At 42.1% G+C, this 144,179-nt stretch overlaps 2 protein-coding genes and 1 long non-coding RNA gene across 4 annotated transcripts; 1 reads left to right on the top strand and 2 right to left on the bottom strand.

Annotated features, from left to right (window-relative positions):
- Window positions 1-38,937: 38,937 nt before the first annotated feature.
- LOC118973676 (uncharacterized) lies at window positions 38,938-79,003 on the bottom strand. Of its 2 annotated transcripts, XR_012129179.1 has the most exons (6): window positions 78,747-79,003; window positions 76,516-76,713; window positions 76,255-76,367; window positions 49,892-49,977; window positions 40,022-40,189; window positions 38,938-39,188 (listed from the first exon to the last, which is right to left on the bottom strand). It is a non-coding gene; the product is annotated as an uncharacterized lncRNA (long non-coding RNA). The 2 variants fall into 2 exon arrangements; XR_005063169.2 differs by lacking the exons at window positions 76,255-76,367; window positions 76,516-76,713; window positions 78,747-79,003 and adding an exon at window positions 50,131-51,411.
- Window positions 79,004-79,800: 797 nt separating this feature from the next.
- Window positions 79,801-95,735, top strand: IL12B (interleukin 12B). The gene is made up of 9 exons (XM_017679613.3): window positions 79,801-80,272; window positions 80,950-81,311; window positions 84,489-84,576; window positions 88,032-88,307; window positions 88,852-88,969; window positions 90,399-90,616; window positions 92,013-92,170; window positions 93,532-93,663; window positions 94,727-95,735. The coding sequence occupies exons 3-8, from the start codon at window positions 84,489-84,491 to the stop codon at window positions 93,661-93,663; spliced, it is 990 nt and encodes a 329-aa protein (XP_017535102.2). The 5' UTR covers window positions 79,801-80,272; window positions 80,950-81,311; the 3' UTR covers window positions 94,727-95,735.
- Window positions 95,736-117,637: 21,902 nt separating this feature from the next.
- Window positions 117,638-143,836, bottom strand: UBLCP1 (ubiquitin like domain containing CTD phosphatase 1). The gene is made up of 11 exons (XM_017679615.3): window positions 143,705-143,836; window positions 140,503-140,697; window positions 139,642-139,733; window positions 139,151-139,236; window positions 138,953-139,068; window positions 137,875-137,973; window positions 136,021-136,058; window positions 135,345-135,443; window positions 132,743-132,859; window positions 122,184-122,311; window positions 117,638-120,608 (listed from the first exon to the last, which is right to left on the bottom strand). The coding sequence occupies exons 2-11, from the start codon at window positions 140,654-140,656 to the stop codon at window positions 120,581-120,583; spliced, it is 957 nt and encodes a 318-aa protein (XP_017535104.3). The 5' UTR covers window positions 140,657-140,697; window positions 143,705-143,836; the 3' UTR covers window positions 117,638-120,580.
- Between the last annotated feature and the right edge of the window lie 343 nt (window positions 143,837-144,179).

Here is a 144,179-nt window from a genome sequence, read left to right as displayed (position 1 = left end):
TATTATTTAACCCTCAAAACCACCCTCTTAGGTAGTCATTAGTATGGCCATTTTACACATGAGGATACTAAGGCAAAGAAAAAATAGGCAACTTGCCAACGTTGCTTGCAAGCATCTGCGGCAGACTCTTCCGGCTGACTGACCAACAATCTTTCTTGTTTCTAGCTTGCCAGCAGAGCTTCAATTTTGTTCAGGGAATTGTGTGTCTAGGTTTTTTTGGTAGCATATATCATTCTTGTGCATTCAGAAAAGTATATATTTAAGGCAAGTAGATTAGTCAGTGTTCTTAAACCCACTTTACACTGAGACTCTAATTCTCCTGACTCACTTTTCTACTAAAAGTCACCAACATCCAAGATTTTTCATTTAAGAATATTCTCTGTACCATCCAGAGTTTTGGGGACACAGTGTTTCTCAGGAAGGATGCTCCTCTGCAATGTCTGGGCTTTGCTCCCAAGACGTCATCACCATTCTGCAGAGGTGATGCGTGAGCATGGGCCATACTTAGTAACAGCAATTCTGTGGCATACCCAATATCAGAGATGTTAAAAGTGTACAATGTGTGTGTGCACATGTGCATGCACACCCATCTTAGGTTAAAAAACAGAATGTTTTTTATTATTAAAACACTTTTCATTTGGCTTCTGTTATTTGCAGACAAAGCTTCCTTTTTGATTGCCCAAGGTCACCAGTATAATGTGTGGTAGACCTTAGATTTGAACCTAGTTATTCTGACTCCAGACTAGGCAAGTGATCACTGTGCTAAACAGCTTTTGTAAACGTTTAGCTAAGGTGGCAGATCTGATTTATTGATAGCAATTCCCTGGAGTGTTGTGTTAAGAAGGATTCTGAAGCCACAGTCTATTATCTATGACTGCCATGGAGCCCTGAGTGTGGAGTTGTATTGTACAAGCTACATATCTACCTTTCCTAGATAATCATCTCAACTCTCAACTTTTATTCAAAGCCAACTTTTATTCCTATAGCTGGAACAGAACCAGGTTCAACCTAATCACTTAGGGACAAATAGGCAGAACTGCCATGTGGTTTTGGGCCATGAAGTTTGTGTATTGCAAAACACCACAGAGTGCTATTCACATCGACTATGTGGTAAATGGTACCCTGGTTTTGAGTACACAACCTGCACAATTGTCCCTGGCAGCTCTTCAAATAGTAATTCTCTATTTAAACACCATGGATACAACCTTCACAGCTAATTGCAATCATTTCTTCTGAAATTTTATACACAGTATGAAGGTCAAGTTATTTTTGTGTCTAATTAAATTTCTCCTGTTTAAATTAAATTCTCTTCCTGGAATGCCACAGACTTAAGAATAATATAAAGCATTTAGTCTGGCTCTATAGGGGCTCAATATTCATCAAACATGAGTGAATCATTAAATATCCTTCATAAATTTGAAGACAATAATTAAGTCTCCTACTTTTATTAGATTCTCTAAGCTAAACAAATCCAGTTAACCTAATAAGCTACTACCATGTGCCAGGAACTATGCTAAGCACTTTAATTCCTGATATCATTTCATCCTCGTGGTAACTTGTGAGGTAGGTTTGTCATTATTCCCACATTATAGATGAAGATTGTAGTGGTTGGGAGCACAAGTCCTGAAGTTGGACAACCTGGATCCCTTTGACCTCAGGCAAGCCACCCAGTCCCTCTGTGCTCCCATTCCCTCAGCTGTGAAACAGAGATAATGACAAGGTCAACTTTGTAGGATTACCCCACCATTTAGAGCATTTGGCATAATGTCAGCATTTAGTAAATAATTACCATTCTTTTCCTGCTGTTTTTATTATAATTCCAACTTCCCAGGCTGGGAAGTGACTGAACAGGGAATTGGGCTCCGGGATGCCTTTCCCCACTCTGTCTTTCTAACTCCATCACAGATTTGAAAAGGACCTTAGAAATGGCATCATTATCTCCTCACTTCACAGACAAGGGGCCTGAGCTCACTGTCGATCACAGCACCCACTTAGCTAACTGGGAGAACCTGGCTCTCAGCATAGCCTCTCTCTCCACTCTGCCACTCTGCCCTCTACCTGCTGCTTTGAACTTGATCTCAAAGGCCAAGTCTTCACCATCCCATGGGGATGAATGGAGAAATCTCTGAGAAAAATTAGCCAATTCATAAGGGACACCTTGGAGCCATGTTCTGCTCCATGGCATGATGACAGAGTGTCCTCCACCACGCCAGGCTGATCGTCCCAGGGATTCCCAGGCCTGGTACCTCCATGCAGACCTGGTACCTACCCCAGCCCAGGAGGCAGTGCAGGCTTAGAGCCTCCAGAGACCCACGGCAATTACAGGGCACCCTCCATTTGCCCCAGGGACTTCTTGTATGAATTAGTGTCTCCCATTAAAAATTAAATCCAAGATAATAAATTGTCCTGAAGGGCTCAGATGTCTTTAATGGTAGTTTTATCTTCTCCCCCAGGCCCAGTGACTTCTAACGAGTTCCAGCTCATATCCTGGATGAATTACTGTTGGAGGAGTGTGTGCTCTCAGTGAAAATAAACTAACAGTGAGACTCATGTTTACTCTTTAATTCACTCTATCCAAAAATAGTTTCCTTTTTAAAGTACATTTTTCAAATAGAAGAGTGAATACTGATTAACCCCTTGTGCTTCATATCAAAAAGGGAAGAGGGTAGGGAGAGCTGGATTTGTGACTGTGGATTTACTGAGGAATGTGAACTCGAAACATCCATCACCTTTGACAAGTTTCGTCCCATCCTGGGCCTCAGTTTACTCATCTGCAAAATGAAGATAAGAATATCTACCTCTCATGGCTGTTGTGAGGATTCATGTAAATAGAACATCTAGTTCAGCACATAGTAGTAAATGTTAGGTTTTGGCCAAAGCTTCTATTTTATAACATTAGGCAGAGTTGCATAGAAATTGAATTTGGGAAATCCATCCTGTTTTCCCATTGATTTGCATCATTTCAGAGGTTCCTCCTTTTTTTTCTTCACTCCTAATGGATTAATAGTAGACAATGGCTCCCATTCTTCTGCCTCCCTCCACCTTCCTGCCATCAAATATTCATGATCTATAAGCAAACTCTTAAATGCCCTAAAGCACCACTGACCTGCTGAGGCAAAGCAATTGCCTCTAAAGTGAACAATCACCTCTTAATTGATGTGGTTTGTAAGTCGGTGCACTGAATTTCCCTAAGTTGAACCTGTACCATGGGGGTCACTCTATTTTGACTTCCTGGGCAACCTCATCTGGTGTAAAAGAAATTAGTGGGAACATGCATACGCCAAGGAAGGGCGGGATGAAGCTGCCCCCATCACACACACACACACACACACACACACACACACACACACACACACTCACACGCAAGCATGCAGGCGTGCACGTGCTTCCCTATACAGGGTAGGCTCTTCTGTTGTATTTTTTTTTCCAAAATTCCTTATTCTTTCTGCCATTGGAAGAGGAAAGGGCCTCTGAGAAGGGTCACTTCTAGCTGTGGTGGGGAGAGACGGGCTTGTGTGTGAGTGTGTGAATCTGAGAGTGGGTGTTTGAGAAGGGAGCTGACCTCTGGACTGGTCTGGGTAAAGATGGGGCCACTAACAGGAAGAGCCCCTTGTCCAAAATAGCTGCCAACTCTCTTTCCAGCACCTCCTTCCTGCGTCCCCCATGCAATCCTCACAGGGCCACCTCGACTCCATCCACCTAGAAGAAACCAGAAGCCAGAGGGACTCTTGTCAAGGGCATCATGACTTCCTCCTCAGCTCTGAGGGCTGAGTCATCCTTTGGTTTCTCCATTGATTAAAAGATGAATATGAATACGTGCTCCCTTGGGGTAACCATGGCATCCACAGATGAAGTCTCAGCCCTTACTTATAGGTTTACTATTCACCTTAGTCCTGGGAGGCACTTCAGGCTATGAGGAGGCTCTCTGAGAAGGAAGCCAAGAGTAGAAGACTAGAATAGAATGTATTTGAGGATATAAAACTCACACTCACAGTTCTGGTACCACTGTTTCTCTGAATGGCCTCTTACTCTTTCCACATCAAGATAATGCCAGCACTTCACTGGTCAAAGTCTCTCTCTTTGGGATAATTTATTCAGTTGAATCGGAAGTTCTTCCCTTCCCTTTCTCCTTGTCTCCCCAGGGGGAAGCTAAGTTCCCAGAAAGCTTTTCTTACCCTCTTGGCCTGATAGGAAGCTCATCTGTTCCAGGTAATAGCCTGATAGTGCCATCCTGCCAGGTCCAGGGGCTACCCAATGTCCAGGCTGGCCTCCTCTGAGGTATGTCATTCTGTTAGGTAAGGGAAGGCTTCTTTCCTTATCACATCCATTTCTACAGTGTCCACAGGTGATGTAACAGTGGAGCAGTAAATGTAGGTGTCCTCCCTATGACTCAGTATCTCCTTGGCTCTGCTGATCTGGAGATCCAGCTGTGCTTTCTCTCTGAACACCAATTTTGGCTTCTCCATACTAAAGACTCTGCTACAATGTCCCCTCAAACTGCATCACAGGGACCCTATGATAGGCACTTGGCTCTGACTTCTTAACTACCTTCCTCTCCTCTATCAAGAGACGTGGGACATTTTTCAGATCTCATCCATGCCCACTGGACCTGAGAGAGGCTCTGATGCTGGGTGTGGGGGAGATACCTCAAGCCATCCCCAACTAAAAATGGAACCATTTCTGCTGTACTGAAGCCATTCCATTTTGCATGGGACACCCTTACCAGTAAGTGGTCTCTTCTCAGAATATCAGTTCCTGTTTTTAGATCTCCAACCATTCCCCCTCCTTCATGGATTCAACACGAAGCAGAAGGTGGGGGAGGTAAAGGGTAATTATTCTATTTTCCACCAGTCTCTGAGTGTTGATATGAATCCTCAGAGGATCCAAGGAGAAAATGTATGTAAGGCATAATGCATGAAGCTTAGCACTTAGAGAGTGCCCTTTAATCTATTCAATGGGGGCATCTCCGATGTGTAAGAACCAGTAATAAGAGCTTTGAGGCAGGGATGTATAGGAATAAAATATAATCCCTGCCCTTGAGAAATTTATGACCTAATTGAGAGAAAAAGTAAACACACAGAGATTTTGTCTGACAAGGAAATACATGTGAAATCACATTTGCATGTTATAGTCATTCCATGCTACAGGTTTTCAAAAGAGCAAGTGATAACTTTGAGGACCAGAGAGGTAAGAGAAGACTTTCTGGAGAAGCTGAGATTGCTTGAATCATGAGGCCTGAGTCAGATTCAAATGGGCCATCGCAGGAGGTCCCAGGACCCTGAAAAGACCAAGTCTCATCGGCCGCCTCACTAGAGGATCGTCAGAGAAGACACTGGGGAGAGTGTTTGGCTGATGACAGTCACTGCATGTCAGGCATGGGGCTGAGAGTTGATGTGAGTTATCTGAGGGAATCCTCTCATTAATGCCCCTAGACAGCATGGGAGATACTGCTGGGGTCTCCCCTTGATCGTTTTTTTTTTGAGGCAACACTGTGTCATTAAAGTACTTGATATCCCAGCTTCCTCTGCAGGCAGGGGTGGCCATCCTGGCCTACTTGTAGAAAAAGCAATAGAAGATGGAGTCATTAAGTGAGACTTTCCTAAAAGCTCTTCAAAGAGGGATAGAAGCAGCTGGATCATTTCTCTGGCCTCTTGCTGCTTCACCTGGAGCTGGAATAGCCACTGGACACTGGGCAGCTGGGTCCTTGGGCAGCACTGGACATGGGAAGATCCTGAGTCCTTGATGAGTCCCTGAACAATGGCACCAACCTGGACTGCCCACCTCTGAACTACTTGTTAACCTGAGAAAAATCAGCTCCTGTTTGGTTAAGCCACTGCCGCCTGACCTCTGTTATTTGCAGCAGAATGCTGTCTTAACACCTTCAGGTGAATATCCTATTTACAGACTAGGAAACCAGGCTCAGGAAGTGCCACTACTCTTAAGTAGCAAATCCAATATTCAAATCCAGACCAATGCAGAACAAGGCTGGTTGACTCCAAAACTACATGGAGAAGGTATGAAACTACTACATAGTCACATTAAAAAATAAGTTAGAGAAAGAAAGCAACCTTTAGCAACATTTTAACCTCTTACCTAGTCCTTATCTACCTTTTAGTAAGTGCTCGTAGGTGCCTCTCTCTCCCCCGACAAGTACTTTGCTTTGGAATCTCCTGGAAGGTAGGACTAGCTTGTGGTCACGCACACAGCACTCCCTTCTCCTCAGGCTAAGTAGGTGCACAGAGAAGGCTGGCTGGGTTGAGTTTTTTCAAAATCACTCAGGATGAGAAAGCCCATCCCCTTTTAGAATAGATGTGTACGGTTGTTCTGGTGTGTGCCTGAGATGGGTCACATCGTGTACGTGTGTGTATGTGTGGACATGGATGCACACTCGTGTTTGCGTGTCTGAGTGGAAAGCATTCTGTGAGGAATGCTTTCTCCTCCCTGTCAAATCCCAACCCCCTCCACCACCCACCCCAGCTCCTGCAGGCCTACAGTGAGAGCACAGTGATTACATCAGTGAGAAGTAAACTTCTGTGCGGGACCCGAAATTTAATTTCCTTGTGGGAAGCTGTAGAGAACTAAGCTTAGTTGGGGCCAAGAACCCATGAACTTTCCCAGAAAAGGAAAAAAGAATACCAGATTCAGCCACTGGCCTCTAGATTTTTTTGAAAAATAAAAAGGCATCATCTTATTTTTCAATGGCCCATTTGGAAGTAGTTCCAGATCCTTTATTCTCTATCTTTACTCCATGTCAGAGCAGTTGGGAAGACACAAGCAGCCTTTGAAGAACATCTAATTCATTCCTATTTATCCTGTGATTGGGATTTCTTTTCTCCATTATTTAGAGAAGTAAAATTCCATCTTTTTCTTTTTCTTCTGAAGTTGCCTGGATAGGCAAGACTCTGATGATATTTACTAAGCATTCACCATGTGCCAGGCACTTACTGCAAGTGTTTGCATGCTTTGACTCATTTAATCCTCCCACTTTGAAGATTAAAAACTGAGGTACAGAAAAAATAAGTACTGTGCCTAAGGTCACACAGCTAAGAAGTGGCAGAGCTGGGATACACACCCACCGCTTTCTCCTGGCTGCAACAGCTGCCCCCTCCCGAGTCTAATCAAGTCCAGCAGAGGCAATGGCTTCTGGCTCTTGTTTGCTCCCGAGGTACATCAACGCCCTCCACCCCTTGGCCAGTCCCTTTAACTGTGCCCACCCATTCTGAAAAGTCCCTTCATGTGTCTTGTTTGAATGAAGGTAGCACTGTTTCTTACAGGGGGTCAAGTAAGGTTTACCAAAAAGTGATGTTTAAGCTGATACATACCATTTTAAGCAACAATATCAGACAATAATACATTAGGTGACCTCCAGAGCAATTAGTTCCAAAAAGGAATACCAGGTTGGTTCTCTAAAGACATTTTCTCTTTAGCTTTATTAATTCAGTATTTTAAATGATGTGTTAAGTTTGGGGGATTTTCCAGAGAATATGAAAGTGATTAATCTCTGTACATTAGCATTTGGGGGCATCTGCCCAACCTACACAGCCACTTCGGAAGACACATTGGTAGTGGGGAGCCTGCCCCCTGCAGTAGCTGACTGAAGCACAGGCAGGCAGACACGTGGCCCAAACCAGACCAATGGGTGTCTTTTTCCTCAGAGACTGAGACTCAAGAATGTTAGTTTTTCTCTGCTCGTGGCTTCTGGGGATAAGCAGAGGCCAGAGTTCCAGAGCACCTATGCAGTCATAGCATGCAAACGTGCACATGGTTCACTGAACAACTCCGGGGAGACATTTACATTCGTGGTCCTCACTTATTTGTGTGTTTGATACAGTCTCCTGGCAGGTGGTACTAAAGCATTTCTGTGAAGGGTTCTAAATGGTACAAAGAACCCATTTGGGCTAGAGCAGGGCTGGGGATCCCTATGTCATATGCCCACCAAAGCTGTGAAAGCCAGTCCAGATTGGTGGGGGGAGGGCAGAACGAGTAGACATTCTGAGAGAGACGGAGATGAGATACCTCCATGAGGACCCAGGGCATCTTCCCGAGGCTCGGCTGCTGCCCCACTCCCGGCACCCCCTCTGTGATAAACAGCTATTCCTACCCCTGGTTTTCTAAACTGTGTTCTTACATAAGCTCCCCTAAATTGCTTAGGCAGGATGACATTTCTCAAATATGAACCAATGTGCTTTGTGTTCTGGCATTTCTTCACCCCCGTGCTGCTTCCATTTTCGTTAATCCCAGCAATTGGCATTCACTCCCTCAAGGATGAGGTCACACAGAGAAAGCAGAAGAGAAAAAAGAAGTTAATGGTTAAATTTTGAGCTTCAAATTCTTGGGCCCAGGCAAATAAGGACTTGTGCATAAATATATTTGAGGAACTATAAGTGGAATGAGGGTGAAGTTCATCTTCCCAGAATAGGAAAATGTCCCTATGCTGGGAGGTAAGGTCAGGGAGAAAGGGGACCAAGTCAGACATAATTTGGAGGATTCCAAGACAAGGTGGAAAATCATCTAGGGGGGCTCAGCCTCCACTTGAGTCCAGTTGACTGTGTGCCATGTGTCACCTGAGCTCAGGTGCTTGGTGAGAATCCCCCTCCAGCTCTCCCTGCAGAAGCGATGCCCATCAGGCCCTGGGACTGGGTGTGGTCCACTCTCACCCCCTCGCCCTGTGAGGCCACAAACCGCCCTGACAATCTGTGTGAGCACCACTATAGTAGTAGGAGCAAGACATGTGGCCACTCAGAGAATTTGTAGTTCAGCAAGAAATTAGACATGACATAAATATTATGTCATCCTCATAGGCAAACTGCACAAATGTGTGTTAGATGGCAGTACATTTAGGGAGATTGGGAGCCATTGGAACAAGTGATATATGCTGTTTAAATAAAGCCTGTTTAACAAAGCTTGATTAATTATGCCAGTGTCCCCTTAGAACGTCGTCTCTGTCTTCAGCTCTGTCCTATTTAGGTGGCAGCTGATCAAAGTTGAGGCCATATCCACACTCAGCAGAAAAAAGACTCATGCTTAGTCATGACCTCTGCCGTAGGCTCAGAAGTGGCACGTGGCGCAAGCTCCCAGCATTTGCTTTCTCTGCACAACACAGTGACGTCCAGATCACGCCCCCTTTCTGCCCACACATGGACCACCCAGAAGTCAGTCCAAGTAAGTACTTGGTTACTTTTTTGTTGCAAATAACAGCAGGCCACTCAAAGTTACTGAAGAAAAAAGGTGGGGCATATTAAAAACATACAAGTGTCTCCAGGAAGGAGGAGTTCATTTCAGTTATTTCTTAGGCAGGCTACAATACTCAGAAAAAGCTAACAACCTTCACAATTCTGTAGTCAGATTTTTAAAGTCTCCAACGGCACCAATTCTAGATGGGAAGGAATGCAGCGAGATGCTACCGCATGTGGTTAAATCACTTAGGATTTTGACTGCCGGCTCAGGATGAGTCAACAGTATGATATGACTGCCAAAAACCCCAGTGTAATCTTGGGCTGCATTAATAGAAAAGGAGGTTGGGGGCATCATGTATTCCAGGCACAGTGAACAGAGAAGGTGGCTAGGGAGGACTCTATGGGGAACAGTGGGAGAACCTGGCATGTTGCTGTCTGGCTGCCTTTTGGGGGTCCAGTGGGAATTTCTAGGAATTGGGCTCACCGCTAAGGGTTAGACCACTTGATTTGAAACCCAAGTTCAGCCACGTCCTAGCTTTTTCCAACATGCCAGGAATGTCCTAAGCACTTCACATGAAATACCTGATTCAGTTCTCACCACAGCCCTTTGGGGGGGGGTACCATCTTTATCCCCATTTTACAGATGAGAAAACTGAGGTACAGAGAGGTTAAGTAGCTTGCCTAAGGTCACAGAGCTAGCAAGTTGAGGAGCTAGGCTTTGAAGGTAAGAAGCATATACTTTCTTTGCTCTGCCCCCAAACCAGCTGTATGTCCTTGAATCTTGTCACCTCCCCTCACCGTGCCTGTTTGCCCAGCTGGAGTATGGGGTGAAGGGTTCCTGTGCTACTCCACCTGGAGGTACATGGTGAGGATGAAATGAAATTATTGATATGAAAGAGTTGGGGAAAGTTTAAATCATGTCCCAAAGGGTGTATTACCTTAGCCTGCAGAGGCCTCATGAAAAGAGGTGAGGCAGGAGCCTCCTCCCTACACTGCCACATACAGGGACTTTGTCCCGGCTGTCCCTCATTTGCACAGTCCAACCCCCGTGCTCACAGATGTCCCAGTAGCCTTTATACCCACGTGCTAACTCCCAAACAGCCTGCAGGAGTTGTTGACACGCTCCTTGGGTTTTCCAGGACCAGAATCTATCCTGTCTCAGGACATCCTCTTGATGCAGAGCTTACTTCTGATATCCGCGAAGTGCACGCTCAGGCAGGAGTAATAACGTCAAAAGCCATTTATTGGGCATTGTCCTCATTATCTAGTGCTGCATAACAAACTACCCAGGAACTGTTCAGCTTAAAATGAAAACATTTCTTTTACTCACAAGTCTGTGATCTGGGCAGGGCATGGTGGGGGCAGCTTGTCCCTGCTCTATCTACTCGGTGTCAGCTGCAGCCGCTCAAAGACAGGGCTCTTAGCCTCACTCGCTCTCCATTTGGAGCCCAGGGTGGGGAGACTCAAGCCGCTGGGGGCCAGAAGAGCTGGGCTTCTTTGGGTGTTACCCTGTGTCTGTGGGGGCCTCCCCACGTGCTCTCTCCAACATGACAGCCACAGGCTAACCAGACAGCTTATGTGTTGGCATAAGGCCCCTCGGGCACACATCCCTGAGACAGAGTGAGAGAGATGGGTGGACGTGTTTATGTCCCAGCCTCAGAAATCACACAGCACTGTTTTTATCGTCCTCTGTTGGCCAAGGCAATTACCAACATGCATCCTGGTTCGAGAGCTTGGAATCTAAGCCCAGTGGTCAATGACGGACTGTCACCATCATATGGGAAAAGAGCCTGTGGAAGGGGAGTGATACTGATACAGCCGTTTTGGGGCAACACCATCTGCCAGAAGCATGCACTGTGTCCCAGGCATGGAGCTGAGTTCTTCATAGTCATTATCATTAATCTCACCCAAAATTTCCTGTTCTAATAGGCACCCTTATCTCATTGTATGAAAGCTGAAAGATTGGGATACAGGAAGGTAAGCAACTTGCCCCAGTCATAGGCCAGCCATGGAGGAGCTGGGAATAAGCCCCAGGTGTGTTTGAGCCTGAGGCCAGAGCAACACAGAAGGCAAAATTCCACCTCTATGAGGGACCACACTCGGTGGCAGCCACACGGCATGATGACTAACTCTGGGCACCTGCCAGGGTTCCCATCCAGGCCTCTCCACTTTCCAACTGCACATGCACGCAGACTTCTTCTCTTCTCCAAGCCTTGCTGTGTTCATCAGTGAAATGGGAAGAACCAAACTGCCCACCTGGGAGGATGAATTGAGACGATACGGCAAAATGCTTCACACATTGTCCGGAAGTCACTGAGGATTCTGTAAAGTCAGCTGTTATTTTTAAAGTGACCCAAGAAAGACATCTTAAAAAGACAAATCTGCCCCCAGTACCAGAAAAACGTGTCACACGACCTTGAGTCCAGTGAGTGCCTTTTGTTCATTGGTGTCACTACTTACCCCGTGTAGCCGGGATGCTGCAGCCCGCTGGCCGGGGCAGCCACAGCCCACACTCCCTCCCTGCCCTGAGATTAACGAGGCGGGTGGTGCCGTCTAGAAGAGTTCTTCCTGCGTCCTTCCCAGGAGGGTTACCTGGGCTGACTCAGCCGGGAGTGTGTCCAGTGACTCACTATGATTAAATGCCCTCAGGCCTCGGGAAGGAAGCCAACACCCAGGAGACCCCAGGTTCTCGCCTTGCCCCAGGCCCCAGTGGCTCCTCTGACAGGAGAACATGGGCATGAAAATTAACCGGTTTCCGTATCAGCAGGCGTGTCAGTCATTCTGGGCACGCACATCTCCAGCCTTAATAAAGAGTTTCCAGCTCACTTTTAAATATTCAAACTCACGGCTAACACCCTCTCTCATCCATTCCCATGGCTTTAATTACCATTCAGAGCTAATGAGTCCCAAAACCCACATCACCAACACAGATTTCTTCCCAGAACCGGAGCCCTGTCTCTGCTGCTCAGAAGCCCCCCAGGCCCCTAACGCTCAGCAGGTCCCCACCTTGGACTCTCCTTCCCCTCACTCCGGTGACCCATTACAAGCCAGCCTGCTGCTCCCTTCGCCAGATTCTCTTTGTGTCCTAACCAATTCTGAACCCATCCCTGTCCTTCTCCTTTCTTTCCCTTTGCTGCTGTAAGAACTCTGTAGAATGCAAACATGAGCATTGCCACTGTGTTAGACTCTGTTATACAATGACTCTCCTTGTCTTCAGAGAAAGTCCACACTCCTGAACGTGGTTCTCAGGCCTCAGTTGATCTAGCTGCTGCCCATTTGTGATGGGCTGAGCTGTGTCTCCCGAAATGCATCTGTAGAAGCCCTGCCCCCAGTACCTCAGAGAACACTGTGTTTGGAGTTAGTGCCTTTAAAGAGGTGATTAAGTTAACACGAGGTCTTTAGGGAAGACTCTAAGCCAAGGAGACGGGTGTCCCTATGACAAGAGATGAGGACACAGACACACAGACCTTGTGTGTTAGTCCCTTGGGTTACTATAACAAAGTATCACAAACTAGGGGACTTACAAACAACAAAAATTTCTCTCTCACAATTCTGGAGGCTGAGATCAGGGTACCAAGCAAGGTCCCTGGGTGAGGCAAGGAACCTCATGCAGGTTGCAGACAGCTGGCTTCTCACTGTGTCCTCACATGGCACAAGGAGGGTGAGGGGCTCTCTTGGGCCCCCTTTATAAGGGTGCTGATTCCCTTAGTGCGAGTTCCACACTCGTGACCTACTCACCTTGCAATACCATCACACTGGGGCTTAGGATTTCAATCTACACAAAACCTTTGGTCCATTGCACCATGTGAAGACCAGCCAAGGAGAGAGGCCTCAGAAGAAATCAAGCCTGCCAACACTTTGATCTTGGACATCTAGACTCCAGAATCATGGGAAAATAAATATTTGTTGTTTAAGCCTCCTGCCTCTGGCCCTGTGTTATGGCCGCCCAAGCGGACGAATGCACCATCTCTTTACTATCGCCGCCACCCCATGGATGCCACTCTGCAGCTGTCTACTCCATCCACTCCATTCCTGCTGTCCACTCCAGGCCTGGCCCTGCTCTTTCCTAAGGAGCAGGCACTCTTCCCACACCCCTTCATCTAGCCAGCTTCTTCCAGTTTTGACATTATTTCCTCCAGGAAGCCATCCCTGATCTCCATGTTTGAGTATCTCCCAAAGCAACACTTTCCTTCCCCTGCGTGGCCCCATGTTACAACCACCTACTTACTGATCTGTGCCTATCACTGGACCGCTTGCCATGTGAGCGCAGGGACCCCAACACCTGTGCCTAGGATGGTGACTGGTACATAGAAGGTTCTTTATAAATCTTTTTCAATGACTAGCACTTAATGAATAAATGAAAAACTATAAATAATTGAAAATTATTTGAATAGTAATAATAATTCAGATTATTTGAAAGCCACAAATAATTCAAAAATACAAAATTTTATTCAGTATTTTTTTAAAAACCAAGCTTAGAAATATCTTAATAGAGATTCCCAACCCAGTTCCCTTTTGGAGACCCAAATTTCCAAAAGAGAGCCATTCTCTCATAAACCTGCTCCTTGGGCCTCCAGATAGACTGTAAAAGAAGGGGGTGTCCTTGGGCCCTAAGCAGAGGGCAGCTGATGCAGATATGAGTCAGGCTCTTGAGCCCCTGCAGCCAGCCTTATGTCAGGGCAACCCAGGCCCAGAATTCCCAGCCATGTTAGGGGCCCAGCCACCCCCACAATGTCCAGCAAGAGCCTTCTGTCCCTCCAAGGCAGACTGTGGCACCAGGACACGTCCATTCCGTCACCAGGACATATCCATTCCATCACCAGGACATGTCCATTCCCTCACCAGGACACATTCAATCTGTCATCAATCAGGACATGTCCATTTCATCTTGGCTGCTGAGTCTGGCTGATGGACGTGCTTCTATCCCACCTTTTAGAAGATGTTAGGGGCCCAGCCACCCCCACAATGTTCAGTAAGAGCCTTCTGTCCCTCCAAGGCAGACTGTGGCACCAGTACACGTCCATTCCGTCACCAGGACATGTCCAGTCTGTCATCAGTCAGGACAAGTCCATTTCATCTTGGCTGCTGAGACTGACTGATAAGACGGCTTCTATCCCACCTTTTAGAAGATGGGCCCCCATCCTTGTACACGTCCTTGTGCACTGTCAGCTTAGGGTGCCCTGGCCCTATATGAAGCAGAGAGCAACTTCACCTTTAAGTCTCCCTTGGTTCTGAGTGTCCTCTGGCAGGTATCGGACTTGCCTGCACTTTACCTGTGTGGAGTGAATCTGGGTTCTCTGAATAATGATCTGCTTGTTTAGAGAGAAAGAACCTGATCCTAGCTCCAACGTGAACTAGAATGAAGGTCTGTATGCAGGCAGATTCCACCCCACCAGCCACCCTCCGCCCCCTTCCCTGGTTTGTTTTCATTCATGTCACTTGTCACCATCATCTGATTTACTATGACCCACCCCCGCCCACCGTCACCAGCAGAGCAGGGAGCACAGTGAGGACAAGGACTTTGTTTCCCTCCCTGCTGTTTCCGTGATGCCTCAGACACTGCCGGGCGCAGGGCAGGTGCCCATGTGTGCGCATTGAGTGAACAGATGACTGATACAGTGAAGGAATGGATGCACACACACCTCCTCCCTCCCCCACTCTCACCACTACCTTGGAAACTCCCCAAGTCCACAGCTGGAATCCCCTCTGGTGCCTCTTATACCTTACGTTCCTTTAAATGAGATTTCAGTTTGTGCACTAAAATCAGTCCCCAGTCCGTCTGTGGATATTGCCCCTGCCCTACATATGTCCTTCCAGGGCCAGTGTGGTTTCTGGCCACAGATATGAAATGAGCCAGGATTCCACTGATCCTAAAACCCACATAAACAGATCCATCACTGGCCTGGTTTTCTTTCGCCTCATAGGCAGAGTTCTCAGGGGACAAGAGCGTGAGCCAGGCTCTTGGCTGTGGTGATACGGTGGACATTCACGGCCTGTTGGCAACTGCTGCCCCCAGACAGACAGGAGGCAGAGGCGGGGGCCTGGAGACTGAGGGCTGGAGGGAGGGGCAGCAGAGAGAAAGCACTGGGACATGAGTCTCGTGCAGCCTCCCAGACTGGCTTACCATTGGTGAACCTGGCAAGCTGGTCAGATGTCCTGAGCTTTGGGGTCCTCTCTGCAGCTGTCATGAGAAGCAGGAGGGAGGGGGACCAGTGCTGTGGTAAGCAGCACATGCTGGACTGAACTGTCCATCCACCCCATGCAAGCTACGTGACCTCCCACAGGTGCCTAAACCAACCTGGGACCTCTTACGCTCAGGGTGGGGCGTGTGATTAATGAGCTCTTGTTATTGTGGAGAAAAGAATGCAGGAGAGTAACCTGATCCGAGGAGAAGGAAGGGGGGTGTGTTGCAAAGGTCTTAACTGTGGCTGTAGAGCCTCAGAATTGTCCTGGCTCTCCCTTTCCTCCCCTTTCCTGGCCACCACACATTTCTAGGCAGGGGGACACATTAGTGTGCCACCTTGGGCATGGCGGGGCTGATGGGTGTGGAATCCTTCCAGATGCTACGGGTTCTAAATAAAGCCTTGCCCTTAGTTGGTAACTGAGTTGAGATCCATATGTTGTCTCCACCTTGAAGAGGCTCTGGAATCAGACAGATGGCAGTTCAAATCCTACCTCAACAACTTAGCTGTGTGATCTTGGCCAAGTTAATTACCCTCTCTGTACCTTGCTTTCCTCCTGAGTAAAATGCAAATAATGACAGGTAGCACCTACCTGTGATGCATATAGTGATGCAGAACTAGACACATCCATGTCCCCCAAATACACCTCATGCTTTTCAGCCTCTCTGCTTTTGTTCTAAGTCATTCCTTCACCTGTAATGCCTCAATCCCCCTATGTCTGCTTGCTGGAACCCTAACATGCTCAGGGCCCTGCTCAATCGGCATCCTCATAAAGTTTTTCTGGGTCTCTGGCCTATGTCCTCTCCTTCCTTTCAACCTCCACCACATGCTTCACCTTTCTGTGAAGTCACCTGGAATAGAGTGAATGATGCATGTATTTTATTCCTTGCCATTTCAGAGCTGTGTAATCTCAGCAAAGTTACTTAAATTCTCTGATCCTCCATTTCCCCCTCTGTAAAAAGCACATGATTTAACACCTACTTCATAGGGCTTGTAATGAGAATTAAAGGAGATAAAGCATATAAAACATTTCCCCAAGCTAGCACATCGTATGTGGCAGAAAATGTTATTATAATGTAATGATTATTAGCCTTAAGTAGGTGTTGTGTCTGAAAGGCTGCCATTGGAAATCCATTCCTTTGGGTCTCTGAAATTCAGGTATCTTCTAAAATGCAAATCTTGGGGTTAGTGCTAACTTCAGGGAGAAGTAACTTGTTTATTCTCACGAAAGACTTAGCTGTTCTTTCTACAAGGGAACTTCCGTTGTCTGTTGTAAAAGGAGAGAAGGGGAAGGAGAAGAAGCTGTGAGGAGCTCCAGAGGGCAGGCGCCTACTCCTCAGTGCTGACCTGAGTCCCAAGCAAGAGAGGGCATGACATGAAAATCAGCTGCCATGTGTGGAGGGCTACAGGAGGCACCAAACTGGGATCATCCTCCACACGTTCTCTCTCTGAACCTCGTGACAACCCTGTAATGTCACCGTTCATCTCCAGTTGACAATTCTAACCTCAAGGAAGCTAAGTGACCTAACTAAGGTCACACAACCAGTGGCAACATAGGCCAAGCTCAAACCCAAGTCTGTCTATCTTCCTCCAGGGCTCATGGAGCGCAGAGGGGGAAGACAGAGGAGGGGAGAGGATGTGTGTCTACTGAGAGCACACCACCCCCAACCCCACGATACAGCAGAAAAAACAATCTGAAAATGCGTGAGCTTTTTTATGGAAAATTAATTCAGCATACAACTTCATCATAATACCATTTCTCGAAACATTAACTCCCATCAATGTGGTAAAAGTCTGGGAAGCTACAAAATGTCTTTAAAAAAAAACAACCTCCTATTGTCTGCAAACATCCACTTTTTAAACCAACCAAGATTTGCTCTCCTCTTCCCCTTAATCTGATCATTTTAAACCTAGAAAGGTCAGGGGAGGCCCACGTGTTACTGTGGCTTGAGGAAGGTTCCCACCAGCCTGCAGGCCCAGGGGAAAGCAACGCTCACTTTAATTGCTCTGTGAATCAGAGCCTCCCCTTTTGGTTTAAGTCTGTAGACACAAATGCGTTATTTTCCTCTAGCCCTAGAAACAGCAAGGATGCTTTTCTTGTCTTTGTCTTGTCCGATATCACCCTCTAGTGGTCTCAACTCTACTTGAAACGTAGAGGTGTAAATCCACCAAAGAGATTAGGGCGCCGCCAGCCCCCACTCCTTCACCCACCCAGCCAGCCATCCTCTGGCCACTCATTCAGTCATCATTGCTCGAGAGCCTGCGGAGTGCCAGGCACAAGCAACAAGGATTCTGGGATGCCCTTAGCTCGGCGATTCACTTGCCAATGGAGAACCTGAGGCTGTGGGGGAAATGATCCAGATCTGGAGTCCAGAAAACAAGGTCAGAATCCCAGCTCGGTCCCTTGAAGCCCAAGGGAGCCTAGGGATGGAGGTCGGCGCCCCACTGGACTTGGTTCCTTGCCGTAGAGCTGGTAATACCAATTTGCTCATCTTCAGTCTAGACGCTAGTTAGTACATACATCTTATCTTTCTTTAATCTTGTCTTTATTTTATTTTCACAACCATCTTGCCCCTCTACTCTTGGGGCACATTTAGATTTTCATCACAAAAGAAAGGCAGGGGAGCTAATTCAGAAGCACTGGGTTCGAATTTCAGTTCTGCCAGTTACTTAACTTACTGCTTTGGACAAACTACTTAACCTCTCTGAGTCTCTTCTTTCCTGTCAGTAAAAGGGTCATAATCATAGACTTCAATAAGGTAATTCCGGTTCTCAAACTTTGGCATATGCAGAATTCCCTGGGGATCCTGTTAACAGGACAGCCCCTTCTCAAACTTACTGGTCCAGAATCTCTGAAAATAGTCCCAGGCATCTGGGCAGTGCCAAACTGCCCAGGTAATTCTGATTTACAACAGCCTTTGACAGCAAGTGCAGTAAAGCGGCCCCCCCTGGTCCTCAAGCTTGGCCACACTTTAGAATCTTTTGAAATACTAATGCCCACCCTCACTACACTCTGATGGAACTGGCCCAGGGTAGAGCCTGGCACTGGGATTTTTAAGAATTTCTGGAGTGGTTCTCATACGCATGCATGGTTGAGAACTACTGCCGCATCCCGGTGCCTGACCCATACAAATACTTTATAAATGTTAAAAACAAAACCTACCAATACATCCATATTATGACTCAAACACCTTTATTACACAAAAACCAATAGTGAGCCTCTGTCAGGTGCCAGGCACTGTAAATAGAACTGTCAAACAGAAAGATAAGAATCTCTGCCCCCAGGGAGATCACAAAAATGCAGCAGACCAATTTGTCATTTTGCACTAAGCCCCCCAAAACTATGTAGCCAGTCCAGGGAGTGGGGGCTGCATATCACCCAGGGCCTTGTGGGTCATGATAAGAACTTTGTCTTTCTGAGTTGGAGAGTCATCACACCTCCTACAATTATCTTTTTTGGAAAAAAAAGGCGTTAGAGATGCCATTGCGCTTTCCAGGAAAGTGACCATCTGATGGTAAAATTTCAGTCAGGGAGACCTGGGGCAGACATATTTGGGGCAGTGCCTTATTGTGCCCCATGTGCCTGTCTAACCCAGTTTGAGTAAGGCTCTCTGAACAGGAGACGAATGACCAGCCTAAAGATTTTCTCCTGCCTCCACCCTGTCTTGCAGCCCGCACGCAGCCTCCTTCCTCCAGGCAGATGCAGCTGGCCAGATGTTTCAGCTGCAGGCAAATGGGAATATTTACTGTTCCTCAGGATCTGAGCATTGCACCTGCTCCCCTTGGCTGGGGTTGAGCTCACTTCTGAGGCCAGGGATACAGGGGGGTGGAGGGAAAACCCTTTTAATCACTACAGCTACTCAGCCAACCCCCAGCTGTTCATTAGCACCAATGAATGAGACAAGGGAAACCCAGCAAAATCTTGTTAAATCACTGAGAGTGTGAGGAAAGAAGGGAGAGAGGCCTCTCCTGATTTTACCTAAAATAACTGCCTCCATCACTTTCTTTCCTCTGTGCATTTTCTTTATTCACAGTGCCTATCAGAAGCCGACACTTTACGTTTGTTTACTTCTAGTAGTCTGTCTCCCCCATTAGAATATAAATTCTCTTTCTTCATCACCACAGTATTTGCAGCATCAACAGTGTACGACACCTAGAGGAATGATTGTTGAATATTTGTTGAATGAATGAATGGATGAATGACTCATTTTCAGCTCACTTTGGTTAATACCACCTTTGCAGCCACTTAATGCCCCAGAATCAGGTGGAGAGAAAGGAAAACTACCAATCAGTATTGAAAAAAGGCAGTGGACTGTTCCCTCTTAAAGTTGGAGAACGAGGTAAGTGAGTTTTCAGGGGGATGTGTTGGGAGCCCCCAGGGTGCATCAGATGAGGTTATTAAAGTAGACAGATAGTCAGACATGATCAGGGAGGGGGAGGGGAATTTCTGCCTGTGTTTACATTCAGCTCCATGCTTGCTTACATTCTACACATTCCGTGTACGCTTTCTCATGGGAAGAGGGGAATATAGATTAACAGACTGACCCAAACCACCTGGTTCCAATATGGAGAAAGGGTTGACCCAAACCTCACCCCAAATACACTAGTATAGTACCAATGACACCTCCCCATGCCAGGGCATTTACGATGGGGACCGCATATAGTCAAAAATCTGCACCCCACCCTCATTCCCCTCCCCTCCCCGCCCAGTGTGAAGGTGGAGTAAGCCCAAATTCTGAAAAATGTCCACCTGTTCCTTTGTAAACCTAACCCCACTTAGTGAACATTCATCTGCCTTTACCTAAAAAGGCTCCCTATTGTGTCCTCAGGGCAACCTCCTCCGGGTCTGCCTGTGCCCAACTCTTAGGCGTGTGCAAGGCCTTTCTCTATGCCCCTGTTTTCCAAATAAACTTTTAAAGCTCAGCTGCTTTCGTGTCCATTCTTGAATTCTTTCTGGCACAGGGACAGAGGACCCATCTCTGGTGACAAGATCAGGAATGGGCAGCCCAGGTGCAGCCACCCCACACATCTCGGTGGGGGGGGCTGCAGGTTTTTTTGTTTGGTTGGTTAGTTTTCATTTTTTGGCAAATGGTGTGTGTGATTCCACGTTAAAACCCAGCCTTCCTGGAAAAGCTGACTGGTAACAACGGAGCCCAATTCCCACTGGGCACCAGAGGTCTGTTGCCTCAGGCCTCCAACACTTTACCCAGGCAGGACTCTGGTTCCGCAGAGTCCCCCTGTGGGCCCTCCTCTCCTATTTCCTGTCTGGCCCCAAAGGCCTTGGAGTGCTCACCCCTCCTCTCCCTGCCCTGCTGGCTTTGAGGGGCTGAGCCCAGGTCACACGGGGCGGGGCGGCAGCATTTGAACTCAAACCCAGTAACAGCTGTTTCGCCCTCCCCCAGCTGCCAGGCAGCTCCCGGCTCCCAGACCTGTCTGCAGAGCTGCGCCGAAGGGCCAAGGCCTCCTCGGGTGCACTGGGAGTCTCTCCTCGCAACCACGAGGAAGCCAACAGGGAGGAGAGGTATTCTTTTTTCCTTCCCTCATGTGGCTTCTGAGAACTTGGCCACTGGGGTGGTTTGATTCCAGTCACCCTCCCCAGCTCAGAAACCAACAGCCCCCCTTTTTGTTAAGCCTGATAGACATAAACCCCCAGCCTACATATTTCTAGTCCTCTCTTCCTTTTATCCTCTCCTTAAATATTTCTCAATGAATCGCATTCTTTCTCATTGTTCTCTGTGGCCTCAATCCTCCAGCCCTGCAAATCTACTCAACTATCTGGGGTACAGCCTGTTCCTTCTTATTATTAATATTCTTGAGAATAATGGATAATAAATAAGACCTTGCTTTCAAAGGGCTTTCATACCACCAACCCAGAGCCTCACAAGAACCACAGGAGGGAAAAAGTGACATGCAAAGATTGAGTGACTTTTGTACAGTCAGTAGGTAGGTAGTGGCTGAGTCAAGTTGAGAACCTTACTTTAAATGCCATTATTTATGTCTTATCATGAAGTTATCATTTTCAAAAATAAGCCAGCAGAACTTCTACAGCTTTTCTTCTTCCTTCCTAATTACAACCCTTTAGTAGAATTTGTGCCTCATATCGAAAATTACCGAGTATCATAATTCTTCCAAGTGGTAAAGATACCTCAAGACAAATGCTGGGCATAGAAGCCACAGGGCATAAATCTGCAAAGAAGTAAAAAGCTAACCTTTTCAAAGAATATTGCTTCTCTCTCACTTACCAACTCTACATTTCCCTGTATGGCCCCGGAAGATGACTGGTTAGCCAGAGACGGGTAAGATTCCTCAAGGGAGGAACAACCTAAGACAGGCACAGTCACATGGGGAGCCATCAGGTGAGAAATTGGGGATCAACAGAGGTGAGGCTTAGAACCTCACCCCCCCTGTTTTGAGAGAAATCTTCTGCATCCATGGATGTTTTGTTGCCCTTGTCTAGCTTGGATTAATACTTAGTCTATAGGCACACACCTGATCATCTACATTTGCCCTCTTACAGCACTAAATTATGTTTTCTACCTTTATCTTGCATCTACCTACCACTTCAGCATTTTATTAAAAATAATAATAATAATAATAATAAGGGAGAAATGTGGGATTCACATATAAATCAAGTATAAAAATCAAATGAATAATCACATCTGATTTGATTGTTTATAGTTCGTGATGCATGATCAAAACCAAAAGTTTCTGTGATATGACTGCCCTTGCACTGTTCACCATGTAAGAACTTATTCACTATGTAAAAACTTGTTCACCATGTAAGAACTTGTTCGTTATGCTTCAGAAGATTGGAGACTGTTGAAAATTAGGCTTGGGGTTGATTAATGATTGTGCATTGAGTCCCCTATACAGAATTTTATTGTTGTTAACAACCATTTGATCAATAAATATGAGAGATATCCTCTCAAAAAAAAAATAAGCAAGTAGAAACACAGTCCAGATTTTAAAGTATGACTTTATTACATTTCAAGGAAGATTTATTCACACTCCTTAGTATTGTAGTTAAGGTAAATGAATGAGATTCGGTAAGACACTGGCCTTTCAAACAATGTTTCAGAGACACCTGCATTGTTCTGCAAAAGGAAAGCCATCTGCTCATTCATTCACTGCATTAAACAACCGCTCATTCACTCAGTCAACAGTTTTGTGTTCCACTCTTTCTATGTCCCAGGCCCCGGGCATGACACAAGGTGTGCCCTGGTGTGTGAAGCAGGCCTGGCCCTGCCCTCACGCACTTGGAGTCTAGTGGTGAAATCAGGCATGAAACCAAGATTCACACCAAGAATTATATGTGATGAAAATATGCTACAGGCCGTGAAGGAGCCCAGGGGCTCTGACAGCTTCTAGCAAAGAAACTGGTCCACTGCTCATGAAGGGCTCCCCGGGGAAGCGGCCATTGCTCAGGAGGAGAAACATGACAAGAAGTTAACACAGGGAAGAGGAAAAGGAAGGGAGTTCATATAACAGGGAACAGCAGGTGTGGGCTCTTGTTGCTATAGGGAGCACAGGAGTTTCAGGAAACTGGGAGAAGCTGGAGGAGCATTATGAGAGAAAGGGTGAATCGGGGCTGGGCCACTGAGGCCTGGAGGGCCCAGGCAGGGGTCTTAGTCTCTTCTCAGGGAGCAGCAGAGAACTGCCCAAAGCCAGGATTGACAAAGTCAGATTAAACATGGCTAGGTGCTAGGCATTTGGGGTAGTACAGGAAGAAGAAGGTCTCCGCCCTTGAAGAACTTCCCATCACGTTCTCTGGCATTAATAAAGCCCTATTCAAAATTAGGACACTGATTTTTTTTCAGAAATATATGTACTACTCTTGAGCTGACAATAATAATAAAAAAATAATAAAAGCATTAAGTACCTGTTTTGTACTTTATATACACAATTTCATTTAAGCCTTTCCTCATCACGACTTAAGAGACAAGCAGCTTTATCACCCTCCATGTTATTGGTAAGGAAAGTGAAGTACAGAGAGGGTTAGTCACTTACCCGAGGTCACACAGTTACTGGCAGATGCAAGGTTCAAACTTAGGACTGTTAAATGTTGGCTCTATCATCTCCAGGCATCATAATCTTGGGAACCCTTAAACAGAAATTCAAGGGCAGCCAACTTGAAAGACTCAAAGAGTTGTCATCACCAGAATATCAAGGTCAAAAATAGGCTGCACTTCGCCAAAGACAATGGCCAAATCTCTCCTTATCTTGTTTGACCTGCAGCAGCAGTTCCAGGTAATCACCTCTCCTTGAAACACGTTCTTCTGTGATCATCACCCTGTTGCTCTCCCACCCCTGCTTGCTCCTGCTGGGTCTCCTCCACTAGCTATCCCTCCTTCATCTGCCCTTTCATTGCCACACTCTCCAGAGTCCTGCCCTGAACTATTTTTCTACTCACAGTCCTTCATTTGATCATCTCATCCACCCCAGGGCTTCAAAGTGCATCAGTGTACCCAAGACAGCTAAATCTACACCTCATCTCCCTCCCGCACCCTGAGCACATCTCAAGTGGTTGTTGATCGGCCCTCCCAGTCAGTTCTCGATCCCCACCTCCAAACCTGTCCTCCTTCTGACATCCTCATCTTAGCAAATGACACCTCCTCGCGTGTTGTTGCTCAGGCCAAAAATCTAGGTCCTGTGCTTGAGTCGTGTCTTTCCCATGTGTTTCACATCCAACCCATCAACAAGTCCTGTTGCTCTGCCTTCAAAATGTGCCCTGAACGCACCCACTTCATACCAGCTCTCCACCTTGGTCTGAGCAGCCATTTTTTTCTCCCCTGGACTATGGCAGTCACCTCTTCACTGGTCTTCCTGCGTCCACCCTACAGTCTCTCCACACAGCAGTCAAGGTGCAGGGGTTCCGTTTGAGCACACAGTCTGACCTGTGTTCAGATCTCCACTCAGCCCTGGGGCAAGCTCCTGAAACTCTCAGTTTCCTCATCTCCCAACCAGGGGTAATAAAACCTATGTCATGGCATGGTTTAAGCATTCAGTGAGTTGGTGTGTATTCATGCTTAGCCTGATTCCTGGTTTACAATGGGTGCTTATGTGTGATTGTTATATGCTCCTCAGATTTCCTCAATACCAGCCCCACGACATGAGCGTTGGTTGCTGCTGATGTTGGTCAGTAAACCAAGCAATGCCTGATTCATTACCTGCTAGCTTCTTGGTCCTTTCTGAGCCTGTGGTGGCTGCCAGGCAGTGCTTCTGGCCCCATCACTTGGTGTCCATTAGCCATCAGGGATATGCATCAATACCATGGCCTAGGAGCAGATCTGAAACATGAAGAGAAGTGGGGTTTGGACAGCAGTTTTCTTTACTCAAAATGAAACTATTCCTCTAAAGCCCTATCCCCCAGACCCAGAGAGGAGCCCTGACATTTGCAGGCTCCAACTCTGAGGCAAGATTTTGCTGTCACGTCTGGGAAGAACTGAAGTCTCAGTCAAAAGAAGAGGTGGCTGGAGCTGGGGCAGAGCCACTACTTATGATATTCACGTCCTACTGTGGGATCTCCAAACTATAGAAACAAAAATTCTCATCCTTTTGAAGGCACTAGACCCAAACATCACAGGCTAGGGGACACTTGCTCTCTGGTGAGGGATCCCCAGCCAGGCCCCTCTCTTCACCTCCCATCATTTCTCCTTCCTGAGAGGTGGGGTTCAAGTCCCAGCTCTGCCACTCTCCGGCTATGTGACCTGGGACAATTGTGAACCCTCTTTGAACTTCGGTTTCTTCACCTATAAAATGGGAAATAAAAACAGAAGCTGAGATAATTGCAAAAATAATAAACATCATATCTGAAAATGGAGAGGCAGGGTAGGGTAGCAGCTTAGAGGAAGGACTCTGAGTTTGAATCCAGCTCTCCTACTTACTGGCTGACCCCTGAACAAGTTACTTAATCACTCTGATAGTCTCATCTGTGAAATGGGTATAATTATTGTTCTTCCCTTGATGTGCTGTGGGAACTAAAGGTATTAACACACATAAGGAGTCTGGAACAGGCTGATATTTAGAAAGTGCCCACACTTGCTGCTATTTCTATCCACTTCATATTGACCTCAGGGACTGACTGTGCCAGGAGCTTGGGTGGACGGGAGGTCCCAAGATCAGGTAGAAGACGCCCATTTCAGGTACCATTATAAGGAAGATGCATTGCTATTTTCCTTGTTTCCCAGAATGCTTTGCAACCAGTAGTGAACTAACTCCAGAAAAACAGGCTGCCAGGATGCAGTTGGGTCAAGCCTTACTGCAGAGCTGTAAGGGAAGGTACACAGCCAGGCACCATCTGTGTCATAACCCCCTAATGCTCAATTACCACAACTATGTAAAATGAGCTGGTTTCAAACTGCATCTGGCCTCCTGCCTCCAATCCATTCTCCATATCACAGCCAGAATAGGCTCACAAAAATGCAGGGTTCAGCCATGCCCATTATACCCCTGCTCCACAACCTGCCATGGCTCCCCAGAGCCCCAAGAGAGTCCAGTCCCCTTACTTAGCCTCCAGTTCTAGCACGGTCTGCCTCCACCCACTCCCTGCTGCTCTGTCCCCATAGGACGGGCCTTCCCCCTTGCTCTCCCTGCACACACACCATGGCCACTCAGCACTACTTCCTGCCCCAGACAAACCTCTGTGCTGGCCCTCGTTTGCCTTACTCAGTCTGGGATGCTTTGGCCTCTCTGGCAAATGCTTGCAGATCTTTCAGGACCCAGTTTAAATGTCCTCTTCTGGGAAGCCTGTCCTGACTCTGCAAGGTAACACCAGCAGCCTTTTTCTGTGTAGCCCCCATGCACTTCATACACACCTTTGCCAAAGACAGTGGTGTGTTGGTAAGTGTTTAACAACAGCTCCCTGGGGAGGCAGGGTGGAAAGGAGCTGCGATTGGTGTAGCCAACTTCCATGGTGTAAATGTTCTCAAGCAGTCAATTTCAAGCTATAATGATGTAATAAGAGGCTTGCAGATTTCCTAAAAATTTAACAATTGGCAAGTACAAGCCAGCTCTACCTCAACATATTAAATGACTTTTTCCATGTTCCTTACTGGATTCCTCATGCCCTTCAGATAAAGTCCAAACTCCTTACCCAAACTCATGGCCTCCTTGGCCTCTGCATTCCTCCCCAGCCGGCCTCCCTTCATTCCTCTCCCTCTCTCTGCAATCAAAACATTTTCTTATCCCTACAGAGGGCCACACTCACTCTGCCCTCCAGGCCTTTGCTAAGGCTGTTTCCTGAGTCTGAAACACTCTATCACTTCAGTGGCTGGTTTCTGCATATCCTTCAGCTCTCAGCTTAAATGCCCCTTCTTTCCAGAAGCCATCACTGGCCGCCCCCTGAACTCAGTTGTGGAAGTACGTGCCCCTCCTGTAGCCCTGCAGCCTGTAGCCCCTTACTTTCTGTTATCACCTGTCTTCTTGCCTCTTTCCCCCTCGAGGCTATAAGATGTGTATCATTCATCATAGTACACACCAGACATGCGAGTTCAGAGGAAAGACCCCAAAAACATGTGCTGCATGAAGAAAAAAAATCTCTACTAATAATTATTTTTTCTTTTTTTTATTATTAACCATACTTCCATAATTACTTACTACTAATAATACCTTAATGTGTAATTGACTGTATCTGTGTCTCCAGGCAGATTGGGAGCTTCTTGAGAGGAGGCAGCACCTCCATTTTCTCATCTGCAGCGCGTGACAGAAGGCCTGGCATATAGTCAGGGCTGAGCAAGGGTCCAAACGAATGCACGGGCACACACCTTACATCCCCACTGCAAAGTACTCGGTCATCCAGGGCTGGTCATAGTCAGGCGACTCAGTGACACTGACACGCAGATACCTTGCTCAATAGAAATAAATCATAATGATCCATATTTAGTTAATATTTTTTTACTGCTCACTATATCCAAGCCCTGCTCTAAGCACCTATTAACTCATTTAATCCTTAAAAGAAAAAAATACATGAAGTAGGGACTATTTGTGATTTTGTTTTCTAGATGAAGAAGTGCAGTTTAGAGGAGCAGAGCAGTGCCTGAATGTCACAGAGCACAAGGCTCACACGTGTGTATTGGGATTCAGAGCCCTCACCCAAGACAAACACTGTGCTGATCGCACCTGTGTTTGAACTTCATATAAATGGAATTACAAAGCCCATACTCTTTTGTGTCTGGCTTCTTTCACTCAGAATTACACCTGAGAGATTCGTCCATGGTGTAGAATGGAGCAGTGGCAGCTCTTTTTCTTTGCCGTGTAGTATTCTATTGCCTGACTCTACCACATCTTGGATCTTTTCTAGAATTGATGAACATTTGAGTGTCTTCAGGTCTTGGTATTATGAACAGAGAAGCTATGAACATTCTTGCACAAGTCTTGTGGTGACATTTCCATCATGAGTGAATGGGCTGAGGACATGCACCATGATTCCCAGGAGTGCTGAGTCCCTCTTGCAATCATGTCCACATTTTCCATGACAGTTCCATGTGGTCTTCATCACCAATAATGGAAATATTATTATCACCACTTAAAGATGAGGAAACCAAAGCCCACATGCTGAGCAATTTACTTTTAAGACCCTAAGTAATACACCTTTTGGAGTCAGGACCACCACCACGTACATTACAAATTCGTGAGCATTGATTCATGCAAGAGTCAGAAGTATGGTAGGAGTTCAGGGAGGGAGTCAGCAAAGGCCAAGGGAAGACTCTGAGTCCAGCCTTGCAGAGGAATAGTAATAACATGAACAGCTTGTTCTCCCCACTTCGCCAAAGAGGGGGATGAGCCTTACAGAAGAATGAGCTCTCCAGCATCCCCAGAGTGTGAGATGTAGTGATCAGAATGAAACTGCACTCTGCCCGACCCCAGAGCCCGGGTTCACGACCTCCAGACCCACTGCCTGACCTGAAGGGACAATAGACGAACACACACGTATGGAAGATTGGCATGTGTCCCACAAGGTGCCAGAGTAAGTGGCTCAGGGCCTCTCTCTCCATAGAAGCTGAGGTTCTGAAGGGCAGAGCAGGGTGGCTGCCCAGAGGGCATGGGTGCTCCTTCACCTGCTCGCTCATTGCCACATTGCAGGCACAGACACTGAGCCAGCCTATGGGTGGCCCAGCCATCTGGTGAAAAACATGCAGACAGGACAGGCTGGATGCACAGGCAGGACGTGGCCAGATGCTTTGTGGTACTACGCACAGACGATAGGTTCCTCAGAACCTTGGAGAGCTGGGGTGCCTTCCATCTGGAGCTGCTCTGGGGCCTCAGAACAAAGGGGCCTGCTGAAGGATCTCTGGTGAGGGGAGATCAGCCCCTCTTCCCTGTGCTCTGGGAGAGTGGCTCGGAGCACCAGTGTCATGTCAGACGGACCGGCATACAGATCCAGCCGTGGTGTTCTGGGGGTGGGGCTTAACCTGTCTGAGCTTTTATTTCTCCCATCTGTCAGATGGAGTTGATGGTGGGACTGATATCATAAGGCTGTTAGAATGAAATGACTTACTCCAGATAAAGTGCTGAGAACGACACCCTGTGTGGAATTTGCATCCAGGGAGTAGTAACCGCCACTGCCTTTGGAAAGACTCTGGCCATTTTTATTCTCCAAATTCCACCACACAGCCAGCCTGTCCATCCCCTGGCATGGAGCAGCACGTGTTCTCTGTGTAAGCCTCAGAGTCGCTGAGGGCCTGCTGCCCAGAGAGACAGAGCAAGGTGGCAGGGAGGTGCACTGTGGTTATAGGGAACAGCCAGACAGGTGTGGGCATGGACTGGATTTGGCCATCCAGGCATCCATTCATTCAATTATCCAACAACCATGGATTGAAGGGCCATTGTGTGTCTGGCCCTGTTCTGGCTCCGGGGACAGAGGCTGCCCCTGCCTTCAGGGAACTCACATCCTAGAACAGCCCCATCCAAGAGAAATATGTGAGCACATATGTGACTTTAGTTTCTTACGGTTACTTTCTTTAAAAGGCATAGTGAATTTTAGTGATATATTTCACTTAGCCCAATATACCCAAAATGTAATCATTTCGACATGCAGTCAGTATTAAAAATCATCAATGAGATACTTTTCATTCTTTTAGTACTGGGTCTTCTCTACCTGGTGTGTATTTCACATAGACAGCACATGTGAGTTCCACCTGGCCATATTTCAGGTGCTCCGTGGCCACGTGTGGCTAGCAGCTGCCATGCTGGACAGCACAGCTCTTGGTGTGTATGAGGGACATCAACCAGAGTGTGTTAGACAGCGGGTGCTTTCGGGTCAGGGGACCAAAGTGTGTTCTTCTCTGCTGATAAGTTCATCACTTTATCACCTTGGGTGAATGAATGCAGGGTGACTGCAAAGGGCACAGGGTCAGCAGTTGGGGTGTCAACCCCACTGCCTGTGACAGTAAGCAAGTCACTTAACCTCTCTGTGCCTCACATCCTTATTTGGAAAAAGGCAATTATTGAAGTTGCTCATGACTGGGTTTTGTGAGGATTCAATGAGTAAATAGATGCAGAGCTCTCAGAACAGCGTTCTCTGCATAGAATGTTCTCTGAAGCGTTAAGCTCTCAGCAAGGTCTGCTCCGCCAGCATCACCCCATCTCACCAGTCTGCCTCACTCTTCAAGTCTCATCCACAGTTATCTGAGTTTTGCGCCTGTGTTTGGGCTCACCCACCCACCTGGGACTGTGTGACAATGCACCACAAACCGGTGGCTTCAAACAGCAGAAATTCGTTCTCTCACATATTCATCTGGAGCCTAGATCCAAGGTCAAGGAAGCCTTCAGGGCCTTGCTCTCTGTAGAGGCACAAGCAGAGAATCTGTTCTGTGCTTTTTTCTCAGCTTCTGGTTTTGTCAGTAATCCTCGGCTTATAGATGCATCCCTCTAATCTCCCTCGTGGTCAGATGGCCTTCTCCCTGCATGTCTCTGTCTTCACATGGCATTCTTCTCTCTATGTGGGGCTGTCTCTGGGTCTCTTCTCTTCTTAAGAGGACAACAGGCATATTGGATTACTGTCGCCCTACTCCAGCATGATCTCATCTTCATTTACAGCTACATGACATCTGGAAAGAACCTATTTCCAAACAAGATCACATTCACCAATACTGGGGGTTAGGATGCAATGTACCTTTTGTGGGGGACACAAGGCGACCCACAATGCAGGGTTATTATGAGGGTTAGACAATCGGTGTGTGTCAGTGTCCTGGCACCTTGCAGATGCTCCTCCTCTGAGCTACTAGATCTCTTCTGCCAGCACTGTGACCCCTGGGGTTTGCTCTCAGGCTGCCTCCACTGACGTGTGGCGCCACTCATCACTCACAGACTTAGACTCAGATGAATTACCGGCTGCAGGGAACATGAGCTGAACTAGAAATGCATGAGATATGACCTCCCATGAGATGAACTTTGGCCACTGGGAGACTGGAAATGAGAGAGAACCAGAAAATACATTTCCCCTCCATCCCAGCCATGGGGTACTGCAGGGACAGAGGTCCACAAGGCTCTCTGAGGGTGCCCAGCAAGAAGGAACAGTCAGCCGGGCCTGGTGCAGAGCTGTGGCTGGTGTGATTATTCGTTCCATCATATAGCCCTGTCCTTAGCACCTCAGGGCCTTCCCCTCACCCCTTCCCTGGGTTGTGCTCCCCCATAACGTCAGCACATCAGCCCACAGACCTGCTCTTCTGGAGAACCTGAACTAATACATTCTGTAGGTGGCAGTTCCATTACCTTATCAGATTCAACCCAAATGATGTTACCTTGTCTGGGAAAGCTCTGATATGGCCTGATACCCGCCCAAGTTCATGCTCCCACAGAGCCCTGAATTGCATCTGTAATAGCACCTACCACATTGTATCAGACCTATGACCAAAAACTCATTAGTTGTTTTCTTGCCTGTCTCCCCAACCAGACTATAAATCCTTCCATGGACCACACTCAACTCATTGCTGTCTCCCTAGCATTAAGATGTTTGATAACTGAGCTTTTCTGATTCAGGTAGTTAGCATCTGTTGACATGTAATGGGGTGGGGATTGTCTATAAAATCTCTCCCACTCACTTTAACCCTGCCTTGAGAAAATGTCTCTTCTATCTTCTCACTGGTGCTGAAAACACTTTTTCCAGAAGTTAAAAATCACAATGAGAGGTAAGATGTAAAATGTAAATATCTCTGAGAAAAGAAACATAGGTCCTTAAATTCTCACGAAGAGGTAAATGACTGAAAGGGTAGTTCTTTTCTGATAGAGGCAGGCAGTCATCAGGGAACACAGAGGCAATAGCGATGGTCAGCCTAGGGCATTTTATTCCACTAAAACCAACATCATGCATACAGCAAAGAGCTCTGGGGGCAATGAGGGGTGAGGGTACTCCCTCGTCAAGTTAGCTGTGCCATGCATCTGGTGCCCAGAACTCCTACTCCCTGATGGCTCAAGTTTGTGATGCAGTAAAGGAAACTCTCCCAAAAGCCAAAAGACCTGTTTCTTTAACTGGCACATCTGCCTCCTGCTTGCTGTGTGATCCTGGGCAAAGCCCTTACCTTCTCAGTTCCTTTAAATATAAAATGAAGATGATGAGGATGATACATTCTCTGGCTCCTTTATAGGGCCATTGGAAAAATCAGGTAAGTAGCACATGTGAACCCACTTCCCAATACATGAAGCAATTTACATGTGTGAGGAATTTATTATTTTTATTAATATTAAAATTATTATTTTAATAAGCTCTTGCTAGAAGGGCTTTCTTTCACAGAAACTTGGAGCTCTCAGGTGGAAAGTCAAGGGGCAAAAATTCCATCCTCTCTGTGTGACTCTCCGCCAGCCACACCCGGAGTGGTGTTCCGCCTTTAGGGCTCAGGCACCAGGAGTCCGTGTGCCCCCAGAACAAGGAGAGCTATGGTCCTCCTGGCATGCCCTCACCACGCTCCTGGGCCCCTGAGCCCTGAGAGGAGGACCTGTTCTCTAGGCCTTTCTCCTGGAGCCGATGGGCTCCTCACAAGTGACTGGAACTCTGCCCGGGTTGGACACTGCAGAGTCCTCAGTTCTTACCTTGGGTTTGACTGGAGTGCAGTGGGGTGGGGTGTGTTTTTTTCTCTTTGGTGAGAAGTTTAAATGAAGAAACTTGAGAAAGAAAAGGACCACAGTGTAAGATGAGAAGAGTAGGAGCTGCTGCAGTGTCCTCTCCCAGGGAGGTGTCTCTTCTCTCTAGGAAACACCCCCACACTTAGCCTTTCCCAACTCTGGATGCTCATCATCATTTCTGCCAAGTGTGATGAGTCAAGGTAGTTGCAAGGTCTGCACAGGTGTGAGGGGAGGGAACCATCCCCCCACCCCACCCCCACTTCAATGCAGAGGCGTCACACCATAAGAAGCCACATCCAAGAGAGGCATGCGGACCAGGGTATAAGCTGGTGAGGCCACTTATGCCACTACTATGTGCCACATGAGCTTTTAGCAAGGGGGGAAGCTTCCATTAAAAACTGCCAAGTCAAGTTAAAAAGCAAAAGATACAGTACTGAATTATTGCCAGTATTAACATTGTAAGAAAACAACATGGTGCCAAAACATCCCCTTAGGGTACATTTAGATAATAATGATAATAAGGGTGGCAAGGGCTTCTCAGATCTGTCAAGAATCTCCACGTCATGATCTCCTTTAATCCAGCAATGCCAAGCTGTGCAGCGAGGGGGGCTGAGGCTCACAGCAGTAGGTTCCTTGCCCCCGGTCACACGCTGGTTAGTGACAGTTACTTATCCTTAACTCAGAGCTTCTGACTCAAACTGTGGTGTCCTTTCCACATCTGACCAGCAGCCAGTCTGGGTGATATTCCCCCATTTCAGAGAGCTCAAAAGCCCTAAAGAAATCTTTAGTCCAGTAATCAAGTCCTAAACATGGCTTGGCCACAGTGTGAGTCTAAGCAAATCACTTCCAAGGCTGAGTCTCAGATTTTCCATCAGTAAGTACAGAGGATTGCACTAGAGGAGTTTGAGCTCTGTCCTTTTTAAAAGAATTTTAAGCAATTATACCCTTTCCCCAAGTGAAATCTTGTGAGAATCCCCAGTCTATAAACATCTACCTAAAAGAGCTGCTCTACCCAGCAGTTAAACATGTACCCACACGACAATCCACTCCTGTGTAGACACTCAACAGAAATGCATTAATTTGTCCACCACAAGGCATGAGCAAGAATGCTCAATAGCTTCTATGTTCATGATACCAAAACCAGGAAGCCACCCAAATACTCTTTAATTGTAGAAAAGACCCAGACAGTGTTGTAGAGTCAGGCATAGAATACTACACAGCAAAGAAAAAGAGCGGCCACTGCTCCACGCAAACCCATGGATGAATCTCCCAGGTATAATTTTGAGGGAAAGAAGCCAGACACAAAAGAGTACAGGCTTTATAATTCCATGTATAATTCCATGATATTCAAAACCAGGTGCGATCAGAGCAGTGGTTACCCTGGGGGAGGGTTCTCACTGGGAGGGGACAGCAGAGAGCTTGCTTTGGGTGTGGGAAGGGTTATCTTGATCTACACAGATGTATACATTTATAAACTCATCAGGTTTTATCATTGAAATTCATGCGCTTTACCTCAAAAAAAAAAGTATAAAGCAAAGTAGAATTGCTCTCATTGAAGCAAACAAGAGGATCTTGAAGACCCATTTGCTGAGCGTCCACTCACTACCTATATCCACCCGCCCCTTCAGGGCCTCTGAGAGTCTGTGGGGAGTTTAAAAGACCACCAGACTAGGCCATCTCTAAGAAAATAGTAGCTCTGACAGTCTGTGATCCACCTTTAGAATTTAGCTTCAGTTGCCTGACGGCAAGCATCAACCCACAGGAAACTTCTGTCTCAGGCACCAACTCCTCATTCCATGGTTATCTTTTCTCACCCATGTTCTCCTTGCCTCCTTTCCACCCTCCAAAGCCCAAAGTCCGTGTGCTGCCCCCAGGACGGGAGCCACCACCTCACCCGGAGCATCACCTTCTGCTTCCAACTTCCCAAGAAGGCCCATGACAGCTCGCCCCCTGGTGGTGAGCGCACGCGCCTGGCTCCATCCCCATAGGTTCAAATCCTGGCTCCTCTCCTTGCGGCTGGATGTGCTTCCTCTTTGTACACTGATGTTGGTCTTGGTACAGACCTCACTGAATTGTTAGGGGAACTAACTCAGGACAGGGAGGGCACTGAGCGCATCATTCTGACATTGGCACAGTCCTCCAGGTCTGTCATTGCTTGCTCAGAGCTAAAAATATATATAGCTTTAAAAACTTAACAGTAATCCAGTAAAATGTTTCCCACATGTTTTGCTGGACTTCTTCCTCACAGCCTAGTCTCCTTTTGAGTACTCTGAAGTTTCCACAGTCATATCACTGATCAATGATAGAGTCAAGATTTAAACCCAAGCCCTCATAACTCCCATAATATGAGTTCATGGCTGACCTGCTTAGTGTAACAGAGTGGACAGGGAAGGTACCTAATCCTAAAGGAGTGACTATGTACGGGGGCTACTGGTGTGATCGGAAAAGTTTCTAATCTAACAGACCTGGGTTCCAATCCCGGGCTGTGTGGTTTACCAGCTGTATGAACTTCCACTGTTTAATTTCTCCAATCCTAATTAGGTCACCTGTAAATTGAGACAACCTGTAAATTGAGACACTATAATAGAATGTATTAAATGAGTCTCATAATTGTAGCCAAAAGGAAAGAAAAGTTAACCCTGGGGGTTTCCAGTATCATGGGATGCCGATGGGGAGTGATTTGGGGAAGGGACCATACACTTCATCCACGCTTCACTAAGACCTGCCACCAGTTCAAAACAGAACCCCTCAGCTGGGGACACCCCCTCCTAAGATCAGGGACTTTTCAAAAGATCAAATGATGCTGAAGTGCAAAATGCCAACTTTGTCTGTGGTTCTGGTCTCTCTTCCTCTGTTGTCAGTTTTAAAACAGTTGCTAAAAACTAACCTCCTCTGTCAGCCTATCTTCCTCTTCTTGTTTCCAAGACAGAGCCTATGACAGAATAGAAGGCAGTTTTAGTTTTCACATAGCCCATGTTTCTAATTCTCTCTTTCTGCTCAGCCCCTGATGCTACTTTCTCTCCCTACCTCGTTTTGCTCTGTAAGCACAGCTATGCCTTAAGTGAGGGGAAGGAGGATAACATTGTGGACCCCATGATTTTAGGGCTCCCAGGTTGCTGCAAGGAGCATGTGGCTGGAAAAGTGACTCAGTCAGAAAGGAAGGATTTGGCAGTAAATGTGGATAAAAAAAGGCCTGATACTTAGACACACCCGATCTGAACATGACCCTTTCCCAGCTCCAGAAGGCAAGGAGACAGTCATGCTTCCTTGCTCACTTCCACACAGATTGCTAAGGCTGCAAGGTTTTCTAATGACACCCTCCCCCCACTGCAAACTGATGCCTTCAATGGCCAGTGTGTGGAGACTGCCCCTCTCCAGACCTGAAAAAACATCACCGTGTGAAGTAGGCATGCTCACACAGCTGGGGAAAGTATAGTTTTCCTGGAAAGGCATTTTGGCCCCAACAATGGAGTCTTGAAAAGGCTGGTACTCAAAAACTCTAACTGTATCCAGTTTATGAGGGAGCCTCAGCATGCCAGGGTTTCACACACAGAACTGCCACCAGCCGTGTGCTTGCAAGACTCTTTAACAATGCTCAACATTGTCTTAGCCCACTTCCATTTATTTCTAGTGCTTAGGGCTGATTCAGTCACATTCTGTTTCCAGTAGGACTTAGTCTTACGCACTTATAAACTTTAAACTTATTTTCAAGCAAGGACTCTTTCTTCTTACTGCCACCCCCCACCAACGCCAAACACTTACACCAACTCCAGTCCTGCATCTCTGAGGAGCTGGGTGGAGGGGGTGGGGGTAGGGCTGTTCTCACAGCCCCCAGCCCCTCTATGCATGGCCTCTTGAGGCAGGTCGGAAGGATGGTATGGCAGAGGCATCTCCTTACTTAGCTGCCCATGCTGAGGGGCTGATCCTCAAATTTCAGTGGTGGCTGCTTCTCTGGGCAATGCAGACGGGCCTTTGGCTTCCCCTGCATGGCTGCCTCTCGTGCAGCACATGCATAGGGTTCTTTGCAGACTTGTGGGGCCACCTCCTGCATAAGGACCTGACTTGGGCTCCAACTGCTTCCTTCCCTTCCCTTCCCAGTCCCAACCAGAGTCAGTCCACCCCACATGCCCCAACTACAAGGACCACCTCATCCAGTCAGCAGCCTACCTGGGGAATAATGACAGAACAGCTCAAGTCCCACTTCCCGAGGTGTTCTCTCAGCCCGGGGGAATGTACACATCCTTGTTAGACCTGAAAGACCACAGGCCCCTAATACTGTCTCTTTCTCCAGGCCCAGTGCTGGCTCAAAAACTGTTAAAGGAAAAGTAATTTTAATTGGGTGGTGTTATTATGAATTTTAAAAATCCCACCCAAAACCCCACACCTTGACTCAAGTCTGCTAAGCACACATCCCTCAGGAGGAGGGCCTGGTGAGAACAGAAGGTGGGGTCAAGTCCCACCTGAGGCTCAGGGCAGCACAGAGGGCACTGTGCAGCCCCTTCACGGGAGAAGTGAACCGGGGCTTCTCAGGGCCAAAACCCTGAGCCAGAATCACCCACAAGAATGTCAGCCCCAGAGATGGTGGGAATCGTGGGGAGGATGGAGGATTTCTCCCACAAAATCAAACTAAGAGCTTCAGTCACTTTGATTTAAACCTCAAACTATGGCGTGACCTCAGTTACAAACAGTGGGGTGGCATCCTGCACAGGGATTAGCTTATCAAGTCAGCCCTCCAGGTAGTAATGTCATAAGTCAGAATACCCTTGCAGCCAAACCCTAGCATGACGCCATATGGGAGACAGGCACATCTCAGTAAGTCTGATGAGCCAGTGTCCCTAAAGTAGTTGGTTTGAATGAGGTGCCATGTTGAACCCAAAATACATCTCTTTCCACTGAGAACCACATCATCATTTCTGCCAAGTTCAACTAGTCAAGGTATTTGTAACGATCTGCCAAGGTTTGAGGGAAGAGAATGTTGACTCCCTCCTACTTTAATGGAGATGTGTTGCATTATAAAATGTCACATTCAAGAGTAAGCAGCATTTAAGATGGAATACATGATGATCTTCGGAAAATACTATCTGCCATACTAGTGTTTCAATGGAAGAAGAAAGGCTTAGAAACTACTGAGTCAAGCTAAGAAATAAAATGTACAACAGTGAATCACTGTAAGCAGCCATCTTCCCCTCATCCTGCAGACACATGCCTCCTCCCGGTTCCTCGAACACAGGGCACTCAGGACCTCTCCCCCGTGTTCCTCCCTCGGCCTGGAGTTGCTGTCGTTGGCTCTGCTCAATGTTCAGGTCTTTCTTCGAAGAGATCCTCCCTTGCTAGCCCAGCCATAAGAGCCCCTCTAGTTGCAGACATAATAATGCCTTGTTCAGTTAGGTCACAGTACTTATCTCCAGCTGAAGCTCTTCTATGGGTTTGTTTGCTTGTACATTGTTTACTGTCCCTCCTCGCCCCACTGGAACATGAGCTCCGTAATGGCAGTAGCCTGCTTACCTCGTCATTTTTTATCCTGAGCACCTGGTGCATAAGAAGTGGTCAGTATTAGTAGGGAGAAGTCAATTAATGAATACACAGGTCACACAAGATTGTGGTACCCCCCACTCCAGTGACCTCTGGTCATTTATGACTTCATTGTTGGTGGTGGGAGAAGGCAGCAGAGCCACTGGTTCTGATGGAGAGACAGAATGAATGCTTCTTGTTTGACCAAGGGGGAAAATACAGGTAAGCCCAGGATTTTCTCTGGGCCTGCAGGGCAGGTTGACAGCAGGGTGAGAAGCTAACACTTCTGGATCCTTGACAATTGTCTAGGCGATTGCTCCAGATGTGCCTTGTCACCATCCCTGCACTGCTATTTCACAATGGTGTACAAAGGATGAGAATTGACTCCATCCCTAAGGAACACCTCTTGGGACATCTATCTGGTCACATGGCACATAGGAAGTGGGTTAATGAATAAGCATGCAAATGATGAAAGGTTGAAACATCGCTGGCCTGCACAGCAGAGCTGAGATCCCTTAGCCTAGTATTCAAGTCATTCCACTCTTCAGCCTCTTTGCAGAGTTGAGATCTCTCTTGAGCTTAGTTTCCCCATCTGTGCAATGGGAAGCAAATAATCAGCAAAGTCCCTTCCAGCCCTGATGTTTGAGAATACCTCTCTTGGACATGAGTTCCTTCCTCCAGCCAAACTGATCTACTTACTGCCTTCCGTGTCCCCCACCTAGACATAAACCTAAAAATATTTGCCTTTGCTTACCCTGCTCCTCTGCTAGTAATACTATCATTTCCTCTCTGCTCTTTGAAATACTATGTAGCCTTCAATGATTGATGGAATTTCTACTCCTAGTCTTCTTCCTTATTTGTCCCAGCTGAGAATATTTCCTTTTTATAAACCCTTGGGTATCTAATCCAAGAGTCGGTAAACTATAGGCTTCAAGCAAAATCTAGGCAATGGGCCAAATCTGTTTGTTTTTGTAAATACAGTTTTATTGGAACACAGCCATGGCTATACATTTACATATTGTTTATGGCTGTTTTTGCTACAATGCTACAATGTCAGGGTTGAGCAGCTGTAACAGAAACAGTATGGCCCATGAGACCTAAATATTTACTGTCCAGCCCTTCACAAAACGTGTTTGCCAAATCCTGGCTGATCCATGCTTCTCAAACTTGGGTCGCGAAATCCAGGCTGAGAGCCAGATGGAAGACATCCAAAGCTTCCGGTCATGATATAGCTTCTTGGAGCATCAATTTTACTGGAAGGCTGAAGGGAAAAATATGGTTATTGACTATAAATGTGGCCACTGAAGCAAACATGTTTACATTATGAAGTGGAATTTAGCATATGCATGAAACTGTAAGTTAAAATCCTGATGTGACCTAAATTCCAAGCTTGGGAAAGGCCTCTTCACATTGCTGCTGCTCCTCTACTGTTATAAATATTTTGGTATTAAAATTGGGGGAGGCACCCATCTATGCTATTCAATTTGAGGTTAAAGCATACAGATTATGGGTTTCTGTATCCTCACCAATTCTGACACAGTGCTTGCCTCTAAGAACTCCCAGAAGGGCTGGGGTCATTTACCAAGGTAAATCCTAAAAGGTCCTCACCTGTGGGGTTGGTTAAGGGAGTTCTGCCTGATGGTGGAGGGAGGGGCCGGAGGACTTCACCTGCAGAGGTCTCATTCACTGTAGGAGACTTTTAGTGCCTTGACTGTTGCTATGGCAACAAACAGTCTCACAACATTTTGTTAAACTAACAATATTTGCAACGGTGCCATCACCCATTCAAACCAGATTAGTTCCTTCCCGAGCTGAAGGCAGAACCAGTCTTATAAGTGAACAAGTGATAACCTAGTCATTTTGACTGTATTTGTGTATTTATTTAGGAGGAGGAAAAGGGAAAGGAGATACTACCAAGTTTACCCCCCACCATTTCCCTCACCTTAAAGCATCTCTTTCTAAAGCCTTCTGAGATCAGAACAATCCCTATTGCATAAAATGGTAATCACGCAGTTGCCATTTGATGTTGTTTATCTTTGTTTTGTTTTTACAAGGGGAACATCCTAGGGAAGGCTGACACACAAACTTACTAACCTCTCAGTAGGCATCAGGAGGTGGTTTTGGCAGTCAGGTGTGCAAGGATTAGGCAGCCCTAAACTCCCGGTCGGGGCTGAAAGATCTGGGGCCACCTCAGTTCTGCCATGGATCTGCTGGGCCACCCTGAACAAGCCACTCACCGTTCTGCACCTTCGTTTTCCTTTCCTGGAATATGAAAGTAAGAAGCTGGGTGAGGTTGAGGAGCATTTCTAGCTGTAAGATTCTACAGCTCAAGGCAGCATAGTTAACAGAAAAATCAAGGTCATGACCACATGGCTAGGCCTCAAAAACATAAACCAGATTGGAAAAGGTTAGTTGCAGAATGGCTTGTACCATATGATACTATTTCAACCTTTTAAATTAATTTTTGAAATAAGTAATACAGTCCATTCACATTGCTCACAAAAAATTTTTAAGGAATACATTTCAAAGTCTTCCTCCCCTCATCCCATCCCTCTTGCCTCCCACATGCAAAATTATGTTTTTGTATGTAAACTTTCAGAGTTTCTTTGTACAAATACAACAAAAATGGATGCACAGGCTTATTTTCCCTTTTGCTATACAAAAGGTAGCATACTACACATATTCTTCAGCACTTTGCCTTTTTTTTTAATCTTAACATGTATTGGAGAAATTTTCATGTTAGTGTAGAGAGTGTCTTCATTCCTACAGGATTCCATTACACCATAATTTATTCAACTAGTCCTTTACTGATGGGGGAGTAGATTGTTTCTGGTCTTTTTATTACAAACAATACTTCAATGAATAAGGCAATGAATGTGCTTTTGAACATGTACAAATATATCTATAGACAAGCTCCCAGAAATTTTGTGTTTGCATTTTTTATATTGTCAAATTGTCCTCGATAGAGATTATACTAATTGAGTCACCCAGGATCAAAGTTATGAGTGCCTCTTTCCTGACAGCCTCTTCTACAAACTGTGTTACCAAATCTTGAGTATTGACCAATTTGGAAGGTTTTAAAAATGGTATCTCAATGCGACTGTAATTTGTATTGCTCTTGTGATGGATGAAACAGTGACTATTTTCTTGTCATTAACAGCCATTTGTATTTCTTTCTCTGTAAAGGAGTACTTTTAACTCTTTTTCATATATGTACATTTTAAAAACACATCATACAATGGAGATGGTTTATGACCATGGACTCACATAATGGAGGACGGGACCTCAGCTGAGAGAGGTTAGTTGCTTCTGGAGAGGAAGACAGGAGAATGGGACATGGGAGAAACACAAAGGGACTCCCACTGAATATGTGACATTTTATTTCTTAAAAAGAAAAGACGTGAAGCAGTGACAAAAAGAAAGTAGAAAAGGAAGGGAGGGAGGGAGGGGAGGTAGGGAGGGAGGGAGGCTTTAAAATAGAAAATAGGCTTTAAAATCAATGAATCTGAACCTGAATCTCAGCCCCACCGTACAGACTTCGAGGCCATTGACAACTCTCCAAACCTCTCTTATTATCAATTTCAACATCTGTAGGACACACATACCCTATGCCTTGCAGAGTTAGTGTGACGACTAAAATAATCTATGTAAAACCATGATTAGCACATCACCATGTTTCAATGGTCATATGAACTTTTAATATTAACTTGGTTATTATTATTCAAATGTATACAATGCTTCAGTCCACAAGAAAGGTCTGTTGACTTTTCTTGGCTCAACTACCTCTTGTTCTTGTTGGGTTTCCCAAGGAGTCTTCTTGATATGCCAGTGATTTCAACCTCTATGACCCCTTTTCCCAACGTCCTCCCCAGATCTGTCCCTGTGGGTATGACTTGTGTGACCGGGAAGCCCGAGTGTGAGAAGCTGAGGGTGTGGCCAAGGGCAGGAAGGGGGAGTTTCCTCTGTGTTGCAACCCATTCCCAAGAGCTCTGACCTCTGCTAGCCCCCGAGGAGCTTAGGCTTCCGGAACACTGTGCCAGCGTCTAGGAGGGCGAAGCCCAGTACAACCCTCTCTCAGAGCAAACCACGGACAGCAGCCTCCCCATCATCTCTCCGCAGGGGCCACAGACAGGAGAGCTGCAACCACTGCTGACCTGAGACCTGCAATCCCCGAGGCCTCAGAAGGGGCCATTTCCTCCCTCTAATTTAGTTGGTATCACAGCTGCAGGCAGCAGGTGGTCCCACCGAGCTCCGCCTACACGGGGCGCCTTCAGCCTCTTAGGTACGTCTTTGCCCAAATGAAAGACCCAGAAAAAATATTCCTTTGCAGTAAATTCCATTCATCAGAACAGGGAAGTAATATTACAGCAGTGAACTCTGTCCATTCCTTACAGCTTTGGCTCATTTCCTGAGCTGAAATGATGTCTTTTCTTTTTCATTTACTTTGATTCTGAAACACCAGAAAACTAGAGAGGAGAAAAGAGGAGGAGGAAGAAGAGAGAGGAAGAAGGGAGGAAGGAGGATGGCAGAGGCAGAAAGAAAAAAAAGGCTCGAAGCAGATGGCATCTTAGACTCTTTGGAGAGAAAGCTCTGGAATGACCTGAAGGTTTGCGCCAGGCCCCTGGGTCCCTGATCAGCCTGCGCCAGGTGCTGGGGGACTCTTAAGTAATGTCTGCACTGATGACATCTAGAAGCTTCACCAAGTCAGCAAAGACAGCATCCTTCAATTATTGGCCGGAATGAGCCAATAACACCCATCAATTAACTAATGAAAATCAGGGGGAAAGATATTACAGTTAGCCATGGTTAGTGAATATTGATTCACCCTTTGTAGAACTGATCTGAAGGAAAATTGTAAGACACACAAAGTTTAAGTTTCTTGGCCTTTCTGAGTATTTCTTTTCTCTTTTAGTGATGTGGAGTCTGTGAAGCCAGGAGCCTCGCCCGTAGTGCCCCTCGCCAGGTGCCCTACCTCTCCTCCCTTCAGCCAAATCTCCCTTTTGGTGACTTCCTTTCCCAGAGCTGTTTGCTGGCAGTCAACCACCTGCTCTGAGACACCAATTCATTCTAAAGTGACAGTGGAGGCAGTGGTGGGCAGAAAAACAACCCTCCGGAGATATTCATGCCCTAGTCCCCAGAATCTTTCAGTCTTTAAAGGGAACTGCCAGTAGGTTGAAGGTCAAGGACCTTGAGATAGGGCGGTGTCCTGGATCATTGCAGTGAACCAGGTCTAATTACTTGAGTCCTTTAAGGTGGAAAACCTTTCTCTGCTGGGTCAGAGAGATGAAAAGGAGAGTAAGAAATCCTGACTTTGAAGATGGAGGAAGTGAGCACAAGTCAAGGTCTGGGCATGGCCTCTGGAAGCTGGGAAAGGCCCTAAATGACAGCCAGCAAGGAAACAGGATCCCAGGCCCACAATCACAGGGAATCGAACTCTGCAAACCACACAGATAAGCAAGGAAACATATTCTTCCCTAGATTCTACAGTAATTCTTGTGTATACTTTGGAATAAGCAGATTATTTTACAATTCATGGCTAGATGTGTCATCCAATCGTTCATTCAACAGTTCCATAAATATTTTTGGAATGCCCATTATGTGCCAGGCACACAGTTCCCAACACACATGGCTCCTTCCAGATGATGTCTACACAAGTGGATTTAGTCAGTGAGTCAGTCAACGAATGTTCACTGAGTATCTACTATGTTTTAGGTACAAGGGCAACTCAATTGAGATTCACAGAAAGAGTCGTTCAGCTATGTGGGAATTCTGGGAAGCCTGAGATTCCAAATTCTGCAAAGGAAGATTGGAACCAGACAGCATCTGAACCCTTATTCCCAATGTTTTTGCTCACATTCCATTTGACACAGGTCACATGGAGATAGTTTCATCCTATGATTTTCCAGTGTTTAAAATAAATGTGATATACTGAACACAGAATAAAACTCAAACTCCTTGGCCCTATATGATCTGGTCCCTGACTACCTTTCTAACCTCATTTCCAGCCATTGCTCTAGGTATTACCATCTTCCTTTTACATATGTGAAACAGAGGCTCAGAGAGACTAACTGGCCAAGTCACATTGCCGATAAGTGATGATACTGGATTTGTTTTTAATTTTTAATTGTAAAATACACATAAAATTTGCCATCTTAACCATTTTACAGTATACAGTTTCATAGCATGAAGTACATTCACATTATTGTGCAACCAATCTCCAGAATTCTTTCATCTTGCAAAACTGAGACTCCATACCCATTAAACAATTCCCCATGCACCCTCCCCCGAGCCTGTGGTAACCACCATTCTACTTTCTCTATGAATTTGACTATTCTAGGTGCTTCGTGTAAGTGGAACTATACAGTATTTGTCTTTTTGTGTGTGGCCTACTGCACTTAGCTTAATGTCTTTAAGGTACACCTTGCTGTTAGCATATATGGAATTGCCTTTCTTTTTATAGACACCACTTTTTCTTTGTCACTCATCCATTGATGGACACTTGGGTTACTTCCATTTTTGGGCTGTTGTGAATAATGCTGCTATGACCATATGTACAAATATCTTAAGGACCTACCTTCACTTCTTTCAGGAAATATATATATCAGTGGAGCTGGAATTTGAACACAGATCTCTCAGCCTCTGGTGTCCATTCTCTTCCCAGGATGCTACTCAGCCTAGGGTGAGTTATGGCTTCCTGTGCTGCAGCTAACCAGATACATGAAATGTTTTTGCTCACATTCCATTTGACACAGGTCACATGGAGATAGTTTCATCCTATGATTTTCCAGTGTTTAAAATAAATGTGATATACTGAACACAGAATAAAACTCAAACTCCTTGGCCCTATATGATCTGGTCCCTGACTACCTTTCTAACCTCATTTCCAGCCATTGCTCTACTTCCTTCAAGCTGGCTCTGGTTCTACTCTTCAAACACACCAAGCGTGCTCCCACCTCAGGACCTTTGCATTTGCTGTGCATTCTCTTTAGGACTTGCACAACTGGTTCCTTCTCATTATTCAGGTTTCAGCTCACATATGACCTCCTCAAAGAGGCCTTCCAAGACCAGCATTTGTAAAGCAGCACCTCCCATCATTATCTATCACATTTTTCTATTTTATTTTCTTCAAAACTAGCTGAAATTCATTTTGTTGTTTTCTAGCTTATTATCTATCTCCCTCACAAGAATGTAAATTCCACACAGAGATATTAATCTATCCTTTCCTCCCATTATCTCCAGAGCATAGATCCATGTCTGGCACAGAGTAGGCACTTATTAAATATTTGTTGAATAAAGGAATGCATAAGAATCTTCACTCCAACATTGTTTATCATATCAAAGAAAAATACAAACTGTGTGAATGGCCATCAATGAGAAATGGTTCAATAAATGGAGGTATATAATATGGAAAACTCTACAGACATTAAAGAGTTAAGATGAACTGCAATTATTGACAGGAGAGAATGTCTTCAAGATATGATTGATTTCTTTTAAAACAAGTTGCAAAACAATAAGCATGTACAATTCTAGTTTGTAAAATATCAAAAATACATGTCCATACAAATCTTTGGAACTATACTTACCAGCTGTTATGCCTGGGAAACAAAAGGAGATAAAGGGAAGAGAGATATTTTCATTTTGCTTCATACTCTCTGTATAATCAAAAAGTTTGACAATTAGCTTCAACTGCTTTTATAATAAAAATATCTTACCATTTTGCTGAAGGGTTTTGTAGAAAAGTATACAATGTTTACAATTTACTTTGAAATATGTAAGAAATAGGATGGGTTGATAGATAGAAAGAAGTTATTAGATGGTTGGGTGGCTATGTGATAAGAAAGTAAAACATTTTCCTGAGGAATCTAGATTATGGGTGTTCACTGTACAAATCTTTCTTTTTTTTTTGTATGTTTGAAAATGTTCATAATAAAATTTGGGGGTGGAAATTTTACTATATTCAATGTACATTTCTTGAATGCCTATTATATGTCAGGCATGCACTGTAAGTTTCTTAGTTTTATTTTCATGCTGCTACAATTTACATTTAGGGACACCTAAATGGCATCTGGATCAAAGGCCATCCTCATGCCCCCTCCCTTTCATTCATGCCACCAGTTATACCACAAGCCAGTCCACAGCCCTCCCAGCATCCTAGAAAACCAAAATTCAACGATATGGCTGCCTACATTGATTAAAGATTTAGACTTGTCTATACTAAGAAGCCAGGGTCCCAGGTAGAGATTAGGCCAGAGTGCTAGAGCATCTGCATCTATTCAAATACCTCAGGAAATGGGCAGCACACTGAAAACAGGTGCTGGAGAGTCCAATGAAGGGACTACAAACAGAGGTGTGCGCAGAGGCAAGGGCGCAGCTGGGAACACCAACACACCCAGGGAGGTCGCTACCATCCCAAGGCCTGAAGGAGACAGGAGAGGTGACCTGCCTCCAGCCCAGCCCATTGGCAACTGAGCGTGTGCACAGCAGCCACTCCCAAGACTGCCGGGAAGGGGGCAACAGGTATTAGGTCCCTTCTTCTCTGTCTCCCCACACTCCCGTCTTCTGCAGGTGCCTCCCCCACGCCAACCCCACGGGAAGCCAGAGAGCAACAACAACCAAGTGACAATGTCTTTGGAGGTCAGTGTCTCATAAGGTGGGCAGGGCGTGGAACTGTGGGTGGAGCACACACAGAGACAGGCAATCAGAAAAACGTTTTTTAAAGAAAGACAAAATAGTATAACTGGAAGAAATTTGAATCAAACTGATCTTATGATTTATTATCCAATTTCCAATACAGGTCACTTATGGAATGAAAGAGGTTGTTATTAAAAATTATACTAGATCTATAGGCTAAGCCAGGACTGTATGGCCACTCTACTTTATCTCTTCTGACCCCCTCACTGTGCAGATGAGGACACTGAAGGGACCCAGAGAGGTAAAATGACTTGACAAAGATGGCACAACAGGTCAGGGCAGAGGGGGAAAAAGCCTGGACTGCTGACACCCGGTCTGGGGCCTTCGATGCATCATCAGTCGGTCACAATGGAGCTCAGCAGCACACTCCCCGCGCCTGCTCAGTGACCTCACATGACTCTGGGAAAAGGCTCATCTTTCTGTCCCAAGAAACATGTGGTTTGGAGCGCTTCTTTCTCTCTTATTTTTTCTTCCCCCTTTTTGTGGTCAAATACTGGTCTAGGCTGGAGGGGAAGCACTCAGGTGTCTGGAGTTTCACTGTGATTTCATCACAAGAGTGAAAGCCCTACAAATGGGAGAATGAAATGCAAAGCAGGGCCCTCTAACAAGCTCCTTGGCCCGTCCCAGGACTGCCTTAGTCACCCGCAGGGCTCGGTTCTGGGAAACATTCGTCCCGTACATCCTTGTCCAACACTATTTATTGAGCATCTGTGAGATGCCAGGCACTGTGTGATGCACGTAGCACATAAGAATGGATGAGAAAGACATGGTCACCACCCTCATGAAGATCCAATTTTGGAAGGGGGTGGATGGCAGATTATAAATACACATACAAATAAACTAATTACAGATATTGTTAGCACTAGAAGGGAAATAGAGTGATCTGATGAACAGCATGAATAGCTGACATCTGTTTGAGTCATCCTTCATCCACACCATTTCATGAAATAGATATTAAGGATTTCCCCCACTATCTGAAAGTACAGTATTCCTATGAAAAACTTTCCTAAACTGATGGCATAAACCAGAGTATTCCCCACTTTCCACACCACTTCAATTCTATGAAAGACCTACATTAGCATGGTAAAGGGCTTTTTCATGAAAATGAAAATCCTCTTCTAATTTCCTTCAGTTAGTGAGAAAAATTTCTAATGTGGGTGTGTCATAAAAGCTATGTGGCATAATGTGAACTTTCGGAAAGCGGGGGAGACCTGTATTATCAGCTCCATCTTACAGAGGTGAGGTACAGAAGTTAGGTGATTGTTCAAGGTCAAACAACTAGTAAGTGTCAGAGCTAAACTTGAACCCAAGAGTCTGGCCTGCAACCTGTGTTCTTGACTGCTAGCACTCTTGGGCAACAGAGGTTCAGAGGGGAGTGCATAATCTCAGTAGGTCAGGCCCTCAGAAGGCCTTTTGAGGAAGTGGCATGTAAGCTGAGATGAGACAGAAGAAGCCATAGGAAAAGCTGGAAGAATGTTCTAGGCAGAAAAAGAAGCATGTGTTGATGGACAAAGATGGGAAGGAGAATGGTGTGTTCTATAATCTGTCAGAAGGCCTGGGAGAATGGGACACAGGTTGTATTTTATCCTAGGTGCACTTTAAAGAGTCTCTTTGCAGACATACATTTTCTCATTTGACCATCAAAGAGCCTGACCATGCCAGCTGAGCAAGCATCATTATCCATGTTTTATAGAATGCTGTACATTGATCTGGGGACCTAGGGTGAAGGTAAGACTGGCCGTGTGACTCTGGACTCATGTCAAGTGCTCTTTCTGCTCACCCTCCTGGCTGAGGAGCCAGCTGCCCCTTTGCTTCCCCTGTGGTCCCTTAACTACAATACCCATGGTATCTTCAGCACCTCCTCCTCCCACCTCAGAATTTACCTCTCCAGCCAATAAATTAATTTCTAGGGGAATCTGATAAGCAAATCTGTTCTCATCAGTTCATGGGTATCAAAGTCCTGCTGGGAATCTAGAGTCAACTTGTCTTCATACTCTTGGGAGCACTTCAACACAAGTTCACCTCCAGCTATCAGCATTTCCTTCTCTGCCAAAACAGAAGTCATGTGTTGATTAAGGCCCTATTGCAGAGGAACCTGGCCAGATTGAGTCTCGGGCCTTTGGTTAACAGGTGGCAATTTGCAGATGCCAACAAACCGCACACTGTCCCAGTCAGCTGATTCCCTGTCTATGAAGATGATCTCGTCCACGTTCAGAAACCAGCCCCAGGAGATCAGGCAGCAGGCCTGGCGCCCCAGGGCTCACGGCTCCTCATCACAGCTACAGGCCCTCTGAGCCTGCACCCAGCCTTCCTCTCAGTGTGTCCCACTCTCTACCTGGACCATGCAGCCCAGACACACTGGAGCATTCATAGCTCCGAGAGCACACCGTGAGCTTTCACAACTCCACGCTGCTCACACAACTGGGGACACCTCCCACCTTCCTCACCACCCCCTGACTCACTGCCCCTCACACCTGCCAAAACACAGACCCCATACCACTGGCCCAGGCAGCCTTGCCTGCTGAGTCCCCCTGAGCCTGGTTGTAGGCACCTTCTCTGTGCTTCCATGATCATAATGAATAATAATCTTTGAGTGCCTTTGATATGCCACACACTCTGTCAAGCACTCCACATGGGTCATCTCAATCTGAAAGTAATTCAAAGAGGTGGATTCTATCATTTTATTTTACCACTGAAGATAGTAAATCACAGCAATGTGCCCACAGGTGAGTGGCATGTGCTGGAGGGGGACACCAACGCAGGCAGTCCGATTTTAGGATCTGGATCACCACCATCTGCCGTGCTCACCATCACAGCTAACATCTGCTGGGCACTGACAGGATACCTCCCAGAGGTCTATGCCGGCACCACACACTTTCTCATTGAAATTTCCCAACAGCATATAAGATTTAGTCACTTCAAGGTAGGTGGTGTGATTACGTCCATTTTGAAGGTGAGGAAACTGAGGCACGGAGAGGTTCGATTATTGAGCTAAACTACACATTCAGCAGAGCGTATAGAGTGTACCACCATGCACTAAAATCACCCAGATTAGTTGAGGCTGCTGGTTATCTATGCAAGACCCCTTCCCCTCCTCTTTCAAAGACTGTACTGTTGGAAATAAAAATGTGTCCAGTTTTTGAAAAAGGCTAAACAAGCAAAATATCTCCCAGCCACCTTTACAGACAGGGTAGCCAATGAAGCACTGGCCGATAGCTTATTGTGGGGCTTCCAGGAAAATGATCCAAAGGGGGCATACTCAGCTACACGAACCCATTTGCATCTTCCCCTTTATCCTTCTTCTTGCTTGCAATATGAAGTCTGGATCACCAACAGCCATTTTCGACCACGAAGCAATCCTACAAAAAAATAGTGGAGCAGAAGGAAAGAATGAACCTGGGATCCTGGTAACATCTCAGAACTACCAGATCGCCCTGGGCCGCCCAGCTTTCAAGGAATTTGGAAGAAAAAAGACTCTTGTTTAAACCTCTGTTGCATTGTTTCTCTCTTACCTGAAGCCAGATGCAATGCCCAGCTCATGTACGTTGTTCTGTGTGGGAGCAGCCACCCCACTAAGCTGTGCAGATCTCAAGAGCCGGGGCCAGGTCCCTTTGGTCTCTGTATAGATGGCAGGAGCACAGCACCTGACTCACTGAGCGACCTCAATCAATTCTGACTTTCTTGCCATTTTACTCAGTCCCCAGTGGAGGGAAAGGAGGGAAAGCTAGGGAACACGTTTCCCCTTCCAGGACACAGAAGTAAGTAAGGGAAGGACAAAAGAAAGCATGATGGGAGAGAAGCTGGCCCACATGTCAGGCACAGGCACCAGGAAGCAGCAGTCCAGCTTCCAACCTACCCAAGTCTGGGAGGGCGATTCTGGCTGAGTGCCCAGAGTTCCACCTACTGCTCCCCTTCAGGCGGTCATGGTGCAACTCCATGGAAACCCAGGGCCAGGAACCAAATTACACTTGGAAAGCGGAGTACATGAGCCAGAGCTGCTCTCCATTTATGCAACACAGCCAGCCTCCCAAGTATTGCAATTTGAGGAATTACCTTACCTCTCCACCCTTTCCTCACCACACCTGACATCCCTCCACAAGGATGGTGATGCCACTGAGGTGTAACACATGCCTTGTCCACCCCCTTAGGACAAGGAGTGCCCCAGCTCTTGGAATAATCAGCCTCTGGAAACCCCAGTGTCCTCACCTAGACAGTGGCAATAATACTGCCCACTCATTTCCATACAGGGAGCGAGTAAGAGGGCCAAATACAAAGATAAATAGGAAAGCACTTAAGTAAACAGTAAAATATTATACAAACCCAAGATAGTACATGTATTCATTTTTCTGGGGCCTCGGCTTCCACAATTATGGGAAAATTCCTTCCAGATCTCACATTTTATTTCATTAGTTTTTTTCTAAACTCAAGTGTAAGCCACTGATTAAAAAAAAAAATCTGAAAAAGGCATTTTCTGAAATGGAAAAGTTGAGAGTAAGGTGGGGTTCCCCTGGAATGGAGAGAGAAAGCCAAGAGTGCGGACAGAGTACCTAAGAATGAGCCCCTACTGTTGGCGTGGTTTGTAGCTCTGGGGTTAGAAGGAGGGAAAGGAGATGGGGTGTGTTTGGTTTCTCTGAGGATAGGACAGAGTCTACCAGCCACAGGTGGTTCCTTAGCTTAGATATTTACAAGAAATTAGTTCCTTTGGGAGAAGGGAATGACAGGGAGCTAGGGCACAGAGACTTCACTCTGTATACCTTTCTAGCTATTCTTTCTTTTACCACAAATGTAATTTTCTAATGTTTAAAAAGGCATTTATATCTGCATTAGGAGTTTAATATGTGATTAACAAAAATATTTTTAAATGACTTAAAACTGTCATGTTGTTTCCCCTTCCTGCCTCCTCCCTCCTCCCACCACCCCCACCCTACCCGATCTCGTCCCCGCTGTGGTGCCACCACATTAACACAGAGTTTTCAGTCCAGTCACTAGCCTCCGGCTATCCTGTTGATGTCACAGGTTGGAGGAAAAAGAGGCTGGGTCACAGGCCAGTTCCTGTCCAGCCCTGTGTTGGGTGCGGGCCCCAAGGGTGTGGTTGCACGGACACTAAGCACAGGACTGTGAATTCCCACCATTTGTCAATGCCCAAGGTTAAGTCTGGAAGAAATTTACTTCAACCCAATTATGGCATTAAGTCATGGGAGGAGTTGCCCATTAGTTAATTCGCTCATCAGTAAAGTCTAGCTTATCTGATTAGCTCATTGCCATCACTCACTCCTACCAACAGGAAGCAGCACCTGAAGAGACTAGACAAAGGGTGCACAAGTTTTGAAGGAGGCAAACATCAGGATTTAAAAGGACCTAAGGGATGATCTAGTCAGGAGGCTATTAACAGGGAAGCTCTGGCTTTATTTATCTTTGTTTACCGAGTAGAGCTGTGACTTCCTTGCATCTGAATGTCTGTCCATGCATTTTCCATTTAATCACCCTCCCATCCTTGTTATCCTTTTCCTGACTGCCCCCCATAGCCATGTCATATGCTTGTTCCACGACATGGCCCTGCCAAGGCTGGTGTCCAGCCTTTTAGCAGCTCTCCTGGTGCCCTCTTGTCAGGGCTAAGCATCTCAAAGGACTACTGCTAGATGCAGGGCTCCTAAAGGAGAAAGCGATGCAAAAGGAGTGGAAAAGCAATGGAATACTATTCAGCCATGAGAAGAAAACAAATCCTACCATTTGCAACAACATGAATGGAGCCAGAGGGTATTATGCTCAGTGAAGTAAGCCAGGCGGAGAAAGAAACAAATGAATTCCCTCATTTGTGAAGTATAACAATGAAGCAAAACTGAAGGAACAAAACAGCAGCAGACTCACAGACTCCAAGAAGGGACTAGCGGTTACCACAGGGAGAGTGGGTGGGGAGGGAGGGAGAAGGGGATTGAGGGGTATTATGATTGGTACACATGGTGGGAGGGGTCACAGGGAAGACAGTGCAGCACAGAGAAGACAAGGAGTCACTCTGTGGCATCTTACTACACTGATGGACAGTGACTGCAATGGGGTATGGGGGGAACTTGACAATATGGGTGAATGTAGTAACCACATTGTTTTTCATGTGAAACCTTCTTAAGAGTGTATATCGATGATACCTCAATAAAATAAATAAATAAATAAATAAATAAATAAATAAAAATAAAAGGAGTGGAAAAGAATTGGACAGACAACACAATCTCTCTGAATCTCAGAAACCTTTGAGTATCCCCTATAAAGGGAGCTAATACTGCCTATTGTAGACTTCGAGAAAAACCTGATCGGTGAAGACATGTGAATTCCCTGGGATACAGAAAATCTTCATTGAATGTTTCTTTCCTTTTCTCTCCAGAAGACTCAGGATGCTTTTCAACACTCCTGCTTTGTGACTCCACAATCCTCACCCCAGGAAGTACGTAGGGCCAGCAAACATGATCAGGATGCTTCAGAGACTGAATAGAGACAGAGAATTAGGAAGTGATCTGCCCCTTGTCACTTGGGGCAGGTGCTTCGGCTAGATCTGCCACCCACTTACCAGCCAATAAGAGCAGTAGGATCTACGCCATCTCTTCCCCAGACCTGTCGCATGGTGTTGGTACTACAGGTGTTAACATCTGATTCTGCACATGTGAGCCAGCCAACGGCAGACACCAGCCACCATAATAAACAAGCCGAGAGCTTTCTCACTGGTTTCTTTTCCTGCTGTATTCTTTTGGAGAGCAATAAATTCTACAGCCAGACTCCTGGCTTCTGGGCTGTCACCTAGGTCAGTCCAGCCAGCCCCTGGACCCCAACTCAGCCAATCATCTCAGCAACCTAGCTAAAACTTCAGTCAACAGGGGCAAAGTGATGGTTTAATATCATGGAAAGCCACCACCCAGGGACTAGGCACCACATGGCCTGGCGCACTGGGTGCCCAAAAAGACTCCCCTGCTCCAATTGGCTGGTCCACCTTCCAGACTCCTGTGTCCTGGGCCAGCCACTGTGCTGACATTTGTTGGCAAACATTAATGCTGTTTTAAATAAGTACATAATCAGATCACAATAGAAACTAGGGAGTCTGGTCCTGACTGAAATCCAGACATTTTGGTCACTAGGAGCACTGACCTTCCGTCTGAGCCTCTTTCTCTCTCCCCTCACGGCATTACCTTTCTTTGGATTTTCCATGGAGTTTCCTTTCTTAGCAGCTGGTTCTTTGGTTTTTTATCATTTCACACTAATTTCCTCTTTGTCACTAGCCCAAGTCTTACTATTACCTCTGCCTCTGCCTCCGCCTCCTCCACATTACTCTTTCTTCCTCCTTTCCTCTTCCCTGTCCCCTTTCTGTAAACATTCCTTGAAATGCTTCACCTCTTGATGAGAACTGAAAAAATCCTGTCAAAGAGAGAGAGAGAGACAGTAGAGTTTATTGGTTGAAAACAGAAGCTTTGGTGTCAGCTCTGAGTCTGAAGCCCAAATTTGCCACTTGGCAATTGTTTAACTTCACGTACATGATCGAGTCACCCTGAACCTCTGTTTCCTCATCTTGACAACAGGTGTAACACTAATCACCTCATGGCACAAGTGTAATGCTGTGTATGTAAATTATTTTGTCAGCAAAGTGCCCAGCATATGGTATACTCTAAATAAAATTTAACTTAAGGGAAAAATGGTCTTCACACAATCTTCATTTTCTATCATGATTCACATCAATAGAGTCCCAATTGGGTTCTCTGATGAACAAAGGCACCAAGCGTGGCCAGGGATGGGAAGGGGAGTGGGTGACAACAGGCTGAGTCCTACTTGTCCTCTCACTTTCAAAACAGATTCTATTTTTCCCTTTTGCATATTAGGTCTTGGAATAATATTCTGAAATATGGATCCCATTGTCACGAAAAAAAAACACCTTTGCAGTTGGTTTAAACTGATTTCCACTTGTGCGTTTGCCAGAACTCTCCTATCTTTGCTCACTCCACCTGAGCAGGTGCCTGACACACAGAACCTAAGAAATCGGTGTTCCATTTCCCATTGCCTCCTCACAACTTGAAACCTCCCTCTCTCCGTTGAAAAGTGTAACTGACATTCTATTCTATAAAGAAGATGTACAGGAGTTTGGCCCACCCAGCAGATTTTCTTGAGAGTTTGTTTCACAGGCCTCTGACTGTCAGATAGAGAAAGACAGCTATTAGGTGCTTGGTTCCGTCTGAAGAAGGCTTGATTGCCCATTTTCTTTACCATTTAATAAATGTGGTTACACCTAGAATTTCACACAAGACTCTGTGGTTGTGAATTGAATGTAAAAAGTTATTCTCCATACTAGGCAATGTTGTTTCACTACCTTAAAAATCTCATCTTAAAAAAAAGAGTCTGACCCTGTTGAAAATAGAACAGAAACAAAGGTCATCTTTATGACCTTTAATTCCCTTAATGATCTCCTGAAAGTCGAGGGTCCCTGGAACCTGAGGCTCACAAACATGTACACAAGCTTCAACAAGGTTCTAGACTCCTGGCAGGTAGGTTCAGATGCCTCCATCTCTCCCCCACCCTCGTATCCATTCTGCACCCTCATGTTTACATCCTTTATGTTCTGCTGAGGGAGGTAGGAAGTTGTAGGGCAGGAGAATCCTACATGGTTTCTCGCCCCATGGTAAACCCACATGAAAGTGGTTTGGTGAACCACTGTAGGATTAATGGTTGTGAAAGACAGTGTGTACAGAGAGCCTTGAGGACCCAGGAAACCAAGAGGGATATTTGATTGAAAGTTCAATGGTAGCAGACAGAACTCACGACAATATCACATATCAGTGTATTCTCAGTGTCTCACCCATTGCTGCCACATAATAGACAGTCAAGAAAGAGCTATTGAATGAATGAATGAATGAATGAATGAATGAAAAGAGTTTGAGAAGGAGCCATTCTCCCCACTTCTTCCTATTACAGTGGTCCATAGGGGGATTGATGGCCTTTCTGCTTTCCCTCCTATTTCCCTCCAGTCCAATCTCCATGCTACAGCAAGAGTGATCGATTTGAAATGTAAACCAGGTCTTATCACTACCTTTCTTCAGACCCTTCACATAGGACTTAATATACAGCCAAAATCTTTGCCTTGGTCCATCAAGTCTGTGTGGCATGGTCCCTGGCTAGCCGGTGACTTCACCCCTTTCCTCTTGTCCCCTTATTCTCTGTGCTCCAGCCACTTTGACCTTTTGCCTGTTCCTGGGAAAAGCCAAGTTCATTCCTACCTCAGGGCCTTTGCACTTGCTGTTCCATTAGCTTGTAACACTCTCCTTCCAGATTTTTAAATTAAAATATATTTTCTTGTCATTTAAACCTCAGGTCAAATGACACCTCCTCAGAGTGGCCTTTCTTGAGCACCCAGTCTAAAGTAGATGTCTATTCATTTCTATCATATCACAATTTTCTTTTTCTTCATAGTAGTGGGCATTTGGAAATTGTTTACTTGTTTAATAAACTTCTCATTTATTTGTCTTTGTGATTCCTGTCAGTCCTGCACACTCTAAATGCTGGCTCCTCTATTGTGTTCATAGCTGATGATTCTCCAATGCCTAGAACAGAACCTAGCACATAGTGGGCCCTCAATAAGTACTGTTTGAATGGATAAATGAACAAATGCAGCCGTGGCATCCTGGGCAGCACCAAGCGAGTTTCCCCAGGGGGTGAAGCTGCAGAAGAAATAGTACATGCCTCAGATGGAAGGACGAGGCAGGAAGAAAATGATGTTAGTAGCTGACATTTGTTTAGCCCATACTATATGTCAGATATTTTTCCAAGTCGTTTTTATTTATTATCTTTTATAATTTTCACAGCCATCCTTGGAAGTAGGTCAAATTATTTTACAGATAAGTGGTTGGTACACAGAGAGGGAACAATATACCCTCTCACAGAGGTAGTAAACGGAAGATGAAAAAGGCCAACCCAGACCACTAACCAGTACATTACAGTGCCTCTCTCAGTGGCATCCTTGGGAGCATACATGAGCTAACAGCCACCCTGGGAAGAGACTGCAGGAGGTATACAGAAATGTGGAGCAAGTCAGGTACGGATAACAAAGTAAACACAGGTGTACCTCCTGGCTGGCAAAGTCCAGAGCCAGGGGTTTACCTAATGAATGTCTCAATAGAAAATGCCCTTGAGCCTGTCATTTAGACTTTTGGACAAAAACACATCTGCTAAAACTCCATGTCCACAGCTGTAGTTGTACCCGGGCAGTCCCTCTGCCACCAGCCGGGCTCACTGTGGCTCATAGCCTGATAGCCTGACTCTACTTAAAGACATGTTTTGCTTAATCCTCACAGTGTGTCCTGCATAAGCATTTTTAAAATTATACCTGTGGCCAACCTTTAAAAATCAGAGCACTTCACATATAAGTTTAGACTTCTAGCTTTTCTCAAAACATCTTAAGAACTGATAATACTTGTCTTGGTTTTGCAGCTGGCATGGTCAGCCACAATGGAGTCATGGCTATGTATCTAGGAAGGGGTATGTGCACCAGTTCACCACAGTCCCCACCACTCCCTAGTTTGTCCTCAGTACTGAGCCTTACCATTCTGTTTAAGTGTATTTGCTAACACAAGCTGTGTAGGTTCTGGATGTTTGAGTTAATGACCCCTCAGGAGCATTCAGCACCACAGCTGCCCTGCTGCCACAGTTCTGACTGGTCTCCTGGCCTCCAGTCTCATAGCACTCCAGCACCATCCTTACCACCACCACCAGACCCTACCTATCAGCTAGGGAAGGGATCAGCCATGTGGCCAGGATTCAAACCTGGCACTGTCCCCTGCTATATTGCTGTTGTCTCCCCTCAGTTTCCTCAGCTCTAACATGGAAAGAATAATAACATCTACCTCGAATGGTCAAAGAGCATTCTAATGCTTGCCAATTACATAGCACATATGCCATGCTGGACATTATATACTATTTATTTCGGTCTCTACTGTTCTTTTACCTAGAATGTGCCACATGTGATTAAAATAACAGCATATACAAAGAAGCAAGACCAAAAATAAAAAGGAAATACCCTCCTGTTGAGATATAAAATAGGGGGCAGAACCAGACCCAGAAATATCCAGATGTTAGAACTATCAGATAAAGACACTATATATAACTGCTATAATGTGTATGTTAAAGGATACAGTGCAAAAAGGTGGACAAAAATGTATGAGTGATGGGGAATTTCAGCAAAGAGTTGGAAGTTTTCTAAAAAAAGGTCAGATGGAAAAGCTAAACATGAAAAACACATCAGAGATGAACAATTCCCTAGGCAACCTTGTCAGCAAACAGAACACAAGAGAAAAAAGCTAAGTGAACTTCAAGAAAAGTCAATAGAAATTACTCATACAAACATAAAAAGAGAAAAACAATCAGTGAAAAAAAAATCCCAAGTGCTGTGAGACAATATCAAATTGGCCACTGTGCATGAAACCAGAGTCCCAGAAGGAGAAAAGAGAGAATGGGGCAGATGAAATGTGTGAGCAGAAAATTGCCAATAAGAGAAATAGACAAATGAATAAGTATTTCAATTATTGTCTCTTTTACTTGATAAAAAAGTCAGACAAAAGTCATTAAAGATACAGATGACTCAAACAACACTACAAAGCAACTCAATTTCATTTATAGGAACTTCAACCCAGAGAATTAAGTTTCTTTTCAAATTTTCATAAAATACTCAAAACATGGGCCATATTCTGGGTGATAAAACTAATTTCAATAAATATAAAAAGATTAAAAACATAGAAGGTATGTTCTCTGATGACAGTAGAATTCAACTTAATATCAGCAACAGAATGATACCAGGAAAATTTTCAAATATTTGGATAATAAACAGCCCATTTCTAAATAGACCACAGGTCAAAGAAGAAAAAACAAGGGGAATTAGACAATATTTTGAACTAAATTAAAATAAGAAAGCTTTAAAAAGCACAGCTAAAGAAGTGTCTGAAGAACAATTGATGGCATTAAATGCTCATACTAGAAAAGAAAAAAGGTCTAAAATCAGTTATCTAAATTTCCACCTTATGAAACCAGAATATCAAGAGCAAATTAAAAATCCAAGTAAATAAAAGGAAAAAAATAATAAAGGTAAGAGAAAAAAAACATCAAAACAGAAAACAGAAATCTAGTAAGCAAAATCAACAAAAGCAAATGCTGGCCCTTTCACAGAGAAGACAAATAGTGACTGTGTCATTTTACTACACTGATGGGCAGTCACTGCAATGGGGGATGGGGAGACTCAATAATAAAGGTGAATGAAGCAACCACATTGTTTTTCTTGTGAAACCTTCGTAAGAGTGTATATCAATGATACCTTAATAAAAAAAAAGCTGGTGCTTTGGAAAGATCTATAACATTGGTAAAACTTTCTATGCATACTGATGAGGAAAAAGAATAGAAACCCAAATTATCAGTGTTATTAATGAAAGAGATCTATCCAATCTCATGCACATCTATCAGACATTAAAAAGGATAATGTAATATTATGAACAACTTTCTGACAACAAATTTGACAACTTAGATGAAATATACAAATTCTTTCCTAACACTCAACCGGAGAAGAAAGGGAAAATTTGGATGGCCTTATATCTACTAAAGAGGTTATATTCATAGTTAAAATCTTTCCCACAAGGGAAATTCTCAGATCCAGATGACTTAACTAGGAAATTCTACCAAACATTAAACACTTCCCAACTCATTTTATGAGATCAAGATTATGCTGACATTAAAGCTAAATTTAAAAAAGGAAATCATACACACAAAAAAATCCTCTAAACGAAAATGTCTCATGAAACTAAACCCAAAAATCTGCAACAAAACTCTAACAAAGTGAGACCAGAAAAAAAGATACTGCAGAATGACCAGGTAGGGTTTATCCCAGGAATGCAATCGTTATTCAACTGCAGAAAATAGATCAATGTAATTCATCATGTCAAAAGACTAAAAAATAAAAGCCATATGAGTGTCTAAATAGATGCAGATAAAAGATTTGACTAAGTCAACATCCATTCATGATAAAAAACTCAGGTAATAAAGCATATAAAGGAACTTCCTCATATAATTGTCAAATCAATCACTATGTCGTACACCTAAAACCAATATATATTGTATATCAACTATATCAATTTTGAAAACCTAAGAAATAAAATAAAGGAACCTCCTTAATCTGACAAAGAACATCTAAAAAATCTACAGCTAACATCATACTCAGTGATAAAAGACTAAAGGCTTTTCTCTTAAGGTTAGTAATAGGGCAATGGTGTCTGTTTTCGCTGATTCTATTTTACATTTTATGAGAGGTCTTAGCCAGTATATTAAGGGAGATAAAATAAAAAACCAAAAGGCACCAAAATTGCAAAGGAAAGACTATTTTTACTGCTGATGATATAATGGTCTACAAACAAGATCCTAAGGCATCTACTGAAAAAACTATCAGAAGAGATATATAAGCTTAGCATGATTGCAAGATACAGGGCTAATATAAAAGAATCAATAAATATTACAAAATACGTGTAAAATCTTTATATTTAAAAACTATAAAATACTGCTGAGAAAAGAGGACAAATAGCTAAATAGAGAGATAAACCACATTTATGGATCAGAAAACTCAAATTTATGAAGATATCCATTCTCCTTAAATCAATCTATAGATTTACTACAATCTCAGTCAAAATCCCAGCAGGCTTATTATCTGGAGAAATTAACACAATGCCTTTAAAATTTATATTAAAACACAGAGAAATTAGAAGAGCCAAAACAGATCTTTAAAAAGTAATAAAGTTAGAGGACTTATGAATTATTTCAAAACTTATTATAGGGCTACAGTTATCAAAATAGAATGGTATTGGTGGCAGGATAGACATATAGATCAACATACCAGAATAGAGGATTCAAAAATAGACCCACATATATATATATATATATAATACCAACTGATTTCAAACAAGAGTGCCAAGGTAATTTAATGGGGAGAAATAGTCTCTTCAACAAAGGGCACTATAATAATTGGATATTCAAATGCAAAAATTATAAACACCAATGCTTTTCACACACCACATATAAAAGTTAATTCAAAATGGATTCCAGACCTACACATAAAATTATAAAACTTCTAAAAGAAAACACAGGAAAAACCTTTATGGCCTTGCATTATACAAAAATCTGCTATCGCACAAAAAGCACAAACAAAAAATTTTTTACATTGATAAATTGGACTTCATCAAAATAAAAAACATCTCTTTGAAAGATGCTGCTTTTTAAAAGCAAAAAGTCACAAACAGGGAGACAATATTTTCAAACTAGTTATCTAATAAAGTACTTACATCCAGAAAATATGAAGAATTCCTTCATTCAATCATTTGACAATAAATGACTCAATCAAAAAACAGGCAAAAGATTCAAACAGATACCTTATCAGAGTAGGTATGCTCATGGAAAAAAAAACAACAACAAGAAGTACATAAGTAAGGTACCTCTAGAATGGCTAAAATTTCAAAATAACTGACAGTACCAAGTGTTGACCAGGATGTGGAGGAACTAGAACTCTCATACATGCTGGTAGAAATGCAAAACTGTACAACCACTTTGGAAAACAGTTTGGTAGTTTCTAAAAAGTTAAACATACTTTTGCTCATACAGCTCAGTAATTCTACTCTAAGAAATTTACCCTAAATAAATGAAAACATATTTCTTCCCAAAGATTTATATAAGAATGTTATAGTATCTTTATTCCTAATAACCAAAAACTGGAAATAACACAAATGTCCATCAACTGGTGAGTCTATGGACAAATTTGGTATATCATGGAATACTACTCAGCAATAAAAGGGGACAAACTAGTAATACATTCAGAAACAGGGCTGAATCTTAAAAACATCATGCTAAGTGAAAAAAAAGATACAAAAGACTCCATACGGTGTGAGACAGTATGTAGTATTTAAAAGACAGTCTAGAAAAGGCAAAAGTGAGACATGTAACCACACAGGTAGTCCCCTTTTTTCGATGAAGAAGAGAAGCCCGAGTCCCTTAGTCATGACCCAGAGTGTGGAAATTAGACTGGGAAGTTAGAGATTAAAGAAAATAGTAGCTGGCTAACCAAGGTAAAACAAACTAAACAGACACAGGACTCAGCTCCCCAACAAAGCAAGTCAAGTTAAACTCTTGACTCTCAAGATGCTTTACAAGAACTTAGACCCCACCAGATGGGCCACCTCCTGACAACAAGCATTAGACCCCAGACTAGGTGGAGCCAGAAGACTGACAGCTTAGACTGCTGAACAATCCCCTGTCACCTCGCCACTGACTAATCAGAAGAATGTGCACAAGTTGATCATACACCCTGCAACCGTTTCCTATAATGTTGCCCTTAAAAATCCCTGCTTGTCAAAACTGAAGGAACAAAACAGCAGCAGACTCACAGACTCCAAGAAGGGACTAGCGGGTACCAAAGGGGAGGGGTGGGGGAGGGTGGGTAGAGAGGGAGGGAGAAGGGGATTGAGGGGTATTATGATAGACACACATGGTGTGGGGGTCATGGGGAAGACAGTGTAGCACAGAGAAGGCAAATAGTGAATCTGTGCCATCTTACTACACTGATGGACAGTGACTGCAATGGCATAGAGGTGGGGACTTGATAATATGGGTGAATGTAGTAACCACATTGTTTTTTCATGTGAAACCTTCATAAGAGTGTATATCAATAATACCTTAATAAAAAAAATCCCTTCTTGTAACCTTATGGGAGTTCAGGACCTTAAGCACCAGCTACCCATTTTTCTTATTTGGCCCTGCAATAAATGCTCACTTTCTTTCCTTTTTTTTTTTTATTAAAGTATTATTGATATACAATCTTATGATGGTTTCACATAAACAACACTGTGGTTTCAACATTCACCCATATTATCAAGTCCTCACCCCTCTATTGCTGTCACTGTCTATTAGTGTAGTAAGATGCTATAGAGTCATTACTTGTCTTCTCCATACTGCCTTCCCAGTGACCTACCTATATTGTGAGTGCAAATATAGTGCCCCTTAATCCCCTTCTCCCTCCCTTCCCACCCTCTCCAACCCCTCCCCTCTGGTAACCACTAGTCCCTCCTGGAGTGAGTCTGCTGCTGTTTTGTTCCTTCAGTTTTGCTTTGTTGTTATACTCCACAGATGAGTGAAATCATTTGGTACTTGTCTTTCTCCACCTGGTTTATTTCACTGAGTATAATATCCTCTAGCTTCATCCATGCTGTTGCAAATGGTAGGATTTGTTTTCTTCTTATGGCTGAATAATATTCCATTGTGTATATGTACCACATCTTCTTTATCTGTTCATCTACTGATGGACACTTAGTTTGCTTCCATATCTTCAGTTAAATTTTATATCCCATGTCAGCATTTGGTTTTGTTTCTCATCAGGGTGAGTGGACCCAGGTTTGTTTGGTTCAGTAACAGACAATGAATAGATGAACGTTTCTAGGCACCAGGAATGGGGAGAAGAGATTAACTGCAAAGGGGCATGAAGCAACTTTTGGGGATGAAAGAAATGTTCTATACTTTTAAATATAGAACATCAAAGCTCATCAAATTGTACACTTTAAAAGAGTGAGTTTTATTATATATAAATTTACCTCAGTAATTTAAAAATCCCTCTAAGATGTTCCTGTAAGGGAAAACTGGATAGAAGGTACACAATCTTTGTGTAAGCATTTCAAAGAAATACATGTAAATTTACAATGATCTCTAAGTAAAAAATGTTAAAATATGTTTTTCAATTATGAGAGTTAAAACTATGTCCTTAATAGAAAGATGAAGCAGAAAAAATTCTATTCAAAAAAGAAGAAAAAGCTTACACTATAAATTAGAGTTCAGTAAGTGCAGATCACACCCATGGGTCCAGAGTTGAAGGTGATTTACTCAAAGTAATATTTGTGTGAGAGATGGAGATGGCTTCTCCTCTGAGCGGGCTCAAATTGTCATCAGAAAGCTGATCCAGTTATGGCTCAAAATATCCCCCAAGATTCACAGGAATATTCTGCAATCCTCAACAACAAACTTCAGCTCGAAACCTTATCAAAAAGGCTCATGGTGACACTACTTGCCAAGAACCAAAGTCAAACTGCAACCATTCTAAATCTCCCAGCCGTGCTTTCCACCAGTGGAGAAGAACAACTGAAGACAAGTGGCCCTTAATGAGAGACTGGTGAGCCACAAAAACACTTCCCAAAAAATCCACAGGGGCATGAAGTGGTAGAGCCGTCCATGGCAGCTGATGAAGTTCCTCTTTTGGGTTCCCATCTGCCTGGTAGACTTCCTCCCCTCAGCCCAGCGGATGGGGTTCCAATGACCACAGATAGGCACCCCTGTGAACCAGGCAGGGGAGAAGCATTCTGGCAGGAAGCAGAGGGACAAACAGCCAAAGAGAGCCTGAACTTTGGTCGGGGGAGAAGGTCCTCCAGGCATTCATCTGGAAGCTAGAATTTGACTTTCATCAGAAGGCTTGCTTTTCATCTGGCTTAGTTACTGAGGAAAATTGTGCAAGTCCTTTGGACTTGGTTATCTCAACTCTCATGGTGATGATGATACCTTACAAAAGAGATATTCAAATGTAATGAGGTCATGGTTATTCAAATGTTGGATGTTTCTTTTTCCCTTAGCCAGTGCTTCCCCAGGTGTAGCCCACATATCACTAGAGAGACATAAGAAAATTTTAGGTTGAAAGAGACTTTTTAATTTTAATACTTGTAAGCTTAATTTAAAGGGTATTAGAAAAATAGAACTAGACCATCTACCTTGCTAAAATTGAGTCCAACTAAAATCTACATTCAATCTATATCAGGATAATAATTTTTTAATGTAGTAAGGAAATGTGGCAGAAATCATGAAGATAATTAAAATCTGAGAAATAATCCTCCCAATTATGAGAACCAAGGCTCTGAATCTTCCTCCTTGGGTCTCTTGGAAGGAGCCCTTGAGACCTTTTACATTGTATTACACACAGTGCTCTCTGTGTAAGAAGCAAAGGCCTCATTATTTTTGGTCATAGGATTAGATGCAGTTGTCCTTCTAAGGATTTGGCTTGCTTTATGTGACGGACATTGCAAAGTGTGTAACTGTTGGCGTTTCCCTGTTTGCACTGACAACAAGAAAGCTTAAAGTCCAAAAGACCAGTTGTCAAATATGTATAGGACTCCATCATTATTCATTGTTTATTAGCCTCATTCCTAACTCTATTTAATATACTTATTTTATTGTCATTTAAAATTTCTCTTCTACTTTTAACTTATTGTCTTCCTATATGTTTGTGTCATTTTAAAGCCACCTTAAGTCTTATTTGATACAAGAAAGGATACAAATTTTTAAGTATGCTAAGTTCTTCGTCTTTTCCTTTTAAGGACAACCTGAAACAAAATTTGTCCTTAAACCCAATAAATTGCTCTTTCTGAATCATTCTGTATCCCTAGGCTAATAGGGATTTGAGTGTGCTGTGGTAAGAGTGAGACAATCAATCATTTAGTATCTTTTTGAAATTAGTCCTTGCAAAAAGTGATACTTTTCAGTATTACATCACTAAGGTACCAACAATTATGACTGGTTTCAGACCTGGGTAGCCCCATGGACCTAAAGTAAAATGGGAAGTGAGTGCTGGGGCAGAATTGGGATTCCTTCTTTTTCCTCAAAAGCCAGGATTCTGATGAAAAAAAACCCCAAGCTAAAATGATACCAAAATTTGGCGTCAGAACATTCAGAATACCCACAGCAATGGGAAGTTATTTTATTCATAGTTTGTACACTGAGTCTTCTAAAGCAGCAGATTTTTCCTGTCTGCATCTCCTTGTACCTACCAGTGTTTTCTCCATTAAGAGACACCTGCATATTTGTTTTGGATCAACTCCTCATCTTTTTTAGTATCTTTGTTGCATTATTTTTTCTGAGCCTCATTTTTTCCTCTGTAAAATAAAGATAATCCTTCTTCTATCTATTTCAACATGAAGTCACAATGAAATATTCATCAGGACTCTTTCAGTTGCAAGGGACAAAAATTCAGCTCAACGCAGGTAAAAGCAAAAGACAGGTGGTGGTAACAGCAAGGGTTTTTAGAAGTTATTCATATGAAGATTGAACAGCCACATTAGTGCATAAAGATGAATTTCAGAGACCTCTGCAACCAGAAACTTAAATGCCATCAAGACCCTCTTTGTGCCTCACATGTCCGTTTCATTTGGCAGGTCAATTTTATTACTTCCGATAAGAGATCCACCAGGAACATGGCCGCCCATCACTCCAGTATCTCAGAACTCACAATGCACAACCCACAGAGGAACCAAGGCTCACTTGTTCTAGTTTCAAACTCAAAAATCCTAAAAATGGATTTGAGTGGCTAATCTTAGGTCAAGTGTCCATCATTGAACTCAGCAACTATGGCCGTAAGTTTGGGCATTAGGATTGGTCCAGACTAGATCAAGTGCCTATCTTCAAGAGTCAATCAATCCTAAATCCCTAGGAAAGAGATTTTTAAAGACATGGCAGCTCCCACTCAAGTCACATAATTAGTGTAAAGGAAAAAGCATTTTCTAGAAGAAGAGAAGAGGGAGAAAGGTAGACTTTCATGGACAGAAAAACATAATAGAGAATTATTATAGAGTGTTTTAGGAAATCATTTAGGATTATGAGACAAATATGTGGTTTTCAAGTCAATCAAGACCTCAAGACATATGAAATGGCACCTACTCTAAGAAGGCTTTCCTAATAATCTTTGTCAATTATGAAACCCTTCCCTCACTGGCCTACCCATTATATTTATGTGAAATATACCTTCCACTCAATTACATTTAATTTCTCATTGGAATATATACTACATTAAATTGCTTTCTAAAACATTATTTTAAATTTTGTCTTCTCTACTTGATTGTTCTCTGATGATGGAAATTAGCTATTTCTTGCTGATGTAATCATAATGTTGGGTATTAATTTATTATTGCTCCCAGGAAAGATATTTGCATTTTAACTGAAGTCTACCACAGGCAAAGCCTTAACCCAAAGGAGTGATTGTAATGTTGGGAATGTAAAATATGTGCAACAGAACATTTTTGGCAATCTAAACCAGAGCCCAAGTGCTGTGAAATCAAACATAATACCCACTATGTCATTGCATTTATCATCATCATCACTATTGTCATCATCAGTTTTGGTCTGCTGGTAAACATACAGCAGTTATGCATTCAGTATGTGTTATCTGCAGGTGGGGAGGAGTGCACAGCCCTGCACTGTAGTTAAGACCACAGACTCTGGAGCCAAGCAGACCTAAATTCTGCCACGTAGTTGTACGACTAAAGTGAAATTACTTCACTCCAGTGAACATCAGTTCCCTCACTAGTCGATGGGTATAATAAAGTACCTATCTCAGGGAGCCATTCTAAAGATTAAATGAGATAAAATGTCTAAAAGCCCTTGTACTATATCTGGAACACAGGAAATGCTCAACAAATGGTAGCATTTTGTTAAAAGTTCTAATTCAAATAATGTGCCCCTTCCTCCATAAATACATATATTCAGAAAACCGCATGATACAACTTTTAATGGGAGAATGAAGTAATTATATCTAAACTCTATGTGGAAAGGGCAACAGAATTTCAACATTATATTCAAGTATATTCCTACATAAACTATGTAAAATCTTTTAAGACGTTCTGCAAAGTTCCACACACAGACATGTGTAATAACACAACTGCCCTTGGCCCCATTGCCATGCTACTCTCCATACTAGACTCCATATGAGCAAGAAACTAACCTTTTCTGGAGGGGAGAAGGGGAGAATCAAACAATAAATAAACAGGTAAATTTATTCTGTGTCAGTTGGCAAGAAGCATAATGAAGAAAAATAAGTCATGGGACGGGGATAGCGTATGCTAGCGGGTGCTATTTTGTGTAGGGTGGCCATAGAAGGCTTTATGAAAAGGTGCACTTCAACAGAGACCTGATGAAGGAAGGGAGCAAGCCACTGGTCTGTTTGAAGTATAAACTTTCCAGACGGAGTGACAGCAAGTGCAAAGGCCCTGAGACAGGAGTGTGTCTTCCATTTCTAAGACTAGCAAAGGGTCCAATATGACCAGAGCAAGATGCATAAGGGAGTGAGCAGTAGAGAAGAAACCAGTGAGGGAGTAAGAGCAGGTCACAGGGGAACAATGCTTTATCCTGAATGAAGTATGAAGCCTTTGGAACACTTCAATCATAGTGGGCACTCTGATGGCAGCTGGTGATGTAGTAATGGATAACCAATAATAATTCATTAATTTGGGAGTTCCAACCAAGAGCATGTTTATAGGGAAACTTACCATCCTAGAACCCATATATTAAAAAAGAAGAAAGGCTGAAAAATATCAGTGATCTATGCTTCCATCTCAAGAAGTTAGACATGAAATAACAAATAAAACAAAATAAAGCAGAAAGGAATTAAATAACGAATTAACCCTTAGGGAGACAAATCAAGATAAAAAAGAAGGCATAAATAGCCCCTATCAAAAATGAAAAAGGGCATCCCTATAGATATTTTAGACATTAAAAAGACTGTAAGGGATGATATTAAAAAATGTATTTCTAAATTTCAAACTTTAGAGGAAACAGACAAATTCTAGAACAATATAATGTACCAGACCTGACACAGGAAAAATATAAAATTAAAGTAACACTGTACTGATAAAATAAATTGAATACAAAATTTTAAATCTTCCCAAAAAAGAAAATCACAGGCCCAGATAGCATCACTGATGGGTTTTACCAAGCATCTAAAGAAGTGTCATGTCAGAAACTACAATAAATAAAATGGAATACACACCAACTGTTTTTCAGGCCATCATAGCCTTGATATCAAAAACTGACAAAAGTATTCTAAAGAAGAAAATTACAGACGAAGCTCACTCATGCACATTAATGTACAGTATACCATAATCAAGTAGAGTTTATTATAGGAATGTAAGGTTGAATTAACATTTATAAATCTATATATGTAATTTACTACATTAAAAGAGTAAGGAGAAAAGTCATAGTCTCAAGAAATGATGAAAAAATGAATAGAGTATTCAAAGAGGAGATAACTGTTCATCATATTTTTCATGGGATATCAGTTATGTCTTCTCTTGCATTTCTAATTTTTTATTTGAGTCCTGTCAATGTTCTTCTCGGTAAATCTAGCTAATGGTTCATCTATTTTGTTTACCTTTAAAAAAAAAAACAGCTCTTAGTTTCATTGATTTTTTCTATTATCATTTTAGCCTGTATTTCATTTATTTCCATTCAGATCTTTGTTATTTCTTTCCTTCTGCTAACTTTGGGCTTAGTTTGTTCTTTTTCAAGTTTCTTGAGATTTAAGTAAGGTTATTTGAGATCTTTCTTTTTATTGGTGTTTATCACTATAAACTTCTGCTTAGAACTGCTTTTGCTGCACAAACAACAACAAAAACAGATAATTTGGGCTTTATCAAAGTTTAAAACTTTTATGCTTCAAAGGACACCATCAAGAAAGTGAAAAAACAACACACAGAATGGGAAAAAATATTGGCAAATCACCTATCTGATAAGAGATTTACATCTAGAATACATAAAGAACTCTTACAATCCAATAACAGAAAGACAAATAACCCAATTAAAAAATGGGCAAAGGATCTGAATAGATATTTCTCCAAGAAAGATATTAAGCGGCCAATAAATACATAACAAGACACTCCATATCATTAGTCATCACAGAAATGCAAATCAAAATCACAATGAGATATCACTGCATATCCACTAAGATGGCTAGGATCAAAAAAGTCAGGTAACAACAAATGTTGCTAAGAATGGAGAGAAATCCAAACCCTTATACACTGCTAATGGGGATGTAGAATGGTGCAGCCACTTTGGAAGAAAGTCTGGCAGTACCTTAAACAATTAGGCATAGAGTTACAGTATGACCCAGCAATTCCAATCCCAGGTAACTACCCAAGAGAAATTAAAACACAGGTCCACACAGACGCTTGTACACAAATATTATGGCAGGATTATTCATGATAGCCAAAAGATGGAAACAATCCAAATGTCTACCAATGGACATATGGATACATAAAATGGGATACATCCATACAATGGAATATTATTTGTCTATAAAAAGGAATGAAGTGCTGATACATGCTGTAAAATAGATGAACCTGGAAAATATTACTCTAAGCAAAAGGAGCCAGTCACAAAAGTCCACATATTGTATGGTTCTATTTATATGAAATGAGCAGAGAAAATCTATGGAGACATAAAGCAGACGAGTGGCTGCTTAGGGCAGGGAGGGTGGCTGGGCGGGTAGGAGATGACACAGAAAACCTACCTGGTTTCATCTCAAGTTGATGAGGTGGTTCTAAAATTGACAGGGATAGTTGCACATACGTGAATGTACTAAAGACGACCCAAGTGTGCACTTGAAATGGACGAATTGTGTGGTATGTGAATCATAACTCAATAGAGTGGTTTTTTAAAAAGAAAAAAATATCAGATTTCAAAGATTTAGTACAACAAAAGAATGTCAGGTACCTCATTGATTAATTTTTACAGTGATTACATTTTGAAATTATAATGGGGTTTATAAAATGTGTTATTAAAATTAATGTCAACTGTTTCTTTTCACTTTTTTTAATATTTGAAAATTCAACATGACATACATGGCTCACATTATATTTCTATTGGTTAATGCCACCTGAGTGATCTTACACAAAAGACTTCAACTCTCTGAGCCTCAATTTCCTCATTTGTTATGAGGCAGTTATAATAGTACTGACCTCACAGGCCTGTGGCTAGGATTAAATGAGGATGGTTTTAAAGAATTTAACATATGAATGTTAGGTTTATTATAAACCTTAGCTCTTGTTATCAATGAGTAACGACAAGTACAGTAGTCATATCAAAAACCTCTAGCAGAAATTTTGTGCTTATTTTACCATCATAAAATCATTTTTAGAACTGAAAGGATCTGACAAACTACCACATACAAGAATCAGCAACTGTCCCCTTGCAGGATGGTTGGTTAGACCACACCATGGTTTTTAGAAATTGAATATGAACATCTTTATTGTGAGACTGTGCCCTCTTCTTGGTCACAGGCCTGACCACTCCTGGTTCCCTTGAGCCTCACATTTGGGTCACCTCCTTGGTGCTGAAGGCATTTGAGTTTGGACCTGATCTTATACTGGTTCAAGCCCCTTGCCTTCCTGCTGAAGAAACTGGGGTGCATGATAGAGGACACTCAGCTACAAAGTGCAGAATCAGGACTATAGTTCAGTGTACAGAGAGCCAGGCTAGTCCCTCCTTCTTGCACGAAAATGCTGCTGGGAGGGCAGGAATACAGGATGAACAGGTTCTCTTCCAACATGCAATCCTCATTAGGCTTTTGAGTTGTTTGTTAGTTTACTGCCACTGGGGTAAAAAATCATCCCTGGAAGTTATGATACCTTTAGTGGAGACCAGTGGTCACCCTGGGGGTAGAGAGAGAAGATAATACCTGCAAATCAGTAGTTTCAAATAGCCTGGTCGAAGACATCCCAAATCCAGTTCCATGCCAGTTAGACCTCCCCATGCCATGGATCATGTCCTTTCTATTTTCTTCCTCAAGTTTGCTTAGCAAATCAAACTTAACAGAGCTTGATTGTGTGATCTGCAGTGTAACCCATTGAGAAAAAGGTGACCTGAGATAATTGTTCCCATTTTGTCCTTGAGGAGACTAGACCTGCAAGAGGTCAGAAAATGCAGAGCTAAGCAAGGACCCAAAGGGAGTTGCATAAAGTTCACTCAAAGCATATTTTGTTTTTGCCGTATCCAAATACCACTTGCACTGTTCCATTTTGTTTAGTTTTGTTTTAAATCGGCACTCTTTTTATTTAAGTTGACTGATGTTGAAAGGAAATTTTACTTCAAACCTTAATAGAAAACCGAGATCACTTGCCATAAATAGATTAATAAATACAATTAAAATAATTCTAATCAGAAACTGCTGCCCAGAGAGCTTTGAAAGTCCCAATGCCCAGGCCATACCTCCGACCTATTAAATCAGAATTTGCCAGGGGAGGGAGGAGACCAGGCAGAAGTAATTTTTTAAAGCTCTCCCCAGGGGACAGCAGAGTAAGCCAAGGATAAGACCCCCTAGAATTGATGCTATTGCCCACTAAAGCCTCTATGCCCAGGTCCTTATAACAGAAAGAACAGCAAGTGATGGGGGCATGTTATAGACACACTACCCCCAAACTGAGACTTTCTCCTTGATGGCATCAGAAGAACTGAAACATTACTTTGAAATGGGGAAAAGTTCTCATTTGTGATTTGTAACTGTTGGACACGTTGTTCCTTTGACATCTCAAGTCACCTTGCCCTTTGAAAAACACTGGGCTGGAGGAACCCAGGTGGTCTGGTTTCCATTTCTGTGCCCTTTCCACTCCAACGGGCTGCTTCCCACCAGAGACTCCACCAAGGTAACTCAGTAGAGCCCCTACTCACCTCTGTGTTCTCCAGCAGGGATTCCAAATGCCTGCACTGACATCACACTTCCAGGCCCATCTTTCTATTTCAAAATGAATCTGTGCCATGGGTCACACTAGAAAATCTTAAAGCAAAGTCACATCTCTGTCTCCTTTCATTTCCTCTCAAGAAGCCCCTCATTTTCACCCAGGAATATCTGGCCCTGGAGACGGTTTAAGTCAGCTTTCTGTAATTCTGGATCTTAGAAGGAAGTATCAGCAGGGGCAGGAGGAAAGGCGAGGACCTGCAGAAAGCCGCACGGCTGGCAGAGGGGCTTCTGCTCTCAGTCTCCTTTTCTCCCTCACCTGTGAGCACACACGAGCACCCAACTCAGCCTGTCATGACCGAGGGACGGGTCTAGAATGAAAGCTGGGCTTTTGAGAGGGGACTCCCGACCTCCAACACATCATTTCCTCTCTGGCCTGGGCATCAATACCAGAACAGGGTACCTGCCCACATGGACTCAGGTTTGAAGAGCTTCCCCAGAGGAGAGCATGGCCTCAAGGGCAGGCAGTTTGGCTCAGTAAATACACAACTGAGCAAAGCTCCAATCTCCTTACTTCCTGTATTTAAAACCTCAAATGCTGACATACTGTCTACCACCAGAAAGCCAGGCCAGTTTACTCTCTTGTCAGCTGAACCCCTCTCTCCTGTTTCCCTTACAGCCTAAGATCCAGCCTCAACATCTCCTCCCCGTTCTCCATCCCAAAGCTGCGGAATTCCTGCTGTGCCCGTAGTCTAGAGTACCCATCTGTCCCAGCCCCTCCTGTCCATAGCCTACCCACCCTCAACTGCTGATTGCAAATATCACCTCCTCTGTGAAAGCCAAGGCAATTCCTCTAGCCGAATAATAATGGCAATAGAGATAATAATAATAAGGCTAATAATAATAGCCTTTGTCAAGGCTTACCGTAGGCAGGCACTAAGCTAAGAGCTTGCATGCATGATCATGACCAAACCATCCATTACCTAGTATCTCATTACCCCTGCCTTGCCATTTTTTCTCTCTGTGACATCAGTAAAGTTACTTTTCTTCTCAATGGCTCATTTTCTTCAAACATCAATGGGGATTATAACATACCTTCCTCATAGGGTTGTTGTAAGGACAAAATAAGTCGATGCATGTTAAGCATGTAGCTTAGTACCCAACACATTGCATTTGCTCATCAGGTAGCATTACTTCTTATAAGAATAAGAACTTTACAGCAAGTAAATAATAATGTGTTCATATCGTCTCACTTTACAGGTGAGGAAACCAAGATACAGAGTGTTTGGGGTAAACAGTCCACGTTTAGCGAAGAGCAAGAATTTTTCTTTTCTCTGGTCTTAACTGGGCTTTGCTCATAGTGCTCAGCCATTCTTGTCAGTGATCTGTGTACGCGGTGTCCCCTTTCCAGCTTCGTCCTCCACTTTCCCTTCAGAGGACACTCAGCTCCAGGGAAGCAGAACTAACTGGTGTCTCTTGGCCGCTTTGCCACTACATTTCCTTACCTCGTTGCTCCCTCCCCAAGTGACCCTCTTTTTTTTATCACAGTATATCTCCTTCCTTCAAATCCACCATAACTGTCACCTCCTTTATGTTTCTGCCTTCATCCTCCCCAGGGGTTGTGGTCTCTCAGTTCCTAAGTTCCTGTAGCACTTCACTTGGGCTTTGAGCACTTCTCTCATCCTGTGCTGTTTAATAGCCATCTGAGCACTTGGCTTATTTCCCCTACTAAACTGTAAAAGGCTTATGAAAAGGGATTCCCTCCTAACCAAACAGTACACTAGGCATTCAGTAAATGTGTGATGGATGAATGCATGAATGAATACCCTTGTTTTGATGCTTCCTTGGAGAGCATCCCTGGCTTCCTGGCTGTGTTGGTTGTCTGCATTGCACTGAAATCACTTTTGTCCTGAGCCCTTTGGATTGTTCATTCATCACATTTTTCATGTGGACAAAGGAGATATCAAAACAAGTCATATTCACTATGATTCTTAGTGTACAAATCTGAGCTCCTTTATGCCTTGGCAAGTTTTATGCAATCTTGCCAGAGGTTACAGTCAGTACAGTCAAATTCAACCCACAGATATGCTTGCTGTAGTTTTTAAAACAATTTTTAAATATTGTTTTAAAGTTGAATTTGCGGTACATCCACTTTGGAAGACAGCTGACAGTTTTCTTATAAAAGAAACAGTTTCTTATAAAACTAAACATACTCTTACCATACAATCCAGCAATAATGCTCCTTGGTATTTACCCAAAGGAGTTGAAAATGTCTACACATAAACCTGCACATGGATATTTATAGCAGCTTTATTCACAATTGGCAAAACTTGGAAGCAACCAAGATGTCTTTCAGTAGGTGAGTGGATAAATAAACTGCAGTATACCCAGACAAAGGAATATTATTCAGTACTAAAAAAAAAAAGTGCTATGAAGTCATGAGACAACATGAAGGAACCCTAAATGCATATTACAGAGTGAAAGAAGCCAATCTGAAAAGGCTACATACTGTCTGATTTCAACTACAGGGCATTCTGGAAAAGGCAAAACCATAAGGACAGTAAAAGGGTCACTGGATGCCAGGAGCTGGGGAGGGGAGGGATGAATAGGCAGAACTCAGAGGATTTTGGGGACAGTGAACATACTCTGTGTGATTCCATAATGAAGGTTACTTCTTATTACACATTTGTCCCAATCCATAGAATGTACAATAGCAAGAGTGAACTTTAATGTAAACTACGGACTTTGAGGAATGACGTGTCAGTGTAGGGTGATCCATTGTAACAAACATAAATACAGTCAGGTGGGGGATATCAGTAAGGGGGAGGCTGTGCATATGTGGGAGCAGGGGACATACAGGACATCTCCACACCTTCCCCCTCTTTGGCTGTGAACTTTAAACTGCTCTAAAACATCAGGTCTTAATTTTTAAACTTGAGTTGGAATGCATTTAGATGGGGCATGACTGCCAGAGTACTCTGCTGTTTCCAGAGCCATCCAGAATCATACACCTGGCGCCCTTCACTTGTTTGCCCCTCATACCTGGCTCCTAAAAGCCCCAGGTTTTGTCATGCTGTAAGTTTAGTATAATAAGGAGTTTTTAGCTCCAAAAAGTTCCAATACTACAATATAGAAGCTGAATAAAGATATTCTAATAAAATAATTTTGGGTGGCTATAGAAGAAAATGAGATTTGGGCATCTGGAAGCATACTTGAGAACTATCTTGGTGTGTTAGTTTTATGACAAAGTGCCCTGAGAGTTAACAGCTTTCAAAAGTGCCTGAATATCCACTGGGAAATATTTTTATAGGTTATTAATAGCACTAATTTTGTGCCCAATATTGTTCTACAGACTAAAACACTTAGAAGTAAAAGAAAAAATGGGCCTCTTAACTCAAAAAACCGTATAATCTATTTTTATGGTCCTGGAGGACAGGAGTCTGAAAATAAAACAGCTTAATAGGTACTAAATGTCTGTTGTGAGTCACATTCTGTTCATAGAGCATATGAGTCCTTTATATGCAGTAGCTCCTTTAATCTTCAAAAAACTGTGGTAGATACTAGAAAACTCATCCCCATTTTAACATGAAAAAGTATAGCACAGAAAAACTGAGCACCTTTCCCAACGCCATATAAACAGTAAGTGGTAGAGTGTCTAAGTGTCTGAGCTCCTGGAGACCATTACATTTAACTCTGCCCTACATTCCACCTCAAAAGGCAGCATGGCTTTACTTTAAATGTATTATGTAGGGAGGAAGCATGCCTCCAATTCAGGTCACCCAGTATCCCTGTTTCCCATCCCCAATCCCAGCCCCAAATAAAGCCATGCTTGTTCTGCATAAATTAACCATGGCACAGACCGTCCAGGCAGCACGCCATGACAAAAGTCAGTGGATACAGGAGGGAACCCAGATGGCCACCCCTTACAAAAGAGAACTTGGACCATTCAACATGATGACCATGAGTGCAGAATTTCCAAGGCTAGGATTTTCCTCAAGGAAGTATATCTCTCTGACCATTCACCAGACAGAATGAGAACCTAAGCCAACCTAAGAGCTCTTCTTCATTCAGAGTGTATTTTTCCATGCCTAAAGTGTTCATCAGTGAGGACACATCCTACCTCTGAGGGATATTATGGTTTCTCCAGAGGATTTCCTGGGTCAAGCCACCACAAAGATGATGTAAGATCTCCAAGTGGCCATGGGAAGTGGTTTCATCAGTGTCCCAAGCAAGCTGGAAAATTTACAAGCATGATGTCAGGCAGAAAGAGAAAGTCAAACTTCCTTAAAGTCAGCTGGCTCTACTGACTACTGCTCTTTGAGACAACATGGTATTCTATTGCATTGAGGTTCTGAGGCATTCCAAAGACTGGTCGACTCACCTGTTCACTAATCCTCACACTTTCTCTCATTCACCAAGAAAGGCACCCAGCTGAGGAAACACACGAGAGCAGCCAGAGGAATGTGCTGGTTGAGCTGGGCGCTGAAATTCTTCTCTCCTGTTCTTCAATTGCCTTCTGGCAGGATGTTCCTCAATACACGGGCAATGCCCCAAGACTTGGCCAGCTTAACTGCAGGTTCTGAAAATAACCAACCCTTCAGAGTCTGAGCGTTCATGTCCTCATCAAGGGCTCCAAAATATCTAGTGGATCTATCACATACTCACTTCCTCTTTGTATGTAACAGCTCACACTTTCACGCTCTTGCTGAAGCTCTGTAGGCAGTTTCTCATGCTGTCTCTCCTCTCCTCTACCCAAAGTAGCCAGTCTGGGTTCACACTCCCTGACCATCCATATTGAATTATGGACAAATAGGATACAGTTTTCAAAAAGAGTGATAACTTTCCTTTCTGAAGTCCTCATGCAAAATGTTACTTGAGAAAGAATTCAGTGGCAAAGGACTATCTTGAATCCATAGTCTGAGACTACTATGTCTAGTGCTATGGTCCCCAAACTGAATTTCAAGTCACCTCAGGGATCAATGAGATATCAAAAGAAGTTGTATATATTTACCTCCACGGAGGCAGTCTCTGTGAGCTCTGCTCAACTGGCACCCCTGCATTTGTAGGATGAATTTTTAAACCACCGTTCAGTAAAGTGTATTCCTGCTGCCACTCACCCTAGAACACATAAAATTTTCTAGGCAAGAAAGAGCTTGACCAAAACTCTGAGCCCATGATTTGGAGCATCTTCCATTGTGACTGTTGATTTGGGAGTCACATTTGAGGCTACATTTGTTCCGTCTGTTCTTGGGAATTTACATTTATCTGAATGAAAATTCTACGTGTTCCAGGGCTGACCAGCCGGTACGCAGTGATTGCCTTTTGATTTGAGTTGATGTGGAAAGGCATTAGATATTAGGTCTTCCTTCCAGACGCTTGCCTTCTCCACCTTGATCCCACTTGCCTTGTTCTACCTGTGTCTGCTGACTGCAAGACCAGACCAACATCTTTCTAAAACACGTGAACACCTCCCCAATCCTACAGCCAAGGACACACCCACTTCCTTCTGGTTGCCCACACACCCATTCCTTTCACTGGCATGGATTTTGCACTTTGCATATGGAAATCTTTCCCTCTTCCTCTCTAAATGCAATTTTGTATTAATCCCAGTGTGACAAAGAGAAGCCCACGGGGGCTTCTGGGACAAATGCTTTGCTCCTAAGAGAGAAACACACAAAAAAATGGGCTTTTATCATCCTACATGTTGTCTTGTGTGGATTAATGACTGGAATTGAAGAGCCTAAGAGAAGCTAGCTGGAGAACAAAGCCTAAAGCACTCTAATCGATCCAGATAGAATATTCCAGATGACCTCTAGCAAGACACAGGAAGCCACTGGACACAAAACAGATTGTTGCAAGAAAAGAGTAATCTGCAGAAGAATATGTACAGTATGATCTCATTTATATAGCTAACTAAGTACACTTAAATACACAAAAAAAATTCAAGAGTAGGCTCTGCAGGAATACACATCAAAATGGTGGCAAGTGACCTCTGGGAGCTGAGTGAATCAGGGCTTCGACTTCTCAGTCTACATATATTTGCATTGTTTTGTAGTTTTCACAGTAGCATGCATGCAAGTATTGCTTGTGTAAGTTTTTAAACATTTTAAAATAAAGGCTTCCCCTTTATTGGAGACTTGAACTAGAAGCTCCAAGCGTTCTAGAAAAAAGAAAGTCTTGTGGTCAAAAATTTCTTCAAGTTATTATCAGCTTTTAGGGGGACCCTCTCCATCTTAAAGCTCAGCACTCCTGCTGTTTGTAAGCAGACCTTCCTGTCCCATAGGAAGAATCACAAGGAGATCTGCGGTCTTTGATTCCATTTGCCTGGGATCAGGGCCTGGATTGTGAAGTGGGGCAAAGGGACAAACCTCTTGTGAAATCAGGACGATGGGCATTTGGCAGACATTACCAGAGTGCTGGCTGGCCTTGTGGGGCACCCAGAGATAAGTAAGGCACAAGGGCGAATCTACCAGCAGTGGAGCACAGGGGTTGTACAGTGTGTTTCAAAGTATGGGCACAGGTCCCCAACTGAAAATCACCCACAAGCTTGTTAAAATCTACTGAACTGAAATATTGGAAGGTGGGGCCCAAGTACCTGGATTTTTTTCTTACCTGCATATAAAGTATGGGAGTATTTCCTCCTTAGGTGAACTGACCCCATCAAAATAGTCAGTCCTGTGAGGCAAATGCAGGCTTTTCTCTCTCCTCTTGGGTAGCGGGAGGCTCAGAGCCACGTGGTGGCTCAACTATGGTCACGTGGTTTCATGACGCAGACTATTAAGAGCCCTTTTCCAGGCTCCTCTGTAATTCATTCTCTGCCTTCTTTTGTTCTCCTTGTCATCTCTGATGTCCCTAGGGAGCTAACAAAAGCCTTTCTGGGGCAGGCAGGGTAAACAAATTAATTAATAAAATCAGGCATTTATTAAGCACTTAGGATACTGTGCTAAGTACATTACATCATAAAAGCCTTCAATCTTCACAACCTAAGATCAGGAACCATTACTAATCCCATTTTACAGAAGTGGTAATTGAGTTTAGAGAAGTTAAGTAACTTGCCTAGCAGATGCTGGAATCCAGATTTCTAACTCCAGAGCCCATGTCCTTGGCAGAGGTGAACAGAGGTGCCCCCGCACTTTCACATAGGACTGGCCCTGGGGCTGCAGTCTGAATGGAAAGGGGACCAAGACCTACCTTGAAGCTTCTTTTGCAAAACTAGGACACTCTTTTTACTTAGAGTTTATGTTTCAAATCAGCTTTTCAAATTTTGAAAATGTTTTTAACTTATTTGTCTTATTGTATGTATACATGTATTTATAGAGTCACAGAAGGGCTTGCCAGTAAGTGGTACAGCCACTGTAAATGACTTAGTTTAACATTTCATGTCAACTTCATATTAAGCTTTCTGTTCAGTTACCTTTGATGATTTGTTGGGAAAAATGAACACATTTTTACAGAAAGAAACCCTCTCAGTTCACAAATATTTTAATACATGTATGTGTGTATATATCATATAATAGGAAAAAAAACAAACTGCGGAAAGGCCATCCTCACCTAGCCATACACCCTCCGGGATGCCCATTGTGAGAAGCACATCCGCACTTACACACACATACAGATGGTATCATACAGCGCAACCTACTTGGTTCACATAGCCATGCATCTTGGGGGCAGGCCGTTTTGCTTGTTTAACTTGAGAACTTCGGTTCGCCCGCAACCTAGAGCGCAGAGGGGATGGGAGAAGGCGCTCTGAGCCGGAGGCAGCGCCTCCGCCCAAGCCCGGCAGGAGGCCGGGTCACCCGTGGGAGAGCCAGCTGAGCGGCCCGCGCCCGCCCCGGCCAGGACCGACGCAGAGCGGGAGGAAGTGTGCGGCTGGGAAGCTCCGCCGCTCTCGCTCGGGCTTCCCGTCTTCCCCCCTCAGAGACTGAAAGGAAAGTCAGCACGGAAATCTGCGCCCACTTGACACCGGCCGGACCCCAGAAACTTCCCCGCGGGGTGTGGGGCCCGGGCGCGCGGATGGAGAAGTCACCGTCGCCTGTCTGCGCTCCCGGACCCGCGCGCCCGGGTCGCCTCGCAGCAGCGCTCGCTGTTGGCGGCGCTGGGTACGGCCCGCACTGGCGGCCTGTCTGTCCTTGGACTAGGTGTGTTCGGTTACGTTAGTGTTTGTGCTCCCTTCCCGTGCAGACGGGGCGGGGGTCCTGACAAAGGTGATGGCTTTGCACTCCGCTTAGCAATGCTAAATTTCGCTAGGAATTTCTACCTAATTCCTAACATCTGTGTAGAGCTCCTAGGGCCAGAGATTTGTGTGCAAATGAGTGTGAGGTTATACAGCCTGGGTGCCCAAGGGGGTTTGCCTTGAGTGTATCATGGGTTGTCAATATGTTAGACTATGGATATTTCACTTTCTGCTCCCACCTGTCTGTGAGCAAGTACCTAAAGACATAGGCCATATCCCTATACATTTGAGTGTTATTATTAATACACACAGTTTTATCATCTCCCCAGGGTTGTGTCTGTGTGAATGTGCAGGGCTCTGTGTGTGTGTGTGTGTGTGTGTGTGTGTGTGTGTGTGTGTGTGTGTGTGTGTGTGTGTGTGTGTGTGTGGCACGTAGAGCCACAATGGGTGGTAATAGTATGTTTCTGAAATACAGATTTTAAAAGAATAATTTTGGGGAGGGTGCCACAGGTACACTAAACGTTCTGCCCCTCATCTCATCTTCTTTGACTTCTGGAGAACCGTGATTTGTTTGGGGTCCTCTAGCACACAATTGCTCGACTCAGCCTCCTGTGTGACCCCTCCCTGCCTTTCCTTCTCCAGGCTGTGGAGTCCAGGGAGGCTGCCTGCAGCTGTTGGCCATGAGGTCAACCCAAAGAAGTGAGCATCCCATCTCCTTCCTTTTTCCTCACCCAAAAGTCATTTCCTCTTAGTTCATCACCTGGGATTTTGAGGCCTCTGTTCCCTCAGCATTATTGATACACACCGAAAAAAAAAAAAAGAAGGAACTTCTTGAAATTCCCCCAGAAGGTTCTGAGGGTTGTTTTCAGTGTTGCAACTCGGAACAAGTCAGTTTCTAGTTTAAGTACTCCATCAGGAGCAGGGTATATAAGCTCCTGCAACAGCAGCAGCCGCAGAAACAACGGTATCAGACCCAGCAAACTTTGAGCCTGGCCAGAAGCAAGGTAAGACTTCCCCAGCCCTTGCCACCCCTCCCCAAGGTCCTCAGGCCATTCCAGTGCTACCCCTGCCCCTGGCATCGAGGAGTGGGTGGACTCCTGAAGGCATTCCTGGTGACTTCCCTAATGGGACACTGGTGAAGAGTCAGTACTTTGGGGAACTGATGTATAAAGTATTAGTTGTAAAGGTCATCTAATAATAATTGTATACAAAGGTCAGTGAACTAATGCACATTTTATAGAAAGACTTGTCTGGTTTTAAAGTGTATATAAAAGTGTCTTTCTCAGTATTACTGTCCATCAACTAAAGGATTGTATAGGGTTAAAGTGAGTGGTGCTTCCCTTAGTATTGTAAGTTTTTTGAAAGCTTTTTATTTGTTAAGTAGTAATTCAATAATAATCGAATTCATACTTGTACCTCATAATTGAATGTTACAGAGAGAATACTTGCTCCTGTATTTGTGATGGGCTGAATAGTCAGTTGTGACAGTCAATCAGATTGATAGCTGGGCTCTCCAGATCTTTTAGATTAACTACCTTTGGCCCCCACTTAAAAAATGAAAAGCAACTGCAGTGTTTAAAACTACTTTCCGAAGAGTTTTAAAATCTAGGAAAAGGGAGAAAACAAGATAATCTTTATTGTGCTGGCTGGTATCTTAGAGTTGCCCAGGTAAATTGTGTGCAGAAATTTTCAGGTTAAAAAAATAATGATTACATTAAAATATCTTATTTTTTTAAAAAAACAAGGAAATGACCAAATCCCAGCTAATAGCCCACTTTTTTCAAATGAAAAATTTCAAGATACTAGAAAAAAGTTGAATATCATCTTAGAGTTCATTTTACTGGAATCTGAAATTTTATGATTTCTGCACATTCATTCATTCTTCTAATAATTAATGAAATCCCTGTAAGCTAGATTCTCTATGATGGACTCTGTTGAGATGCTATAGAGGTCTAGACGTGATCACCCCCTCCAGCACCAGAGAGCTCCGTGTGGCAGGGAAGACAAACTTGAAAGAAGTAACTAACAGTTGACACTTGAACATTGCAGGTTTGAACTGTGTGGGTCCTCTTGGATTTTTTCCAATAAACATATAGGAAAATTTTTTGGAGATTTTTGACAAAAACAATTTCTTTTCTCTAGCTTACTGTATTGTAATATACAATATATATGACATAAAATGTGTTAATCAACTGTGTATGTTATTGGTAAGGCTTCTGGTCAACAGTAGGCTATTAGCAGTCAAGTTTTGGAGTAGTCCAGCATTATACATGGACTTTCTAGTGTGCAAGAGGTCTGCACCCCCAGCCCCTGCCTTGTTCAGTGCTCAACTGTGTGTTATTGCAATTGTAGTAAGTGTTATGAAAGGAGGAATAGGGCTCCTGGGAGCAAATAGCTGGGAGTCCTGCCTTCCCTTGGGCACTGTGCAGGATACTTTACATGAATTATTCATTAACTCCTCACCACAACAGGATGTCCATTTTACATACTGAGTGTGAGGCTTAAGGCAGTCAAATGACTTGTCCAGAGTCACGCAGCTAAGTGGCAGATCTGGGCTGCCAATGCAGGTCTGCCTCCTTCTAGAACTGGGACTCGGCATCTAACTTGGTAACTCCATCTTTTGATTTTTTTTAATAACAATTCTCTTATCTCATTAAAAAGTAACAAACAAAATAAAACTCAAAAAAAAGACACCCACTCAAGTACCACTGGTATGTCAATGCTGACACCATCATTAGGGCTTTAACATGCCACAGGACCTGGGGTCCCTGTGGCCCTCATAAAAGGGTTTCAATAGTTTCAAAAGCTTATGAAATTACATGGAAAAAAGTCTATTCCTCATGACTCCCAAATTTGGGACTCCAAGGAAATGAGGGCCATGGGGTACAGCTCCCTGGAGTCAGCTGGCCTGGAGAATAATAGGGTAACTACATGCTGCCCCCCTTTTTGGTTTCCCCGGGGTTTGAATAAGAGAGTGATCCACCACCATCTCTGCTGGGGTTTAAAATGCCAATGTGTATGGTTTAAAATGTAGGTGATGCTAAAATGGGACTTGTTTCTTAGAACCATCCCCACCACCAGGGCTCCCTTGACCCTGAAGTGCGGTTCACCTGAAATTCTCAAATGCATTTGAGGCCCAGAAAGGAAGTGCTGGCCCCACAGCCTAAGGGAAAACCCCAGTGTTAACAGCATATAAAGGAATCACCAGGAGATGCCAGGAATCCCTGCTATTTCCCTTTCCAGAGTGCCGACATCTGGATTTTACAGGCCTCTGTAATTGCAGTACTCTGTGGGCATTTCCCTACAAGTAGGCACGACTTTTTTGTCTACCCATTGTGTACAAAACAAAGAGATATCAAAGTTTCCCTCTATCTCCTCCCCTACTACAATCTAACATGCTATTGGTTTTCTTCTATAATATGTCACCTCCTTGCATTCTCCCAAGAACCCTTTGAGATGGGTATTACGTCCATTTTATAGATAAGGAGACTGAGGTTCAGCAAGTAATTTGTCCAGCATCACACAACTAGTGAGTGGTGGAACCAAAATTCAAGCCCACATCTGCTTGACTCCAAGCCTCTAGTGTACTAACTTACGCTCTGTGGCAGCCAGTCCTTTGCTAGAGTCCTCACTCAGACTGAATTGATAGAAGTGTCCCTGAAAGCTCCATGACTTGTAGTCCTGTCTCTGCTGCTCACAACCTGTATGACATTAAGGGTACAAAGCATATGGTGAGGTTCCTCTAGGCTTAGCGGCAATTCTGATGATGCTATGATTTTTCAATATTCAGTCACTCCAGCCAAGGAATGGTCATTTTTAAGCTATCTGGCTGAAAGTTTTGTATCTCATTCTTCATGTAATTTAGACATGAAACCATGTTTCTGCAGAACATTGATGCTGTCCGAGATGGTTGGAGGTGTTTCAGAATAAAATGAAATAATAATCACCTCTACCTAATTCACACATAGGGTACAATTTTCACAGTCTGAAGATTTTCATAAACCCTAGATACTAATTTAGACTGTTTCACCTGACAGTGTAGGGAAAAGAGGAAAATAAAGATTAAAAACAATGTAATGGAAGGTGAATATGTATTTAGATATTTAGAATATTTAGAACTGAATAATTATTGTCATTCTCTCTTCCCTGTCCCCCCTGTCTCTCTTCTCCCCCTCCTGTAGATGCAGCCTCCACCATTCGCCATCTCCTGGTTTTCCCTGGTTTTGCTGGCATCTCCCCTTGGGGCCATATGGGAACTGGAGAAAAATGGTAACCAACCTCCCCTTATTGTCTATGGATCTCTAAGAATTCTACCTGGATCTAAGCCAGGGCTCTCAGGCAGCCCCTGTGGGGAAAGCAGACTGAAATGGGCAACCGTGCACTGGGGCTGCCCCGTGAGAGCCTCACTGGGAAACAAAGGCCGTGTCCTTCCTTCCCCGGTAAGGGTATCTACATGGGTCAGCGTTCACATTACATGCCTGAGGAGGAGCTTTTTGAGGACTCTGGGGGGAAAAGAGGTATGGACTTTGCCACTATGACTAAAAACCAGCTCTATCATGATTAAAGTTCCTATGTGCAGGATTCAAAAAGTCTAAGAGCTATTTCTATCATCTTCTACTCCACCACATTGTATCTCCCCCTCAGATCAAGCACTTTGGGGAAAGCATAGAATTTAGACTCATACTGACTTGGATTCAAAGGCTGATTCTGCCACTTATTGGTTCTGTGACCTTGAGCTGGATGGCCTGTGAGCCTGGGTTTCCTCAACTGTAAATTGGGGATTACAAAGTGATACCTACTACATAGACTTTTAAAAAAATTTTTATTAAGGTATTATTGATATACACTCTTATGAAGGTTTCACATGAAAAAACAATGTGGTTACTACATTTACCCATATTATCAAGTCCCTACCATACCCCAATGCAGACACTGTCCATCAGTGTAATAAGATGCCAGAGAGTCACTATTTGCCTTCTCTGTGCTACACTGTTTTCCCCGTGATCCCCCACACCAACCTACTACATAAATTATTAAATGTGTTAGTGAATGTGCTAGACAGTAACTCAACAGGTGGTCAAATGAAAGCAATTGTTAGATAGTATCATTGTTTTGGTTGTTTAAAATAATGTCTCTGATGATTCAGGAGAACTTGTTTATTATCCCAATGATTCATAAAAATTATTAGTAGCATAAAAGGATACGTATGAGTAGAACAAGAGGTTCCCTCTAACCTTCTGGTATCTCACAGTAAATATGTATTAACTAACTGAAACTTGTTCCTGACGACCCTCAAATGTTGCTCATTGAAGCCAGCAATTACTGTCTGTAATTGTATTATGATAATAAGAGTTAATATTTTTTGAGCACAGTATCTCATTCAATTCTCACAGCAACCATATGAAATAGGGACTGTCTGTACTCCATGTGACAGATGTTGAAAACAGGGGCTCAGAGATTAAGTAACTTACCCAATTGCACATTCTTGGTAAGGGTGGAACAGGGACTTGATCCCAATTCTCTGTTGCTTCAAAGCCTGTCCACTTGAGTATTTGAAGGCTTTACAAAAAGAATATGAAGCAATTGTTTCCTGTGTCCTTAGAGAACTGAGTAAGAGGAAATAGGCATCCATTAAAAATGAAGACATTTCAGCTAGTGATCAGAAATAATTTTTGATAGTCGGGAGAGTACAACACTGAAATGGGTGCCTGAAAGGAATTTTGGACTATCCCTCCATTCTTAAGGATTTAGGGAGGAAAACAATCCCACCATCTCCCTTTGCCACAGAAGGGTTTGAGAGTTTTAGACCCTCCCTTGAGTAAAGGCAAAGTCCTAAGCCAGATGATTGTGCCAGACCCCTTCCAACCCTGGGATTTTTAGTGAGCTCAGGAACCTTGGTCCTTGCATAATTAACCCTTAGTTACTTCTGATTTGGTAAACCACAGAAATTCCAGAAAGTCAATGTGAGAAACACTGAGGGGGTTTATGACTTTGGAGGAAAGGTGAGGTGATGAAGCCAAGTACTAGTTTCTAGATGCTTTTCAGCAGGTGCTGTTTGGTTCCCCCTACCCTTGGGCAAGAGTCTTCCAGGGCTTCTGAATCTTAGTTGTGACAGGAAAATAGCCAGATTGTTCACCTAGCAGTGGAGCAAAGAAAAAGTAAAAAAAAAAAAAAAAAGCTGAAGGTGCCATGTGGTTTTATGTTAGCACAGCTAATCATTTCCAAAGAGTTGACCCCTAAATGCTTTTTGCCTATTGTCTTCGTTACCCATTCAGTAGTTTTAAATCCCTCTGATGTAAAATGAAAACTTTATATCCCATAATGCTATACATCTGGACACCAAAAGCAAGAGCCACTGGGTGTAGAGCATTTGAGGCCACTCTGTTAAGTTCTTACATGAATTAGGTTGTGTAAGCCACTCTTGACCTTCTGAAGTTAATAGTAACTTTTTGCTCATTTTAAAGATGATGACGCCGAAGCTTAGAGTACTTGGACGTCTTGCCCAAGGCCGTAAGGCTAGCCTGAGAGAGGGAGCTGAATCTAAACTCAGATCTATGTGACTCCGAAATCCAGTCTCTTAACCGCTGTGGCTCTCAAACTTGAGTGGGCATCAAAATGACTGGAGAGCACAAAACACAGATCACTGGCCCCCACCCCTGATTCAGGAACTCAGAGTTTACGTTTCTGAGAGATGCCCACGTGACGGTGCTGATGGTGGTGTGATAATCACTGGTGAACCACAGCACCCAACTTTTCAATTCAGTTAAACCCTGGTGCATGGATGGATGGAGCACTGAAGTGCCACACCCTTTGGGATACTACACAAAGGCATTCCTCCGGTACCAGTTTAGATGCTGACATTGGAGATCCAGTGCAAAGCCAAGGAGAGAGAAATTCTGAGCTATAGCTCTGTACTTCTAACTCGATAAAACCTGACTTAGCCTTTGAGTCTCAGCACTCTCCTCCTTAAAATGGGAAGACTCAGATCTGCTTAACTGCTTCATTAGAGTGTAAAATAGCTTTTTAAAAAATGCAGAGAGAATGAAAACCTCTGTTGGTGAGTTGTACACAGCAGAAGCTAAATCCTTAAATCCTCATGGAAAATTGTATGAGAGCTCTATGCAGTCATCAATAATAACTAACACTGGGCTTACGGGGACCAGCCCTGAGCTAAGTGCTTTAGGTGCTTTCTTATTTAATCCTCATGGCCCAAGCTACGACATAGATACTACTATTGTTGTCATTTTACAGATGAGCACACTGAGGCTCTGCTGATTAAGTACCTTGCTCCAAATCCCTAAGCCAACTAATGGGGACCAAATCTCAGCTCTGGTCAGTCTTTCTTGACACTCTATGCCCTGCTTTATTCCCTATGAAACTGAAATTGTGCTGGAAGTTTCTTAGCTCCACTAGGCCTTTGGCAAACAGTCTTGTGCCGTTGCATTTTTTAGCGAATCAAGCCCTTCCCCATCTCCCAGATAATCAGAGGTTAATTATCAAAGGCAGCCCACAGTTAATGTCAGTGGCAGCAATAAAACTCTTTGCTTATTTCCTCCACAACCTGGAGCCCACGTGAAGCCCAATGCCTTGACGTCACCTCAGCGAACGTTGCCGCTGGGAGTAAGGTTGTGCTTCAGTGGTACAGATGCACATGTGGCCCATAAAACACAGTCCCAGAGTTCATAGAGCTTTCAGTCCACTTCTCCACTCCCTGTGCTCTCCAGTTTATGTTGTAGAGGTGGACTGGTACCCCGATGCCCCTGGAGAAATGGTGGTCCTCACCTGTGACACCCCCGAAGAAGATGGCATCACCTGGACCTCAGACCAGAGCGGTGACATCTTAGGCTCTGGCAAAACCTTGACCATCCAAGTCAAAGAGTTTGTCGATGCCGGCCAGTACACCTGTCACAAAGGAGGCCAGGTTTTGAGCCATTCACTCCTGCTGCTTCACAAAAAGGAAGATGAAATTTGGTCCACTGATATCTTAAAGGACCAGAAAGGTAATTCACTTCCCTTGGATAGTGTCAATTTTCTCTCTTATTCCATAAGAGAGACAAAAATTTAAAATTTTAGAAGGCAAGACATGAGTAGCCTAGTTAATGAGTAATACCAAGTCCCTTACTGACATCACCCAGAACCTACATTTTTCTTTGTTTTCCTGGATACCTTGGGTTATCAGCCATCAAAACCTCAGGTTGAAAGAGCTGTATGGTGGGTCTGGGTGCTTTTCCTGAGGTTCTCTTTAAATAACAATGATATTATTGGATGTCTAATGGAGGTTAACCAACATGCATAACTCAGCTCTGAGGTGACAGTTTTGAAAAACGCAATGCATCCCTCTGATGCGTTAGGTGTGCAGCATATACTGCACAATCACCAACCTCCGGAGACACTCCCAGTCATTGCTAAACTGCCAGCCAGGGGAGCAACATCATCCTTCAAGGGAATAAATGGAAGCTCTTCACTCTTATACCTGTGATTCATCACAACCAAAATCTTTCAGAAAACCCCTAAATACTGAATTTTTGTTCTTTTCAAATCCAGAACCCAAAAGCAAGACCTTTTTGAAATGTGAGGCAAAGAACTATTCCGGACATTTCATCTGCTGGTGGCTGACAGCCATCAGCAGTGGTTTGAAATTCAGTGTCAAAAGCAGCAGAGGGTAAGTGGAACCACTCCACAGTTTCTCAGCATTTTGCTTGAACTATTTCATTAAGAAAAGAAGGGCAACCTAGCAATGGCCTATCAGTTAATGATAAGGCAAACCCACATTTTCTCACACATGCCCTTGAACATGCCTAAAGAATGTGGAGATTTAAGCTACTCGCCTGCACAAATGTATGCATTAGTGCAGGATATTATCAGGGCCTGAGAACAGCCTCTGCTCTGTTTGAACCCACTCATTCAGATTGTCTGGCAATGCTTCATTAAGGCTCAGAGCACCATGGGAGGAAATAAAAGGAGAAACCAGAACTAGCGATGACTTGTCAAAATTTCACCTCATGTTGAAAATAGAAACAAGAGCTCTAGGGCATGGGCCTGGAAGCCCTGCAGTCAACTCCAAAACTCTGTGAGGCTTCTAGAAATTTTCCCAGGGCCACCTCAACTCCTTTATCTTCTGCCAACACCACTAATCTGAAGTTCACCATTTGTCCAATACACCTGGACTTTCCCTAGGAAACCAATATCTATGGATACAGAACCTCTGTTAGCCCCTCTGTGTGACACCCCTTGCTCATTGTCTAAGCTCCCACACAAGGTGAGATTCAGAGCAAGCCCTAGGCAAGCATCCGAGCCTTGCCACTCTTTGACTGAGAAAACTAACCTTTGGGGTCTTGCTTTTCCATCTTTAAAACAAAAATGCTTACTAAAGAAATGCTATACAAGTGCACAAAGACATAGGTGCAAGTGTTCATTGTGATGATTTTAGTAACAAGCAGGGACCAGGTTAAGTAAAGGGTGGCACATCAGACTCCAGCTTAATGTGTAGTCATCAAAATGAATAATGCAATCTGTATGGTCTAGTTCATAAAATTTTTTAATTTTATTTCATAAAAGCATAAAACCTGTGTGTGTGTATATATAGAAAAATACATGTATCTGCATATCTACATGTGGATCTAGGATTGCTTGCATATTCACGGAAAAAGGTCTGGAGAGATGCAGCAAGCTATGAATAGTATTTGCATCTGGGGAGTGAGATTAACATTAAATGGGGGATTATAGTTAAAAGAGACATACACATTTAATTTCTATGCATATTCACATTTTCATTTTTAACTTTTTTATAATTAGCTTGCATTGATTTTATAATTAAAATGGGAAAAATGAATTAAAAATTTCAAAAAGGTAATTTAACCAGGGGCTCTGGATCTAAAATATCCAGATTCACTTAGGCCAGAGTCATGTAAATGCAGAGTTGCTTCTAAGCATCTGTACTTCTTGAAACAAAGCTCATTCTGGAAGAGAGGGCAGTTTCTTACCCCTGGGGAGAAACCAAACCAGGTGGAGAAATTGTGTCCTCTGGACACATCTGCAAGGAACTCAGCCACAAACGTGTGACACAAGATATTGTCTGTCTTTGACTTCAGCTCCTCTGACCCCCAAGGGGTGACATGTGGAGCAGTGACACTCTCATCGGAGAGAGTCCGAGTGGACCACAGGGAGTATAAGAAGTACATGGTGGAGTGTCAGGAGAGCAGTGCCTGTCCAGCTGCCGAGGAGGTTCTGCCCATTGAAGTTGTGGTGGACGCTGTTCACAAGCTCAAGTATGAAAACTACACCAGCAGCTTCTTCATCAGGGATATCAGTGAGTCTGCCTGATTACGTATGCTTAATAAGGATAGATGCCATCTGCCACATGTTCACCATGCCCCATGCACTGGGGTAAGGGGCTTACATGTGTATCTTTTTTATTCTGCACCCCAAAACAAGTACAATGTAAATACTCTAATTTGCATTTTAAGGAAGAGAAAATCGAGTCTTAGGTTAAACAATTTGCCCCAGATCTCACAGCTAACACTTCAGACCCAGACCTGCCTTCACTAGAAGAAACAAGCCCTTGGCTACGCTTCTGTTCTGCTGCCCCTCAAACATAATATTTACATTCAGAACTAGGGCTTCTCTGCTAATTGCAGTTATTCCCAACTGATCTTTCTGCAGCATTTGGAAAGATACTTCCTTATTGCAATATAAACCCCTCTAAAATGGATATTTCCTTTTTAACCAGCATATGGAGATGTTCCCGTTTGTCATTTCCTTTCCTATTTATACATGACACATGCATCAGGAAATGAAATGCCATGGAACCACAGAACTTGATCTGGCATTTGTGGAGAGATTGCCCCTAGTGGGCAGAGGAAGGTGGGGCTAAGTTCAAGTAGTGCAGCCAGGGAAGGTCTCTGGGAGGGGATGACATTACCTGAGTCCTAAAGGAAGGATTTCAGTTGTGTTAAGGACGGAGGGAAGAATATTTACAAGGTATCTGCTTGGAGCTATGGTCTTTGAGTGGTGCTGAGCCTAGAAGCCCAGACACATTCCGTAGAACGCCTCCCTGCCCCTGCTAGAAGGTACACTACTTGGGAACAGATTCTTTTGTGATATGCACTATGTTCCCTGTGCATAGTCCAGTGGCTGGCACATAAGGAGTGCTCAGAAATTATTAGCTGACTGAATGAATGAGTGTATGAACATAGAGACAATTTGGCTATAACTGTGACAAAACGAGTCAGTGCCAGATGCCATGAAAAGACAAAAAGAAGGGCACTAACTGGAGAGTCTCTCATCTCATCTCCAGGGAGAGGCTCAGCGCAGTTCTGAGTTTGGTGCACAAAGGATTGACCACAGGGCAGGTGAACCTTCACCCCACAGCCCAAATTTGAGAGTCTTACAGTCTCCAAGAACTTTCCGCTGAGCACTACACCAAGGTGGTTTCATGGCCAGTGCCCGCCTGATTGTGCAGTGATAACTAAGATTCTGAGCCTCTCTCACGTTCAGCCATAAATGATGTGGCAGTTGGCGAGGAATGCTTTCCATGAACGCCAGCAGGAGGGGTGCCTCACACCTGCTAACAAGGTGCTCAGAGAAGTTAAGTAACTATCCTATGGACTCCTCTCTGGTCTAAGGTGAAAATGAGATCAGAAATCAGAACTACCATAATGCAAAGCCCCATTAGGAAAATAAAGGAGGTTTCTCTACTTCCCCAGTCAAACCAGACCCACCCAAGAACCTGCAGCTGAAGCCAATGACAAATTCTCGGCACGTGGAGGTCAGCTGGGAGTACCCTGACACCTGGAGCACCCCACATTCCTACTTCTCCCTGACATTTTGCATTCAGGTCCAGGGCAAGAACAAGAGAATAAAGGTAAGATACGATTTCAGGTGCCCTGTATTCTGTGGCCAGGTTTCTACAGAGCCACGTACAGGAGAAGATGAATGATGATAAATAACAACACTTATTTAACACTTTCCATGTGCCTGAAACTTAATCTTTACTGTAGCCATCCAAAAGCAGGCAGCATTATCACCACTTCACTAGTGAAGACACTGTAGCTCAGAGAGGTTAAATGACTTGCCAAAGTCACTCATCTAGGACGTAACAGAACCAGGATACAAATTCAGTCTGCCAGATACGAGGGCCATGCACCTAATCACATAGCGGCCTCCGGTATGGTTGATCATTAAATACATGCATTCAGAATTGGTCCTAATATAGGAAATCTGGGCTCCATGACACTAAAATTATTATTTCAAGTGAGTGAGTATAACAGATTGTAGAACACTCATGCTATGTCTGACCCCAGGTAGATAATTCCTGGCTTTATCACATTTTGAAAAATTACTTTATCCAACAGAATATTGGCATTTCCATAGGCTAAGATAATGGCTTTCCAACTTTCTTGCCTTAACATCAAATTCCCAAGGTCTCAGAGGCACTTTTATAGACCTCAAGACTCCTTGGACTCCAGTTTTAGAAATCACTGGATACAGGCCTTATTCAGCATAGTGTTTTGCATGTGATAGAAATTCAGTGACTCAGTCATTCCCTGAGAAGTTTTCTGCAGGTGGGAAGGGCTATTGTGGAATAGATTTACCTAAGTATTACTTAAAATCTTGGTATGATCTTCCCTGCCTAAGATTTCTATCATTAATAGGTAGTATTTACTGAGCACTTTCTACACAGTTAAAGACTTTGCTATTAGTTTTACATGATTATTACCTTTAACTTTTACAGTTCTATGAGGTAAGGATTATTATTATCACTCTCTTATGAAGAGGAAACTGAGACACAGAGCCTAAGATATTTTCCTGTGGTCGGTCACACAGCTAACAAGTAGCATTGTCTGGATTTGAACACAAGTTTTCTGATAAAAGAATCAGGATATGGTATTTCATTATATCCAAGGGACAGCTAGAGCAAACCTGTCTCAGTCCCACCGTCGGCCTAGTACTGGGCTGAGTGACCTTGAGGCCTTCAGGCAAAGCATCTATCTGTGCTAGAAAGCTGAAAGCTAATCCAATCTCTTCCTCAGGGCGTACAGAGCTGTATCTGTGTTTAGAGCTTCTGTCAGTAGGTGGCGCAAGTTCTGCGCCCTCCCCAGTGAATTGTAAGCGTGGTGCCTTAAGACCACGGTGTGCTTGTTTTCACAGACTGTGCTTTGCAGAAATATATATACTCAGCCTGCCCTGTGACTCTATTACCAGATATTTCCCTCTCATTTGCAGAAAGATAGACTCTTCGTGGACCAGACCTTAGCCAAGGTCATGTGCCACAAGGATGCCAATATCCACGTGCAAGCCCGTGACCGCTACTACAGGTCATCCTGGAGCGAATGGGCATCTGTGCCCTGCAGTTAGGTGAGCAGGCCCATGAAGCCCAGACCCAGCCTGCACACTCAGTGGACCCAGGTGTAGGGCAATGGTGGGGACGGTGTGGCAGAGGAAAGGGGAGATGGGGTGCCTGGCAGACAGTCGCCAGAGTGAGGAACATACGTTTGTTCCCAATAATTCAACTCCTAGGAATTTACCTGAAGAAAACAAGATCCCTGATTAAAAAAGACATGTGCACCCCTATGTTTATTGCTGCACTGTTAGCAATAGCCAAGATATGGAAGCAACCTAAGTGTCCATCCATAGATGAATGGAAAAAGAAGATGTGGTACATATACACAATGAAATATTATTTAGCCATAAAAAGAAAAGAAATCCTGCCATTCGCAACAAAATGGATGGATCTATAGGGTATTATGCTCAGTGAAATAAGCCAGGCAGAGAAGACAAATACCATATGATTTCACTTATTTGTGGAATATAAAATAAATACAGAAGGAACAATACAGCATTAGACTCACAGACACTGAGAAATGACTAATAGTTACCAAGGGGGAGAGGAGTGGGCGGGTGTGGTGGGGAGGGGAACTGTTAAACTTTAAAAAAAAAAAAAGAAACATACATTTGTTCATTTACAGATATTCATTTGATTATTCCCCTGCAACAATGCCCATATTGTTCCAGGTGTGATGCAGGGTGCAGGGATACTGAAGTAAAGAAAACAAGCATAGGTCCTGGGTTCCTGCGGGGGAAGGCAAAGAAGAGGGAGATGGAGGGAGGCAAGAGTCAGAGCATAGGTGGCTGGCACGCTGTTTACAGGAGTCAGAACCTTATCCTTAGCACCTTGGGAAGACACTGAAGGGCTTTAAGCAAGAAAATGATACAATCAGATACTCTTTTAAGAAAACTCTCAAGAAAGCCTCTGGCAAACACAGTACCAGCCAAATCCTAGGCCGCGTAAGAAAGGGCTGGGCCCTTCTGACATGGAATTCCCAAAGCCACGTATGTCCCCAGATAATGTGCCGTGTGAAGTAAGAAGGCCCTGCCGCTACATTTCTAATCCACGTAGACTTTCGGTATTCTTTTTCAGGCTCTAATCCCAGGATGAAACCTTGGAGGAAAATGGAAGATATTATGCAAAAGTTTTTAAAGATCCAGTGGAATAAGCCCCCAAAGATATTTTCTACCTAATTTGCTTTTTTTAAGGGTCACGACGATGTCTTTACTATATTTCCATATTTAAATACTAAATGCCCACTGAAACAACCAGCTAATTTATTTATGTATTTTCCAGCTATCAGTCTTACCACTGACCTTAATGCTATTTAAATATTGAAGTAATTTATGTATTTATTAATTTATTACCGTTATTTCACATTTGTGTGCCAAGATGTATGCTTCATAGTCTCACCACCTGATCCATAAGGAATGGGCACTATTATGCAGAATATGAATCTATATGTTATTTATACTGACAGCTTTTCAAATGAGGCTGCAAGCGCCTCAGTTTTATGAGAATCAGGAAGAGCACAGTGTTCTGGTGTCAGCACCACAATGTATTTGTGATAGAGGAGAACACCAGAGAGTCACACGGAGGGACATGGAGATGCAAGCCCATGAGGAAGTCCTAGGTTCTGTATCCACGAAGACTTCCTCGAAGTGGTTGGTTTTGATAAAGCAATGTGAGCCCACGGGCACTTGTAAGCACATTTAGTCTTTGGATGCCTAAACATTTCTGAAACTGGAGTTTCAGCTTACTAAAGCAGTAGTGAGACATAGGAGAGTGACACGGAGATATCATAAATGTCTAGGAAGTAAAAAGATCTTATGATTCAAAAGGAAGAACAAGTGTAGTATGGTCAAGCCCATGAAATTGTCTGAATTGCCAATGCTCACAAAAAAAGCAGACAGATGCAGAGAAAACACTTACTGGTCAGTGTGAGTGAAGCCTGACGAGTAAATGTGACCAGAAAATGCCAATTCACTAAGGTGTTATCTTTAAGTAATGAATGTGCTTCCTGTAAAGGGATTCTATTTGTTTTCTGTTTACTTATGTTTACATTCCAAGAATGGACCAATAAAAATATAACTCTTCTTTGCAATAATATTTGGGGCTTTCTCAGCTGACTTGGTTATCCTGTTCCTAAGTTTACCAGGGCTGCATTATTTTTCTCTACCATTTAAGAATTGCCCTTCCTGGAAGCAATTGCTTTCCAGCTTTGCAGAGTTGCCCTCTCCCTTTATAGGATTCCCAAAGTTAGTGTCTTGCTGAGCTCAGGGAATATCCCCATGGTCTGACCATGAAGACTCCAAGGGTACTGACCCACTTTATGCCATCTTTGGGATGGGATGCAATCACTTCTTTCCTGGAATTGACTCTGCTCATTTCCAAAGTGTCACAAAATAAAACTCCAGCCTGGCTGAGCCGAGAGCATCTCATCCCATAGGTCCAGCCCCAGCATTCCTGAGGGCTTGTCAGATGTCTGAACCCATGCGAGCCCTTTGGGTGGAGGAGCTCCAAAAATCCTGGGGTTGCCTCCCCTGACCAGGGTTCACTCCAGGCACAGCTTATAGAAAGGGATGGTAAGTTAACTTCACTACAGCTAAATGATAAGGTATTCAGTGTATTTGGTGCCTGGGATGAGAAAGAAGAAGGATTAGTATAACCTGGGATGACCCAGGAAGGCTCGACAGAGAAGCGGAGGTGCCCACTTTGGGCTCAGAGAATAGGCAGGGCCTGCCACTTCCTCTTTTGTGCCTCCCATTGAAAGAACAAGGGGTAGGATCAGAGAGAATGGAGTCCCTTCTCTGCTCTCTTACAAAGCCCAGTGCACACATCCAGGCTTCCCAAAATGGCAAGGTAATTATAATGGGGACATCTGTTTACATTTCTTATTTTAAGTGCCCCTTGGAGCACTATTGCACTCTGTTCCTGGCCTGGAAGAATGGTGGGAAATTTCTGCCATCCTAATCCAATATTTGAAACATATCATCTTGTGTTAGAAGCCCACACTTGATAGCACATGGTTGGTTAGTAAAAACTATTTGTCCTCCTACAGGGTCTTTCATCTAGAGATACCAAAACACGTAATGGGCACTTAATTAATAATGCTACCCAAGAAAAAATAATTAATCATTAATCATATCTCATAAACACAGAGACTGGGAACCTTTCCTAAAACTTCCAGCCAGTCTGGGGCAGAGCGCAGATGTTCTGGCTACCACCATGCCCAGTGCTTTCCTTAAACGACCTCTTAGCATTTGATTAATTTCAGTACATGCAATGGAGAATTTTTCTCTTTGAAAGATATTCTCCAGGACAGTCCTTTTATTGGAAATCTTAGCCACTACAATGTACCCAATGTCCTAGCAGGAGAGCTCATACTGGGAGCCAGGAGACAGCTCTGGGTCTGGCCAGCCCTGCCACACAACCATGCAACTTTCTACACGGTCCTGGACTCAACCCGCTGCTTGTCCGGTCAGTTGCCCCAACTTCCATCTGCCCTGACGCCCCTCCTCAGCTCTAAGATTGAGCAGCAAGGAAATCAATTCCCAGCTGGCCTTGTGGCCTAGCAAGGCCACAGGACCCAGTTCCAACATGCAAGACATAAAAACATTCTTCTGGAGGTTTTCCTGATAAAAGACAGAGCCATGGCTAGCATGCCACTTCCCCTCTTTCTTCCTCCCTAAGCAGAGGAATTATAAGAAGTCTCAGAGGATCCCTTGCAACCAGGATGCAAACAGTCATGCTAAGACTATAAAGAATAAAAGACTTTGGGATCCTAGTGACATCATCAAGGAACTGAGCCAACCCTATAGCTACCAACCCAGACTTCCCATATTAGAAAGATAGACCCATATTTGATTTTTTAAATTGTGGTAAAATACACATAACATGAAAATGACCATTCCAACTATCTTTATGTGTAAATTCCAATGGTATTAACTACATTCAAATTCTGCAACCATCACTACCATCCATCTCCAGAAATTTCTCTTCTTCCCATACACTGTTCCCATTAGACAGTAACTCCCCCATATTTATGTTTAAAATAGAATATGAATAAACTGGAAATTAAGTAGACATTCTCCTAAAGATCCAGTCCCCATCTCTGAGAAGCTGCTGGAGCCAGGCCAGCACAGGAAGGAACTGATGAGAGAAAATCTGGTTCTGCCCCTTACAGCTGGCACAACCCTGGGGAAGCCCTGAAGCACTAGAGAGCCAGTGAGTCCAGGTGGGGTCCAGGTGACACTCTGCCTACCTGCAGAGAGGTGACTGTAGCCAGGAAGCCTATTCCAAGGGCAGCTTGAGTGTCAGCAGGACTCAGAATCTGAGTTCAGAGGTGGGGAGTCCGGGCAACAGCTCCCATGGGAAACACACTTCTGCTGTCCCTCCATTCACTCAACAAAAATGTTTTGAGTTGCTGCTTTGTCTCTGGTACGATCCCTCAACTTTCTAGAGACATAAGTGAATAAGACCTTGCCCTCAGAGTTTCCAGTCTCCAAATGATTAAATGCTCGAAATTCTAACCCTGAGGTCACCTGTTGTGTGTTAAGGGCACTATGAAATGAGGCAATCGGTTTAATGTGACTGGCGCAATGCCTGGGCCACAGAACGCACTCAACAAAGGGTAGCTATTTCCACTGATGAGCCATGTGATCTGGAGCAAATTACTTAACCTCTTGAAGCCTCATTCAAGTTTTCTCATCTGTAAAATGGGAAAGCAGTACCTACCTCATAGGTGTTTGTGAGGATTAAATAGAGTAACACTGAGAAAAATACTTGATACATAGCAAGCAAGTACTTAGTAAAAGTTTATTGTTAATACTCTATTATATTCCCTATAACCTGGAAGAAGCATAACTCAGGACCCTGTGCCTTTTGGAGGGTCGTTATTAGGAAGTCCTGGTGTCTCCCAGAACTGGGTTGAGATGGAGGAGCATTCATCAGCCCATGGAGAAGAAAGAGACAGCTCAGTCAATTAAGATTAAAAAGACTCTTCCATGTAGAATACCTTCTTTACAAATAAAATTACAGAAACACCCCAAGCAGATAAGAGATGCAATAAACCCAATCCCCATCTTCAGGGATTGTACAGTCTGGTAAGAGAGAGAAAGGGGCAAATGTAGCAAATATTTTAAAATATAGTTTGGCTGGAATAAGAGTCTGTAAATGTTCCTTTCACCTTCCTGGATGCAATAATTTGACAAAAACTTACCAATTCACCTTACCTATAAATCAGATTTTAATCACCTCTTTCTATATCACTTCAATATGGCCCCTTTTCTAGGATGGCCTTTGTGAGCAAAATGTATATGGATAAGACTTTCTCCAGAGGATCATATTATACGAAGGAAATGAATTCCCTCTCTCAAGCTCATAAAATGCAAAAAAAAAATCAGCATTTGGGGTGTGAAGGCAAGGAAACGAGGCTTGCATACTGAGAACCCTGCTTTGCAGGCAGCACATTCATTTGCATTTACCTTCATGCAGGCCTGGCTTCCAAGCCTCCCGGCTTCCTGGCAGCCAGCCACCGAGGCATGCACAGCCCCTGTGCTGGGTGGATGCCAGCATGCGACTGGCTGCAGAGCTCTGCAGCTGCTTGCTGATCTCCCCTGTGTCCTTTCATAAAGGACACCATCTCTTCCCTGCCCTCTGCCCCAGCCCACCTGGCGTCTTCGCTGGCTGCTTGCAAAAGAGCCATTCCAGGGAACTGAGCATGCTAGGGAACCTGGTGTGTGAGGGAGAGGTAAAGTCGGAGGACAAATCATGGACAAACCACGGTGTCCAGTCAGCTCCCTCCTTCCTCCTTCCCACACCCACCACCGGATCACAGACTTGTGGAATAGAGCTAAAGCGCACGGAGTGGTCCAGACCAAAGGGTGTGCACCAGGCCATGCAGCCCGGAGGCCAGCGTTCCAATACCCCGACTCAGTTCACCAGTTCGATGCCCTCCGGGAATTCCCTGACCTCCTCGTGCCTCATTTACCTCACCTCTGAGGCAAGTGTGCCCAGTGCCCCCACTTCACAGGGATGTCACGGAGCTTCAGAGCAGCAGGCTCACAGCACCTGGAACCTAACAAATACACAACACTTGGCGGTTGCAGTTGCTGTTTTTCTAATTCAGGCCAAAAGGGAGAGCCGATCTTAATCCCACCTGCTCTTCTCTCCCCATGGAGATGAGCACTGGTTTGGGACATATACATAAGCCTTCCAGTTCTAACTCAGAAATCTGTCCTCCCAATCATGAGCACACTCCTGGGTACACTGTCAGCACACAGCAGTGACCTTGCCCCAAATCTCAGCACTCAGAGCACTGCTCCATTTCAGCAAACCATTGCATGGGGTTCTGCTCGACCTTGTGGAGCATTTCTCTAGCCATGGCTTGCCCCTTTCTCTGAAATCCCTTTTTTGCACTTTTGGGGTCCTTAGAAGCTAACCAGACCAATGATCCCCCAACTTGTTTGAGCCAGGATCTCTTAATTCAAATGGAAATCTTAAATGATGTCCCAACATACACAGAGCCTGGAGAGGATGTGGTCGATGGGGCTTTAGTTGTACCTGCAGTGCTCTAATTCCTTACAAGAAGAATATATTAGCATGTTTCCTGCATAACTAAAAATTAATTTTTTATAAAGCCTACATGTAAAGCAGATAAAAGAGCTTCTCTGGCTAAAGCCTCCCACACACTCAGTCCCCACTCCCTATTTACCACTGAGAGCCCTGGGGCCCCACCTCAACACCCCTAAACTCTGCAGAGCACAGTTTGAGAACTTCTAGTTTTATACATGTGGAAACTGAAAGGCAGGGAATTTTGGTGCCTTGCCTGAGCACACACAGCCTGATTTATGCCGGGGCTCAAACTTGAACCTGGGTCTCCTGACTTCCATTTTGGCTGTTCCTGATATCTTGTCATAATTCCCAGAAAACGTCTATTAAAATGACCAGCATCACGTGAAAACACAGGGGCTCCCATAAACACTTCCATACTACAGCTTCTTAAAATAGTCATCTGGCTCCTTGGAACATGGTGTCTGGAACCTAAAGAGTATCCTCTGCCCACTCCACACAAGAGTGGAAAAGACATGGTAAAGGCACACATCCTATCAGACAAGAAAAATCAGGATTTGGGCCATCACAGCACTGCTACTACTAGCACTTAGAGCACCTTAATGCTAATAAGAAAAGAGGTATCCCTTCCTTTGGGCAGACAAAACCCCATGCCAGGGTGCATGGCTTACTGAGTGGAAAGCAGGCTAGATTTCCACTCCCTCAATCAGGGACCCTTGTGCAGGATGCAACCTGCCCAACCATGCATGGCAGCTCTGGTCATAGTGAAAGTAGTAGGTGCTTGGAGTACAGGAACTTAAAGGAGAGGGAGATTTTCATTCACTCGTTCATTCATTCATTTATTCAACAAATAATTACTAAGTGTTTACTGTGCCAGGCACATAGGTGCAGGAGAGAGTACATGAGCAAGGTGGGCAGATCAACTGCCCTCCAAGATCTTACAGCCTTGAGAGGACTGAACACAATGCCAGCAACACTAATAGTATAATGTGGTCAGTGCTGGGCGAGGAAAAATACCAATTGGGATGCTTCAGGCTACAAGTAAGAGACCCTACTAAAAAGTGGCTTAAACAAGAAATTTGGAGGCAAGGTGTGGCAAAATTTAATTCAGCAATTCAATGATGTCATCAAGAACTGAGGCTCTTTTCAACATTATCCACTCACTTCAATCTGCAGGGTTTTGTCCTCAAATATGCCACTCAAGATGGCTGCTGCAGCTCCCCAGTATCATGTCCTCAGATCACCATGCCTGGGGATTGGAAAGGCATTTCTCCTCTGAAACATTTTTTAATTGGAGAAGACAGTAGTGTCTTCCAGCAACCTCCAGAGGCTGGGAAGAAAAGAATCTGGCATTTTCGCCCCCTAAAGTGGGAGGCAGGCTCTGACAGCAGGAAAGGAGCTGGCAGTGGGAAATGGTTAATGATTAGACAACAGTCCTGCCTGAGGGTTTCAGTCCCTGCGAGACCAAGAAATGACAACAGAAGTTCTTGGGGTAAAAGTGTTTACACCTGGCTTTATTCTCATGGGCAGAAGGTCAAGCACTAGAATTACATCTGCATCCAGCATCTGCAGGTCCATAATCCACCTCCATCTCTGCCTCTGCCTAGAGCACTGGGTGGAGCTCTTTATATAGTGACCCGCTCAATAACAGTTCATTGCATATGGGCTGGAAGCAACAGCCTAGCAGTGGGCCAATCACATCATCAAGTAGTTTAGGGTCAGGTGAGGATACTGGCCATAGGAACTTCCATTTTCCCCACACAATCAATAGTGCCTGCCACAGGAGCACAAAGGAGGGACACAGAACCTAGCTTTGAAGGTGGGCATATTCAGTAGGGAAAACAATGTCCCCGCAAAGATGTCCATGCCCTAGTCCTCAGAACCTGAGACTATTCTGAGACTGTACCAGATTATCCAAGTGGAACAAATGTAATCACATGAGCCCTTAGAAGTTAAAGAGATACAGTAGAGGGAGAAGTCACAGACTTATGAAGCATGAGAAGCTGTTTGTGGCTTGAATACAGAGGGCCACATTTCAAGGAAATGGGGACCTCATTCTTACAACCACAGGTGTTGAATTCTGCTAACAACCTGAATGAGTTTGGAAGGAGATTGTTCCCCAGAGCCTCCAAAAAGGAACACAACCTTGCCTTCTGAGATACTAAGCAGAGAACCCAGCCAAGCCCTCCTGGACCTCTGACCTTCAGATCTGTGAGATAATAAGTGGGTATTATTGTAAGCAGCTAAATACATGAAAATTTGTTGCAGCAGCAATAGAAACTAAAACAGGGTCCCAAATGAGAATGTATCCATGCTGTGACTTTAAGAATTAAGAGGAATTACCTCCTCATTAGTTAAATTAAGGTAAAGGGAATAACATGAGCACAAGGCTAGAAGAGAGAAAGACATGTTTGGAAACCAGCAGAAATCTCCCTTCAGTTGCAGTATTGTGTAGGGAAGGAGAAGGAAGGAGAAATAAAAAATAAGAATGGGGAGATAAGTAGGAACTAAGGTAGGTCCTCAAATAACAAGCTTGTGTTTCATCATGATGGCAATGGGAGGCCATGGAAAGGTTTTAAACAGAGAAGTGACGGGGTCAGATTTTGGGTTTTACCAGATCGCTCAAGTTGCTACATGGAGAACAAATAAGGAGGTGGCAAGAGAGAAGGCAAATAGACTGGGTAAAATTGCACTGGTGGTCCAGGTGAGAGATGATGACAGTTTGGACTCAGAAACTGCTAATGGAGATGGAGATGAGAGGACTATTTTGAAATAAATGAGGGAGGGAATTGATAAGACTTACTGGTTGAATATGAATGCTAAGAGAGAGAAGAATCGAGGATGAAGCCTGTTCATTCATCATTCAACACATTGTTATCAGCATCTTCCATAGTACGTGGTCCAAGGACTGAGCTAGGAACAGGATGTTGCCTCATCAAAACAGACATGCCCCTGCTTACATGGAACTTAGAGGTTTCTCACTTGATCAGCTTGGTCGCTGGTGGTACCATTCACTGGAGAGAAGGCACAGGCTTGAGTGGGGAAGGAACAAAGATGAGGAAATGAAGATGACCCATTCTGTTAGGCAGAAGACAGATATGAGTGGGACAAAAAGAGGGTGGGGCCCACTGAGAACTCATATAATGCCAGAGAGCCAGAAAGGACTCAGAGTTAATGAGCTTTGCAATGTGAGTTCGTTCCATATGCTCTGAATCTGGGCTGACCTTGAGACTTGCTCTAAGTGATGCAGGTGAGATAGGGCAGAGACATGAGACAAGCATCATGATTAATTTTCCTTTAAAAAATGCCAAAATATGAATAGCATAATAAGAACATGAGGGAATTATCTTAAGGCTAAGATTCCATTTTAAAAGGGGACTGGGAAGTTAGATCCTAATGTATTCTTTGGTAATCAGCCAACAACCTATCTTAAGGCAAGGCAAGCAGTCTTAACTGATAAATTCCCAGTGCTTGGTGGTAGCCACTATCTTGGAGAAGAACAGGAAGTTGACCCTACAGAATTATCTAGAGGACTGAATGTGGATAATGACCTATCATCTCTCACTGGAGATAGCAATCATGAGAGTGCAAGACAAGCCCATGCCCCACTAACACTTTACCTTTATCCCATTCTTGAAAGCCTTAAAAGACAGAACCCTAAACCCTTAAGTACACCTCCTTGCTGAGGATGCCCACACTCCCCTTTCTTGGAGTGTGTATTTTTAAAACACTTCTTTCTGCTCAACTTACTATGTTTTGTCTCTGTGCACTTCCAGTGTTGTCTTTGTCACTTTTCTATTACATTCTGTTTTCCAGACTTTAAGCACAAGTCTCCACTCTCTCTGCTGCTTCAGATAAGTAGGGAGGGGCTACTGAGAGCTCTGGTCTGAGCTTCCAAGTTCCCGTCGGTGAGCGTCCCCTTCCCCTCTGCTTTACGCAAGTAAACCTGCCTTTGTCTGCCTTGACTCGTCCCTTTTCTCCCTTGGAGTGCATTGAAATAAAACTTCTGCTCTGCTTCACTGCTGTGTCTGTGCCCTTCGATTCTTTGTTGCGGCAGGACAAGGACCGAGGAGAACAAACTCTGCCCGTAACGGTTTCACTTTGTATCTCTGGACATACATATACGGGACAACTAAGGAGAGGATCCAGTAAGCCTGGGATATGGGTCCAGAGCCATTGAGTAAAATGTGGGCTGAAGATAGGGAGCAAAGTCACCAGTATATAGTATATACAAGATAATTACCTTCAGCCACACAGAAGACAATGCCTGTGAGGAGAGGGGTTAAAGAACTGGAAAATGAAGATTTGCCTTCGAACTCTTTCACCTCCACCTTTCTGCCTGAGGGAGAGACTGACTGACAACTGGGACTGTCTTCTTCCAGTCATGCTGGCTGAGCCTGGAGCCAAGAAGCCTGGTGGTGGCGGGTGGGGGAGGTGCTCAGTAGAGGTTAGTTAAGAGGAGGAATGACTCAAGAAGGCAAACAAATGAACCCAGTGGGCAATGCTCTCTCAGATTATTTGCTATAAAATAGAGGAAACGTTTGCTCTCCACTTTTCTTAAATAGCTACACTGCCCCAGTGTATTGGATGCAGTGCCCCGTGATTTGGATGACTGAGTTTAATCCCAAATATTCACTTAAATTAGCTGCTCACTTTCAAAATGGAATCTTTCCTTGGATGACTGACACTCCTCTCGGGAGGATTAAGGTGTAGGGCATTCAGTGCTTCCAAATAAACAGACAATTTGATTTCACCAGGCTGAAATGGTTTGGAGAAATGGGCAGTAAGGAATATGGTGCCCATAGTGAACTTGACTGTTTTCAATCCTTGGAGTTTATATAGAAGCTAGCGGGAGAGATTAAAGGTAATCATTTCACATTGTACAAGAAAAGCTTTGGATTGAAAGCCAGTAGAAATAAATATGTGTAGTAGTTAGGCATATGCGGGTGTCAGACTGTGGAGGTTTTAACCCACTCTGCCATTTAGTAGCTGTGTGACCTAGGGCAAGTGACTTACCCACTCTCTCCATCAATTCCCTCAGCGATGAACTGGAAGCAATAACAGCACCTACTACAAAGGGCTGGGGTGAAGATGAAATGAGATAATGTAGGAGAGAAGTTCAACATAGAACCTAATGTACTGTGAGTGCTCAATAATATTAACTAGTGTACTAGTTACCTAGGGCTGATGTAACAAAGTATCATAACCATGTGGCTTAAAGGACAGAAATGTACTGTCTGGCAGTTCTAGAGACTGGAAGTCCAAGATTTGATTTCTTCTGGAGGTTATGAGGGAGAATCTTCCCATGTCTCTCCCTTAGCTTCTGCTGGTTTGCTGGCAACCTTTGGCGTTTCTTCACTTCCACAGCATCACCCTGATGTTTGCCTTCATCTTCGCATGGTGTTCTCCCTGTGTGCCTTTCTGGGTCCAAATCCCCCATTTTATAAAGACATTTTGGGTTAGGGAGCTACCCTACTCCAATACGACCTCATCTCAATTCCACAGTGAGCCCATTTCTAAGTAAGGCGAAATTTTGTGAGTGTTAGAACTTCAACATGTGGAATGGGGTGGGGGGGGGCATGCACAATCCACCCATAACAACTAGTATAATTATTAATAACATTATTCCTATGCTCAGTTCAGATTACCAAGCAAATATAGCTATTTCTTCTTTTCAATTTTTTATTTTGAATTCATTTCAGATGTAGAAAAAATTGTAAAAATAGTACAAGAGATTGCGTGTAACTATTAATCAGCTTCCCCTAATGTTAGCAGCATCCATAATCTTAGCACAAGTACCTAAACCTAGAAATTAATGTTGACACAAGACCATTAACTAATCCTTAGACTTTATTCATATCTCCCCATTGTTCCACCAATGTCCTTTTTCTGGCCCAGGATCCAACATTGCATTTAATTTTATGCCCCCCAAATCACCTCAAATCTAAATTCTTCCATGTTCCTTAATCATTCATTATCTTGACATTTTTGCAGAGCAGTAATGAGTTTCTTTGTAAATGTCCCTCAATTTGGGTTTGCCTGATGTCCACCCATAGCTAAATTTGGGTTCTCTGTTTTTGTCAAGAATCCCACACAAGTGATTCTGTGCTCTTTTCTTATCAATGAGTCGTATCAGGAGGTATACAGTCGCTCTCAGGACTGGTGATGTGAATTTTGATCACTTGGCTTAGGTGGTGTCTGCCAGGTTTCTCCACTGTAAAGTCTTTATTTTTCCCTTTAGAATTAATATATATTGTGGAGAGATACTATGTTAACATCCTCTTTTCCATCATACATTTACTCACTAATTTGAGCATACATGGTGGTATTTGCCTGCAGCAATAGTTTTTGCCTAAAGGTGATTTTCTATTTCTATCATTCTTTCTACATTTATTAATTTGAATTCTACCATAAAGAATTCTACCCTGCTTCCTATATTCTTTTGAATAAAATATTCCTAGCTTCAAGGTTATCAGAGGCCATCCTGTTGACTTCTCAGGGTACTTGGGATCTGATTCTGAGACCTGTCCAGTTCTAAGGCATTCATTTATGTGCCGGTATAAAGGAAGAAAAAAAATCTCTTTATTTTGCACTTAAACCTCATGATTTTAGTTCTCATTAATAGAATCTTTGAGGTAAGTGTGTGCTAAATGCTTTGTGGGGTAAGAGGATGTTTAAATTATTCAAGAGAACTGCTTTTATGCAATTTGGATGTACCCGTTTTCACATAAAAATTAATGCTAATTAGATATAATTTCCATCTATTCATTAAAACAAATCCCAAAGCATTCCAGAAAGCCTTAGTTGGCCTAATGTTATTCTAGGCACTTGAAAACAAAATTGCTTTTCTTAAAAAAGAAAATCATGACTTTGTCTTTTATGAAAACACTTATTTGAACTAACAGTGGGGCCTTCTTGCTCCTCTTTTGCAGCTACCCTTCCTCATTTCCTTCCCATCAGCCAGGCCCTGTAACTGGCAAGGAGGGAAGAAGACCCGAGAGGAGAACATTCCAGAAGAGGAACAGCAAGTGCCAAGTTCCGTGTCAAGGGCCCTGACGCAGGATCTGCTGGTGGGAGGGTTGTCTGGGGTCCCTCCCCGCTCTGGTCCACTTCTGCTGTATATACACAGCCCCTTTTACTAAGACTTAAGCTTTTTCGTGCCTTCCAGTTTACTTCCCCATCTCCAGTTAATTTATTTTTTAACATGGAGTTTTGGATATCTTTCCACATGTGGAAGAATGCTATGTATGTTTTAGATGGATAGATTCAGAGAGACAGAGAGAGATGATAGATACTTATGTTAGGCAGAAAGGTAGACAGGAGCTCCCGGGAGAAGGGGACGATAGGGTTCAAGGAAAAACCGTCCAAACTGCCCAGGTAGGGGTCCCATTGGAAGGCTTTGCAGGGGATAACTTCTTGCCTATGTGGCTCAAGCCAAACCTGTCCCAGCCAGGTCCCTATGCAGGAGAAACTGAACAAAACTAAGAACTGCCCAAACCACATCTCCTCAAAATCTCATTAAAATTGAGGTGTTACCTCCCCACCCCCACCGGCTTTTCTGTGCTCATTTTGGGAAAAGACTTGCACACCAAGAGGAATGGGTGCTTAACTAGAGCTGTCAATAAAATGATCCACCCTGTCAATCAAAGGAAGTGCCTCCCCAGCTAGGTTGTGATCAACAGAGCCGCCCCTAAAAGTCCAGTGCCTTTGTCTCCCTTGACTCTGGCCGGCTCCTCTCTTTCATTCTTCTTTCTTCGCTACTGTGTTTCTGCCTTTCAATTCTTTGTTGCAGCGGGGACAAGAACCAGGGAGAACAAACTCCGCCCATAACTTTAATAAGCATAGAGTCTGACTCCTTTTTTTTTGATGATGGACAACTGACAGCTTTTAAGCCACATTCCTCCCGCCCCACACCCACATCTGGACAAGCTGATAAGAAAGCCTGGATGCTCCCTCCTTTGGTATAACATTGGATCCAAACTTTGAGGGAAGTTTCACAACCCACACACACACACACACACACACACACACACACCTGCATTGTTCAGTACTATAGGCACTAGCCACATGGGACTACTGAGCACTTGAAATGTGGTGAGATGTACCTCACACGCAGAATACACACTGGGCTTCAAAGATAGTATATAAGAATGTAAAATATCCCAATAATAATTGCTATGTTGAAATGATATTTTGTTTATATTAAGTTACAGTACTATTGTAAGTCATTTCATATATTTCTTTTGACTTTCTTTTAATTGTTAAATTCTTTAAATTACACATGTGGCTCATATTTGTGGTTCACCTTCTCTTTCCTTTAGACAGTACTAATAAATACCAAGGTATTAACAGTGGGTATGTCTTAGTTGTTTCTTTCCTATTTTTTTTTTAACCCTTCTTTTGTCTTCTCTGTATTTTTTGAACATGTATTTAAAAGTTAAAAGATGCTTTCATGCAATTGTCAGTGGAGGTGGAAAGCTGTTTAGGGTCTCGGAGCAGGAGAAATTGTCCTACTCATCAGCCATAATTCTGAAACTGAAGTCCGGCCTCTGCCTACACATGCCCTGTGAGGGACAGGGAGTCCTCTCTGGAAGCCTTGGAATAAATGACTTTCTAATAGTGATTCTAGAGTTTGCAAATGCATTGATGTGCCCTCGCCTACAAACCCTGGGTCCTTAGATGCAGAACCTGCTAGATCTGATGTGCTGCTGTCATAGAAACACAAGGCATGGCTGGCCCCCAATTTCCTGTGTGCATCCCTGGAGTGGCCATTTGTGCTTGACCCAGTCCATGATCTGTACAAGCCTGCAACATTCAGATCCATGTTCACAAGCCAGAAGGACCAAGCTCAGAGTGGCTGGACAAGCTTTGCAGGGTAATGTTTGGAACAAATTGTGCATACTTAATCATGCAAAAATGTTTCTGTATTGAAGAGGTCAGAATTCAGAACATGCTTGGCTGGTCCAGCAGTGGAGTTTATTGCTACTGACTCTCAATCCAGCCACTTGTACTTGGGCAGCCAGCTCTTTCTACCAGAAGAACGGATAGTAAGAGAAGAGGGAGCAGGGGAAAAAACAGATGAATTTAAATGGATCATCACATAAAAACCATAAGTGTCATATTGCTTTTCAGAAAATTTCCATCTGCTTTCAAATGATTTTGCTAATAACTTTTCTTTAAACAGATAAATTTTAAAAATTAAATCTGAGTAATTTCAATTCATAAATTCTGAAATTCACTAAGAGAAATACTGAGTACTCACCTTCAAAAGGGAAATATATACAAATAAATTTGTGGACTTAGATTTAGCCTCAGATCTACAAAAAGGGAAAAGTTTCACTTTGAAATAATGAGAAAATTACTCAAATATATACAAACACTCAATAGTTCATATATATATATATATATATATACACACACATACTCAAATACATATAAAGTTCACTCTTCTTACGCTATAAACTGAAGTGAGATCAGAGAGCAAACTTACTCTATAAATATCATTAATTACTACAATTTGAATAGTAAGGTTTTTTTTTCAACAGCTGTAAGGAGTACAATTTACATCCTATGCAATTGATCAATTTAATGCATACAGTTCAATGGCTTTTAGTATTTTCACAAAGTTGTGCATCCATCACCACACTCAGTTTTAAAATATTTTAAATATTCCAAAAAGAAGCTCAGCACACCTTGCCTATCAGTCCCCTATCCCAGCATTCCTCTCCTCCCTTGGCAGTCCCAGGTAACCTCTAATCTATGTGCCGCCTCTGTGGGTTTACCTACTCTGTACATATCATATAAATGGAATTATAAAATACATGGTCCTTTGTAACTTTCTTTTCTCACTTATTCTACTGCATTCATTGATATGCCACATTTCATCCATTCATCAGTTGATGCACATTTGGGCTGTTTTCACTTTTTGTCTACTATTGAATAATGCTCCTATGAATATTCATGTACATAAGTATAATTTTAAACTTAAGCAATTCTTGCTTTATGTCTTGGATATATCCATGGAAAGTGAGTATAAAGCAAACTTTGCTTTATCAGAAATTGGCAATCATAAATCATGATTTTCCAAGGAAAACATTCCCTAAGATCCTGACTTGGAAACATCAAGAAAGCTCCTCCTAAAATTGTTTGGTTCTTTAAGCACCATACTTACTGCATGGTTACTAGATGAGATGCAATGTTTTATTTGTGGCAGATAAATAATTTTGAAATTTTTAACCAGATTTTTCCCTGTATTTCATTGCACCTGCTGCTCTTCCTCTTCCTCAGTCATTCATTGCCTCAGGAATGGATAACTCAGAGAAGAGCAGAGAACAAACTAATTAGTTTTTGAATCTCAAAAGCCAGGCAATAAATTTGGGAATTTAGGAGTTGAGTTACCTCAAATCTTCCTGGCCTTCAGAACCCAAAAAGATTAAGAATTGAGGAAGAGGGTAAATGAGCCCAGGGTTTGTGAGATCGGAGAGCAAAGCGAATGCATGCCTCACTTCTCAGGTGGTGCCCACAGGAGGGGCCTTTCAGAAAAGGAATGGCTGCAAGGTGCGACTAGATGGAAGGAAACTACACAGCCTCCTTCGTCTTCCCCCCTGGCTCAGCTTCACCTGTGTGAAGGCAGAAGGGGGCCTTACACTGCTGAGAGTGGCTCTGAAGTAGCACAGGGGGTCAGCTCCACCAAGTATCTCAAGGCTGAGTGAAGCACAGTAATCCTATGCATTCAGCAGAGGCACGGACGTAATAAGGAACATCCCTACACCTGACTTGGAACAAGGGATGGTGTAGCAGTTGACATATGTAGACCAGTAATGAAGGTCCAGAGCAGATTTTGGAGACCTTAGCAGATACCAGCATGGCCAAGTGACAACCAAAGAGAGACAGCTCCCCATCTCAATCCCACACCACCAGTGGCTTGGCATAACATAAGATCCCAGCAACCCTGGGGAAAGAATAAGCAACTCCAAAATGACCAAGATAAAATTTCTGCTACTCAGAAGAATACTGGCTCTTAAAAATAATTTTCTTACAGAAAAATATGAGCATATTTCTGAATTAAGGGTCTGAGATTTGTACATGTAGAGTTTTTTTAAGAATACTTCAATGCTACCAGGAACATGGCACCAGTGCTGTCAAAGTTCCTATTCCCTAAATCATGAGATTGTATCCCTTTTCTAGAGATGGTCTGTTTTCAGTGACTCCCCAAGTTTTGCTACCTTCCTGTCCTTGGATCTGACCTGGCCTGACCCTCCTCCCTATTATATTAGGTCCTCCTATGATATACACCCCATACTTGGAGTTACTTGCTTAATGTTTGTAATTTTTAATGGACTGTAAGCTCTATAAAGGATGGAACTATATCTCTCTTATTCACCCAGCACTTAACACAATGTCTGATACATAATAAGCTCTCAAAACTGGTTGAATAACTTTTTCCTACAGGAACACACAAGTGCAGAGAATATGTGTAGGATGTTTATTGCGCACTGTTGGTGAAAACATAGATTCAAAAAAATGTCCATCAATAGGGAAAAGGGTAAGTAAATTAGTGTAGAGTATCTCTGTAATGTGGAATAATGTGCCTAAGCAAAATAATCAGAGAAAAAAAATCTTACAATTTCTTTCAAAGTCAAATTAGATATTATTCCTGAATTATGCTCTGCCTTAGATAACCAGTACCACTGCCTTCCTCTCCATAGCACATAGATAAAAGATTTGATGCTATCCTTTGAGAGACTCAGGTTCAAAACTTAAAATTCTCCCTACTCTAATGAGTTTTTATAAGGGCTCCTGTGATTTAGGAAGATTGTAAGCATTTATCAGGGTATCTATTGATTATCACCAATGATTATCACCGTCTTCTTCACTAACATCTATTGAATACTTACTATGTTCCAGGCACTATTCAAACACTCGATACATGTTGTCTCATTTTGAAAAGTCATAACCACCCTGTGATGTCAGTATTTTTACCAACTTTATAAATTACGTCCAGGGATTGCGGCAGAGAGACCAGAAAATCACCCTCCGTGGTTCTACCTCCTGGTGTTCACATCTCTGTGTAATTCCCTCCCCTGAGTGTGGGACAGACCTGTCACTTGATTCCAACAGAATGGGACTCATGTGATGGGATGTCACTCCCACAGTTGCTTCATGTTATATAAGGCAGCTGTGTTACCAACTGGCTCAGACTCTCCTGGCAGGTTTGACGAGCTAAGCAACTGCACTGAAGAAGCTCCCATGACTAGGAATCGAGGGAAGCCTCTAGAACCTGAGGGCAGCCCACAGCCCCCCAGAAGCAGAGGGACTGCAGTCATGCAGCCTCAAGGAAATGAATTCTGCCAACAATCTGAAGCAGTTTGGAAGCAGATCCTTCCCCAGTCAAGTTCCCGGATGAAATTCAGACTGACCAACACCTGGATAGCCTGCTTGTGGGACCCTGAACGAAGGATCCATCCAAGCCACACTCCAACTCCTGACCACGGAAATCATGAGATAATAAGCATGTGTTGTCTTAAGCCACTATGGCTGTGGAAAATTGTTATGGAGTAACAGAAAACAAATGCAGGGAGGCTAAATCTCTAATTAGATCCCACAGAGATTGTGGGACTGGATTACCAACCAGGTCTGCTGACTGCCAAGTCCATGCTCCTCAGGGCCACACCTGCACTGCTGCTCCCCAGCGGTGAGATCTGAGCCTGCATCCCACAACATGACTCAGCTGTTCCTCAAGCACTCGGCCAAAGGGCCTCCCCCAACGTGGATCACCTAGCAGATCCCTCTACCTTTTCATGTACACTGGAGCAGCCTGTGGAGGAGCAATAACATCTGTCTGTCTTGGGCCCTATTGAGAAGTGTCAGTGATCAGTGGCTCTGCAGGACTTGTTAAAGACATGGGCTCCCAAGCATATACACTTCGCAGCGGGGTCGGATGTGTGGATGCTTAGTTAGCTGCTTAGTTCACTACTTAGTGAGCTGGATGGCAGCAGGTAAATTGTAGCACTTGGCTTTCAGTGATCTGCTCAGTGGCGTTAGTACAGCACCCATCTGTGTCCAATTAATCAAAACGGACAATCATGTAATCTTGAGCTCCCAGAATTCCCTGAGCATATTGATTTAGGAGAAATACTGATGGCATTTAGACATGGTACCATGCACTTCTATTATTGTCTTGTGAAGGCATTTGTAAACTACATGAATCGATTTACTACTGTACTAAAGACGGAATGTATCTAAGAGATGGATAACAGTATGTCTTGTACATTAGAGAGACATAAAACTATAGTTCACCCACCCAACATGACATCAATAACCAGAACTTACAGGTTTCTTCTTCAAAGTAAGCTTTCATGAAAATATTTTCCTTATTTCAATGTATACTTCTATAAAGGTAGGTGGAAAAAATCAAACACAGGATGCAGAAAGAAAGGGAACTAAACATCTATGTTATAGCCTGGCATGGGTCTCATCACAGGTGGAAGCATTTAAAGAAACAAATCCTAACAATAATGACATTACGTCAGTGCATATTTTATGGCTTGTTTGTTTACACATTCACTAGTTGAATTCACATGTGTCATATAGCTACCAAGTTCAGAAGCTTACTATGTACCTAAAAAGAATACAAAAGAAATAGGATATCGTCTCTGCTTCAGCGGCGTTCAACTGTATGGACCTAAAAATAATCACCTGGGTTAATTCAAGCACAGAGAACCAGAGATTTATCTTGCCCTTCTTGTGCATGTATTTCATCAGTACCCATGGACACAGAGAGAAGCCTAGAAGGAAATACATCACAGTGTTAACTGTGGCTACCTCTATAGGTGGTGAGATATATAATTTTGTAAATTATTTTTATTTCCTAAATAAACAGAAATAGCCCTTAAAAATGAAAATAATCATGTATAGCTATTAAAGATCTTTTAAACCATTAGGTCTAACATTAACTAAACAGGTCCACAAGCCCACCAAAACAATGAGGACATTCATTCTTCTTTGAGCCAAGAGCCATTTAGGGGAAAATAAGAATGTTTACAGTTATACACATTTCAAAAAGTTATGTCTTATTTAAAAGTGAGTACTACCTGCTATAGTGCTTAAGCATTTCTTCATTATTTTCCCCTCAGTAGACGTTCAGGCTAATTTTTTGTTTTTGTTTTGATTAGGATTTCAATTAAAATGTGTTTCAATTAAAATGTGTTTCAATTAAAATGTTACAGCAGTGCATGTTCTGAAAGACTTGATCCTGGTGTGGGCACCTTTAAATCAGTTTGCATGAGATGAGCCCCAGGAACGCTGGAGGAAGGGGTTCCGTGGATTCAAGCTGAAGAAACACCTGGCAGAGGAACTCAGCCACAACCTTAGGGCACATTGTATGCAACCCTGTAGCCCCATTAGATGCTGCAGAAGAAGTGGCAGTATATTGAACACCAACGCAAAATATTCAATGATTTTCTTGGCTGCCTGTGCGTGAAATAGCTAGAAGGGGATTTCTTGTGCCAACATTCTCCAGAGAAATGCAAGGTGGCCATTGATCTATCATCCTGAGTGCTGTTCCCTCCACTCACCCAACCCGTGCCCATGCTAGACACTTGATCCCAGGTCCAGCCTCTGGACAACAGGGTTGGCTGGAGTCACAGAGGGCTTTTTCATCGTGGTGTGAATGGAGTGAGAAAGGCTCTTGATTTGTTAACTTTGACATGTTGAGTTCTCCATATTCTTCAAATTAAATCTCTTAGCAAGTAGAGAAGCCCAGAAGGCTCAGTTTGTCATGCATAGTCCCACTGTTGGCTGGGGGTGGTTCAGTTTGTTCTCCTCCATTCTTGTCCGTGTCCCTGCTGCAACAAAGAACTGAAGGGCAGAGACGTAGTAGTGAAGCAGAGTAAAAGTTTTATTTGAAGATACTTGAAGGAAGGAATGGGCTAGAGTCAAGGTAGGTAAACCCAGGTTTACTTCCCTATTTGGAGTAGGAGAGAAAGAATGAAGACTTATGCTTAAAGGCTGGAAAATAGAATGGAACAGCAAAGTGACAAAAATACCACTGGAAAAGTTCAGAGACAAAGTGTAATGAGTTGAGCAGTAAGAAGTCTTTTGAAAATACACACTCCAAGGAAGGGGAGTGCAGGCAGTCTCAGAGAGGAATAGGCACACCCACAAGCTGGGATTCTGTCTTTTAAGGCTTTCAAAAATGGGGCAAAGGTAGAGGGTCAGGGGTGTAGGCTTGTCAGGTGGTCTCATCTCATGATTCTGTCTCTGGTGAGACAATGTGTCACTGTCTATAGCTAGTCCTCTAGGTCATTCTGCAGGACAAACCTTTTGTTCCTCTCTAATATAGTGGCCACTCCCAAGCATTGGGAACACATTGTTAAGACTTCTTGCCTTGCCTTAAAATAAGTTGTTGGCTGAATCTAACTTCCCAATCTCTTTCAAAAGTGGAATCTTAGTCTTAAAATAAGATCTCTCCTGTTATTATACTAATCTTGACATTTTTAAGGAAAACTAATCATAATGTTTGTCCCTTGTCTCTGACCTATGTCGTCACCTGCACTAACTAGAGCGAGTCTCAAGGTCAGTCCAGATTCTGAGCATGTGGAATGAACTCACATTGCAAAGGTGTGAGTCTGGCTCTCTGGCTTTATCTGATCAACTCCCTGAGTTCTTGGTTGGCCCCACCCTCTTTTCATCCCGCTTTTATCTATCTTTCTGCCTAACACCACAACTGCATGCTCCTTGTCTGTCTTATTCACCACTCGAGACCTGGCACCTCACACAGTAACTCAAAAGGTAGTTGGGAAACGATGCAATGGAGTGAAGCAATGCAAACTTTCCTTGCATCACTTTGAGCCTTTCACCAAGATAATACAGTAGCCTTCTAACTGATCTTGTCCTTTCTACTTTTGCCCTTCTATAATCCATCTCCACAGAAGAGCCAGAATGATCGTTTTAAAAACAAATCAGGTCCTAAAATTAGATCATGGCAATGGTTACACAATTCTGTATACACTGAAAAAACAAAAACCTAAAATATACTAACAGCCATTGTACTGGAACATTTCATATGGGTGAATTTTAGAATGTATACATTATATCTCAATAAGGGTATTAAAAAATTTGTCATCCCCCTACTTAAAACCCTCCAGTGGTTCCCCCATTTCACTTAGAATTTTCCAGGTTACTTATTATGATCTGCAAAATCCTACCTATCCCTTGGGCTCTGCCTAATTCTCTGCTCTCCTCTCTCACCAGCCACCACTTACCTCCCACTAGTCCCTCAACCTGCCTGCTTTGTTCCTGCCATGAGGTCTCGCACTTGCTCCTAGCTTTGCCCACAGTACTCTTCTCCATAATATTTGGAAGTGATGCCTCTTACCATTCAGGTCTTCCCACTTTAACCCATGCTATTGTCAATCATGACCCTACAACCCATTACCCCAGTCACTTTCTAACATATTATTATATTTATAAAGAACTACTCACTCTTTGAAAATTATCCTATTAGTTTCCCCTACTTGAATATAAACTTTACAGAAAATCTTGTTTTGTTTACCTCTGAAGAACTGTGCCTGAGACACATAGTAGATACTAATAAATACATGTTAAGTGATGACTGCCTAGTTCCTGCAGTTTATTCTGCTAAGCTTATTAAGAAAACACTATTATCTGCCTTAAAATATCTTCACAAGAAAAAAAAATGTTTTAAGACTCACTTTCAAGTCATTATTTTTTACATGCAAGCTTCTACTTAGGAACAACTGGTTTCCCAAGATAAAAGATTAAGATAATGTTAAAGTTCCACTATACACAATGTATTATAATGCTGCAAGAGTCTCAAACACACCCACTGTGGGAGGTGGCTGTGGCAGGAATTCAGTCCAGACCATTACTAAACGGCATCAGGAGACAGAAACATTTGGATACTTACAAAAACATCTAGACCATAAGAAATATTTCTTCATTCTACTTTCCTTGTTTAGAACTCTTAGAAAGCCAAGGTAATATCTGTAGTCAAGAAAAATTTTCCTTTAAATACTATTCTAATTATAATTTCAAGAATGATAAAGCTTAATCATAGCCACACACTCTGAACCACTTTCAATGACATCTAACATTCACATAAGCCCTAGGAGCTTCAAAGTACTTTTACATGAATTGTTTAACTTGACCTTTGCAACAACAGTGTATGAGAAAGACGGGTGTTATTGTGACTACTTTTCTGAAGAGGAAGCAAAAGTTCAGTTAAAGAGATTTGCTCAAGGCCCCAGTGCCAGTGAGGAGGGATTCTAGCCAAGTGCTTTTCTGACAAATCACCTGCCCTTTCTCCTGAAGGTTTCATTTGGTAAACTATAGCTGTTCACAACACCAAGTGATGGCAATCAAAAGTGCTCCAGGGACTTAAGAACTAGAAATAGGATTAACAGAGAGTTGTATTTAATGAAAAACTGTTCCAACTTTATTTTCATTTTCATAATCTACACATTCCTGGAAAGTCATCAGTTTGGCCTTTAGTATCACAAATTATACACATACAGTCTGTAGCCATATTGTTTATGCAATCTTTGTTTTTGATATTTTAAAGTCTGTGTTCCCACTGTTATAACAGACCAATTAGGTTCAATTTCTAAAGCTTTTCAGAAGGAAAACAGTATTTTAATAAGTAATACTTTATATCAGGAAATATCTTTGCACTAGCATTTAAGAAGTGTGCTTACTTACTAAGTTTCTATTAAAATTATGTGGGAGTTTAAAATGTTACATTCTACATGGAATCTCAATGACATTAAATTGACATCCTTTTCTAAACCCACTGGATGCCTGATACTGCTTTCTGTTTCAGTTTTTATAATGCATTAATTTCTCAGAAGTCTTTAATAAATCTATCAAACTAATCTTAAAGGATTTCTCCTCAAGCTCTAAACAGTTAGCATCCCCTCCAAAGCAATTCCCAAAACTAGTATATCATTACATAAATATCTAAGCATTTAATATCTAGACACCTCTTGGGCTGCTATTCTAGCTAATACAATTAGCAAATCTTGAAGAATAAATACTTTAGGGGAAACTAATAATTTGCTCCTGGAGAAAGTTCTGATTACTTGGAATTAGAAAAGCCCTGAACCAGTTTATTCACTATTCAAGTTTTATTATTCTTGGCAACCAACTATTTAAAAAATAAGCAATAACCTAAATAATTGCATTTTGGTTTTTTTGTGTTTTTCCCAGTCCCCACCCCTGCACAACTCTACCTCCTCCCAAAACAACCATTTTACCTTCTATGAATGAAGAACATTTCAGTTGCTTACTATAATTACGCATTTATCAGTCTTTAAAACTGAGTAATTCCTCTAAATATCAGTCCAGTAACTGATTTTCACAAGTCCTAAGATACCAATAAACCTCAAACTGCCCTCTCAAAGATTTAGTGAAGTTTAGCAGTTTTTAAATTAAATATACTTTATTGGGTACTAATTATTTGAGAGTGGGAATATATGTATCATAAAGTTAACTTTATGTTAATCTCTGCTGTTTCACCAGAATATGCACCTGGATTAAGTTATCTGGTTGTGTACCACATGCATAGGTATATAGGCAGATAAAGACCTGTTCAATGTATCATGAGATGCAGATAAACCAGAACTCCCAATACTTTGTATTAATCACAGAAGTACATGTGATTTTATAAGGTGACAGTGACAACATTCTCAGAATTGCTTAATTTAGCATGCAGCTAACAAACTTTGGTTTGGGCACCACCTAATGGCAGAAAATGTTTCTTTAGCAATCCTACTTTGCTTCCTAAGGTTTGCTAATTTTTGTATTTTACTTTATAATGATTTAGAAAATGTCTGCTTTTATTGATCTATTTAATAGTTTTAAGTGTTCAGTTTTCTTAAAAAAACTTAGCCTTTTCCATGACTACTTTGGAATAATAAGCTGCCTTTTATAGTGGGAAAATGTACCAATGAAATGAATACTTTGAAATAATTATATCCCATTCTTAAATATTTAAATTTAGCCTCATAATTAAGAAACAAATTTTAACCGAATTATTTTATTTAGGGGTTCTCAAAATTCTCCTGCATTATAAATCTGTAAAATAACCTACCACAAAGAAAAGTTTATCATTTAGAAAACATGGTTCTTACTAAAATCAAGTAATTTAACATATCTAATTAGCTGCTAAAACCAATGCTGAATGCATGAACAGTGATATACACACTTAAAACCATACAAACAATTTTTTTCAAAAAGTCCTTACCTGAACCTTGTTTGTTTTGCTTTGCAATTCAACAAAGAAGCAAAATATTTGGGATAATACAGAGCAGATAACCAATGTTTTAAGAAAAGGTACTTTTTATTTACACCACTGAAATAGTCCCGTAAGAACAATATACACCATGTTTATTTGAAAGGATAAGATTCCTTTCAAATACAAGATCTGTATTAACACGAAACAGTGGTCACATTACATATCTGTAGTCATAAGCATTGCAAATAATTTTTTTTTTAATCTTATGGCTAGATATTTTCACTGAAACACAGTGCTTGCACTTAGACAAGATATGGCTGGAACAAAAAACTTTTTGTTCATGCTTTTTAGGGCTGAACCAGGGCTATATCCCATCTTAAAATGTATTGCCTCTGCTTTTACGACAATGGTTAGAAGTCCTGCTCAGCTGCCAACAAGAAGCGCACCCTTGTCTCCAGTCGTCTTCAGTCTTATGTCTTCTGTTTCTCACACTCTGGTGCAGCTGTTCACAGTTGACATTTTCCAGTTTTATTCAAAGAACACTAACACACATACAGACCAAACTGAGACGGCTCCAAATTTAAAGATGTAAATAGTGGAGTAAGAACAGAAATTGTGTCTATGACAAAGGAATTAAAAAAACTGATTTTAAGCATACCAAACTAGGGTCCTTACTCAAAATCCTACCCCCCTGCTTTTTTTTGGTTTTACAGGGAAAAGCAGTAGTTTCAGAATGGTTTGCGCTTAGTAAGACAACAACATAGTGAGACAAACACAAGACATAACTTGTTTCCAAAGTCACAAAATAACACTGCTGAGTATACACTTGTCCACTTTTTTTAATGGTTTTGGGGAAAAAAACTCAGTACTCAATAATGGAAAAAATATTTTTCAAAAGTAACCATATATTCATACAGGGAAGAAAAAGGATTTATTTTTTTAGCGTATTGCTGTGATCTTCAAAAAATATAAAATTAAATTTACAAAAAACTGGAAGACCAAGTATAAGCAGTCTGGTATTTGCTGCAGTGTCCAGCACTATCATAATAATTTCTAGCATAAAAGCAAGAAGTTCTTGAATCTCAAGTATCTTCAATATCTGCCAGTTTAACTTGTAACTACTGCCCTTGCTTCTTTGAGAGATACCTGCAAGAAATAAAATAAAGATATCTGTGTCATATCATGCTAAATTTACATAGCAGTCTAACTCTCCTTCTAAAGGAAAGTAATTCATTTTAACAACAAAACTTTTCAAGATGAGTCATAATTGTAAATGATTGCTAACATGTTATTTATGTGCTACCCACTGTTCTAAGATGATGTGTTAATTCATTTAGTCTTCACAACCCTACGAAGAGTTCTCTTATTAAAATTGATTCCTATTTTATAGGTACAAAGAGGTGAAGTAATTTGCCCAAGTTCACACAAGCTAGAAGGTAGCAGAGCTCAGATTCAAAACAAAGCTCTGGAAGCTGTACTGTATCACTCCACAAAGCTTTACTTCCAAATGTGAAACTAATATTTTAACTAGTACTATAATTTCCTCTTTTGCCACTTAAAGATCTTATTTTTCTTACTTAGAGATAGTGGGCCAAAGTTGCTAAAGGATTCCGATCAACAGTATAAAGATACAAAGATGTTACTTAAGCAAACAAATTTTTCTTCAATTATTTTATAGGAATCTACCACTAAATTAAAAATTTTATATCTCTATTTCTCACATTTACAAATTACTATGCTCAGTAGTGTGGAGGTAGGGAAAGAGTTCTTAAAATCAAAAGACCCGAACAAGATTGATAGTACAAAAACTTGCTCATTCTGTGCCACTGTGGCATTTACTAGCTGTGACTTAGTTACATCATCTATAATTTGGAGATTGGGATAAAAATGCCTGTCTTATCTTCCTAATAGGATTATGACAATCTAATAAACTGTATGTCAGAGATGTGTTAAGAAAATTTGAAAAGCCTAAAATTTCAAATTCAGAGGGAATTTCAAAAGCCAAAGTGTTGTTATTATATGAACAGTTTCTTTTGTTGCTGTATTAGTGGAATCAAATCTTCAAAGATCGAATTCCAAAAAATGACTTGCAGTACATAATAAAGTCCATTAATAATCTTATCCAGTTCTCCAGAAGTTTTCCCGTGCCTCAAAATCTTGATGTTTATATGCAGCCTTTATGTAGATTTGTGCATACATTTGTGCTTAGGAAAAGACTAGAAGACTATCAAGAGAGTAACAGTGGTATCTTTGGAAAGGAAAATTTTAAGTAGTTGCTCTTCTAGTGGAATAAAGATTTATAATTTTTCTGTTATACAGAGAGGTTACTTATAATTTTTAACAGGAAACTTTTTAGGGTATTTTATTTTACCCAGACATTATAGTATGAGAACAGGGATTACTTTCCCATATGATTCATGAGTGACCTCCCAATTTGTCACAAAATAATGTATAGGTAGCTCCACAAACATGTACCAGTCTCTTAAGTCCTCTCTACTAGAAGTATTCAAGATCTTAATACTTAAGATGCAGGTTTATGAGCAAATTAGAGTTCAAGTCAAAAGGGAAAAATACTTTCAAGAGAGATGTCACTGGAGTAAAAAATAATTTTAGAGTGTACCCATTTTAAATAAAAATTAAGGAGTTACATATATAACCAGGGTCACTAGACAATTTTTTCCATTAATGTAAAGAGGAAATGAATAAGCAATTAGCACTTACCTTTCCCAATATTTGTGATTTAGGTCCAAAAAGTCATCTAACTTTGCTATTTCCTTGAGGTACTGAGTTAATTTTAAAAGTTCTTTGTCTTTATCTCGATTTAGGTGTGCTTTCATAAAAGGCCTTATCTATTAGGAGACAAACATTATCCAACACTTCACATTAGAATAAGGAAACTAGTACAAATTTATATATACTATTCCATCATTCAAGAGTTAATGAGATTAAAATACCACCAAGGATGACAATATTAAATATCACTTTTATATTATCTTAGTTTAATAAACTAACAATCATGGTATAATGTTCATACTACAAGTTAAAAGCTCTTCTACCTAATTTACCTTGTTATTTTTTCAGTTTGAACCTGACAACACCAGCTTCGTTACAGCACTTGAACCCTATGTGGCTTCTCTGCTTTGCAAAACTGCTTAGAATTTTTTCCCTTCTGTCAATCCAGTTGCTTTTTACTAATTAAATCATCTGATTCATATCACTTCATGCAAGAAAATTTAACACAAATATAAGCTCAATCTAACAGGAGAGTAAGATTATTTTTTAACATTGATAGTTTTCATTTCAGTGTTTCTCTAAGAATTGTTATATAGCTAAGATATATGTTTATATAACCTCTTTTCTCTCACACATTAAACATTTTTCTTTATTATTCAAGTCTCTGTAAAAATATTTTAATTACATAAGTTTTCCCACAAAAAGAACAGTCTTATTTTCTAAGTTTTTAAGGTCATTATATTTTATAATGAAAAGCATTCATTTCAAAAGCATAAAAGTCAGCATGGTAGGCAGGGTTGGGGATTGTACTTAGTAAGGGACATTACATCTTGACTTGAGTGGTAGTTACATGTTATCTTTATTATAATAATCTATTAAACTACACACCTGATGTTCTTATAGAGTTCCAAGAGTTTTGTGTTTTTAAAGACATCAGCTTTACACAACTCGAGATACCCTTTCAAAAAATTACTTATTTCAGATGAAATGACATGCTTGGGATTTGCTCCAAATACCAAAGAAAGGGAATAGGTAAGGTACAGTGCAAACACAATCATCCAGGAATTATTAAGTTGTTTAAACTGCATGATGCATACATGGGAGTTTGTTATATAATTCTATGTAATTCTGTTTATATTTGGACTTTTCCACTGTAAAAAATATTTTTAAAAAGTCACACATACACCTGAATACATATGCAAGGACTAAATAAACAATTTTCAGTAAAGTATTAATATATCCTTATTGTGATTTGAAGAAAATGCAAACTGGGCATTAGTTATTAATTTTACATAGTAACTCTGTAAAATGGATGACATTTAACATTTAATCATTGTCACCTGTTGAGAAGAACCAATGAGCCCAAAGAAGTCCATACCTTATCTATCAAGAATAGGCAAGGTTTTAAATATTTAGTTATATAGTTTTCTTCTCTGTCATTGGAAAAGCACACCACAAAAGAAAATTTTTCCATTATGTTCTTTTCACATTAGGGTAGCATGGTGCAAGGGACCACCACTGCTGTCAGCCAGCTGGGCTCCCACAACTTCAAGGGCACCAGTGAGAAGTCAGAGTGAGTCTGCCCAGAAGCAAGCACTTGTAGGAGATCCTACTTCCAAACAGGATGGGCAGTGCTGTTTCACAGCAGCAGCAGTGAAGTGGGAGATCAAAAAGATTCTCTGCAGGGCCTTCCTTCAGCCCAGGGGCTGGATGTAAATAGGCACAACATTACAACATAGTGAAGTTGAGTTTCTGCATGACCATGAGCAGTACTGTAATGCTGTGAAGTATTCCTTCATTCAACTGAAGATTGTAAGGCAACTTACCTAACTTTTAAACTATTAATATACAATGTACCAAAGTGAGTCCACATTTAAAAGCAGGAAAGGATTTAGGCTCAGAGACTAAGTACAGAGTCAGTGGCTGCTAAGAAAGATTTTCAACCTCACACCCTGTTAAGTTACTTTTACTTTCTAAACATTTGGTCTTAAGCACTATTAAACAACAGAACTAATACACACCAATGATTCCTGATCTAAAAGTTAAAATAAACTAGTTCAATGGAAAAAATCTATTATTCACCCAACTAACCTCACTTGTTCCAGTATAATCACACCTAACTACCATTCTGCAAGAATCATCTAAGTGGGCTCACTAGCAGGCAACCTATATGACCACTATCCCCTATGAAAGAATTATTATAAAAATTTTTCCATTTCAGAGAAATCTTCTGCATCTGTGGATGTTTTGTTGCCCTTGTCTAGCTTGGATTAATACTTAGTCTATAGGCACACACCTGATCATCTACATTTGCTCTCTTACAGCACTAAACTATGTTTTCTATCTGTATCTTGCATCTACCTACCACTTCAGCATTTTATTAAAAATAATAATAATAATTATATAATAAGGGAGAAATGTGGGATTCACATATAAATCAAGTATAAAAATAAAACGAATATTCATATTTGACCTGATTGTTTATAGTTCACAATGCGTGATCAAAATCAAAAGTTTCTGCGATGACTGCCCTTGTACTGTTCACCATGTAAGAACTTATTCACTATGTAAGAATTTGTTCACCATGTAAGAACTTGTTTGTTATGCTTCAGAAGATTCGAGACTGATGAGAATTAGGCTTGGGGTGGACTAATGATTGTGCATTGAGTTCCCTATACAGAACTTTATTGTTGTTAACAACCATTTGATCAATAACTATGAGAGATGTCCTCTCAAAAAAAAAAAATTTTTTTTTTCAATTTCGACTTTTAAGATTAACGGTATGGAGAGAGGATTAAAGATGGCGGCATGAGAGGTGAGACAGAAGCTTCCTCCTAAAACCACATATAATACGAAAATACAATTAATACAACTAATCCTGAAAGAGCAACAGGAAAGAGGACTGTGCCAGACTGCATACACCTGGAGAAAAGAGCAGACCTCACAGAACAGGGTAACACACCAAAGCTGTGGCCCAGTGGGACCCAAGCTCTTCCCCCACCCCAGCTCACTGGTGGGAGGAAGAGAAACAGAGAGGGGGAGGGAGTGGAGGCCTGGGACTGCTGAATACCTAACTCCAGAGATCTGCTCTGGGAGCACAAACCTACATTCCATGGTGCTTGCATGGTACTCTTCTGATTAGGGGGTTGGAAAGCTAAGACAGGCAGAATTCCTGGAACGACTGAGATTCCAGTCACCTATAGAAAGCAGGGATCCATATCCAGCTGCTCTGGGACAAAAGAAAGGCGGGCAGTCTGAGAGACTTCCTAACAGTAAGAGGGAGGCTAAAGGGGCAAGGATTGCACAGAGCTTACTGCTCAGGAGAAAGGACAGGTAGACAAAACTGTCTAGGTGTACTCTGCCCAGCAGGTTGGGAACTTTCACGATCTTCAGGTGCTCCAGCTCCCTGGCTAACTACACAGCTCCAAGGACCCACTCCATGATACGCAGCCTGCTGCGTCTTTCTCCCAGCCAGCCCTACTGGCATGCAAACTGACAAACCAGCCAGAGGGAATACCTGTCTACAGCAACTACAAAAGCAAAGCATAGAGGCTTATACCTCTGTGCTCGGACCACTGGTTCAGGCAATGGAGACAGGCATAGCAACCAGGAAGCAGAAACAGCTCTTTTCTCCCCCCAGGCACCAATACCACAGCCCTGCGACCCCCCACATTGCTTCAGGGACTGAGCAGCTCCAGAGAGTAGGGCTTCTGGGCACTAGAGGGCGCCATATACAAAGGACCCTGGTTCAGAGTAAAACTACTAATACAACTCCTGAGAAAAATTTGAATGACATTGATCTCATGAATCTTCCTGAAAGGGAGTTCAAAATAAAAATCGTTAACATGCTCATGGAGGTATGGAAAGACATTCAAGAACTCAGGAATTAATTCCGGTTGGAGATCCAATCACTGAAGAGCACAATGGAGGGTATTAAAACCAGATTGGATACAGTGGAGGAGACGATAAATGAAATAGAAACTAGAGAAGAGGAATACAAACAAGCTGAGGCACAGAGAGAAAAAAGGATCTCTAAAAATGAAAGAATATTGAGAGAACTGTGTGACCAATCCAAAAGGGACAATATTCACATTATAGGAGTACCAGAAGAAGAAGAGAGAGGAAAAAGGGATAGAAAGTGTCTTTGAGGAAGTAATTGCTGAAAACTTCCCCAATCTGGGGAAGGAGATCATCTCTCAGGCCATGGATATGCACAGATCTGCCAACACAAGGGGCCCAAGGAAGACAACACCAAGACATATAGTAATTAAAATGGCAAAGATCAAGGATAAGGACAGACAATTAAAAGCAGCCAGAGAGAGAAATAAGATCACATACAAAGGAAAGCCCATCAGGCTAACATCAGACTTCTCAGCAGAAACCTTATAGGCCAGAAGGGAGTGGCATGATGTCTTTAATGCAATGAAGCACAAGGGCCTGGAACCAAGATTACTTTATCTGGCAAATTATCATTTAAATTTGATGGAGGGATTAAACAATTTCCAGATAAGCAAAAGCTGAGAGAATTTACCTCCCAGAAACCATCTCTACAGTCTATTTTGGAAGGACTGCTATAGATGGAAGTGTCCCTAAGGTTTAATAGCTGTCACCAGAGGAAATAAAACCACAGTAAAGAAAGTAGAACAGCTAATTACTAAGCAAATGCAAAATTAAATTAACTATCCCCAAAGTCAATCAAGGGATAGACAAAGAACACAGAATATGATACCTAAAATATAAAGAATGGAGGAGGAAGAAAAAGGAGGAGAAAAAGAAAAGAACCTTTAGATTGTGTTTGTAACAGCATAGTAAGTGAGCTAAGTTAGACTCTTAGATAGTAAGGAAATTAACCTTGAACCTTTGGTAACCACAAATCTAAAGCCTGCAATGGCAATAAGTACATACCTATCGATAATCACCCTAAATGTAAATGGACTGAATGCACCAATCCAGACAGAGAGTCACTGAATGGATTAAAAAACAAGACCCATCTACATGCTGCCTGTAAGAGACTCACTTTAAACCCAAAGACATACACAGACTAAAAGTGAAGGGATGGAAAAAGGTATTTCATGCAACTAACAGAGAGAAAAAAGCAGGAGTTGCACTACTTGTATCAGACAAAATAGACACCAAAACACAGAAACTATTAAGAGACAAAGAAGGACATTACATAGTGATAAAGGGATGTAAATAGGCACAACATTATGACATAGTGAAGTGAGTTTCTGCATGACCATGAGCAGTCAACAAGAATATAAAACAATTATAAATATCTATGCTCCCAAAACAGGAGCACCCACATATGTGAACCAAATACTAACAGAATTAAAAGGAGAAATAGACTGCAATGCATTGATTCTAGGAAACTTCAACACTCCACTCACTCTGAAGGACAGATCAACCAGACAGATGATAAGTAAGGAGACAGAGGCACTGAACAACACAATAGAACAGATGGACCTAACAGACCTATGGAACTCTACACCCCATCAACAGAACTCTACACCCAAAAGCAGCAGAATACACATTCTTCTCAAGTGCACATGGAACATTTTCAAGAACAGATCATATACTAGGCCACAAAAAGAGCCTCAGTAAATTAAAAAATATTGAAATTGTACCAACCAGTTTCTCAGATCACAAAGCTATGAAACTAGAAATAAATTACACAAACAAAATGAAAAATCCCACAAACACATGGAGGCTTCACAACATGCTCCTAAATAACCAATGGATCAATGACCAAATGAAAACAGAGATCAAGCAATATATAGAGACAAATGACAACAATAATTCAACACCGCAAAAATCTGTGGGACACAGCCAAGGCTGTGCTAAGAGGAAAGTATATTGCAATACAGGCCTACCTCAAGAAAGAAGAACAATCCCATATAAGCAGTCTAAACTCACAATTAATGAAACTAGAAAAAGAACAACAAATGAGGCCCAAAGTCAGTAGGAGGGACATAATAAAGATTAGAACAGAAATAAATAAAATTGAGAAGAATAAAACAATAGAAACAATCAATGAAAGCAAGAGCTGGTTCTTCGAGAAAATGAACAAAATAGATAAACCTCTAGCCAGACTTACCAAGAAAAAAAGTCTACACACATAAACAGAATCAGAAATGAGAAAGGAAAAATTCATCACTACAGACACCTCAGAAATACAAAGAATTATTAGAGAATACTATGAAAAATTATATGCTAACAAACCAGACAACCTAGAATAAATGGACAACTTTCTAGAAAAATACAACCTTCCAAGGCTGACCAAGGAAGAAACAGAAAATCTGAACAGACCAATAACCAGCAACAAAATTGAACTGGTAATCAAAAACCTACCTAAAAACAAAACTCCTGGACGAGATGGCTTCACCGCTGAATTTTATCAAACATTTAGTGAAGACCTAATACCCATTCTCCTTAAAGTTTTCCAAAAAATAGAAGAGGAGGGAATACTTCCAAACTCATTCTATGAGGCCAGCATTACTCTAATACCAAAACCAGGCAAAGACACCACAAAAAAAGAAAATTACAGACCAATATACCTGATGAACATAGATGCAAAAATACTCAACAAAATATTAGCAAACCAAATTCAAAAATACATCAAAAACATCATCCATCATGATCAAGCTGGATTTATGCCAGGGATGCAAGGATGGTACAACATTCGAAATCCATCAACATCATCCACCACATCAACAAAAAGGACAAAAACCACATAATCATCTCCATAGATGCTGAAAAAGCATTTGACAAAATTCAACATCCATTCATGATAAAAACCGTCAACAAAATGGGTAGAGACGGCATGTACGTCAACACAATAAAGGCTATATATGACAAACCCACAGCCAACATTATACTTAACAGCGAGAAGCTGAAAGCTTTTCCTTTAAGATCAGGAACAAGACAAGGATGCCCACTCTCCGCACTTCTATTCAATATAGTACTGGAGGTCCTAGCCACTGCACTCAGACAACACAAAGAAATAAAAGGCATCCAGATTGGCAAGGAAGAAGTTAAATTGTCCCTGTTTGCAGATGACATGATATTGTACATAAAAAACCCTAAAGAATCCACTCCAAAACTACTAGATCTAATATCTGAGTTCAGCAAAGTTGCAGGATACAAAATACGCAGAAATCTGTGGCATTCCTATACACTTAACAATGAACTAGCAGAGAGAAAAATCAGGAAAACAATTCCATCCACAGTTACATCAAAAAGAATAAAATACCTAGGACTAAACCTAACAAAGGAAATGAAAGACCTATACTCTGAAAACTACAAGACACTCATGAGAGAAATTAAGGAAGATACCGATAAATGGAAACACATCCTGTGCTCATGGATAGGAAGAATTAATATTGTCAAAATGGCCATCCTGCCTAAAGCAATGTACAGATTCTATGCAATTCCTATCAAAATACCAACAGCATTCTTCAACGAACTAGAGAAAATTGTTCTAAAATTCAAATGGAAACACAAAAGACCCCAAATAGCCAATGCAGTGCTGAGAAGGAAGAATAAAGCTGGGGGGATTATGCTCCCCAACTTCAAGCTCTACTACAAAGCCACAGTAATCAAGACAATTTGGTACTGGCACAAGAACAGATGCATAGACCAATGGAACATACTAGAGAGCCCAGATATAAACCCAACCATCCACAGTCAATTAATATATGATAAAGGAGCCATGGACATACAATCAGGAAATGACAGCCTCTTCAACAGCTGGTGTTGGCAAAACTGGACAGCTACATGTAAGAGAATGAAACTGGATTATTGTCTAACCCCATACACAAAAGTAAACTCAAAATGGATCAAAGACCTGACTGTAAGTCATGAAACCATAAAACTCTTAGAGGCTAACATAGGCAAACATCTTCTGAATATAAGCATTGAACAACTTCTTCCTGAACTCATCTCCTCGAGCAAGGGAAACAAAAGCAAAAATAAACTTGTGGGACTATATCAAACTAAAAAGTGTCTGTACAGCAAAGGACACTATCAACAGAATAAAAAGGCATCCTACAGTATGGGAGAATATATTTGTAAATGGCATATCTGACAAGGGGTTAACATCCAAAATATATAAAGAACTTACATGCCTCAAAACCCAAAAAGCAAATAACCCTCCTACACTGCTGGTGGGAATATAAGTTGGTTCAACCATTGTGGAAAGCAAATTGGAGGTTCCTCAAAAACCTAAAAATAGAAATACCATTTGACCTGGGAATCCCACTCCTTGGAATTTTACCCAAAGAATACAACTTCTCAGATTCAAAAGGACATATGCACCCCTATGTTTATCGCAGCACTTTTTACAATAGCCAAGATACAGAGGCAACCTAAGTGTCCATCAGTAGATGAATAAAGAAGATATAGTACGAATACAAAATGGAGTACTATTTAGCCATAAGAAACAAATCCTAGCATTTGCAACAACATGGATGGAGCTGGAGGATATTATGCTCAGTGAAATAAGCCAGGTGGAGAAAGACACGTGCCAAATGATTTCCCTCATTTGTGGAGCATAACAATGAAGGAAAACTGAAGGAACAAAATGGCAGCAGACTCAGAGACTCCAAGAAGGGACTAGTGGTTACCAAAGGGGAGGGGTGTGGGAGGGCGGGAGAAGGGGATCGTGGGGTATTATATTTAGTACACATGGTGTGAGGGATCACGGGGAAAACAATGTAGCACAGAGAAGGCAAATAGTCAATCTGTGGTATCTTACTACACTGATGGACAGTGACTGCAATGGGGTATGGGTGGGGACTTGATAATATGGGTAAATGTAGTAACCACATTGTTTTTTCATGTGAAACCTTCATAAGAGTGTATATCAATACCTTAATAAAAATAAGAAAAATAAAATTTTCAATTTCAAAACTGCTTCTATGTCTATGTGAGCAGATCATTAATAACTGCTTTCTTAAAAGAGGATTTCAAAAGGAAACATGAAAGAAATTACCTGAGGAATGCTTAAAAATACCTCTTCTAAATTAGAATTTCTTGGCAGGGGGCATAGGTATTTCTAAGAATTCCCTCAGTGATTCTACTGACTACCCAAGTTTTAAAAAAAATCCTGCTCTAAAGTAACATGAAGAAGTATAAATTTGTTATATCACCTTTCTGCATGGAGAGATGAAGAACCAAATGTTGGCTGAGCAAATTGTCATCTAAACACACATGAAACTAATGATTTTATTTTTTTTAAAGGTAAAGTTCTGCTTAAAAATCATTCCTTAAATATGAAGACTTAATCTCCTTTCAGTACAGGCAATTAGTTTCACAGAGAATTTGGTTTGGATCAATTGAATCTTTTCTCAAGACTGAAGAATACATTTCTGTACTTTATACCTGGTGAACTATACACACAGGAAAAGCACTTCTCCCAAAGCTTCAAACAGAAACCATTTTTAAAGGGTGACATGACTGCCAATCTACCCTAAGTACTTTTCTTCCAAAATTAACAGCTTTTATATTTGTGTCAATTCACTACCTATATCAGCATTCTGTCCCTAAACTATCATCACTGTACACTAAAGGATACTTCAACAGTTCATAAAAGGTTCAAGAATGTTTCCTCATTTTTGAAGAAACTTCTGAAGAACTTTTTAAGGAATCTTGAAGTTTTCTCTCACCTTTTGACGTTATCAAGAACCTAGAGCTTGTGGAAAAGTTTAGGACTGTGGATAAAAATATCTTAATGTCAGGATTTCCATTTCAGATGGAGACTCCATTTGCACTAGTACCATAATATAGAGCTATCTTTTCCATTTTCATATTGTATTGATACAGACACAACCATAGGTACCAAAATTTTAACTTTCAAATTTCTCTTACTAATCTTACACTGCTCCCAGGATTAAATGTCACTATCACACCTACACTAGACTGCATGTGACTTCATGCTGGCTGCCTAGGAACCAAGTCACTTAGATTCTAACCCAAACTCTGTCATTAACCAGTTACATAAATGACTTTCGGCAAGTCATAAACTCTCTGATCCTCAAACTGTTCCTATAAAGCTAAGAAGGTAAACAAGATTCCTCCCAGCTCTGGCACTTGGTAATTCTAAGACCTCCATTACTTCATAGGACTTTTCAAAAACCTTTTCTTGGTTTCAGTTTAAAAAGAAAAAACAAAAACAAAAACAAGAAAACTCCTTATTGTCAGTTTTCCAGCTAGCCAGAAGATCAGAATTTCCAAGATTTGTATCCCTAATAAAATGTCTGATGCTTCTGCTTATGATGCTAACAGTCAACATCAATAAACCCATGGTGCTCCCCAAAGCTAATTACAAAGAGAACACTTGGATGAGCTGGCTAACCAAAGATATCAATGCAGAAGAGAATGTTCACTTGTATACAAATTTTTTCTAAATACTGAAGCCTTCCTTGCCTGTGACCACAATACAATACTTCCAGAAATTTATCAAGTTCAACAGTGCTATCATCTATTTCATATACCAAAGTTCCACCACATACTCCAGATTACATGAACATAGCAAGTAAAATTTGCCTTACCTTTAGTCCATTCTGTGGGTTCATTAGAAAATTTCTTCCTATGTCATCAAACATAATGGTGTTTTTTTTGCTGTAAAACTCCGAAAACTTTCCCCATATAACACCAAGAGGCTTTACCTTAGAATAAAAGTTAAGATTTAACTCAAACTTTATCAATAGTTCACCCTTTCTTAAAAACAAAGACACTGTAAAATGCTCTACAGAACTATGCCAGAGCACCCCTTTCCTCCTGTACACAGTGATGGCTGGCTGTGTGGAGAGACTGGAATTGCGATGCAACACACTTTAAAGCACTATGTATCTTGCAGTGTTAACTTCTTAAAAGGTCTGTTTATGTCTAACTGAACTAATCTCATAAGGCTTTTCCATAATTTTAACATGAAGACTTGGTGCCAAAGGAAGGGTAACTATTTAATTTAAAAAGTAAGAACCCAAAGTAATTGTTTAGATGTCTGCCAAGCACTCAGCATGACTTCCTGGGCTGGCATCTGCACCCTCAGAATCTGAAGGGTCACACAGGGTCTGTTTTCCAAACTAGAACACTTGAATGACGGACAATGAACCTGGCTCTTTAGCACAGAATTTAAGTATTTTGTAAAGGAAAACTGACTTTTGTAATTCAGTGGCACAGTTACACACACAATTTCCAGAGCACTTGGTTGCTTAACTTTACAAATACCATAATTTGTAAATTCTTGCTTTTGTTTCTGAATTAAGCTGAGCCTTCAAAAAGATAATTCCTTAATATTCAAGTGTTGATACTTGCATGAAGTCTCTCAAAGACCATACAAGAACAGTGACTGCCTGTAAGAAGGAGAGTAAGTGGCTGGAAGGCCCAGGCGGAGGAACTTGTCATTTTGTACTTTATTTTTACTTTTGAACCATGTGAATGTAGTTTACACTTTCAGAAAATGTTTTAAATAAATTTTTAGAAGTACACTTTGAGGAAGGCAGGAGTTTCATTTATGAATAGTATGAAATTACAAGGGGTTAAATGGTATAAATAAATGGTAACAAAGTTTGTCATTTAAAAATGTTTTTTCTCTTTCTATTGTTAATACAAAGAAAGCCTTTTTTAATCTTAAGTGTCCTAGCTACTACAGGAATGTTACTAAACTATTTTAATTTTATTACTTAAAAATTTTATTTGCCATGAATTTGTTTTCACTATTTGTTTACTACTGAGACAACCCCCTGCCCCCACTCCCACCACCAAATGCTTGAAGTCATGGAACTGATACAATAAGCCAGATTCTTGGGTTTCTTAGCTAACAAAAGCCTCAAGAAATATGACAAGAGCTTTATTTTATGACACTTAGGGTTACAAATCCTAGATCTTTATAAATAGTGCTGTCATTTTCAAATTAGGTTAAGTGCCATGTTTTTTCCAAAAAATGGAATACTTTGCTTTCAATTAGTAGTAGTATTGTGCTGACTGTAGAAAAAGTATCTGAAAACACAAAAAATCACAAAGGAAAATTTTTAATTACTTATTATCGAGTCAGTACCCAGGAGGACAAGATACTCTGATGTATCTTTTTTATCAATAGCAGCAGCTTCAGAAAGTACGTCAACCTTTTGTTAAGGTGGACCCTGAACTAAACAAAGGTTAAGAGCCATTTTCTAACAGTTTGCAAATTCTCTCTCTAAAATACTTTCACTTTAATGATAGTATCATGAAAAAAATTTAAATTACTAAATATCCTATTACATCAAATGATTGGCTGTATTGCAAAAATTTTCATATCCAATGAAATATTGGAATATTGAGAATTTATTTTTATTCATCTAAGTTCTCACTATTACAAACACTACTATGTTTAACATTTCCCAAACTTCTTTTTCATGTTTAGATTTTATAAATGTACTTTAGTAGATAATAAATTATCTTCAACCCTTGTTGTAAGCAGTATTTCCTTTATTGAACAAATCCTCATGCACTTAAGCAATTCAATTTATGATTTTAACAGTTCCAATAGTGCTTTCTCCTAAGCTTTCCTAGTTCACTAAATTCTCCCCAATTCCTGTTTGTGTGTTTCCAAAAGGTATGGGCCATGTCTCCTCACCTACAACAGTGCCTATTTGAGTGCCCTGTGAATAGCAGTTCAATATGACTAGCTGCTTGACAACGAAACAAAGTGAAGACCTTAATCTTTTTTAACCAAACCCTTTCCTCTGATGGTTCTTGTTGCTCTTCTCTAGGGCTACACATACACCACCCCAAAATACAATGCACCATGGTGTGTCTGTTTTTACTTATGAGTTTCACACAGGGCAGGGCAAGTATATTTTGATTTGTTTCTAGTATCTTCCTTAATGATATTCAGTAATTTTCCTCACCTAATTTGTCTTTAGTAACAGTGTGCTACCATCATCATGGGACAATTACCCATGACCTTTCTTGACAATGCTGCCTCAAGACACTTATCATTAAAATTCCAATCAATCTTAAATACATCTTCCTATGTCAACCTCAACTGACACTTCACTATCCACTCAGGTGTATATCTAAACTTTCTGTAGTTTATTCCATCAAAATAAATACAAAAAGTACACTACAAGTTAAACAAGTCTTTAAATATCAAGTAAAATGATTTCTTACATCTATTAACCCTCTCCTTGGAGTATGCACTGTTATCATAGCAGCACTATCCAACATGAAGGTAATCTTATAATTTGCATTTGTGCTCACTCCCAGCTCCTAAAATACAAATATTCATGTGGTTAAAATATAATAATGAAGAAAATTCCAGGCTTTCTCAATATTTCAGCTATAATTTCCCATAATGCCAACTTTCTACCCTTTGGGCCACCACATCTTGCTCAACAACTGGCAAGTTTTTTAGTTTCACTTTGCTAAATCAATAAATGATAGTCCAAAGAAAATAAACTACAAACAGGATACTTCCCAATTTACTATTTTAGAAGAGGCTAACTCCTTCTAAGTATTATGCACCAGAAAATAAAGATTATAAAATAGAGGGAAAAAAGGAGGAGGAAATTTGCTATTACTTTAATCTTGAAAAAGAATTAGAGTATTCAATATAATCTACCATTAAACAGACTTTAAACACACCTCTACTCCTGATACTGGCATTTGTTTATCTGCTAAAATGCCCTCCAATGAGAATAAAATTAATTCAATTTGGAACTTCCAGAAAGACAAATGCAATTTCAAAACATTCTTAAATGGATCATCTAACACTTACTTTCATTTTCGCTTCGATCAGGACAAATGCAATTTCAAAACATTCATAAATGGATCATCTAACACTTACTTTCATTTTTGCTTCAATCCACTTCATATTTGTTGCAGCTAAAACATAAGGAATGATGATACAATACAAATGAAAGGCTTGAATTCATTAAATAAAATTTTCATCTGTATAATTAGTTTTCTAAGTAAGACTAAAAGTTCAAGTTCATTACAAATAATAATTCTGAGCAAACTTAATGGTAATTTTTAAAAATATATATTAAAATAAACCTATTTCAGTGTGTTTTCAGGAAAGAATAAAATTTAAACAACTTTCATCTAAAAGATACAGGATACCAATGCACAAAAGAACTTTGAACACAGTAAATTTTTAAGTTAAAACCTTAACTCCTTTTTAAAAACAGCTATGACACTATTCTCTATAACTCTGAAACCTAAATTTAAGTTGCCTACATATCTATTTTCTTCTATGATCCTACTGCTAGGCAATGCACAGGTATACATATCAATATAAGCAGATTAACGTTATGTATGTCTCAAAGTTAATGTTGAAGACTGCTAGGTGTTAGTTGAAAACTTAGCTTTCAACAAGGAGTTTGAAACAATCACATTCAAACACATTCACAGTAATAAATAGGATTTCCAATTATTAAGTAACGATTTTATGTCTAGTACTAGACATGGCACCAGTTGTTATACTGATATTCTCATTCTTACAACTACTGTGTAATACAGGTTTACTTATGAGAAAATTAAGGCTCAGAGAGAGTAACTGATCTACCCAGTCTCATAAGGGGAAAGCCAGAAATTAAAATGCTAGTCTATTTAGCTCCAAGCTGAAGTGCCCTTTTCAACGTATTACCTAGAAATATCATAATTTACATAAGTAACTTATTTTAAACATATGTTTTAAAGAACATTCTCTGAACTTCTAAGTCTAACAATGCTTAGAGGATAATTTTCTCAAATGTCATCTTAGATGTTAGAGTTGTTGAACAATTTGTTCCACCAGCTTTCTTCCCTGTATCCTACAAAACAGAAAATTTTTAACTATGTGTTTAATTTCAAAAGCTGTAAGCTCTTATTAATGTTGCACAATGGAGATACTGATTATAAGGAAAAGGAAATTTACAGACTGTAGTAACAACTTGGTGGGTTCTCATCAAAAACCTAGTACAATTAAATGTAGCACTTTAAATTGATTGGCTTTTATTTAATTCACAATCAGGATAGCTCTTTTCTGCTTGTGATTTGACAGGAGACAATTTAAATACTTGTGGAGAGATGAGATATAAATCAATATACTGCTCCCCTTTTTGAGAAAGTCTTGCCACAAAAAAAGTCAACCTAACTAAACTGCGTGTTCACTAATGTAGTAAATTTACTTTTTGGAGCAAATTTATCACAGGCCTGTAACTTCCAGGAATGGTCTATAGACCACAATTTAAGTAACACTGCTTTAATCCACTTACTAATTTTGCATGACTCACATTTTTATTTATTTCTTAAGAATTACATCACTGAGTCTTTTTTTATATATAATATTCTCCAATTGTTTTGAAACTAGAGTGACAAAGAAAGGATAAAGCAACAATATCCAGAATCACCAAAGGTTCAACAGTAAAGATCAGAAAGAAAAGTTTCTGATCAAGGTGGGTCTTGGGAAAATAGGCCATTTTTATTTTGACACCATAATCTACTCTCTTGTATTACAACAATCTAAGCGGCATTTGGCAAATGTAAGTTTATATTTCATGTGATACAAGAAAGTCAAACATGCTTCATCAGAAATTTGCTAAAACAAATAAAAAATATGTCATATTTAAACATGTCATTTTAAGTCACATTTTATAAAGTGAAGTAATATAAGGAACAACCTTATTTCCATGGAAATCTATACAAAAAATATACTTACACCATATAACAATGTCATAATCCTCATATGCAGATGTTAGGAACTCATGAAGATATGGCCGCATTAATTCTACTCCCGTCTCTGCACAAGACCTATGGTCTAAAAGAAAATCAGTCACAGGTGATCACCAGTTAATTACTGTGGACAAGAACCTAATATAATGAAATTAATGAAATGTACTGTAAACACTCAAATGCAAACTACTTCAGACTGAATTACATTAGCTGACAGAGATGTCCTTCAAAGTACACAATTTAATATTCTTATGATCCTATTTTATATGATCAATTTTTGTTCAATTTGTGAAGAACAATACCCAGAATTCAGGCTTATATATTAAACTATATATTTTTTTTCACATGTAGTCTCTAAAGTGTACATGTTATTTTATGATATGAAAAACAAACTAGAGCCACCTATACTTTACTTTTAGCCATTCACCTTCAGAATATGATCATATTTTACCAGAATGGCAAGCACTAAGTGTACATTAATTTATAACATGTACTAACTTTAGAATTAGAGATAAATTCAATTCTACTATCAGGAGTTAATGAATCATTTACTTGGCAATGTTAAAGGATGAAGTGAACATCTTTTTTTATTGACATGATTAATTTTAAATTCAAGAATCTTCCATGAACATAAGTAAACAGAAAACTAGGGATAAAATATCAAAAATGACTTTTAAATAATCCTAAAATTTTAAATGTTAATTAGGGAAGGGCTTGAAATTATGATGCATCCATAAACCAGAATACTGTGTGATCAAAAATATATACATATATTTCATTTACAATGAATATTAAATGACTAAGAAGATGTTCAATATATCACTAAGTAAAAGCAAAGAGGACATACATACAAACAAACACACCCTGTAAGATACACATCAAAATATAAACAAGGTCATCTTTGGTTTCAAGATTACAAATGACTTCTTTTTTTGATTATATGCATTTTCTACAATAAATAATTTGCTTTTGTCAAATATTTCACATTGCAAAGAAAAAAAACAAACAAAAGAAAAAAGTTATTATGGGTAACAGAAGATGAAGCACCATTTTAGTTGACTTACCAAATAATGTATAATCAACATCGAGCACCAAAAGCTTTTTTCCTTCCCTAGGAGGATTCAAAATTTCCACTTTGTAATCTTTCACTCTGCGAGAAATTTTCAGTAGGTTTTCTTCCCTATTAGAAAAATAAAATCATATGAAACATCCACTTTTTCTCACATTACAACCAATTTCCTTTGATAGCAAAAAGCACTTACCTATTTTCTACTTCAACTACTTCATCTTCAATATCAAAGTCATTGACAACATCATCATTGTCAGGAGGTGGACCTAGGACATCTTCCTATTAAGATGAAAAACAGTTTTGTTTTACCATATATTATCTTTTAACGTAACAAATAAATACACAGCATAAAGAGCAAATGAGAGGTATAACTAGAGTTCCAGAGTCTTTCAAGCACACAATGTGGGAAATGTTCCACATTTTATAAATCATTATATACATTCACTGGGCAGATTTACCATGTTAAATCTGGCCATTTGCACTACTATATACTAATGGCTAGCTATATACTAACAAGTTCTCCAGTATTTGTTTTCTGCTGAGTTAATACCACATTGATTGTGCAGTTCTTATTTTTCATTGACTACTAAACTGACAATTTTACCACAATTAAAACTATGATACAACAGTGTAATAATCATAATACCTTGAAAGGGACAAATGGTAACAAAAGTAAACATTTACCAAGCTCTCCTCACGAGTTCCCATCATCATGATTTTAGTATTTGGTTTCAGTTTGAGAGCTCCAAGCTTAACATCATTTTCTGCAGGTTTGCCTACAATACAAGCAAATGACTGTTTTCTCACTAAAGTTTAGGTGCTGGTTTCACTAACCCATTATACAAAACCCTAACATTAAAAGGTTTGGTACAGATTTCACAGTAGGTTTGTTTTTTTCCTTACATTAGCAAACTGTTACTGCTGAATTAGCAATGTCTAACACACTAAGTAGCAACTAATACAAAGTTTGTTTATTCCCCAACTCCATCTTAGAGGAACACCCTTATTCAACTAAGCAAAATAAGTTCATGTTTTATCTCTTCATTCAAGATGAAGATAACTTTTTCCAGAAAATCTTGAAAATTGAGTTCCTAAGATAACACTATAGATTTACCACTATTCAAAACTCACCCTTCAATGACAAACACAAACACCATGAAAGTCCCTTTCAGGCTGGGTATGAACATTGCCATAATTTTTAAACCATCATATTATTACTTTTGAAACAGAAAAGACATTTGAGGAGACAAGCCCAAGCTGCTACAAAAAAGCTGTGCTAGAAGGCAGATGGCAGATATTACACTGTTTTACCTGGGACTTGTGTGCTGAAGGTTTAACAAGCAAACACCAACTGTCAGAGGAATCAAAAGTAATCTTAATAGTGGTGGTATTTTCAAGTAATCTTAACTGTCTTACTTTTATCATAAAACACTTTTGGGAATATCCCTATCAAAGAAATCTCAAAGGAGATGGAATTATTAAAGAAAAGAAATAATGTACCATAAATAGACCAACGCAAAAATCTTGAAGTGAGGAGAGATTTACCTTTAACTTTGAGCCCAAGTAATTTTTGGCGCTCTGGCAACACTCCAGTAAGGGTCTTGAGAAACTGTTTGAGATCTAGCACAGTGTCATCTTCAGAAAGTGTGGTCACTGAATATTCCTGTCCTCCCCATTTTACAATGATAGGGAGAGCCATCCTTGAAACATATGAGATAGCTTTCCTTCAGGAAATGGTACCTAGAAAGAAGGGCATATGCAAATATACAAGTTAAAATAGACATATCAAAGATTTAGCCAAACCTGTAACTTTTAAGTTTTATAACCTGTGTGATTTGGGTCCTATTTCACAACTTGATTGTAGAGTAACAGGATTTTCTTACAGAATGCTACCAGAACACCAAAAGTTATTAAGATTCAAAATTAAAAATTTCCTACCCTCCCTGCTTTTGCCTTAGAGTAACTACTTCCTAATATTGTATCATAGATCCTTCCTGTTAAACTAGAAAGCTGTAATAATGAGGTATCTCGCCCTCACTGACCACATTTATGCTACAGGCAAGTTCCTCTATAATGAAACTTCAAAGTTTACTTAACATTTGAGAGGTAGTACAGTGATTGATTTAGAGCACAAACTCGAGGGCAAGACTGCCTGGCTGGGTTCAGATCCCAGCTCTCCCGCTTACCAGCTATTTGACTGTGAAAAGTTCCCTGACTCTTAGCACCTAGGTTTCCTCAACTGTAAAGTAAGGATAATATTACCTACACTTCTTGGGGGTTTTTACAAGGATTAAGCTAGTTTATAACTTATAAATCACACAGCACTTGCCACATAGTAATCACTATATAAGTAAGTATTGCTTAAGTAATTTTTTAAATATGAACTGAAGGGTTCCAGGTACTGTGCTACATAAATAATAAATGGCCATTAGCTTTGTATTTAATTAATTTGAAGTTTTTACAAAATCTTACTTAACAAGGTTGTTAAAGAATTGTGCCTCTTTTGTAACAATGAAACAGTTCAGAGAGGTTATGTAATCTGTTTATGGGCACATAGCTGGTAATAGAAGAGGTCTCTGACTAAATCTCATTGCTTCCTCTACACCATAACCATCTATCTTGAATTGGATCTACAGGAGTTCAGGTATCAAAGATCAGTAATACAAAACCCACAGGCACAGATATAAGCACATAATTATATTGCAGCTGCTACTCTTGTCAACAACAGCATGTAGGTCTCTTCCCCCACAAAGCTTTCTACCAGTTTTCAAAAATTTGTTCCCCCCACACAGGTCAGAGAACGGGATTTTCTAATCTCAAGTATTGACATTTCCAAATGCTATCACTTACTTAATGAAACATCTGGTTGTACTCTTCCTATGAGAGACTTCAAGAGAGAAGGCAATTTCTGAACTTTAATATGCAAAAATAATCTGGCAACTAAACAGGTCTTCAACATGCCCACTAGAAGAGAGCACCATAAATTTTCTTATATTTATTCTGTTATGTTTACAACCTACTCCACTAAAAATGTAATTCAGGACAATGCAATCCATTTGGGGGTTAACAAAATCACAAATGTTATGATCCTCAATAAAAAGCCAAATGGACCATCTGAGTCAAACTGAAACACAGTTTATTCTTCTGTGAAGGTGAGAATAAAAATGAAAATTTACAAGAGCTAGGAATGTAAACAACACTAACACAGTATGTTGTGTTGGGCAGAGCAGAGAGTTTGGAGTTCACCTAAGCTCCAGATGAGCTTGGACAAGTCATTTCACCTCCAGACCAGTGTTCTCAACATGCAGTCTCTAGACCAATCAACAACATTCATCCCACTTGGTAACTTGTTAAAAATGTAACCGGGGCTGGGAGGGAAGGGACCTAGCAACTTGTGTTTTAACAATCTCTGTCCCCACATCCCCCCATATCTGAGGCATGCTAAAGTTTGAGAGCCAGTGCTCTAGGCTGTTCAATTTTCTCAGCCTAAAAAGGAAAATGTGCCAGATGACATGGGCTCTATGTGCTTAGTAAAGAAGTATACTAACTATGCATTGCATATGCCACAAGTACGAATTCCATGTTGGCAACTGCTCTAATGAATCGAGCATAACAAAAAAAGACCATAAAAATTAAATGCATAAATGCTTAAAACTGTTTTTAAAAGTAACTGAACTTTATTTCTTCAATAGTCAGATAATTCACAATGGAGCAACACACTGCAAATGCATGAGTCATTCACATTTAACCTTCTTTCCACAATTCTACTATTTTGTAACATCCCGGGCCCTATCAGATTTATAAACAGAAAATGATTTGGACCGGGAATGGCAATCAAATCCAGACAAGGAAGCAAGGAGCACACCTTTAATGATGACCCTAGAGTCAAGAACAGCTTGATTAGTTCATCTTCCTAACATACTGTGTTGACTTGCTCAGTCAGCTCCTCAACTTCAAGATGAAGCTATTAATATTTACTTGACAAGAATAGTGTAAAGGCATGACACATACCTGAGCACTCTGTGAACTCTAATGTGCATGAAGAATGGGGGTGTGGGGCTAGAATAACAACATACTAAACTGATTTATCTCATTTAATCTTTATAATCCTTAACAACTGTCTTCATCACACAGATTACAAAACTGAAAAGTAAAACAACTTTCCCAAGACACGACTAAAAAGGTGTAAAGGCCGAAACCTGAAAGTACTAGAAGCTAAAGTTAACAACACGTGAATTGAGAACTGGGAAGGGGGTAATTTTTCAACAAGCCTACTAAAATGAACTGTGAAGTACTCTCAACTCCTGGTCAGGACTGCACAGAGCAACTCCTGGGCAGCGCGGAGGCGAGAGCTGGGAGACCTAACGAGTATGGACACAAATGCAGGCAGGAAGAGACCCCCAAATCCAAAGGAGCCGGATGCTTTCAACAAGGAAGGTGAGGAGGAGCGATGGACAAACCCCAGAAGGAGGACTGATGTTTGGGGACGCAAAACCACTGGGGCACGGGAAGTCCTACAGGGGCGAGAAGGCCGGACGGGAGAACGGCCGCCCCTGCGCCCGGCAGGCCGGGGCAGGAGGCCTGGGCCACAGGCCAGGGCAGACGCGGCCCGGGGCGCCCAGGAGCAGCCCCTAGCCCACCCCGGCCCGCCGGCGGAGGCCAGGTGGCGAGGGCAGCAACGCCGCGATTCCCCGGACCCAACGGCGTCTCCGCGGGCGGCGTGCCAGGTTGTCCCGCGTACCCTCACCTGCAGCGCGGCGGAAACAGCGGCAGCGGATGCTGGCACCGGGAGCAGCGGAACCGAAAGCAACCGGAAGTGAAAGGCGGGGACCGGAACCGGCTAGAGAACCGGAAGTTAGGGTTTGAGACAAGCGTGTTGGAGGCAGGACTGCTCCATCCCTGTTTCTCTTTGGAGGTAGTCATAAATAGCCGCTCCCAGGGCTCTCCTCACCGCGACGAGGGAGCCAGGCCTTTCCGGGACTGTGACCACTGTGCAGATCCCTACGACCCCTGGGTGGATGCCGGTCCTCGCCTGTTGTGCGCATGCTCCTGCTAGGGAGCCCTGAGCGGGGAGGGTGTTTTGCGGGAATGACATAGCTGGTACTGTTTCGCCAAAGCAGGAGGTGGGGCAGGGGTGGTGCACTGGCGTTGCAGGTGTGCGGAGATCTTCGTGGGACTCGGGACTAGGACTTGTGTGACTGTGTCCTGTTTCGAATGAGGCC

Source organism: Manis javanica, chromosome 1 (assembly GCF_040802235.1).
Source record: "Manis javanica isolate MJ-LG chromosome 1, MJ_LKY, whole genome shotgun sequence".
Taxonomy (NCBI): Eukaryota; Metazoa; Chordata; class Mammalia; order Pholidota; family Manidae; genus Manis; species Manis javanica.
Note: the sequence above shows the minus strand (reverse complement) of the source record. Positions and strands in the feature narration are given on the sequence as shown.

Bases quoted from the DNA above. Each gene is read 5' to 3' on its own strand.
- IL12B (XM_017679613.3), top strand. From the start codon at position 84,489: ATGCAGCCTCCACCATTCGCCATCTCCTGGTTTTCCCTGGTTTTGCTG. The intron at 84,577-88,031 runs GTAACCAACCTC...TGTGCTCTCCAG, and splicing joins ATGGGAACTGGAGAAAAATG to TTTATGTTGTAGAGGTGGAC. The intron at 88,970-90,398 runs GTAAGTGGAACC...CTTTGACTTCAG, and splicing joins AGTGTCAAAAGCAGCAGAGG to CTCCTCTGACCCCCAAGGGG.
- UBLCP1 (XM_017679615.3), bottom strand. From the start codon at position 140,656: ATGGCTCTCCCTATCATTGTAAAATGGGGAGGACAGGAATATTCAGTG. The intron at 139,734-140,502 runs GTAAATCTCTCC...CTTGTATTGTAG, and splicing joins ACTTGGGCTCAAAGTTAAAG to GCAAACCTGCAGAAAATGAT. The intron at 122,312-132,742 runs GTAAGGCAAATT...GTCTCCTAATAG, and splicing joins ACCCACAGAATGGACTAAAG to ATAAGGCCTTTTATGAAAGC.